This window comes from Hemiscyllium ocellatum, chromosome 6 (assembly GCF_020745735.1).
Source record: "Hemiscyllium ocellatum isolate sHemOce1 chromosome 6, sHemOce1.pat.X.cur, whole genome shotgun sequence".
In the NCBI taxonomy this organism is placed as follows: Eukaryota; Metazoa; Chordata; class Chondrichthyes; order Orectolobiformes; family Hemiscylliidae; genus Hemiscyllium; species Hemiscyllium ocellatum.
The window spans coordinates 118,829,858-118,940,943 of record NC_083406.1 but is presented as its reverse complement, the minus strand read 5'-3'; the positions used below and the strand labels follow the sequence as shown (position 1 = coordinate 118,940,943).

Genomic DNA, 111,086 nt, shown 5'->3' with positions numbered 1-111,086 from the left:
CAAAGAGACCTTGGAGTACAGATTCATAGCTCCTTGAGAGTGGAATCGCAGGTAGATAGGATAGTGAAGAAGGCGTTTGGTATGCTTTCCTTTATTGGTTAGAGTATTGAGTACAGGAGTTGGGAGGTCATGTTGCGGCTGTACAAGACATTGATTAGGCCACTGTTGAAATATTGCATGCAATTCTGGGCTCCTTCCTATCGGAAAGATGTTGTGAAACTTGAAAGGGTTAAGAAAAGAGTTACAAGGATGTTGCCAAGGTTGGAGGATTTGAGCTATAGGGAGAGGCTGAACAGGCTGGGGCTGTTTTCCCTGGAGTGTCGGAGGCTGAGGGGTTGAGGGGTGACCTAATAGATGTTTACAAAATTATGAGGGACATGGATAGGGTAAATAGGCAAAGTCTTTTCCCTGGTGTCGGGGAGTCCAGAACTAGAGGGCATAGGTTTAGGGTGAGACGAGAAAGATATAAAATAGACCTAAGGGGCAACTTTTTCACGCAGAGAGTGGTATGTGTATGGAATGAGCTGCTAGAGGATGTGGTGGAGGCTTGTACAATTGCAACATTTAAGAGGCATTTGGATGGGTATATGAATAGGAAGGGTTTGGAGAGATATGGGCCGGGTGCTGGCAGGTGGGACTAGATTGGGTTGGGATATCTGGTCGGCATGGACAGGTTGGACCGAAGGGTCTGTTTCCATGCAGTATATTTCTATGACTCTGAATCTCTTCTGAACCCTCTCCAGTGTAATAATAACTTCCAATAACAGGAAGACCAGAACTCAATGGTCTGAGCAGTGAAGGCAAGGATGCTCAATGCCTTCTCAATCACCCTATCTATATGCGATGCAAATTTCAAAGAATTATTTTCCTGAACCCCTAGTTCTCTCTGTTCTACAACACTGCCCAAGGCCCTACTTCCAATTGTATAAATCTGCTGAGTTTTTCCAAAAGTTTTTGTGTTAGATTCTGATTTCCAACATCGGCAGTTCATTGTTATTTTTTTGTCCCAACTGAAATATTGTGAGCAGTATATTCTATATTCAAGGCTGTCCACCTCAGAGACAAGAATCCCTGATTCAAGTCCCACTGCTCCAGAGGTGTGTAATAATATTTCTAAATAGGTTGTTTAGAAAATAAAACAAAGAACCATGAATGCTGAAGATCTGAAACAAAAACAGAAATTTCTGGTGGAATTCCAGCACCAATACTCAAAAGCAGCAGGATGTACTTTTTATAAGATGCACTGCAGAAATTCACCAAAGGTCTTTAGACAGCAGCTTCCAAAGCCATGACTGCTCCCATCCGGAAGAATGCGCACGCATGGGAATACCTCCAAGATATTCACCATCCTGACTTGGAAATATATGAACATTCCTTCATTGTTGTTGGGTCAAAATCCTGGAATTCCTTCCCTACAGGCATTGTGCATTAACCTACAACATGTGGACTGCAGTGGTTCAAGAAGGCATCTCACCAACACCTTCTTAAGGGCAACTAGGAATGGGCAATAAATGGCCAGCTGGCAATGCCCACATCCTATGAGTGAATAAAAAAAGTCAGTTGGTCTCACAGCATCTGTAGAGAGAAAATAGAGTTAACATTTCAAGTTAATTGACCCTTCTTCAGAACATGTATCAGGACAGTTAGATAGTAGTGGTTAAGAAGGAATGTGGTATATTTGCTTTTATTATTCAAGACATTAAATGGTAAAGCACGAAGGTTGTGTTGAAATGTAAAAGATGTTGGTTAGGCCAATGAAAGATTATTGTATAGAGTTCTGGTATCCACATTATAGAAGGGATGTGATAACACTGGAGAGGGTGCAGAAGAGATTTACCAGGATGTTGCCTGGGCTGAAGATGTTTCAGTTATGAAGAGAGATTGGACATACTGAGGTTGTTTTGCTCAGAGGAGAGGAGATTGAGAGGAGCCATGATTGAGATGGATAAAATTTTAGGGGATAGATAGGTTAAACAGGAAGATACTTTTGCCTCTGTTGGAGAGATCAATGAATGGAGCATAGTTTCATGTAAGGAACAGCAGGTTTAGAGAAGATGTGAGGAAAACATTTGGCACGCATAGATTGGTGTGAATCTGGTATTTACCGCCTGTAAGGGTGGTAGAGGTAGAAACCCCCATAATATTTAAGAATTATTTAGATGTGTACTTGCAATGCCAAGCTTGTAAGGCTATGGGCCAAGGCTATGGAAAATAGGATTGGAATAGTTAGGTGGTTGTTTTAACTGATATGACTGTGTTATGGACGAGACCAGAGCACTCAAAACATTCTTAAGCAGGCAGCCCAGACTATAACTTTGCAATTTGTTTCAGTAAGTGTACAGTGAGAATTACCTGGAATAAGTTAGCTAGGTTGACTACAGGTTTTAAAACAGACAAAAATTTATTCACAAAATTATGGAATGAAACACAAAGAACAGAATAAAGAACACTACAGTACGCAGTCTATCCAAACTATACTTAATTATGCTGTTCCGAATATGCACAACAGTCCCAATAAACAAACCACCTTAAACACAGTAAAAATGAAACAAAGGCTTATGATTCGAAGTTAGAAGAGCAGAAAGAGAGAGAGTTTAGCAACCTCCTTCCACACAGCTGAACTCCCTAACTAGTTATGGACTGAACTGCTCAGCTAGAGAGTTGTCCACGCCCCCTTGACTTACATAGGTTACTTCTAAAAACATAAAAGCTTTGGCCTAAAGACTCATCTGTTTACGTATAAACAAACAGACCTTTTATCTCTGTACCAAACCCAGCCGTTTCAGAGTCTGGCCTGTTTACAACCACTCTGAAAAAACTAACATCACAGTATCCTTGAGAAAAGGAACAGCTTTTAGAAAAAATGGATCAGCCTTGTGACAGATGCAATAGGCCAAAGACCTTTCCAGTGCTGTATATCTCAATGACGTTATGATTCAAAACATTAACATGGCTTTTTCTCCAGATCTGTGAGTTTCTCCAGCAATTTCTGTTTTTGGTGAGAAAATATCTATATTCAGGGCTGAGATAGATCAGATTTTAAGTAAGTGAAGGAATCAACGTTTATGGTGACAAGGAAGGAAAATGGAGCAGAGGATTATCGGATAAGCCATGATCTTATTGAATAGTGGAGCTGACTCGTTGGGTCAAACTGCATACTCCTGCCCCTACATTTTATGATCATAGAGTCCACACCCACAAAATAAATACATCCTTTGAACAGACCGGAGTATATATAAGCACAAGTCACTTGGATCTTCTGAATTACAACCACAGAGAACATTGGAGAAACTTAGCAGGTCTAGCAGCATCTGTGGAGAGATCATTATCCAATGCAGTTAAGTGAGTAATTGTGTTTTTTTTAGTTGAGTGAGGGAGATTGTTGTGTTCAAACTGATGCTGTGTTTTCTAAAGTAGAATGCTCACTACAGCAATAACACTTGGTACTCTGGCAGTAGCTTTGTCGATTTTGTTCATTTATGGAATGTGGGCTCCATTGGCAATATTTGTATTTATGCGCATATCATATTTAAAAGTCTACCATATGCAGATTTCCAAAAGGACACTAGTGAACCAGTTGTGTTTTTTATGACAATGGACAGTAGTTACATGTTTGCTATTAGACTAGATTTTAATTCCAGCTTTTTTATTGAATTCAAATTTCACCATCGGACATTAGCCTGAATTACTAGTTATCACTATGTCACCATTTTCCCAGAAGGGGATAATCATTCCTTGTGGAAGTCTGTACAACTTGATAGGAGTTGAGATGTTGCCCTTCCTCCTGTTGTTATGTCTCAATAGCATGTTATTAACATCTAGACCACGTAAATCTTATCATGTTTCTTTAAAATCCTTTCATGACTGACAGGAACATATATTAAAATCATATACTAAGAACAATGGGCTGAATGGCCTCCTATGTTATAAGTTTCACTCTCCTTCACTGTGTGCTGTGCTTTACATCTTTTCCAGATGTTACATTCTTGTTACCTCACTCAAAAAAATGCTGACCAGCACACAGGAAGTTGTGGTGAATGTAATATGCATGTGTGTGCATTTAAAGAAAACAGTACATTTCACTGGAAATTATGACAAATTGATGAAGTAGATTTAGATTTGCCTTCCTAATTATGTGAATGAAAGAAACCTGAAAGAAGGTTTCTCAGTCAGTGATCTTTTACAAAATAAATACAAGTTACAATAATCAAATTTAAAATTCTGTTCATTCACCTGGGATTTGGATATTCTGGCAAGGCCAACATTTATTGCCCATCCATAATTGGGTATCTAAGAATCAACAATTTTGCTGTGGGCCAGAAGTCATATGTAGGCCAGACCAGGAAAAGATGGCAGATTTTCTTCCCCAGTGAACCAAAAAGATTTTTTTAACAACAATTAATTTGGTTATATGGTCACCATTAGGCTAGCTTTTTATTGCAGACACTTTGACTTAATTCAAATTTCACTGGCTGCCATAAGTTTTGCTTGCCCTTCTGTGGGATCTGAATCATGCCCACAGAACATTGGTGTGTAATTCTGGATTAGTAGGCAAGTAACAATACCACAAAGCCACCACCTCCCCATAACGTGTCAAAACTTTGAAAGCAAAACCATCCTGCATAGCAGAAGTCCGTTTGGCTCATTATGCCATTGCTGGACCTTTTGCAGTAGAGAACTATCCCGTTAATGGCACTGCACTGTTCTTTACCCAACTGGACTGTAACCTAACTTGGAACAGATCCTTATTTTAGGTGCTGACTTCATTTTCTGATTTACCTCTCTTTGCATGTCAGCCTAAATGGTAAATGCTGGAAGACTGTATCATTTCAGTCACGGCAACACAAGGCTAGGCTGATCCTTTTATTGCCTGGCACCCATCCACACACGTGGATGTGGTGGCATAGTGGTCATATCACCGGACGAGTGATCCAGAGGCCCAGCAACAGATCAAACATGAGCACAAAAGCCTCCTGGTGATTGCCAGCAACTTCAACTACCACCACCGCCCCCCCCAGCCCCTCCCCCCCAACCAAATCCTGAAGGTGTGAGATTTCAATGCCCACCACCAAGAGTGGCTTAGTAGCACCATTGCTGACAGAGCTGGACAAGCCCTACAAAACAAGGGTGAAAGATCGGGGTGCAACAGATGTTGAGGAAACCAGTAAGATAGAAAAACCTAGCTGACTTCGTCTTGGAGACGTGTAGTGCTGGAAAAGCACAGCCAGTCAGGCAGCATCCGAGAAGGAGGAGAGTCAACCTTTTGAGCACCAGCTCTTCATCATTTCTGATGAAGGGCTTATGTTCGAAACATCGACTCTCCTGCTCCTCAAAAGTCCTCACTCTCTCCTGACTTGGTCCTCACCAATCTACTTGTCACAGATGCAATCTGCATTTAGAGTCATAGAGATGTACAGCATGGAAACAGACCCTTTGGTCCAACCCATCCATGCTGACCAGATATCCCAACCCAATCTAGTCCCACCTGCTAGCAACCGGCCCTTATCCCTCCCAGCCCTTCCTATTCATATACCCATCCAAATGCCTCTTAAATGTTGCAATTGTACCAGCCTCCACCACTTCTTCTGGCAGTTCATTCCATACACATACCACCCTTTGCGTGAAAAGGTTACCCGTAGGTATCTTTTATATCTTTCCCCTCTCACCCTAAACCTATGCCCTCTAGTTCTGAACTCCCCGACCCCAGGGAAAAGACTTTGTCTATTTATCCTATCCATGACCCTCATAATTTTGTAAACCTCTATAAGGTCACCCTCAATCTCTGACGCTCCAGGGAAAACAACCCCAGCCTGTTCAGCCTCTCCCTATAGCTCAAATCCTCCAACCCTGGCAACATCCTTGTAAATCATTTCTGAACCCTTTCAAGTTTCACAACATCTTTTCGATAGGAAAGAGATCAGAATTGCACACAGTATTCCAATGGTGGCCTAACCAATGTCCTATAATGCCACAACATGACCTTCCAAATCCTGTACTCAATACTCTGACCAATAAAGGAAAGCATACCAACGCCTTCTTCACTATCCTATCTACCTGCGACTCCATTTTCAAGGAGCTATGAATCTGCACTCCAAGGTCTCTTTGTTCAGCAACACTCCCTGGGACCTTACCATTAAGTGTATAAGTCCTGCTAAGATTTGCTTTCCCAAAATGCAGCACCTCGCATTTATCTGAATTAAACTCCATCTGCCACTTCTCAGCCCATGGGCCCATCTGGTCAAGATCCTGTTGTAATCTGAGGTAACCCTCTTCACTGTCCACTACACCTCCAATTTTGGTGTAATCTGCAAACTTACTAACTGTACCTCTTATGCTCACATCCAAATCATTTATATAAATGATAAAAAGTAGAGGACCCAGCACCGATCCTTGTGGTACTCCACTGGTCACAGGTTTCCAGTCTGAAAAACATCCCTCCACCACCACCCTCTGTCTTCTACCTTTGAGCCAGTTCTCTATCCAAATGGCTAGTTTTAATTGCTAATTCAAAATGGCAGTGGAGTAGGAGCACACCTGTGGGTTCCTGCCAGGAGCTCACCTGCTCCATCTGCTCGTCTGTTTTTTTCCTTCTTTCTCTGCTCTTTTTGTCTTGCGGTAATCAACTTATCTTCTATGGAGAGCAGGTTTTTGCAAGGTGGAGGAGATCAAGCCAGCATGGCAATGAGAGAGGTCTTCCAGCAACTGCAACTGCAATGGTGGCGTGAGCAGACAGCCTGAGGACCCCCAGCATCTTCAGCAACATCAAGCATGGCGGGGTCAGGATTGGGCCATTGCTGGGAGAGGGAGCCCATTGTGGTCGAGGCGCCATACAGTCATAGAGACATGCAGCATGGAAGCAAACCCTTCGGTCTAACCCGTCCATGCTGACCAGATATTCCAACTCAATCTAGTCCACCTGCCAGCACCCGGCCCATATCCCTCCAAATACCTCTTAAATGTTGCAATTGTACCAGCCTCCACCACTTCTTCTGGCAGCTCCTCAGCGTGGAGGAGATCGAGGCCTTGTGGAGATTGTGAGAGTGCATGGCCAAGCACTTAAGAAGAACTGTAATGTTGAACTTGTAACTTTATTTCCTTATTTTTGTACTTTGCACCTCAAGTATTGTACGTAGGTTGCTGCCAGGAATGGCGACTTTGTAAACTTTTCATTGCAGTCACGTATCCCTGTACTTGAGTATATATGACAATAAACGTAAGTCTAATTCTAAGATGCACCTGTCCCTGACAGTACTGGCAGGAATGACAACTGCACAGTCCTTGTAGAGATGATATCCTAATTTCATGTTGAGGATATCCTTCATCATCCTGCTAAAAAGGATAGATTTCAAACATATTAGGCAATTCAATACTAAGCACTCAGGAAGCATGAGGGCCATCCGTATAATTGTATTCAAACTCAGCCTGTAACATAGGAACAGGTCATTCAGACCATGGAGCCTGTCCTATGAATCTAAAACATAGTTGATCATCACCTCAATGTCACTGTTCCACACTATCTCCATTTCCCATAATGTCATTGTTGTCTAGAAAACTGTGGGTTTCTGTCTTGAAGTTGCTCAATGAATGAGCTACCACAGTCTTCTGGCGTAGAAGGGGATCAAAGGTTACAGGAAGAGAGCAGGAAACTAGGGTTGAGAAACGTATCAGAGCTGAAAATGTGTTGCTGGTTAAAGCACAGCAGGTTAGGCAGCATCCAAGGAACAGGAAATTTGACGTTTCTGGCCCAAAACGTCGAATTTCCTGTTCCTTGGATGCTGCCTAACCTGCTGTGCTTTAACCAGCAACACATTTTCAGCTCTGATCTCCAGCATCTGCAGACCTCACTTTTTACTTGAGAAACGTATCAGCCATGATTGAATGGCAGAGCTGATTTGATGGGCTAAATTGCCTAATTTCTGCTATGGTCTTATAGAGAATGTAAAGATTCAACACCCTTGGACTAGTTAAATTCCTCTCATCTTAATCTGTAATGGCCTGTCCCTTATTTGTGCACTGGATTGTGTCCGCTGGTTCTAGAGTCACCAGCTAGGGAAACATCCCATCTATACCCACCTTACATGCCATGTAAGAACTTTATGGGTTTTATAACCTGATGGTCTCACATTCTTCCATTACTATTCATCCAGCAGAGCAGCATTATTTAAACAACGACTGCAGGAGGGCTTCTAGGACCACCACCACCTAACAATAGGAGAACAAGCCACTAAAATCCCCATTCACAATGACAGGGAAGCTCTGTACACCAATACAAAAGACAAGACTGAAGCATTTGCAACAATTTTCAGCCAGAAATGCTGAATTGATGATCCAAATGGACCTCCACCTGAGGTTCTTAGCATACAGCCAATTTAGTTCACTCTACATGATATCAAGAAATGGCTGAAGGTACTGGATACTGCAAAGTCTACAGACCTTGAAAATATTTGGGCAATAAGACTGAAGACTCATGCTTCAGAACTTGACATGGTCATAGCCAAGCTATTCCAGTACAGCTGTAACACTGGCATCTCCCAGTAAACATTTACAATTACCTAGGTATGTCCTGTATAAAATAAGCAAGACAAACCCAACAAGGCCAGCAACTGCTCTGACAATCTACTCTTCATCATCAAGAGGGTGTCAGTGGCAATGTTATAAGACATTATTTAGTCTGCAATAACTTGCTTACTGGTTGCTCATCTCCTGACCTCAGTATAGCCTTTGTTCAAATAAAGATAGAAAAAATTGAACTTCAGAGGTGTAGTGAGAGGGGACATCAATGTATCAGGAACTCCAGCAAACTCTGGTCAATGAGAACCAAAAGGAAACTCTTTGCTGTTTGGAATGATTTACAATATATAGGAACACAGCTCAGGTTATGAGATGTCAATCATCTCAGTCTCTGGACAGCATTGTAGCGGTCGTTCAGGATAGACAGACAGAAACTGTTCAGAGATGTTATGCATACTTGGAACAGATGAACGTGATCCTGAGCCTCTTGGCTCAGAGGTAGGGACACTACCACTGCGCTTCAAGTGCCTGTTCCTCCCGTGTATTTTTTTTGTTTAACCTACTTTTCTAATCAACCTGCTTAGCGATATTATTGCATATCTCTGGAGCAGGTGAGACTTGAACCCAGTTCTCTCAGTTAAGGTGTAAGGACACCATCTTCGCACCATAAGAGGGCCCCTCTTGTTCCTCAGTGAGGTGTCCTAGGTCTAACTGTCTTCAGCTGCTTCATCAATGATCTTTCCATCATCAGAAGTAGGGATATTCACTGATGATGCATAACTTTCAGCACCACTTAAGACTCAAATATTCAAGCAGCCCAGGTCCATAGGCAGCAAGGCCTGGACAACATTCTGGTGTTGGTTGATAAGTGATAAGCAAGATTCATACCATGCAAATGCAGGCAATGACCATCTCCAACAACTCTGTAATGTTCAATGACATTACCATCACTGAAGCCCCTTCTATCAAAATTCAGGATTTATCATTGACCGAACCTGAATTGCACCAGTCATAAATATTGTGCCTACAAAAATAGATACCATGAAATAGACCATAAGACAGAGGAGTGGAAGTAGGCCATTTGGCCAATTGGGTCCACTCTGTTTTTCAATGAGATCAGGGCACATCTGATGATCCACTTTTCTGCCTTATCCCTATGACCCTCAATTCCATTACTGATTAGAAATGTATCTATGTCTGCCTTGAATATACTTAATGAGCCAAATTCAACCATCCCCCGCAATAACAAATTTCACATATTCACTACCCTCTGAGGAAAAAAATAATTTCTGTCAATAAATGGGTAACTTCTTACTCTGAGATTATGTCCTCTGGTCCCACAACGGGACTCAACCTCTCCACATCTACTCTGCCAAGTCCCCTACAAATCTTATATGTATCAACAAAATTTCATCTCATTCACCTGAACTCCAACAAGTGCAATCCCAATCTCTGCTCATATGACAGTCCCTCCACGCATGCTGGAAAAGCGCAGCAGGCCAGGCAGCATCCGAGGAGCTGGAGAATCGACGTTTTGGGCATAAGCCCTTCTTCAGGAATGAGGCTGGTGTGCCAAGTGGGCTGAGATAAAAGAAGGTGGGGGGGGGGGAATTTGGGGGAGGGGCGCTAGGAATATGATAGGTAGATATGATATGAAAGGAGGTGAGGGTGAGGGTGATAGACTGGAGAGGGGTTGGGGACGGAGAGGTCAGGAAGAAGATTGAAGGTCAAGAGGGCAGTGCTGAATCCGGGGGTTGGGACTGAGATAAGGTGGGGGGAGGGGAAATGAGGAAGCTGGAGAAATCTACATTCATCCCTTGTGTTGGAGGGTTCCTAGGCGGAAGATGAGGCGTTCTTCCTTCAGGCGTTGTGTGGCCAGGGTCTGGTGATGGAGGAGGCCAAGGATCTGCAGATTTCTCCAGCTTTCTAATTTCCCCTCCCCCACCTTATCTCAGTCCCAACCCCAAGATTCACCACCGCCCTCTTGATCAGGGCACATCTCATCAACATTCTTTGGACTGTCTTCTATGCCGGTATATCTTAGATAAAGGGCCTACAACTATTCACAGTATGTCGGCTATGGTCTGATTAGTACCTTGTTTAGTTTTAGTAAAAGTGGTCTACTTTCATATTCCATTCCCCGTGAAATGAAGGCCATTGTACAATTTTCCTTCCCTATTACCCACTGATTCATGGTTGAGAATTTTAAATCCCTCTGTTCTGTCACTTTCTGCAGTTATTTGTCATTTAAATAATATTCAACTCCTTTATTCTTCCTGCATAGGTGAAGGGACAGGAAATAATGTTGAGGAAGCAGGGAGGCTGCAGAAGGACTTGGGAGTGTCTGCAAGGCTCCAAGGAGGGCAAAGAAGTTGCAGATGGAATACAACAGGAGAGAGTGAAGTTATGCACTTTGCAGAAAGAATAGACGTGTAGACTATTTTATAAATTGGAAAAATCTTTAGAAATCTGAAGTACAAAATGATTTAGGAATACTCATTCGGAATTCTCTTAAAGTTAACATGTTGGTTCAGTTGGCAGTTAGGAAGGCAAATGCAATGTTAGCATTCATTTCAAGAGGGGTAGATTACAAGAGCAGAATGGCTAAACCAGCATTTATTGCTCATCCCTAATTGCCCAGAGAATTGCTGTAGGTCTGGAGTCACATGTAGGCTAGACCAGGTAAGGATGGGAGATTTCCTTCGGTAAAGGACATTAGTGAGGCAGATGGGCTTTTTCTGATAATTAGGTAATGGAGTCATGGCCATCATTGGACTCATAATTGTGGAATTTCAAAACCTGAATTCAAATCCACCATCTGCCATGGCAAGATTCAGGTCCAGGTTTCCAGAATATTACTTGAGTCTCTGGGTTAACACTCCAGTTTTAGTGCCACTGACCATTGTCTCCCCTATTTCACTCATACAATCACATAGTAGAGGCACTTTAGCGAAGAGTCTGCACTGCTAAAAATATACTACTATCTACTCTAGTCCCACTTTCCTGCACTAGGGCCATCACCTTGAACTTTATGACACTTCAACTGCTCATCCAAATACCTTTTCAAAGGTTGTGAGGTTTCCTGTCATAGGGATCGCACAGTGGTTAGCACTGCTTCCTCACAACGCCAGGGAACCAGGTTTAATTCCAACTTCAGGTGACTGTCTGCGTGGAGTTTGCACATTCTCCCCTGTGTCTGCGTGGTTCCCCCTGGGTGCTCTGGTTTCCTCCCACAGTCCAAAGATGTGCAGGTCAGGTGAATTGGCTATGCTAAATTGCCCATGGTGTTAGGTGCATTAGTCAGGGGGAAATGGGTCTGGGTGGGTTACTCTTCGGAGGGTTGATTTGGACTTGTTGGGCCAAATGGCCTGTTTCCACACTGTAGGGTTCCTAATCTAATACTCTCCCAGGCAATATATTCCAGATTTCTACCACCATCTGGTGTAAGAATAAAGTTTCCTCAACTTTTAAATCATGCACCCTTGTTATTAACATGTGGAACATGGGCATGAATGCCTGGCCAGCATTTATTGTCATCACTAGTTGCCCTTGAGAAGATGAGTGGTGAGCTGCTTTCTTGAATGGCTGCAGTTCACATGCTGGAAGGTAGATCCACAGTGCCCTGTACTACCCAATATTTCAATAATCTATCTACCTTCTCTTTAAATACCCCTTTACCCTCTCTTTGCAAAATACTGTGCCCTTCAGTATATGAGTTTAAATGGGACTAGGGGGAAAAAAGGCCGGCCCCGCCCCTTTGGGAGCAGGCGCGGTGCTGGTCGGGATACTGGAGGACCTGACCAGTTGTTGGCGGTCGTTGTTGGCAATGCCGGCCTTGAACCGGACCGTCGAAAGGTGGCGGTTCGGGCGCTTCGTGATTTGTTTTCAAATATAAATAGATTTTCTCTTTTTTTAAAAAAAACCTGCAATCTTCCTCCTGTATCCCCGGGGGGGATAATCAAGGTAAAGAAGTGAAGGATGCCAAGTTTCGGCAGGACTGCTGAATCGCGGCGAGATCAGCACCGAGCTCCGTTGCCCAGAAACGCCGAGAGGTGAGGCGGCTCTTATTTTTTTGTGGTTTGTAGGTCTTTCTTTTCTCACAAGAGACTCTTCGTAGAATGTTGTATACACGGAGAATATGATCTCTGCTTCTCTTGGTGACAGATGGAAGCCGTTGTTAACATTTAACCGTCGCTCGGTCCTCGGGCCGCTCTGTGGAGGTAAACATTGGTTGCTGCGCATGCGCGTCACCCTTGCTGGTGGGGGTGCATGGCAGCACCACTGAATGAAAATCCGCTTTTTCTCAGTTTGCGCAGAGTCCACCGTATTGTATCATAGAATCCTTACAGTGTAGAAACAGGCCCTACGACCCAACATGTCTACACTGACACTCCGAACAGTGACCCACTCCCCTACCCTATTACCCTGTATTTAGTTCTGAACAATGCACCTGACCTAGACATCCCTGAACACTATGGGCAATTTAGCATAGACGATTTACCTAACCCCCACATCTTTGGTCTGAGGGAGGGAACCAGAGCACTCAGTGGAAAATCACACAGACATGGGGCGAAATGTGCAAACTCCACACAGCTCTAAATGAGCTCCCTTGGCTGGATGGCAAGTTTGCATTATAATGATGCAGTGGGCTCAATACCCTCACCTCCTGGTTACCATCAAGGATGCTCCCTTTCAGCTTGTCCCTCCCCTGAGTCATAGTCACCCGCAGGTTAAACTGGCACCAGTTGTACATGTGGTCTGGTATAAGTATGGTGACTTTATCTACTTATGGAACCTGGAGAAGGTGTGCTGTGCATTCTTGCATTAGTCTAAGTGTTCCAAAGAAAAGTCATATTGGACTCAAGGTCCCCAATGCCGTTTGGGAGAGAGCTCCAGGGCTGAATCCCAGAGGTAGCGAAGAAATGACAGTACGATTCCTAGTCGGGATGGTGGTGATTGATCTAGTAGGACTCCTTTGGGCAGTGGTAGTCCAATATTTCTGCTGTCCTTCTCCATGTAGCTGCTAGAGGTTGTGGATTTGCTATTGAAGAATTTTTTGAGAGTTTTCTTTTGATAATACATGCTGTTGCTACAGTGAGCCTCGGGGAGGGTCTTAGCTACTGACCTCCTCTATAAATGTATAGCAACTTGATGATAGACCCAGGACATTGTTGGCATTAGGTAGAATTTAAACATTCAGAAAGTAAAACAAAATTTAATAGATTTGTAGTCAGTCCATCCCCATTTATTAGTATTATATATTTTTAAACTTTGGGCTTCTGTGCATTATGTCACAACTGGTTGTTAATTTCAATTCTATCATGGGATTTGGTGTTGCAGGCAAAACCACATTTGCCAATCTTTAATCGCTGTTGAACTGAGTGGCTTTCTATGCCATTTCAGATAGCCGAGCACGTTGCTGTGTTCTCAGGGTATTAATGCTGGTACTCATACAATATCATTGTCACTTTTCTATTCCTATAGCTATTACTATCTGTAATCTAATTGGCTTGACAGTAGGTGACAGAGAGTGGTGTTGACAATGTGTTGCTGGAGATGCACAGCAGGTCAGGCTGCATCCGAGAAACAGAAAAATTGACATTTCGGGATGGTGGAGGGTTGTTTTTCAGGCTGAAATTCTGTGATCAGATTTGTTCTGCGGGGTCCACTGTTGTTTGTCATTTACATAAGCAATTTGGATGCGAATATAGGAAGCATGGTTAGTAAGTTTGTAGATGACAGCAAAATTGGTGGTACGGTAGACAGTGAGGAAAGTTATCGAAGATTACAAAGGGATCTTGATCAATTGGGCCTATGGGTGAAGGAGTGACAGATGGAATTTAATTTAGATAAATGTGAGGGTGTTATGTTTTGGGAAGGTGAACAAGGGCAAGACTTACACAGTTAATGGTAGGGCCCCTCGGAAGTGTTGTAGAACAGAGTTTCAGGAGTTCAGGTACACAGTTCATTGAAAGTTGCACGACAGGTAGACTGGATGATAAAGCATTTGAACAGGCTTGCCTTAGTTGCTCAGACCATTGAGTATAAGAGTTCAGACATCATGTTGCGGCTGTACAGGATGTTGGTGAGGCTACTTTTGGAGTATTGTGCACAATTTTGGTCACCCTGCTGTATTATTAAATTGGAGAGGGTGCAGAAAAAAACTTACAAAGATGTTGCTCAGACTGGAGAATTTTGAGTTATATTGAAAAGTAGGATAAACTGGCTTTTCTTTTACTAGAGAGGTGACCTTAGAAGTTTACAAAATCCTGGGCATAGATAGAATGAATTGCAAATGTCTTTTCCCTAGTTGTGGAGCCCAAAACTAGAGAGCGTAATTTTAAGGTAAGAGAAAAAAGATTGAAAAGGGACACGAGGAACAACTTTTTTTTACACAGAGGGTGGGTCATGTATGGAAGGAACTGCTAGAGAAAGTGGTAGAAACAAGTACAGTTACAACATTTAAAATGATTTGGACAGATATGTGAATAGGAAATGTCCAGAGGAATATGAGCCAAATGCATGCAAATGGGTCTAGGTTGTTTTGGGAAACTTGGTTGGCATGGACAAGTTGGACAGAAAGATCTGTTTCCATGCAGTATGACTCTGTGACTCTGAATTAGCACTAATATTTGACAGTATCTACTGTACTGTTTAGAAATAATTACAATTTTGTGATTGGTTTGCATTTGGATTATTTATGGGGTAGACGTCTACCTCTTTTATGTTATTCGTGATATTTTTCTCCCAGCGATTTACCTGTGTCTAAAGATTTTGAAATAGTTGAATAGTTGGAATGCAAATCTAGGTCAAAATTCAACTTGCAACACATTTTTAAGTTTTCTTTACATTTGGGGGAAAGCATTAAGAACATATCAAATCTTTTTTCAGAGCCAAGTCTTTTCCTTCCTGTTTCTTCCCTTCCCTGTATGAAGAAAACAAAACTTTTCAGCGATACATAGACTCTAGATGTTCATTTTGAATCATATTAGTAGATGTTGATAGGATATCCACCACGACTATTACAACAGCAAAGGCTGAATGTAGCCATCATCTGCTATTGATGTGTCTATTTGGTAGGATTTTTTGCATAGTAATTAAGAATGAGAATCCAAATGCCCTACCTGGAATCCACAAACTGATCACTAATATCAAAAAAGACTTCACAAAGGTATACTTAGTTCTTGCATGACTGCAAATATCTGAGACAATTATGACAGTTGATGTTTCTTCTTTTTAACTCCTCTTCAAGGAGCCTTTCAAGAATTCTGTCTCACTTGACATCAAGTAGGGCATTATGGGTATCCGCTGGTAGTTCCATCATTGTGAGCTCTATTATGCATGGTAAAAACTTTGTTGGCATTGCAGTTGACACTATCTTGTGGCTATGTTTACAATGGGCTGCTTTTGTAGTTAATAGCTATACACTGACAGTGATGAAATATTGGCCTGGTAATTGTGGTGTTCATCATACCCTCCCATAATGAGAATGAAATTTACATATTTTAACATTTGTTTTTAGACTATACGCAATACTAGAAAAGTTATAATTATGCCAATTCCTATTTGCCTCAGAAAATAATGATTGGTATTATGGTCCCAGTTGATGTTACTACCGGACAGGAATGAAACCGGGCCTAATGGAGTTTTTAAGAAAGATAACACTATGGTCATTCAATGAGCCAGATGCACACAAAGCTACAAACTTTCTTTAACAATAATCATCATTGCCATTGAATCCCCAATTATCAAAATTCTGCAGGGTTACCATTGACCACAAACTGAACTGGAGTAGGTCAGAGGCTAGGAATCCTGCACAGTGACTTGCCTCCTAACTGCCCAAAGCCTTTCTAAAAGGCAGGAATGTGATGGTATACTGCTGACTTACCCATGCAATACTCAAGCTTGACATAATTCCGAACAAAACAGCCTGTTTAATTAGCACCACGTCCACAAAGATTCACTGCTGAAGTTCACCAATTTGTGAAATTTGCAACTTAGACAGCACCTTCCAAATCCAAGATCCCTACCTACTACTGTATTTAGTGGGACAAGCATAGCAGACACATGGAAACACTACCTGTAATTCAATCTTAAAGACTCTCCCTATCCTTACTTGAAAGTATATCACCATTCCCTCACTGTTGTTGGGTCAAAATCCTGAAACTTATTATATAAAAGCATTGTTGATGTATCAACACCAAAGACACTGCAGCAGTCCAAGAGGATATCTCACATTGACCTTCTCAAGGATAGGGAAGGATGAAGAATAAATGCTGGCTCAGCTAGCCAAGCTCTCTTGACAGAATAAAAGCAAAATAAAGCAGAATTTTATACCTTTTCAAACTGCTGCTGGCCATCTGGTGCAGTAAGAGGTACAGTGCTGTTAGGACAATTAGTGCAGGATTTTGATGCAGGGACAAAGGCTGACAGTATGGTTCCAAGTAGTATTGTGTGCAAGTCTGGTCTCCTTCCTATTGGAAAGATGTTGTGAAGCTTGAAAGGGTTCAGAAAAGATTTAAAGATGTTGCCAGGGTGGGAGCTACTGGGAGAGTAGTATGTGTATGGAATGAACTGTCAGAGGAAGTGGTGGAGGCTAGTACAATTGCAACATTTAATAGGCATCTGGATGGGTTTATTCCTGATGAAGGGCTTTTGTCTGAAACGTTGATTTTCCTGCTCTTCGGATACTGCCTGACCTGTGCTTTTCTAGCACCACTTTAATCCAGATTCTGGTTCCCAGCATCTGCAGTTCTTGTTTTTACCTATAGGGAGAGTTTGAATAGGCTAGGGCTGTTTTCTCTGGAATGTTTGAGGCCGAGGGGTGACCTTATAGAAGTTTATAAAATCATGAGGGGCATGGATAGGATAAATAGACAAAGTCTTTTCCCTGTGGGGGGCAGTCCAGAACGAGAGGGCATAGGTTTAGGGTGAGAGGGGAAAGATAGAAAAGAGACCTATGAGGCAACTTTTTCACACAGTGGTACGTGTACGGAATGAGCTGCCAGAGGAAGTGGTGGAGTCTAGTACGATTGCAACATTTAAAAGGCATCCTATGCCTTCCTATGAATGGGAAGGATTTGGAAGGATATGGGCCAGCTGCTGACAGATGGGACTAGATTGGGTCGGCATGGACAAGTTGGACCAAAGGGTCTGTTTCCATGCTGTAAATCTCTATGACTCTATTACGTAAAAGGACAAATGATAAATTAAAATAACCAAGCTTTCCAAATGCAGAGCATGATTTGAAAGATCTTAAAACACACTGCAAACAAAGACTCCTCTGTTTCCTAACTACATTACTTTACAATGTTAAATCCAGAGAGATTACCCATGCATCTCAAATCCTTAGTCAGTTCAATTGCTCCTTTTCGTGCAAACTGTGAAGCCATCATGAGTGAATGCTCTCAAAACCAAAGGCTTAGTCTTCTTCAGTCGTTAAACAATCTGTCAATTTCTAATCAATGCTTCTGGTTTGGAAGTTACTTGACTAACTTTCTGTTAAGGCAAAATATGTTGATAGTTGAAAATGTATTGCTAGTTAAAGCACAGCAGGTCAGGCAGCATCCAAGGAATAGGAAATTCGACATTTCGGGCATAAGCCCTTCATCAGGAATGAGGAGAGGGTGCCAGGCAGGCTAAGATAAAAGGTAGGGAGGAGGGATTTGGGGGAGGGGCGATGGAGATGTGATAGGTGGAAGGAGGTCAAGGTGAGGGTGATAGGCCGGAGTGGGGTGGGGGCGGAGAGGTTAGGAAGAAGATTGCAGGTTAGGAAGGCAGTGCTGAGTTGAGGGAACCGACTGAGACAAGGTGGGGGGAGGGGAAATGAGGAAACTGGAGAAATCTGAGTTCAAATCTTAGCCTGCCTGGCACCCTCTCCTCATTCCTGATGAAGGGCTTATGCCCGAAATGTCAAATTTCCTATTCCTTGGATGCTGCCTGACCTGCTGTGCTTTTTTTTAAAGATATTTTTATTAGAAATTTAATATTTTGACAGATTTACAAAAATAAACAGAACTTTCAAGCACAAACATTAATATAAAAATAGATCTTAAATATATAATCATCAAAATTCAAAGGAATGATACTAAAGAAGAAAGAAAAACAATGAAACTCAGTTAACTACTAATCTAATCCACAATTATCCAGAGTGTATAGTTGAGTCACTTACATCCTTCAAACAAGAGAAAATGTTCTCTAATACACTCATAACAGTATAATAAAAAGGAAACTATTTCCAAACAATAAGAACAAAAAAAATAAAACATGTTTGAATGGAGATCCTCCCCCTTATTCTCAGGGGGCCTTACTTCCTTTCTAAAGGTCCACCATATCCTCTCCCAAACAGTGTCCCACCCTTGACCCGGGCGCTCCTTAATAGGATTTAGATATAATACCGAGCTAGAGTTAACAGTGAGCGCCCCACCCCTCCCCACCCATACCTGAGTATATCTGATAGCATCAATACCACGTACAAACACACATAACTATAAAATTACAACTCCAACAAATTACAGTTAAGTATAATAACATAAAATAGCAAGGGAAGACAACCCTGCTCCCAGAAGCAAAAGTAAAGTAGAGTAAAGTATCCATTTCTCCCCACGGAGTGTGGAAGAGGCAAGCCAACATAAATTGTCTCTTACGATTTATTTAAATGAGTCTAAAAGTTCCTTAGCCTCTTCTGGTGATCTAAAATTATACTCGGATCCTTCGTGGTTAAAGCATAACGTCGCTGGGTAGCGTAAGGTGTATTGAATATTTAAGTTCCTTAGACATTTCTTCACCTCATCAAACGCCTTCCTCCTTCGTGCCAAAGCCGGGGAGAAGTCCTGAAATAACATAATCTTGGATCCTTCATGAATCATAGCTTTAGGATCCTTTCCAAGCTTTCTGGAGGCGTCCAGGAGTATCTGCCTCTCCCTATAACTCTGCAGCCGGAACAGGACCGGGCGTGGGCGCTGGTTTGGGCCAGATCCGCGTACTGCGACCCGGTAGGCCCACTCCACCCCTACCCGGTCAGTTTCAGCCCCCAGGTTTAAAAGCTGGGGCAGCCATCGCTCCAGAAATACTACTAACTGTCCCTTCTCTTCTTGTTCAGGGAGGCCCAGAAGACGGATATTCTTTCTCCGATTTCTATTATCCAGGTCATCCATGTAGATTTCAAAGGCCCGGACTCTCTGCTCCAGAGCTCGCACCTGTTCTGCAGCTGTTTGTGCTGCAGCCTCGGAGGTCGTGGCCTTTAGCTCCGCCCCCTCCACTCGGCCCTGTAATTCCTCGAGAGCCTGGCTGTACTTTTGTAGCTTTTCTTCGAATGCATTCCATCTCTGTCTGGATTCTGCAATGAAATTGACGAGTGTCGTTTCCAGCCTGGCAATCATCTCTTCAAGGCCTGTTTTTACATCAGCTGCAGCCGGAGGAGAGGAGGGTGGGGGAGGGGTCTTTGTTTTCTGAGAGCTGTGGGATCCCTTTGGTTTACTCATTATCCACTTAATATTAAACTGCTTAAATATAATAGTAAACAGCTAATTAAGGTTAGAAAATTTTTTTGGGTGGTTTGGTAAGTGTGGTGGGGGTGAGTAACTCACTTTACCCAGGTTTTGGGAAGAGCACTGTAAACTCAGACTTGCTGAGTCGCCGCCATCTTGGATCTCTCGACCTGCTGTGCTTTAACCAGCAACACATTTTCAACTGTGATCTCCAGCATCTGCAGACCTCACTTTTTACCCTAAAATATGTTGATAGTTCAGCTTAAGTGATTGGAATATGAGAAAGGCAGAACAATGTTGTGTGTCCTGACAGACTTGAAAGGACAGTAACTGGGATGAGAGGAGGAAAGGACATGGGGAGGAAATTTATATCATTGTTTCTGACTCAGTTTGGTCTACTCCAAAACTACTTTCAAATTCCAATGTTTGGATTTTCTGAGCCAAAATCGTATGAATGTGCACTCAAAAAGGAACAAGAGAAGGTCACTTAGCTCTGAGGGCCTGCTCCACCATTCAATAATATGATGACTGATTGGATTTAACTTCAACACTACATTCCTGCATGTTCTAACAATCTTTAAATTCATTTGATAATTAAGAGTCTATCTCCCTCTGCCTTAAAAATGTTTAAATATTCCACATCACTGCTTTTTGAGCAAAGAAATCTCAAAGATTTTCAACCCTCTGTGAGGAAATAATGTTTCCTCTTTGTAAGTGCCCATTTTATTTTTAAACTATGATTCCTCATTCTAGATTCTTCCACAAAGAGGAAACATTGTCTTGACATCTACGTGATCAAGCCCCCCACCCTTCTCGATCTTGTAGGTTTGTAAGTATGGTGACCAGTACTGAACATAGTACTCCAAATGTGGTCTCACCAATGCCCTGTATAACTGATGCATAATAGAACATAGAATAATACAGCGCAGAACAGGCCCTTTGGCCCTCGATGTTGCGCTGACCTGTGAACTATTCTCAGCTCGTCCCCCTACACTATCCTAAAATCATCCATGTGCTTATTTAATCTCTCTACTCTTGCATTTAATTCCCCTCATAATAAACCATAACACTCTGTTAGCTTCCCTGATGATTTGCTGTACCTGTATGCTTATCTTCTGTTAATCATGTATGAGCATACTCTGGTCTCCCACTATCTCGGAGCACCGCAACCTCTTACCTTTAGAAAATGTACTTCTTTTTTATTCCTCCTGCAAAATGAAGAATTTAACACTTTCCCACATTATACTCCATTTTTCAGTACTTTGCATGATGATCCTTGATGATTTCTAAATTAAAAATGGCCCTCTTTTTACACTCCAGGTGATCAAATTAGTGCCACGACTGTAGGTTAATGAGTATGATCGTGTAAATATATATCCACATAGGGTGTAAAGAGATCAAAGTTGAAAACTAAATATTCAAGGTTATTTGACTTTTCAAAGAGATAGGTAGGAAGGAGTGGTGGGGTAGCTTTGTGAGTACGGGATGGATTAAGTACAATAGCAAGAAATTATCTTGAATCGGGAGATATAGAATCCATACGTGTGGCAATAAGAAAACATTTGTTAGAGTCATCTGCAGGTGTCTTAACAATAGTGATACATTGAAAAGAGAATAAATCAAGACATAATGAGGGGATTTGAAAAAGGCAGGACATTAACCATGGATGATGTTGATATTATGTAGATTGGGAAAGTCAAATTGATGGAACTAGTCATGAGGAAGAGTTCATAGTCTTTTTTTCTTCCTAGGACAATATTTGAAGATGCCGGTGTTGGACTGGAGTGTACAAAGTTAAAAATCACACAACACCAGGTTATAGTCCAACAGGTTTAATTGGAAGCACTAGTTTTTGGAGCACCGCTCCTCCACCTGATGAAGGAGCGGCGCTCCAAAAGCTCGTGTGCTTCCAATTAAACCTGTAGGACAATATGTTGTGGATCCAACCAGGGATCAGGGTATTTTGGATCTGTTGATGTATAATGTGGAAGGTTTTGGATTAGATTAGATTAGATTCCCTACAATATGGAAACAGGTCCTTCGCCCAACAAGTCCACACCGACCATCCGAAGAGCAACCCACCCAGAACCATTCTGTACATTACCGCTTACTAATGCACCTAACACTATGGGCAATTTAACATGGCCATTTTACCTGACCTGCGCATCTTTGGAAACTGGAGGAAACCCACGCAGGCATGGGGTGAGTGTGCAAACACCACACAGACAGTTGCCTGAGACAAGAATTGAACCCAGGTCCCTGGCGCTGTGAGGCAGCAGTGCTAACCACTGTGCTGCCCCCAAAATTTTTCCTTCTGCTGTGGTGGAATTTGAATCACACCCCTCGACGTTTGCTAATCCAGTGCTATTACCACTGTGTCACCACCTCTCCCAATAATAAATAAACAAACAAAATAATAGACCCCTGAGAAACCAGTTCTCATAACATGATAGAATTTAGCATTCAGGTGTGAAAGGGAGCAACTAAGATTGAATGTAGCTCTGCTGCTCTCAAACAAAGGGTAATTATGAAGAAGTGAGTGTAGCATGTTGGAATGGACTAGGAAAGGAGTTCAGCAACAAAGATGTTCAAGAAAATAGTTTGTAATTCACACCAAAGCGAATGATTCTTGGAAGGAGATAACCATAGATTACCATTGGAAATTAACATTAGCATCACATTAAAAGAGAAAAAGCATATGTTCAAAAATTGAGCAAAAAAAGGTAAATGGGAGAAGGTAAACTTACAGGATAAGCACTTAAGTAATAGCAGTAGCCATCAAAGAACTTATTTAAATATATAAAAATGAAGAGGAGTGCCAAAATGTGAGCGGCTTCTTAAAGAACAAGGCTCAGGAAGTAACAATGGGAAAAGTGGAAATGGCAGAGGAGTTGAATAAATATTTTGCAACAGTTTTCAGAGTAAGGACTACAGCATTCTAAAAAGTACTGTATAGTCAAGCAGCAAAAGGGAGAGAGGAAGTAAATGCAATATGCATCACTGCTCCAATACTTGAATCTGATTGTTATATAGGGCAACATACCATTTGCTTTTTTTTTCATATTGATTCAGGGGATGTAGGCATTGCTGGCTAGAGCAGCATTTATTGTTCAGAGGGTAATTAAGAATCAACCACATTACTGTTGGTCTGGAGTCATATGTAGGCAAAATGAAGTAGGGATGGCAATTCCCTCAGCTTTATCCACTTTATACTGCTTGTTCAAATCACACTGAAGCATCTCTGCATTCTCCTCACAGCTCACTCTCCCACCTACCTTGTGTCACCTGCAGATTTGGGAATATTTCAGTTATTTCCCTCGCTCAAGTCATTATATACGTATATTGTGAATAATTAAGGTCCAAGAAGTGGAGTTTGCACGTTCTCCACAGGCCGAAGGGCCTGTTTCCACACTGTAGGAATCTAATCTTTAAAAAAAAGTGATTACCTGTGATACGCCACTATTCACTGCCTGCCATTTATAAAAAAATGTTTATCCTTACTGATTCATTAGTGGGTGGCACGGTGGCAGTGGGCGGCACAGTGGTTAGCACTGCTGCCTCACAGCGCCTGAGACCCGGGTTCAATTCCCGACTCAGGCGACTGACTGTGTGGAGTTTGCACATTCTCCCCGTGTCTGCGTGGGTTTCCTCCGAGTGCTCCGGTTTCCTCCCACAGTCCAAAGATGTGCGGGTCAGGTGAATTGGCCATGCTAAATTGCCCGTAGTGTTAGGTAAGGGGTAAATGTAGGGGTATGGGTGGGTTGCGCTTCGGCGGATCGGTGTGGACTTGTTGGGCCGAAGGGCCTGTTTCCACACTGTAAGTCTAATCTAATGTCTACCAGTCAGTTTTCTATCCTCTACAATACACTACCCAAATCCTATCTGCTTTCATTTTATACACTAATCTCTGTGGGATGTTTTCGAAAGCATCTGAAAGTCTACATAAACCACATTCGCTGGCTTTCCTTCATCAACTCTACTAGGTACATTCTCAAAGAATTCCAGTAGATTTGTTAAGCATGATTTCCCTTTCATAAATTCATGCTGAGTGCGTGTGATCCTGCCACCATTTACCAAATGCTCAGCTGTTAATTCTTTTATGATGGGCATTAGCATTTTTCTGCACTAGTAATGTCAAGCTGAGTGGTCTATAATTCCCAGTTTTCTCTCAGCTTCCCCTCTTAAATAGCAAGGTTATGTTAGCTATCCTTCAATCTGTGCAAACTATTCCAAAGTCTTTAGGTTTACGTATGATGTCCAGCAATGTGGCCACTTCCTTAAGTACTCTGGGATGTTGATTCACAGGCCCTAGAGATTTATCTGCCTTTTAATTGCATCAATTTCCCAAACATCATTTCCCTACTAATACTGATTTCCTTCCGTTAATCACTCTCATTAAACCCAGTCTTTCCCCAACATTTCTGGTGCCTGATTTATGTCCTTCTTAGTGAACACAGAACCAAATTATGTCATGAATTGGAGAAGCTGAGGACTGCAGATGCTGGAGATTAGCATCGAGAGTGTGGTGCTGATAAAGCACAGCAGGTCAGGCAGCATCCAAGGAGCAGGAGAATCGACGTTTCGGGCAAAAGTCCTTCATCAGGAATGAAGCCCTTCAGCTTGTCTGTATAACCAAACGTTTTATCTTCGTAAAATGGTAGAAACCTTTACAGTCAGTTTTTATGTTCCCTGAAAGCTTACTATTGTACTGAGATGTTGAAGGGTTAATTCGGGGCGAGTAGGGGGTGTTATATTTCTGTCTTACAGGCAAAATGTAAAAATTTACATAGCCATCTCTTGCAATTCAGAATCAATTTACACAGCCATCTCCTGCAGTTAAGAAAGAATAAGAACACTGAAGTTAAGAATCTAACCACACCCTGCAGTTAAGAAATAATTTAAATCAGATCCTGCAGTTAAGGAATGATCTAATCACATTGTTTCTGGAAATAATCAAATCACTACATTGTGTTTTTGGCAGCATGGGAATACTGCTGGTAAGCCTTGTTTAAGTGATCAGGAAAGTAGATTACTCGAAATTAAACTTTATTGCAGCTAAACATAAAGTCAATAGTAACAGAAGTTAAAGAAAAAAAAGTTGGAAATCAGGAATTTCAACAAAGAAGAACATCTAAAACTTGGTACTTCTTTATTCCCCACACCACCTCTTCGAAATACTTTTAGGGCAACATGGCGTCACCGGGAAAAGGGGGAGAAAGTGGAGCCAGTCCGCTCAGATCCCAACAGTAAAGTATATTAACTACTAGGGAAACTTTGTCCACGATTTTGTTGTGAGCGTCTCAGTTTCTGAGCTGTAAACTTGACTCGGCAAATCTTTCTTCTGGCGAAAGGGGTGGCTTAAACTGCAACGCCATGTGATCCGCTGTGAAAGTTTTCTCTTTTTGTAAGCGTAATTTCATTGAGAGGATGCGACTGATCTTTCTTTCCTTTGCAGCCTTGACTGGTGATGGAATAACATTCCTCACTCTGATTTCCACTGAAGTGAAGATGTTTTAATAATCTCTTTGTGTGCGTGAGTGCCAGTCGCTGTAGGGTTCACAGAGCTTTAAGAATCTTGGACCAATGCTTATGTTTTTTTCTATGCCGTAATGGTTGATGAAGGATCTGTGGACGTGATTTGTTTTTATCTGACTCTGGTGTTAATCTTTTGAAACGACCTCCTCCATCTTTTTGACTCCTCGATTTGCATTCATGGACCATCACTGAGTGAACTGAGGAAGGTCTCAAATGTGCCATGTTTCTTCCTGCCATATTAAAATGAGAAGAATTCTGACCAAAGGCTCTTCAAAAAAAAAGAGAAACGCTGAAATTAAGGTTGTCCAAATACTTGGATCAAGAAAGGAAGTTTCAGTATTAATTGTGCCATACTGACAATGTTTGATATTTAAATATTTTGGTTTGTTAAAATACTGGTTCAGAAAATATCTAAGTACCTGCTTTAGTAACATTATAAAGGAGAACTGTTAATATTTGCTTTGGTATAAAGAAGGTATCTTCTAAAGTAGCTTGCTAAGAGCTTTTGCTCTGGATCAGTTTCATGTGTCCTGTTTTAATAATCTGTTATAGATGGATGTGACAGGTACTCTCAGACATGACTGAAATGCCCTGTGAGGATGAGAATATTTTGATAAATGTTAGGTTCTTTTTCTTGAGATTCTTACACACTTGATGCAACTGCAATGTGCCAACTTCTGTGAACAGCCAAAATTTATTAAGTGAGTACAAGCTTGTGGAGGAAACCTTAACACTCTTCCAGGGCTTGCGGAGCCGTGTCAAGAGACCTCTCTGAACAAGGTAACAGTCCTCCTTTATACAGGATTTTACAGCACAGTCACATGTCACCAAAGACATAATGTAGTGATTTGATTAATTCCAGAAACAATGTGATTAGATCATTCCTTAACTGCACGATCTGATTCAAATTGTTTCTTAACTGCAGGGTGTGATTTGATTCTTAACTGTAGCAGATGGCTATATAAATTGATTCTGAATTGCAGGAGATGGCTATGTAAATCTTTACATTCTGCCTGCAAGACAGAGAAACACACCACCCTCCCCCCAGGACATCCAATTTCTTACAGGTCAGCAGAACAAATTGACTCTTTAACACCTCTGTGAAGAGGCTGCGGATCTGTCGGCGAAAGTCATTCCTGAAGAAGGGCTCATGCCCGAAACGTCGATTCTCCTGCTCCTTGGATGCTGCCTGACCTGCTGCGCTTTTCCAGCAACACATTTTCAGCTCTTTAACACCTCTGTACTTTATCTTCCCTTACTCAATCAATTCCTTTGTCATCCTTTGCTAAATTCTAAGCTACTCCTCACGTTTTGTTTGGCCAATTTGTATGCCTCTTGCTTGGATCTAATACTGTCGGTAATTTCCCTTGTAAGCCATGGTTTGGCCACCTTTCTTGTTCTACTTTTGCATAGGGCAGGAATGAACATTTTTTGGAGTTTGCCCATGTGCTTTTTGAATGTTTCCCATTACCATTCCTTTGTCATTCCTTTACGTGACGGTCTTCAATCTATTATGATCACCTCCCAGCTCATACCATCATATCTTCCTCTATTTAGATTCAGGACCCTGGTTGCGGAATCAACTACATTACCCTTCATCTTGATGAAGAATTCCATCATATTATGATTGCTAACCCCCAGAGGGATTCCCGCAACTAGATCCATAAATTATTCCTTTCTCATTACATAATACCCAGTCTAGCAGGGCCTGTTCTCTGATGGGATGCGTCCTGGGGTATGAAAGATGTAGCTATAGAGACAGACATTGGTAGTAATTTGCAAGATTTCTTTATATTCTAGAAAACTCTAAGCTTTGGAAAACTGCCGGTGTAACTCATTTATTTAGAAAGAGGAGGAGGCAAAACAAAGGTGACCGGATCAGTTAATGTCATGTGTGTTTTTGGTAAATTATTAGAAACTATCAATAAATAGTGTCATAGCAGCACATTTAAAAATACACAATACAGTCAAACCGAGTCAGTATGGCTTCTTAAGATCATGTCTGTCAAATCTTGTCGAATTCTTTTGAGGAGGGGAGTAAATAGGACAGATTAAAAATGAAGCAGTCGATGTATTTGGACTTTTAGTGTTTGATGTCAGATGACTTAATAAAATGGTAGCATCAAGTTGAAAGAGCAAGCTTACAATGTGGTTGCCACATGTTAACTACTTAATACGATAAGAGTCCATGTTATTGATGAGAATGTGTTAACATGGGCATAGGATTAGCTAACCAATAGAAAACAGAGTTGGGATAAGGGGGTTATTTTCAGGATGGTGATCTGTAACTAGTGGAGTGCCATAGGGATCAGTACTGGGGCTGCAATTATTTAAAATATATATTAATGACTTGGATGAGGGAAGTGAAAATACTAATGCCAAGTTTCTTGATGACACCAAAATAAATAAGAAGGCATATTGTGAGGGTGACAGTGTTTATATGGAAATAAGGGATTTGAATGAGAGGGCAAAATATGGCAGGTGGAATATGATGTAAGGATATGTACTTTGGCAGGAGGAAGAGAGGAGCTAACTGTTATTTAAATGGAGAAAGACAACAGAAGGATAGAGTGCAGAGGGATTTGGGAGTCGTTGCACATAAGTCACAAAAAAGCTAGCATCCAAGTTCAGCAGGTAATAGAGATGGCAAATCGAATATTATCCTTTATTCAAGTGAGAGGATTATAAATATACAGCAGTCTTACTAAAACTATAGTCAGCTGAAATACAGTTTTGGGCCCCTTATCTAAGGAAAGATACTATTGTTGGAGGTGGTGCAGGGAAGGTTGATTCTGGGTATGAAAGGACCTATGAGGAGAGGTTGAGCCAATATTCATTGGAGTTTAGAAGAATAATATACAACTTTATTGAATTATAAGTTTCATCGGGAATTTCACAGGGTAGATGCTTTCTTCTCTTAGAGGACAGTGAATCTGTGGAATTCTTTACTGCAGAGTGCTGTAGAAGATGGGTCATTAAGGATATTCAGGAATGAGGTAGACCGATCTTTAAATAGGAAGGGCATCGAGGTTTATGGGGAAAAGGCAGGAAAGTGAAGTTGAGGATTATTAGATCGGCCATGATCTGATTGAGTGCTGGAACAGATCTGATGGGCTGAATAGCCTATTTCTGCTCCTGAGCCCATTACAATACCGGCAATGTTCTCTCACTTTCTCTGTCACACACACACACACACACACACACACACACACACACACACAATTTAGGTATAGTTCTGGAAAGATTGACTGACATCTCTATGACGTTGTTGTTTTTAAATAAGGTCAACACCCATAGAAACCCAAACTCTATTAGTCAGAATCCTTTCACTACACTGGTCATCTGGAATTTGTACTGATACTGTTAAGTCAGAAGTGCCAGGATTATGGCCCAGACATGGAGAAGCATTAGTGGTATCAGATCCAGATCGTATTCCTGTAACTTTGCTGCGTTTGTCATGGCCAAAATGTGTTTTTTGTCTGAATGGAGAAACCCAGGTAAACAACTGGGACCTATGGAGCAAGAGATGGTGAGTAAATGCTGACCTAGCCAACTACACTCTTATCCCATGAATGATTAAAAAATAACAATCAGACTTGAAATGTTCAATAAAGAAGTGGACAGTATCCACCTTGGGTTGAAAGCTCCCTTCCTCTTTGATAGTTTAGTTGACTTGGCAAATGGTACGATAATGTGTATTGAAATCTTAATTTAAAATATATATTAATGACTTGGATGAGGGAAGTGAATATACTAATGCCAAGTTTACCGATGACACCAAAATAAATAAGAAGGCGTATAGTTAATGTGCAGCACCATGTGGGGTGGCGTTCTTGAAGCACAGTAGAGTTGGAGAAATTTCAGAGCTGTAACAGCCACAAATATTGATTAAATTAAGTTAAAGTTTGTGCCAGAAGTGAATGTTAAAGGCTAGAGGTGCAGGGAGAACATTTCTCACGGAAATGGAACTGAGCATTAAAGTGATCTAAAAAAGCCCAAGGATTCAAATTGTTGAATGGAGGAAGACAAAGAAGGAGAAAACATGGGAATATTTTGAACAAGGAGAAAGTATGCATTCCAAGACTATATACTCACTCCATTGATTTTGCAGTGAGGAATAAATCTCACCTATAAGTTTGATTCAAGGTCAGGAATGGTGCTATAGGCATTGAAGTGTCAAAATAAGACATGATTATCTCAGTGTTGCAGTCCTTCATGATATTGGAAAAGCTGCAGTAATTCTGAAAAACAATTAAACATTTTTATAATTTTTGCAAATTTTTAAAGCACTTCTAAATAAATTTCAAACCTTTTGAAGTCTGACATTTTGTACAGTTGTTAAACTGGCTTTTGAATGCATTGTTTATTTAGTAAATTTGCAGTTTGGAAGCACAGGAATGCTGAGTCTGAGTGGGTTGCTCTTCGGAGGGTCGGTGTGGACTTGTTGGGCCGAAGGGCCTGTTTCCACACTGTAAGTAATCTAGTCTAATCTAATTTTTGAGTGGCATTTCATCCTCGTTCAAACCTTTCTTGCTGCAACCCATATTGTATGAGGTAGTCTCTTGTTGCGTTGCTCGTGATTTTTTTCATCATTCTCAAGGCTTAGTGTGAAACTTCTACACATGCATTATTCATTTTTAGTGAGTTCTTGATAATACTGGATACAATAAAGTTTTTTTTGAAATGATTTGTAGTTTCTGCATCATTTGAAATATCGTTCAAAATAAACAGCCTTGTAACAGTTAAATTGGGACGGTTTACAATTTTTTTCATTGTTACAAAGTTATGCCACTTTTATTTCAAAAATGTTTGCGTTCATCAGTTAATTTTTTTAGATTGTTGCTTGTGACAGGAATTACATTTTGTTTTTTTACAATTTAATTGCAGGGTTAGGCTGACGCTGTAGGACATTGCCACCACTATGCCTGCTGTTTGGCCGAGTCTTCTGGATCTCAGCAGGGATGAATGCAAGAGAATACTCCGCAAACTTGGTAGAACACTGGTTTATATCCTCTTTTCCTGCTACAATAAGATACTGTTTTGTGAATTACTGACTTTTTTTCCAGGTTTATTCTGTTCTAAGTTAATTGATCTTTATTGAGGGTATAGTGAAAAATTGGGGTGATGTACCCAAAGTTTACAGTACTTTATTTGGGCACAAGTTGAGCAAAATCTTGTGAAAAAAACAAAAATCCTTTTTCTGATTGGAAAATAAATGGATAAACAAACCTGAGGGAGTAAAATATTATTTTTTTCTTGGAACAATTTGGAAATGTGCAGGTTAGAAATGTATTTTACTTTTTTCTCTTGCTTCTTAGAACTTGAAGCTTATGCTGGTGCTATTAGTGCTCTTCGTGCACAAGGTGACCTTACAAAAGAAAAGAAAGACCTCCTGGGAGAATTGGCCAAGGTCCTTAGGTAAATCTTATATGGAGATTAAAATTTGAATTGTTATGTTTTGGTTTCGTATGCATGATTTTTAATACATTATTCCATTCAACTCCAACTTTGTCTTTCCGATTGCAGTTTTGAAATGATTGGAAGATGTTGTTCTCAGTAATTTTCCAGTGACTGCCTTAATATTAATGTGATTTTTGCTTGCTTCATTTTCTCTGTGGAGAAGTCTTTAGCCCTTGGTTGTTATGCTCCATAATCTTGTAATTATGTTGCATCTATATCCTATGAAAATGCCTCATTTTACACATATAATTGTAAAATACATTAAGTAAAGATTTCTCTAGTTCTGACAAAAGGAAGAACATCAGTTGCACTGGAATGGATTCTATCCATGCTTTCTGGTACATTGAAGCAAGAGTGACTTTTTGAGAGAATTGTTTGATGGGAGGTAGTCATTGTTTATGATTGATTGTGCTTGAACTGAGTGGATTACTAAGACATTTCGGAGGGCAGTAAAGAATCACCGACATTGTTGTGGATCTGGGAACATTCTAAGGCCAGACTGAATAAGGAAGAGAACCAGGTGGACTTTTGCAACAATTGACAATAGATTCGTGGTCACCGTTACTGAGATTATTTTTCAGTTTCAGATGATGATTAATCAAACTTAAATTCCACAAGCTACTATGATGGCATTTGAGCCAAATTGTCCAGTGACATTACCACGACATCACCATCTCCTTCCATTCATATGCAGTCCTATACATGTTCCTGTGGCAAGGCTACTTGGAAGCAAATAGCATAAAGACAAGAACTATGCCTATATTTATGTTCATGGCCCTGAGCCTAACATAGAGTCATAGAGATATGCAACATGGAAACAGACCCTTTGGTCCAACTTGTCCTTGCCGACCTGATATCCTAAATTAATCTAGTCTCATTTGCCTGCATTGGGCCCATATCCCCCTAAACCCTTCCTGTTCATATACCCATCCAGTTGCCATTCAAATATATTTATACCAGCCTCCACCACTTCTCCAGGCAGCTCATTTCATACATGCACCACCCTATGCATGTTGCTCCTTAAATCCCTTTTAAATCTTTTCCAACACCTAAATTATATTATGTCACTGTGTTATTAATCAAAAGTTTACACTGGGTCACAAGTGGAGTTATGGAGTCAGGGGCCCAGAAGCTTCTCCCAAGTGGTAGATTTTAAGATTGTCATAAAACATGAGTGTTTGTGTTGGAGAGGTTTGGGGTGAAAATTCCAGAATAGGCCCTCGGCAGCTGAAGGTACGGTAGCCAGTAGAGGAGCAGTTGATGAGCCGTAAATCGTCAGAATTAGAGATCTCAAATATTTGTTGAGCTCGAGAAGGGCTGAAATAAATAGGAAGACACAAGCCTCTGGAGGGATTTGGGAATGAAGACAAGAATTTTCAAATTAGACTTTGCATGGAACACTGTGTAGTTCAGTGAGTATGGGCATAATAGCTGAACAGAATTTGGTGAGTTCAGATATGGGCAGCCGAGCTTTGAATGAGCACACATTTATGAAGGATGCAAAATGAGAGGCCAGGCTGAATAGCATTTATATAGGCAAAAACTGTATTGTAGATTAATATTTTGAAGATTTTCTTTTCTTCCATTATAGCATTTCAACAGAGCGACACCGTGCAGAGGTTCGTCGAGCAGTTAATGATGAAAGATTGATGACTATTGCACATCAGTAAGTTTCCTTCTGAGGGGTCAGTTTTTTTCTGACCAATCTTCTATTGCAGACTTTAAAAGCTGAAGTCACTTCTGCTGTTTAGCACAACTTAATAGCCTCCCTGCAGGATCTTAACTTGGTATTGGCATATGTACAACAAAGTCAAATTATTCCTTAATTTCCAGTCCTCACTGTGAAGAAGTTGACATTTTCTTTATTCACATTAGTTACCAATTGATGTGAACTCATTAGCTACCCAACTGAGACAGATGTTTTACATCCATATGTACGTTTGGAGGCTGAGACTGAGGTACCTACTGATCAACAGTAGGATGTTACTTTATAGAAACTGCATGCTGTCTGTGTTTCACTTAAGTGGTCTGCAGTACTACTGTGCAGATAGACTTTGGAAGAATGCCAGCAGGATTGAAAAGGATGGATATTCTAGGTGCAGAGACAAGTTGTAGTTCCTTATCACTAACTGAGATTACAGTGAGAGAATTTTTGTGTATGTACATAAAACTCTTTTTGTGCACCTCTGGATATTTCAAAGTATTTTGCAGCTAACTGATCTAGATCCATGAAAGTCATAGTTGTAATGTAGGAAACATGATAATCAATGTGCAGGAATGACCAAATGTTTGTCGAGGGATAAATATTTGCTGGAATACCAAGAATTACTTCCCCACCTTCAGAATAATGCGTTAGGATTTTTTTTACATCACTGTGCAAACACATGGTGCCTTGATTTAACATCTCATCAAAAGATGACACCTCCAGCAGTGCATAATTCCCTCAGTACTGCACTGGAGTGTGAACCTTGGCTTGTGTGCTCAAAACTGAGTGTGCAACATGAACCCTGAACATTGTGACTCAGAAACAAGATTTCTCCCAACTGAGCCAAGATTGACATTAGTTAACTTCACAGACTGGGATTCAAATTTAGATACATTGGTCAGAATTGGTGTGTTACAGACATACTGAACAATAAACTACCTATCGTTTGCACATTGTTTCCCAGAAGCATACACTGCTTGGCTTGAAAAAGAGATTACTGGGGTAATTTTAGAGTGTAACTAATGTTGCCATGTAAACAGGTAGGTGACTGAATCTTGCATAGTAATTTCTTGATGGGGTGTTATTAGGAAGAAACGTCTTACATGTTATGATTGGGTAATAGTAAAATGAAAAAAATGCAACTTTCAGCTCTTGAAGACAGAGGAAGAAGTAATTCACCAACGACCTAATTGGATTCTACTCCTGACAAATAAAAGTCTATAAGAGTGATGCATTTCATTTTATAGAAGTTTGTAAAAAGATGCTAATTTAAATTTGCCCCTTTTGATGAACAGTATAAACAATAAAGTAGCTTTGTGTTGAACAAATATATATTTTCTGTTTTCTGCAGTATGTCTGGACCTAACAGCTCAGCTGAATGGTCCATTGAAGGTCGTCGGCTTGTCCCTCTCATGCCCAGGCTAGTTCCTCAGACAGCATTCACAGTTACAGCGAATGCAGTAGCTAATGTAGCAGCTCTGCATAATGCCACTCTTCCTTCACCAGCTGAAACTGGTAACAAAGAAGGTGAGTTTTTTTAAACCATTTATCTAGGGCTAGTTTTCTTTCATACAATTTCTTGTTTTACAATCGAGAAGGTGTACATGATGTCTTGTTAGTCCTTTTGATTCACAACATAAGTTTAAATGGTTTGCATTAATAACAAATTAAATAAGTTATGTATATTTGAGTTAGAAAATGTTTTAAAACGTTTCTTTAATAAAGACAAGAATTATTAATTTAGTATGTAATGAAAATTCACTATACATACTATTTGGGGACTGGGGTTCTGAGGTGAGCAAAGCCTTGTATAGATGAACTTCGATTATCCAAATGTTGATTATCAGAATTTTGGATTATCTGAACAAGATCGCAAGGTCCCGATACTTGGCTAAACTGTATTATCCGAGCTTTTGAACAAAATACTCCCTGCCAGTTTAGATCGGATAATTGAGGTTCCTCTGTGTAACTTTGTTATACTTGTCTTTCTGTATTGTGTGCTAAGAAGAGGTGAGAGACTTTTAGGGTCATTATTCTGGTGTGTGTTGGTTTGTCTCAAAAATTGTTTACATGTGTTTAACTAAGCTTTTAAATCAAAGCTAGTTTAGTACTTAAACAATGAAATAGTAGAAAAGAAATTTAAAGGGTTATTGCGTAGTACCCTGTGGCGCTGGACGACAGAGATGTTCTTTGAGGAAGACCGAATCGTCTGAAGGTTTAGTAGAATGCAAGTGTCTTAGAGAGAGAAGCAGGTAACCTTGAGGGAAAAGGCCTGTAATATAATATTCACTGTCTTCAAAACAATCGGGACAAAATGTCCTAAATAACATCAGGCATTAGGAAGAAAAAAGCTGCAAAGACAGCTTTAAGATGTCAGAAAGGAAGACAGTCTATAGGCTTTTTAATGCATGAATTTAAGGAACACGTGTTAAGGTTTAGATGAGCTCTGTTAGTAGTTTTTATAATGGTCTTGTGAAGAGACAGTAGATGGACAAGGTAGCCTCGAGTGAATACAGAAATTTACCACAAAGCAACCAAGCTATACCAACTAAACAGGATCTTTAAAATGGAAGCATTGTGATCCACAGGAGGGGTCTTTTGGTTCCGCAATTGGTCAATAAACACTAGCAATTCGGTCTGGTTCTGTAAGATTTCTGTTAGGTTTACTAAGGAAGTGGAATCCCTGGTCAAGAAGAAGAAGGCTTATGTTAGGACAAAATGTGAAAACTCAGTTGGGGCACTTGAGGGTTACAAGGAAGTCAGGAATGACCTGAAAAGAGAGCTCAGGAGGGGACATGAGAAGATGTTGGCGAATAGGATCAGGGTTAACCCTAAGGCTTTTTCATAGGTATGTCAGGAATAAAAGAATGACGAGTTAAATTAGGGCCAATCAAGGATAATAGTGGAAAGTTGTGTGTGGAGTCAGAGGAGATAGTGGAAGCACTAAATAAATATTTTTCGACAGTGTTCACGATAGAAAATGAAAATGTTAGCGAGGAAGATACAGAGATACTTGCATCTAGACTAGAAGAGATTGAGGTTCACAAGGAAGAGGTATTAGAAATACTGCAGAGTGTGAAAATAGACAAGTCCCCTGGGCCGGATGGGATCTATCCTAGGATCCTCTGGGAAGCAAAGGAAGAGATTGCCGTGCCTTTGGTATTGATCTTCAAATCATTGTCTACAGGAATAGTGCCTGAGGACTGGAGGATAGCAAATGTGGTTCCCTTGTTCAAAAAGGGTAGTAGAGACAACCTCAGTAATTACAGACCAGTGAGTCTCACTTCAGTTGGTGGTAAAGTGTTGGAAAAGGTTATAAGAGATAGGATTTATAACCATCTAGAAAAGAATAATCTGATCAGGGACAGTCAGCACGGTTTTGTGAAGGGTAGGTCGTGCCTAACGACTCTTATTGACTTTTTTGGCAAAGTGACCAAACAGGTGGATGAGAGTAAACCGGTTGATGGGTTGTATATGGATTTCAGCAAGGCGTTTGATAAGGTTCCCCACAGTAGGCTATTATCCAAAATGCAGAGGAATGGGATTGTGGGAGACAGAGCAGTTTGGATCAGTAATGGCTTGCTGAAAGAAAACAGAGGGTTGTAGTTGATGGAACATGTTCATCTTGGCATCCAGTTACTCGCGGCGTACCACAAGGGTCGGTGTTGGGTCCACTGCTGTTCGTCATTTTTATAAATGACCTGGATGAGGGCTTAGTAAATTTGCAGACGACACTAAGGTTGGTGGAGTTGTGGATAGTGAGGAAGGATGTAGTAGGTTGCAGAGAGACATAAATAGGATGCAGAGCTGGGCTGAGAGGTGGCAAATGGCGTTTAATGTGGACAAGTGTGAGGTGATACACTTTGGACGGAGTAATCGGAATGCAAAGTACCGGGCTAATGGTAAGATTCTTGGGAATGCAGATGAGCAGAGAGATCTACTCAGGTTCTATTAACTACAGACAGACACAAAAAGAAAAACATGAGGACGAAAGACTGGGAAGGCAATTCAATGAGTCCTGTGCACAGGGTTTGTTGAGAGGTTTCAAAAAAGTCCTTGACTTGTCAGGTCCTGCTGGTCCTCAACCTTGCTTCCTTGCAAGGGGACTGGTTCATACCAATAAAGCTTCTGATTTTTTAGTTTTAAAAAAAACACAGGTTAACCGCAACTGATGAGGAGAAATAAATTATTTGTCAAGCTGGATTTTTATTTTTGCTGCATTGAGAAAGATAGTTTCAGAGATCTAATAGCTGTGACCAAACAGTAAAACTCACAAGCTGTTCAGCAACCTAACAGTCACTCTCACAGCCAAAGACCCTTTGTCATTGAGAAGTGGCCACTTTTCCACAGACCAATCAAGTACTTGTTGCTGGCTTAATTTCCCCCACTCTGCCACCTCCATCACATGTGTGGTAACACCTCTCACTGCCTGAACAAATAACAGTGGAAGCAACACTTCAAGTGAATGCAGTAATCCTTGCTTTTTAAAATAGTCCTTTTCCCATTTCAGTCCTCAATTAAACATACAGGAAAAAAAAGTACTGTTTTTACAAAATCACCCTCGTTTCTCCACTACCATGTGAAGATTCACATCAGTTGGATGTTGTAATGGAAAGACAGTTGATTATTGTGGAAGAAAGTCAGTTTATGACCAAAGGGCAGTCACTAGTTATGGAACTTATTTAGACTCTGATTTACCTGTTACTGCTTTGGCTATAGATGAAAATCTGTATTATGGAAAGTATTATGCTTTCTACTCTGATAATTAATTTGCATTGCTAGTCTTTTTCAGTGATTTGAGACCCATGTGTTGTTAAATTGAAGTTCGTTTTTATAATGTAGTAATGTGCTGGCCGCATTGCAAATGTCAACCACATGGTGGCAACAAATGAAAACCTTTACCTGACAGACTTCACTAAAATTGACAAGATATAATTTTGTAGTGGTTGTGACTTCCAACAAAAATTTTGTTTGAAATCAAAGAAAAAGCATGATTTTTTTTGTTTCTAGTGATTGTCTGTTACTCCTACACAAGTACCACTCCTACTCCAGCTTCAACCACAGTACCTGGTGGAAGTGTAGCAACGGTCAAATCTCCCAGACCTGCCAGTCCAGCTTCCAATGTGGTTGTACTGCCAAGTGGTAGCACGGTGTATGTCAAAAGTAAGTGCCATTTGTTTTGTTCAAAGTTATTATATGAAACTAGCACTTGTGTTCATTTCTTAACTATTGTGTTCTGGGTTTGAGGTTGCACAATAGCAAGTGCTCTGTTCATGCTTGTTCTGTAGTTCCCTTTCTGTGAGTGAGAGTTTGTTGCTTTCCATGCTGAAGGCAACAAATTCAGGGAATGCTGAAGTAAAACTGTTTCCAGAAATACATGGGCAAACAAAAGGAAATTGACAGGCTTCTGCTTTGGGTTAGAGCTCAATTCTTTATCAGTATCAGTAAGGTCCAGCTTGTTCAAACTTTGCAGAAATCCTGTGCGCTTTGGTCACAATATCTGGAGAGTCACATGATATGTGCATTTATTTAATACGAGTTACATTACATACATGTAGTGTTTAAATTTGTATAATTAGTTTTCTTTCGTCATTGCTTATGGTAGTTTGGCTAGTGTAGTACTTTCAATGGCATCTAATGCTGTACCTTTTTGCTGATAGGCTATATCTTTGCTTATCCAGACTAGTTTCTTCAAGATTGAAAAATCAAGTTGCTTCTGGAAGTTGTGCACACTTTATATCGCAGCCTGCATTTCTTTATATTTTTAATAATAAAATTATTGAGTCAGATATTTTGGCATTATGTCATCTTTGCTAGGGAGCTTTTCTGTACATTGCAGGTGACTGTATTTTAAGGTATTGTATTGTATTGTATTATATTATATTGAAAGTTGAGTATAAGGAGTAAACATCTCTGGCAATCCTTACCTAATAGCACTGTGGGAGTAGCTTCACCTCAAATTGCAGTAATTTAAGAAGTTCACATGTCCATACTCCTATTGGTGGGACTGTTGAATTGTTAAAGAAACATAATTTGGATGAGACAGTAAGTGGCTGAGGTTCACTGCACCTTTTTGAAACAAAGTCTACTAGGTGTCCTGACTAGGTTTTGCTCATGGAAAATATGATTCAGTGGGATTAATGTATGGTAATTTCGCAATGAGGAAAACCTCCCTGAAGTTTTAGTGGATAAATGTGATGTGTGTTGTGGCAGACAGTGACACAGGTTTGATCCTTGAATTATGTTGAGGTTAGCTGATCTCCGCTAGGCCATCTGTTTAAACAGCAGAATTAGCTTCAGTGACTCATGACTAAAGCTTGGGAAGTGAAATGGGTTCCCAGTCCTTTCTCCTATTCATGGATATCTGCTTAGGAGGAAACTGTTGTTCGTGGGTGTTGGGTGAGAGCAGGATCACACCTGGAATTGAATGCTTTATGGTTGAAAGCTTTGTGGGCAGTTGCCTATCAGGTTCTCAAATGAAGAAAACTCATTCACACAAAGAAGTGATGGAAGAGATAGACATGGGATGGGTAAATGATTAATTTTCCAATAAAAGTATCTTGTTTCTTCTGCATCTCATTAATGATGACACTTCCTTTTAAACTAGGTGTTAGCTGTGCTGATGAAGATGACAAACCTCGCAAGCGCAGGCGTACAAATTCATCAAGTTCTTCCCCTGTGGTGCTTAAAGAAGTTCCCAAGGCAGTCACACCAGTTGCCAAGTCAATTGCAGTTCCTGTCGGTAGCAGCCCAAAAGTAAGCAACATCATGCAGAGCATCGCAAACTCCATTCCCTCACATATGTCACCAGTGAAAATTACTTTTACCAAGCCTACAACCCAAACAACAAACACAGCTACACAGAAGGTGAGTTAGGATGTGGTTTCTGCTGAATAAGTCCTATCTGCTTATGAATTTTATTGCAGTGATATTGTTCTGACAGCAGTTTTGCTTAATCCTGTAAAGATTCTCATTTTGTGTTTATTCAAAAATAGGTGATAATAGTAACCACGTCACCAAGTTCAACGTTTGTACCTAATATTTTGTCCAAGTCTCACAATTACGCAGCTGTCACCAAGCTTGTGCCAACATCTGTCATCACCACTGCCACTCAGAGACAGCCAGTGGTCATTACTGCCACTCAGCCTCCTTTTACTGCTGGCAGTACACCCTCCCCTTCATCCACGTCTACCACCGCTGCTGCCACATCAATGATTTCGTCAACATCTTCTGTTGTGATGTCAACAATAGCTCAAGGTAATGGAATAAATTAATAAATTTATGATCACCATTGTGTTTCCTTTCTAAAACAATTCACCCCATTTTTAGATCAAATATTGAAATATGTGAAGATTATATAAAGGAACTATAATACATTTTTTGAAGATGAAGTGATGTCATAAAAATAAGAATGAAACTTGAGTTGTTTATTAAGATCCTGCAAGGGTCTGACTTGCCTGAGTGGCACCTCTGTGTTCTAAGGTTTTGGATATGGATTTAACTGCAACTCTGGAAACTGTTTCCTTTTCTCAACAATTTAAATGTTATACAGTGCAACCTGTTCTTTGCAAGATTTTAATGCTGTTCTATTTAGCTTTTCACGAGAGCACTCCCTTGGCTTGTGGTTAAGAATAGGCTCCCAAATTTAAATTGGTGTGACCTGAACTGACTGCACCTCATGATTTCAGTTCTAGTCCATCAGGCGTCTTTTTAACTGAAATTTATTGCCTGTTAGTATCCTGCAGGTCAGAAGAAAAAGCTTGCATTTTTAATGCATCTTTCCAATTGCAAGATTCCCCAGAGATCTTTCAGTCCATCTAATGCTTCTGAAATATCATTGTTCTTCCAAAGTTGAAACATTCAGCAGCCATTTTACACACAACAATGTCTCTGAAACAACATTGAGATAAGGGCAGAAAATTTGTCCTCGTCATTGAGAGAGAAATATAGGCCAGGGCATCGGGAGGAACTCGCACGTCCTTTAAAAGTCTCATAGGATAGGTCATGCTCATCTGAGAAGAACTTTTGCTTTAACGCTTCATCAGAAAGGCTGATAATGCAGGAGCCCGTCAGTAATGTACAACCTGGACAAAGTGTTCAAGTAGCTGGAGTAAATTTATATTACAAGTATTGTATTGCGAGTGAGGGTCTTGTGGCAGGGTGGTACTGTCCCTGTTTCTGAGCCAGAAGCTCTGGGTTCAAGTCCCACTTCAGGACTCAGTGGCCATGGAAGCTGTGTTCACGATAGCATTGATTTGCACATTCTTCCAATAGGCCAACAGCAGGTGATAAGAGCAGCAGAGAATCCCGGATAGCCAGAATCGTGGAATAGTAGTAGCACAACAGTTTCCTCTCATTAAAAGATTCCACCCGAAAGGTCAAAGCCATTCTCGGCAGCAAGCAACCCCCAATGCTTCAAGGGACTGCCAGAAGAAGAAGAGGAAATTGTTGGTAATTTTAAGAAATCCTAAGTCAGGATGCCAGGCACAACTTTAGTCAAAGCACTTTATAAAACAAATGCTGATTGTTTTGTCTTTATGAAAGGTGCATCTGGTACTGCAGTTAAAGTTACCGCAGCCAGGCTTCAGTCCCCCAAAGCACTTATGGGCTCCCCAACTCAGATCTTGACGCAGTTTCCCAAACAGCAACAGCAGCAGCAAATGTCACAATCTCCACAGCAGCAGTCCCAACAGTCTCAAACATCACCTGGTGTCAAACCTACCATTCAGATCAAACAGGAGTCAGGTAAGTTGAAAATGCAGTGAAGATTTTATATACATGTTGTTTGTGAGGACGACATGAGATACCCAGCAGTGACAAAGTATGGATTTAAGTGCATGATTTTTCATTCAGTAGTTATCTGGAAATGGAGTCTGCTTGTTTTTTCCAGTGTGCTACTAAAATAATTCCCAATCGATTCTATGGTGTTTGCGTATATAACTACATATTGCAACTGCTTACAGCATGTTTCTGCCTCTCTGAGCTTCAGTCTTGACAAACCTGAGTGAGGGTTTTTTGGTTAATTATTTCACTCTCTTGTAATTTGTGTTGCATAATTCTAAGATTTAAAAAATATTTTTGTTTGTACATGAGATGTGGGCATCACTGGCTAGGCCACTATTTATTTCCTATCCTGGATTGCTCTGGACAAAGTGATGGTGACCCACTGCAGTCCTTGGTGCAGGGTTAGCCATAGTGCTGTTAAGAGAGTTCCAGATTTTTAAAATGCTCATTTGCTGAATGTACGAATGATATAAAGGCAGTAAGAGATTGAGCTTAGCTTCTTCAACCATTCACCATTATATTCCCTTCATCATTATCCTGAGGTTAACTGTAGTGCTAGAAAGAATCCAACCATCCCCCCCTGACATTGTGACATTACTATCGCTAAAACCACCAGTATTCTGGGGTTGACCAGAAATTGAATGGATCAACCATAAAAGTACTATGGGTACAAGAGTAGGTCAGAGGTTAGGAATTCTGTGTTAAGAAACTGCCCTCCTGTGTTCCAGTGCCTGTCCACCATTTACAGGTGCGGATCAGGTATGATGGAATCCTTTCCACTTGTTAGAACTGTACCCAAACAGACAACACTCAAGAAGATGAACACGATCCAGAGCAAAGCAATCAGTTGATTGCAACTCATTTACCACTTAGACCATCAGCACGCAGTGCCATCTCCAAGATGTGCGACAGTAGCTCATGAACGTTCCTTCGATAGCATTTTGCAAACATATAGCTACCTTTAACTAGAAGGACAAGGGCAGCAGATACATCAGAGTATCACCACCTGCAAATTCCCCTTCAAGTCCCTACTATCCTGACTTGGAGACATATTGCTGCTCTTTTGTTTGTGCTGTGTCAAAATCCTGGAACTCCCTCCCTCACAGCATTGAGTGACCCGACACCACAAGGACTACAGCGGTTAAAGAAACCCCCCATCAATTTCCCCAGGGCAATTAGCAATGGGCAATAAGTGCTGGTTGAAGCAGCAACATCCACATCGTATGTACAATGTAAAAAAAAAGAGTGAGACTGTTTATTTTGTATGTGATTTTTTTTTCAAGTGCATAATTGTTGTGGGAAGTAGATTATAAAAGAGAGGTGACAACACTCCTTCAAAAGCCTGTGGAACACCTTCCCATAGTTTTGGCATAAAAGAGCCTGTATCTATGAATACAAAGCTGAATGAGGCTTAGTTATAATCTGATGCAAGAATATTGAACCTTACTGACTTTTTTGGGAGCTCATTTAGATGGATATTGTGGGCCATAGTATATCTTTACTTCCATGAATGTGTATCCATTCTAACCTGCTGGAACTAATACACCTGGTGTTGAAGTTTAGAATTTATTTACTGCTAAGTCAGCAGCATTAATAAACTGTAATGAACAGCCTGTAATAAACTGTCAGACCCATGAAATTCAGCTACAGGCTGTGAATAAGCAGTGCAACTTAAAAGGGCCAAAGTTGGTTGTGATTTGAAGGTTTTATTGCCAGGGTTTGAAAGCTGAATGTGGCCTATGAGCTGTAATTTCAGCAGCGTAGCCTTGGTAGTTAAAGTCATTCTTAAATGTACCAAATGATATACCATTGTTCTTGAGTCCGGGGATCAATCCTGCTTGAAATAAAAGTGCAGGAGGTTCATGTCAGGAGCCGCACCAGGCATACCTGAAAATGAGGTGTGAACTTGATAAAGCTACAAAACAGGGTTATTTGCAAACCGAACAACAAAAATTGAACAGAACTAAACAATCCTACAATCATTACATCAGATTTAAACTCTGTAGTTATGCCATATCCAGTTGTGAATGATGTAGACAATTAAACAACTTACTGGAGGAGGCTCCGCAAATGTATCCCAACTGGCAATGACAGGAAAGCCCAGCACGTGAGTGCAAAAGATAAGACTGAATCATTCTCAGCAAGCTTCAACCAGAACTGATGAGTGGATGATCCGCCTCCACCTCCTGCAAAAGTCCCCTGATGCCAGCCTTCACCTAATTGAGTTCACTCAATATGATATCAAGAAATGGTTGGAGGCATTGGATACTTCAATGGCTACAAGGCTATAGCACTAAAGACTTGTGCTCAAAAGCTTGCCACACCCCAAGCAAAGCTTTCCAGTACCTCTACAGCATTGCCATTTACCTGACAATGCAGAAAATATTCTGTTGCAAGATAAACCAATCCAGCCAGTTACTGCCCTCCTCCTTCCCATCAATTTACTCTCGATCATCTGTAGAGTGATGGAAGATGTCATCAACAACACTGCCACACAGCACCAGCACAGCAATAATTTGCTCCCTGATGTCTAATTTAGGTTCTGCCAAGGCTGCTCAGTTCTTGCTCTCAGAGTCAATGCAAATCAGATGGAAAACTCTCTGCTGATTGGAGTCATATCTGGTAAAAAGAATGATGTGGTTGTTGGAGGTCAGTCATCTCAGCTCCAAGATATCTGTGCAGGAGTTCCTCAAGATAGTGTCCTCTGTCCAACTCTCTTCAGTTGCTTCATAGCAACCTTCCCTCCATTATTATGTCAGAAATGTAGATGTTTCCCATTGATTGCACAATGTTCACAATTTGTTATTTTTCAGATAGTGAAGCAGTTCATGCTCAAAAGCAACAAGACATGGGTAGTATCCAAGCTTGTGCTAGGAAATGGCAAGTAACATGCATGCCAGTTAATGACCACTCCCAATAGAAGACAATCTAACTCTCGGCCCTTGAAACTTAAATACATTACTGCATCTGAAATCCCCATTATCAACATTCTGTGGGTTACAATTGACCAGAAACTGAACTGGAAAAGCATTATAACTACAGTAGCTACAAGAACAGGCTATGAATCCTGCAGCAAGTAATTCACCTTCTGACTCCCCAAAACCTGATCACCGGCTACAAGGCACAAGTCAGAAGTGTGACGGAATACTCCTCAATTGTTTGGATGGGTGAAGCTCCAACATCTGTCAAGAAAGTTAACACCATCAAAAACCAAGCAGTTGCTTAATTGGCACCATGTTGACAAATGTCCAGTCCCTGGACCACCAACGCTCATTAGTAGCTGTGTGCACCATCTGAGATGCATTACAAAAATTCACCAAAGCTACTCTGATAACATTTTTCAACTTGTACCTACTATCTAGAAAGATGAGGGCAACAGATACATGGCAGCACCACCACCAGAAGCAATTTTGGCCTTCAATCCACTCACCATCCTGACTTGGAAACATTGCTGTTCCTTCAGTGTTGTTGGGTCAAAATCCTGGAATTCCCCCCCTCATGAAATTGTTGGTCAATGTACAGCGCGTTAACTGAAGATTCAAAAACGTTCACCACCATATTCTCGAGCAACTAGGGATGGGCAGTAAATACTGGCTGGCCGGCCAGCCGTGAGGGAATTGAAAGAAAAGATAAAGACTGAACCTCTGAACTCATCTTGGGCAGAGTAGCTGATTGACATTAATTCTTTCTTTCCACCTTGGTTTATTTACTTAGGGAACCTATTAGCACAGTTTGTGCTGTGCCCTGGATCCCAAGATAATGCCGAAGGACATTGTTATTTCAGGTGTTCACCGTGATATGGACTACCGTGAACAAGATCTCCGTTGCATGGATGCTATCCTCATAATGTTGAACAAAAAGCATGACAAAAAGCTTTCAATTTTGGATAGAATTTCGTAAAACGTGTTCTGTTTCTGGGGAGAAGATTTGCTTCTGAATTTATGGGACATTGGTTCAGGTTCCAATCTAGGGACTTGAAGTTGAGGCTAGCACACTCAGTACAGTACTGAGGGGATCTTACATTATTGGAGATGCCATTTCTTGAATGTGATATTGAACCATATCCTCTCAAATGGATATGAAAAGATTCCATGGCACTATTTCAAAGAAGAGCAACATGTCTCATTGCTTTCCTCATTAATATTTATTGTTTAATTGCTTGCTAAAACAAATTATTTGCCATTCATCTCCTTGTTTGTGATCCTGCTGTGTGCAAGTTGGCTGCTGACACTTATTGATCTTCAGGTTAGTCTTTTAAGGGATTGGAGTGATGGAATTCAGATGTAATTCAGTCCTCCGTGTAAGGGTACATTCAGTCTTTCTTTTGGTTTCCAAGACAAATTTCCAGTAGACTTGTTCATAACTGACAACCACCTGGTTCTTGATGACCCCTGCTTGAAGTATGGTAACATGGGTCTTGAGTGGGAAACAAGTAGAAATGTGTAATCTTCAAACAGAGTTCTGGTCACAAATTGAGATGAAGGCAATGAGGATTGCAGGTGGGCCGCAAGATGAGACTGATTACACTGATGCTGAAAAGATAGTTAACATTTTAAGTTCAGTGATCCTTTTGTTTCTTTCCAAGCTCTAGTATCTGCAATTCTTTATTTTATTTTCTTGGTCAGCCAAGAGATTATCATCAACATAGCCCCCAGGATATTGCCTGGGCCAGAGACTTTTAGTTACAAAGAGAGATTGAATCAACTGGGATTGTTTTTGTTGGAGAATAGGAGACTGGGGTTGTGGGTGTGGGGGAGTGAGGGTGATGGGAACCATGATTGAGATGGGTAAAATCATGAGGGAGCATAGACAACGTAGATTGAAAGAATCTTTTCTTGTTGAGGGATCAGTGAACGGGGGCATAGATGTAAGGTCAGAGGCGATGTGAGGAAATCTTTATTTTCACCCAAAGGATGATAGGAATATTGAACTCACTATGTAAGTGTGGGAGAAGCCACATAACATTTAAGTTGTATTTTGATATGCACTAACAATGCCAAGGCCCACAAGGATATGGGCCAAGTGCCTAAAAATGGGATTAGAATAGGTAGGCGGTATTTTTTGACTGGTGAAGATTCAATGCTGTAGACCTCTATGACTCTACCAAAACAAGTCCTATAATTTTATTCCAATAGTACTGCTTTTTTGTTTTGCTGCTTGCTCTATTTAAAAAAAAGGTGTCAGAATGAAGGAAGTTTCCCGATGATTACAGTTAGCAGCTTCTCTTTTAGGTGCATATGTTCTGCATTCAAATGCAGAATGTTGACTACTTGTCTGCCATCAGCTGGAAACTGTCTCCAGGTTCAACTTGTCTGAGGGTGCAGAATGCCTGCACTTTATACAAAATACTCATTAAATTTAAAGCACCAGTGCATGGGGAGAAAACAACCTGTTGTAGGCAAAGCATTCCTTTGTTGTGAGTGCATTGGTCATTTGTCCTGTGATTTTTCCATATCTTATTTCCAGTTGGTTAACCATCCAATTTACAGTGTAGATAATAACCTTTCTGTCTTCTTCCTGTGGTCTCTTTGTCAGACGATGTTTGAAATACACTTTGTTCCTTGTGGTGTAGTGCTCTTCACCAGACATCAGTTGCATCTCTGGTTCAAGCTTTTGATTGTGATATAAGCTAGTCATTACTGTTAAATCTGTTCTTTGGAATGGGAGAAGGTGTCATATTAAACCATATTATTAGGTCTGTCGCTGACTACCTTCATTGTAGCTTGTTTTTGACAGGCGTCAAGATTATAACCCAACAGATGCAACCAAGCAAAATTCTGCCAAAACCAGCTACAATGCCTAGTACTAGCACTTCGCCTATCATGGTGGTTAGCAGCAATGGTGCCATTATGACAACAAAGTTGGTTACTACACCGACAGGTAAGACTTGAAGTACAGAACATTGAAGAAGCATGTGAGTAGGTTATTTCGTTTGTTGTTCCATTCTTGTAATTTGTGACATAGAGATGTGCAGCACAGAAACAGGCCCTTCCGTCCAACCTGATGCCCCAACCTAATCTAGTCCCACTTACCAGCACCCGGCCCATATCCCTTCAAATCCTTCCTATTCATATACCCATCTAGATGTCTTTTAAATGTTACAATTGTACCAGCCTCCACCACTTTCCCCTGGTAGCTCATTCCATACACGCATCACTGTGTGCGTGCAAAAGTTGCCCCTTAGATCTCTTTTATATCTTTTCCCCTCTCACCCCAGACTTATGCCTTCTAGTTCTAGACTCCCCCACCCCAGGGAAAAGACCTTGTCTATTTACCCTATCCATGCCCTTCATGATTTTATAAACTTCTATAAGATCACCCCTCAGCTTCCAATGATCCAGGGACAACAGTGCTAGCCTGTTCAACCTCTCCCAAAGCGCAAATCCTCCAACCCTGGCAACATCCTTGTAAATCTTTTCTGAACCCTTTCAAGTTTCACAACATCCTTCCGACAGGAAGGAGACCAGAATTGCATGCAATACTCCAAAAATGGCCTAACTGTCTTATTTGTGAGGGATTGATTCTTCTGTTTAAATAATTATTGTAGTTATTTTCAATTTAAATGGTAGTGGAATTCAGAAAATCATTTTTTTAAAAATAGTATATTTTTCTTGTGATATAGGTACCCAAACTACCTACACACGCCCTACATTGAATCCCACTATCAGTGCTCGTATGGCAGCATCTACAGGATCTACAACCTACATGAAAACTACCAGTGGGAGCATCATCACTGTAGTACCCAAGTCACTAGCTACATCCCTTGGAGGAAAAATTATCAGCAGCAGTATAATGTCTGGTTAGTGTATACCAGTACAACTGTTAACAATGAAAATTTCTTAAAGATCAGACTTGCCTAATGTTTGGAAATATGCAATAAGAACATGTGCTGTTTTCCTACTTGGGCAGGTCTGGCAGCATCTGTGAAGAAAGAAATAGAGTTGACATTTTTCTGTTGTCCAGCTCACATTATCATGAGACGAAGTTCGATTCCAAACTAAAATCTGGCTTTATAGATTTTGAAAAAAATTTTAACAATTCGGTATCTCACTGAAACATACTCATGCAATCTTGCAGATTTGATTTTAACAATAAATCTGAACTTATTATGCAAAATAAAAGAAGATAAAATAGAATAAACCAAAAGATTTACAGCCATGTTTAATGATTTTGAAACATGGTGAAAGTATGATCCCATTAAACCCCAAAACAATCTTTAAATATCGGGGAGGATTCCTTTCTTTATCACTCCTTTAGAGCTTACTTTAACTGTGGCTTCAGTTCTCAGTCTTGAGAACCTGATAGTCTGTTTCTGGAACTTTCAGAGAACTGGGCTTTATCTTAAAGAGCTGGTTAAGGTTTAACCAAACCCTTCTGCTGTACAACTTGTCCAAAATTCCTTATACAGAGGTTAACCTATTTTTAACAATTCTGAACTATTTTCTTCCTTGGAACAACTGCTTTACCTATCCAGCTCAGCCTTGACAGTTATAGAATTGCTTACCTTAAAACTTAAAAAAAATTATTCCCCAAGTATTGGAGTTTCCCCTAATCCAAAAAAAACAATCCCAATTGGAAACTAATGCACAACGATTACCTTGTTTTTTTGTAAAATTCTTCCAATAGAAACAAATACCCAGTACTGTCCAGAAATTTACAATAAATTTTATAAGAAATTACCAAAGCTATAGAAGTACTTACAAATTCAAGATTTAAACCTCTTCATACCCACATGTTTGTTACTAGTTACACTTCAACAATCCACACTCAAGTAGATGTGATGTGTCCTAATTATAAATATTTTAATAACATCTTTCAACTCAACAATGTAATTTTGTTCTTGTGATATGAGATGGATTAATGTTTCTGTTAAATTTTTGTTAGTAATTCCAAAGAAGAGTCATACTGGACTTGAAACATTAATTCTGTTTTCCTCTCTCCACAGATAGTGGTAAACACGCTGAGTTTATCCAGTACTTTGCATTCCAGTACTTGGCATTCACAATATTTTGCTTTTGTTTTGGAAGTTCATGGTTTTGATACATCTTGCAGCTCTGCAGTGCTGGAATGTTCTAAGCATGATATTTGAATCCCAATGAATTGCTTTTTCTGGGCATCTTGTTTTTGTAGATAACCTGTTCTAATTGATTTATGTGGAAAACATTAGTTCATTTGTTGAAATTATTGACTTAAACTATACAACTACAACTGTGTCATTAATGCTTCAGTACATCTTCTTATCCTTGGCACAGTTTCTTTCAAACAATTTTCTTTTAAAAGCGCTTTCTACTGCTGTTGTTTTCAGATTAATGTTCCCTCCGTGTCTAGTTCATATACTTATACTAGTCTTTCCCTTTGTGGTTTGCTGGAACTGGACAGAGGGAAGGAAGTGAAATTTAGTTGAGTGAAGACTGAGGCAATTTATCAAACGATAACTGACTTTCTTTCTCTCTGTATGTCAGTAATTTGTCTTTTTTAAAACCAGAGAAAAAGTACATGTTACATGAAGGGGCACAGTTTATAGTGCAGGTCATCACTGAACTTATAAAAATTTAGGAGTTAAAATGCAATTAATAGTGAACTGCTTACCGTTAAATTAATCAGGTGGGACAATAGATCTTTTCCTGCTAGTCTACTTTGAACAGACTAGAAGCTGAGTAAAGGATATGATCCATGATCATTGTTCAACTCAAGGAGCAAAGAACCGGAGGGAACAAGAATGGACCCTTTGGCCCACCAAGACTTCGCTGACGTGTGATGCCTTTCTACACTAAAAATGTTTAGCCTCTAAGTAGTCTGCATCGCTCTATTCCTGCCGTCTATTCATATATCTGTCAAGATGTCTTTTAACCATTGCTATTGAATCTGCCTAACCACTGCATTTGGTAGCACATTCCAGGTACTTATCACCCTCTGTTTAAAACAAAAACTTGCCTCTCAGATCTCTTTTAAACATGCACCTTTTTAGCTTAAATGTAAAATCTTAGTCAGATTCCTAACACGTTATTTACAGCATAGTGATAGACCATCCTCTGTACTTACAGTGCATCACTCCCTTGCCTTGTTTAGTTATTTTTATTATTGATTTGACTGTAAATATCCAGAAGGGGAATTCTCTGTCTCTTTTTTTTTTGCTGTCTGCCTTCATCTAAAGAATTAAGTGATTAATTGAGTTATGGACTAAGGCATGGACCTTTTTACTCCAAAGAAATAAATGGGAGAAACTGTTCTTGGGGAAAAGTTGTAAAATATCTTTTTACTGCTATTTAGACCGAGGTAATAATTTTCTGACTTGCTTTTTATCCCATTTTCTCTTATCTTTGTTCTTATTCTTCTTGATCTTAAGCTATATGGCTGATAGCTATTAGCTTGGATAGGTGTGTTTGTATCTTGTTTTATAATTTTTTATTCTCAATCTTTTGCTTTCTGTGCTTCAAGTTTCCTTTCTTACTGTGGCAAATCTTGGAACAAATGCATACTTTATTATTGATAGCTCATGTCAGCCAGCCCAGTAGCAATTATATATAACATCCTTTGTAATGCATTTGCACTAGGAACAACAACAAAAATAACTACTATTCCAATGACTTCGATGACGTCGAAGCCAAATGTCATTGTTGTACAGAAGACTGCAGGGAAAGGAACAACCATCCAGGGTATTCCAGGAAAAAATGTGGTCACAACATTGTTGAATGCTGGGGTAAGTTCGTAATTATCTGTTGTACATTACAAGTTCATGATCCATAGTGGTTTCATTTATTGCTGCCTAATTCCTTAATGGAGATCACTGAAAGGTTTTGAATATCACAAAATTAGGAGGCAGGCAAGAGTGTAACACCAGTATATGTAGTTAATATTTGGAGAAAATGGTTAAACAGAGATGTGCATTGATAATTTTGCAGCGTCACTGGCCTCCCAGCCTTCATCTTGAGAAAAAGTATCAGTAGTGAAAATAAGTAGGAAAGTGGTAACAGTTCATAACAGCTAGTGCTGTGGCAAATTTCAAAGATATAGGAAAGAGCAGCAGAAGATGGCCAGGTTGAATGAATGAGCCTGTTCCACCCATTAATTAGATCATGGCTAATCATCCATCTTTATGCTACCTTTTTACCCTAATATCCAAAAAAACAGTTGATTTCTGCTTTGAGCATGATCAATAATTGAGCTTCCTCAGACTCTGGGTAAGCAAATGCTAAAGATTTGCCACCCTCTGAAGATATTCCTTCTCTTTTTAGTTTGAAATGGAATAACCCTAGTTCTAAGACCATCCCTTGATTCTAGACTCACCAACCATTTGCTTAGAAACTGAACTTCATGGACTAACCATATCTCATTTCTGGAGCAGTGATACAGTTAACAACAGCAAGTTATATTTTACAAAAGAAAACACAGAAATTGCTGGAAAAACTCAACAAGTCTGGCAATATCAGTGGACAGAAAGCAGAGTTAACATTTCAGGCCCACTGACCATTTTTCAGACCACCTGAATTTCTTCAACAATTCCTCTGCCAGGTTTTTGCTGTTTTTGTTCTAGATTTCCAGCATCTATAGTTCTTCATTTTAACTTGTATTTATATACTGTTTTTAATATAACAAAACTTACCAATGACCTTCTCAGAGACATTAGAAAATCCTGAGATGCTACCAAACCACATAAGATGCTATTTGGGTTGATAACCAAAAGCTTTGTCAAAGAGGGAGGTTTTAAGGAGCTTCCTAAAGGAAGAAAGTGAGACAGAGAAACATAGAGAATTCTAGAGCATATGGCTGAGGAAATTGAAAGCACGTGTTATAATCCTGTTTGATAGTAATGCTGAAGAAATCACATCTGAGAATGAAATCTGGGCTTGATGGATTATATTTATTTTTGCAATTGGATACCAGTTGCTAAACATTCACATGAGAATACTGATATTTCTTAACATAAAAATTGTTTACAAAGGAATCAAGCTGCTAAGTATTAATATGTAATCCAATTTGAATAAAGCATTACATAAACACAATAAAGATTCTACTGTTTTTGCAGCAATATCCCTTTCAGATACTCAAACCTAGAGAAAATCACTCCTTTCTTATTTAACTGATGTTTTCCAGCTTTTCTCCTTGGACTGCTTAAGCAGTTTTAAGAGTCCTTCCTAGATTACCTAAATGTCCCTTGAGTTCAGACAGCTTTGCAAGCTCCTATTGCTTTGAGACTTCACAAACTACCCTTCTATGAGAGTGAAATTGATCTCCTGAGCTGAAAGTTTTATTCTTCAGTGTCAGTGAAACTGAAACCTGATTCTTCCAAACTGAACTCAAACCGAACTACCAGTGAACCTGATTATCTGGTTTTCTGTATGTCATAACCTCAGCAGTGGAAATATTTAATCAACTAATGTCGCAGCTATCTAGTTAGACATTTACTAAGCAATGAAATTTTATATTTAGGTCACTTTTCCAAATGATTTTCTGACTTTTTGAAAAAATAGTTACCATCACAGAACTGAAACCAATTCATCAGCCTCTCTTTTGACCGTTCAAATTCCAAAATAATGATAGCACATTATTCAACTTTATCACAATAGCAACCAGAATTGGAGAAGTCTTAAGATCTCTTATGGTTGCAGGGCTGGAAAATATTACAGAAGTAGAGAAGCAGGAAGCTATGAAGAAATTTGAAAGCATAATATTACTTAAACAGCAGCAGGTCAGCAAGCATTAATGATGGATGAATTGACACATTGTGCAGAAGGGCATGTGGAGTAGAGGTTTGGGTGATATCCAAGATCATAGGAGCCATCGAAGAGTGTTTTACATTTGCCAAGCCTTTGGATGACAAACAGAGATGAATTCTTCAGCAGAAAATGGGCTGAAGCAGAATTGGAGTCTGGAAATGTTCTGAATTCTTGGTGATGTTAAGAATGTGGCCAGGAGATCATCTCAGGACAAAAATGCTACCAAGTTGTAGAGTCATGGAGCACACAAGAAGCCCTTTGGTTCATCAAGTTGCACTGACCTAGCTACACAAATCCCACTTTCCAGCACTTGGCTCATAGCCTTGAATGTTATGACATTTCAAGTGTTCATCCATGTACTTATTAACAATTGAGGTTTCCTGTGTCTACTGCTATGCCAGGCAGTGCATTTCAGATTCTCACCATCTTCTGGGTGAAAAGACTTTTGTCAGATACCCTCGAAAGCTCCGGTCCTTCATCTTAAAATTATATCTTCTTGTTATTGACGTTTCAACTAAGGGAATGGTTGCTTCGTATTCACCATGTCCATGGCCTCTCAATCTTATACGCTTCAATCAGTTTCCCTTTTCGCGAGAAAACTAGAGTTTTGAGTGTGGTGCTGGAAAAACACAGCAGGTCAGGCAGCATCCAGGGAGCAGGAGAGTCGACATTTCAGGCATAAGCCTCAAAACATCGATTCTCCTGCTCCTCAATGCTGCCTGACCTGCTGTGCTTTTCCAGCACCACACACTCGACTCTGATCACCAGCATCTGCAGTCCTCACTTTCCTCTAGAGAAAACTACTCAAGCATTTCCAGCATTTTTTTACAGCTAAAATATTCCAACTAGCCAACATCCTGGTGAATCTCTTCTGCATTCCCTCCAGGGTAATCGCATCCTTCTTGTAGTGTGGCAACCAGAACTGCACAAGCACTGCAGCTAACGTTTAAGCAAATGTTGTGTGCAGCTGCATATAACCTCGCTGCTCTTATAATAAAAGAAAGTGTCCTATGTGCCTTCTTAACCCCCTTCTCCATTTACCTCTCCTACCAGCTTCAGGGATTTAGAGTCATAGAGTTATAGCAATGTACAATGTGGAAATAGGCCCTTCAGTCCAGCTTGTCCATGCCGACCAGATATCCCAACCCAATCTAGTCCCATCTGCCAGCACTCGGCCCATATCTCTCTCAACCCTCCTCGTTCATATACCCATCCAGACGCCTTTTAAATATTGCAATTGTATTAACCTCCACCACTTCCTCTGGCAGCCCATTCCACACACGCACCACCCTCTGTGATAAAACATTGCCCCTTAGGTCTCTTTTAAATCTTTCCCATCTCACCCTAAACCTCTGCCCTCTAGTTCTGGACTCCCCACCCAGGTTTAAATTTACTGTATTCATGCCCCTCATTATTTTATAAACCTCTATAAAGTCACCCCTTAGCCTCTGACACTCCACGGAAAGCAGCCCTAGCCTATTCAACCTCTCCCTAAAGCTCAAATCCTCCAACCCTGGCAACATCCTTGTAAATCTTTTCTGAACACTTAGTTTCACAACATCCTTCTGATAGGAAGGAGACAAGAATTGCATGCAGTATTCCAACAGTGGCCTAACCAATATCTTGTACAGCTGCAGCATGACCTCCCAATTCCTGTACTCAATTCTCTGGCCAGTAAAGGAAAGCATACCAAACGCCTCCTTCACTATCCTATCTACCTGCGTCTCCACTTTCAAGGAGCAAAGAACCTGTATTCCAAGATCTCTTTGTTCAGCAACACTCCCTAGGACCTTACCATTAAGTGTATAAGTCATGCTAAGATTTGCTTTCCCAAAATGCAACATCTCGCATTTATCTAAATTAAACTCCATCAGCCTCTTCTCAGCCATTGTCTCATCTGATCAATATCCCATTGTAATCTGAGGTAACATTCTGTGCTGTCCACTACACCTACAATTTTGGTGTCATCTGCAAACTTACTAACTATATGTCTTATGCTGACATCCAGATAATTTATGTTTGTGGACAAGCACCCCACGATACCCCCTTTCTCTGAGCTTCCTAGTATCCTGCCATTCAGAGTACTTCCTTGTCCTGTTAGTTCTTCCAAGTGCATCAGCTAACTTTTTACAGAGTTAATTTCTATCTGTCACAGATTTGCCCATCTGACCAACCTGTCTATATCGCCCTGCAACCTGAGACCTTCTTCCTCACTATTAACCACCTGGCCAATCTTTGTGTCATCTACAAACCTACTTATCATCACCCCCACATTCTTAACTGTATCTTTTACAGGTATAAGTAGAATAAAGGACCCAAAACTTATCCCTGTGTCATGCCATTCTCCAGACACACGCCGCCTTCTCTGCCACCCTATGTCTTTTATTTGTGAGACATGGGTGTCGCTGGCTGAGCCAGTATTCATTGCCCTTAAGGAGGTGGTGGTGAACTGCATTCTTGACCAACTGCAGTCTATGTGCTACAAATTGACCTATATTGCCATTAAGCACAGAATTCCTAGATTTTGACCGAGTGACAGTGAAGGAATGGTGATATATTTCCTTATCTGAATGGTGAGTGACTTGGAGGGGAACTTGCAGATGGTGGTGTTCCCGTGTATCTGCTGTCCTTCTCTTTCTAGATGGAAGTGGTTATGGGTTTGTGAGATGTTGTTTAAGGATCTTTGGTGAATCTCTGCACTGCATCTTGTCAGTAGTACAAACCGCTACTCCTGAGTATTGGTGGTGGAGGGAGTAGACGTTTGTGGATGTGTCAATCAAGTGGGCTGTTTGGTCCTGGAAGATGTCGGGTTTCTTGAGTATGGTTGAAGCTGCACCCATTCAGGCAAGTGAGGAGTATTCCATCACACTCCTGACTTGTGCCTTGATGATGATGATGGAAAGACTTTGGGCAGTCAGGTGGTGAGTTACTCCCTGTAGTATTCTAGCACTGTTACAGCTGATGTGCTTATGTGGCAAATCCAGTTGAGTTTCTGGTCATTGGTAACACCTGGGATGTTGATAGTGGGGGATTTAGTGATGGTAACATTATTGAACATAGAGGGCTAATGTATAGATCGTCTGTTATGGGAGATGGTCACTGCCTGGCATTTTTGTGGCATGAATGTTCGTTGTCGCATTGTAAGGCCAAGCTCAGAAATTTTCCAAATCTTGTTGCATTTGAATATGGACTGCTTCAGTATCTGAGGAGTCATGAATGGTGCTGAGCATTGGCGAACATTCTCACTTCTGATCTTTATGATGGAGTGAAGGTCATTGATGAAGCAGTGGAAGATGGTTTGGCCTAGAATGCTGTCCAGAGGAACTCCTGCGAGATGACCTGAAGCTCAGATGAGTGATCAACAATAACAACTATCTTCTCTGTCAGGTATGACTCCAACCAGCAGAGAGATTGCTGAATTGATTCCAGATTTGATAGGACTCCTTGATGTCATGCCTGATTGAATATCTTCTTGATGTCAAGGGCTGCCACTCTTACCTCACCTCTGGAATTCAGCTCCTTTATCCATGTTTGAACCAAGCTTGCAATGAGGACAGGAGCAGAGTGGCCCAGGCAAACTCAAACTGGGTATTGCTGAACAGGTGCTGTTGGATAGCATTTGATGACACCTTCCAACATTTGACTGATGCATTTTAATGATGCTCAAGAGTAGCCTGTTATGGAGTTCATTGGTTGGGTTGGATTGGATTTGTCCTGCTTTTTGTGAACATGTCTGGGCAATTTTCCACTTTATTGGGTAGATATTAGTGTTGTAGCTATACTAGAGCAGCTTGGTAAGTCCTGGAGCTCAAGCCTTTGGTACTGTTGCCAGAATGTTATCAGGGCCCATAGTCATGTAGTATCCAATGCATCCAACAATTGCTTGAAATCAAGTGGAGTAAATTGAATTGATTGAAGATTGGTTTGTGTGATGCTGGGAAGCCCCAGAGGAGGTTAAGGTCCACTCAGAAATTCTGGTTGAAGATCGCTGCAAATGCTTCAACACTGATATGTTGGGCTCTTCCATCATTTGAAGATGGGAATATTTGTAGAGCCACCACCTCCAGTGAATTATTTAATTGCCTACTGCCAATCATGACTGGATGTGGCAGAATTGCAGACTGTAGATCTGATCCATTGGTTGTGGGATCACTTAGCTGTGTCTTGTCACTTCTGATTAGGTTGTTTGGCATGCAAATAGTCCTGTTTGGCAGCTTCACCAGGATGACACCTTTTTAGATGCTCCTGGCATGCCCTAATGCACTGTCCATCGAACCAGGGTTGATCATATTGATTGAATGGTGGATATGCCAGGTTATGAGGCTGCAAGTTGTGCTAGAGTACAATTCTGCTGCTTTTTTTTTGGTTAGAGTGGTGCTGGAAAAGCACAGCAGGTCAGGCAGCATCCAAGGAGCAGGAAAATCGACGTTTCGGGCAAAAACCCTTCATCAGGAATCCTGATGAAGGGCTTTTGCCCAAAACGTCGATTTTCCTGCTCCTCGGATGCTGCCTGACCTGCTATGCTTTTCCAGCACCATTCTAATCTAAACTCTGGTTTCCAGCATCTGCAGTCCTCACTTTTGCCTACAATTCTACTGCTGTTGATGGCCCACAGCACCTTGTGCATGCCCAGTGTTGAGATGCTAGATCTATTCGAAGTGCCATTCAACACATTGGAGGGTATTCTCAATGTGGGAATCGGTATAGTCAATGTTGAGACTCCCAGAACAACACCTTCCTGACTGTGTACCACTGTGCCATTACCTCTGCCACATTTGTCCTGCCAATGGGACAGGACATATTCAGGGATGGTGGTGATGGTGCCTGGGACATTTTCTATAATGTGTAATTCTGTGAATATGACTATATCAGGCTGTTGCTTAACAACTGTGAGACAGCTCTCCCAGTTTTGGCACTAGCCCCATATGCAAATCAGGAGAACGTTGCAGGGTTGACAGGGCTGTTTCTGCCAATGTCTTTTCCGATGGTTGGGTTGATACCAGTTTAATTTCTTTGTTGAGATTGTAGTCACTGATACAACTGAGTGGCTTACTAGATCATTTCAGAGGGCAGTTGAGAGTCAGTCACATTGCTTTGGATCTGGAGTCACATATAGGCCAGATCAGAAGAGGATGGCAGTTTTCTTCCCTAAAGGGCAATAGTGAGCCAGATGAGTTTTTCCAATAATGGACAATGGTTTCATGGTCAACAGTAGATTCTTGATTCCAGATTTTTATTTATTGCCTTGCCCTGGCAGGATTTGTACCAGGTCCCCAGAACATTAGCTAGGTATCTGGATTAATAGCCTAGCAAAAATACCATGAGGCCTTTGCCTCCCATTCCTAGTCTCTTGCGCTCCCAAGCTAATTTTGGATGCATCTTACCAAGTTGGACTGGATCCAATGTGCTTTTACCTTTTTTTTTATCAGTTTCCCATATGGGACCTCGTCAAAGATTTTATATAATCCATATAAACTACTTTAATTGCACTGCCATCGTCAACACAGCTGATTTACCTCAAAAATTTTAAAGGCATGACCCCTTTTTGATGAAGCCATTGCATGACTATCCCATGCTTCACCAAGCAAAAATTAGTTTTCTCCTTTAGAATTTTTTCCAACTGTTTCCATAGATCTGTTGTGAGACCTACTGGCCCGTAATTCCCTGATTTATCCCACCACCCTTCTTGGAAGATGGTACCACATTAGCTCTCCTTCATTCTTCTGACACCTCCCCTGTGGCCAGAGATGAATCACAAATTTGGGTTAGAGGACCTGAAATCCTTCCTTCACCTCCAACATAGCCTGGGATGCAACTCATTGGACCTGGGGATTTGACACCTTTAAGCCTACAAAAACTGCCAATATCTCCTCACTCCCTATGTCAATCTGCTCAAGAACATCTCAGTCCCTCCCAAAAATTCTGTACTGAAATATTCCTTCTCCTGAGTAAAGACAGATGTGACACCCTGCCAAAGTCTACTGGCTCCACATGTAGATTGCCCTTAGGTCCTTAATAGACACAATTCTTTCCTTGGTTATCTGCTTCCCCTTTAAGATACTTCTTGCCTATCTTCTGATTCTCCCTAATCTTACACACCTGTGTTTCTTCTTGCCCCCTCTTCGCTTTTCTAATGGTTTTTAAGTTTCTCTCCATTCCTTCTATTGTCCACAAGGGCCCCTGCCTCCTTATTGCTCCTTGTCAAGTCCTGCATGTTCCTACGAATGCAAGATGCTCTGTGCATATTGCTGCTACATGTCATTCTAAAGGCAACATGTTGAACCCGCACTCTCCCCATTTCTACTTTGAACTCTCACCCCCACAGTTCTGCTGTAGCAGAAGTTGTAAAACTGTTTTGTTACATTTGACTAAGACTGGGTCGAATGTGCGTAAAGCAAGTAATTTAAGTGCCAAGATAATTTTGCAAGCTTTAAATGTATAGCTGAGTCTGTTCTATATTAATTATCAAGTTGATTTTTTAAGGGCAAAGAATTTTTGTGCCTGTTTGTGTACTGAATTTGACTTGAAAAATTGTGCTTTAGCTCTCAGAGCATTTACTTGTATATTTTTTCCCTACTTCTCCCTTTCAATCTGCCTGCTAGGGTGAAAAGACCATTCAGGCAGTACCTGCAGGGACAAAACCAGCAATTATCACTGCAACAAGGCCCATTACTAAAATGATTGTGGCTCAACCAAAAGGGGTGGGATCGTCAGTACAACCCACCACAAAAATCATACCCACCAAAATTCTCTACGGACAGCAAGGGAAAACGCAGGTGAGTGGGTTCTAAAGCTGAAGAAATAAAAACCAGAAAATGCTGGTGGTTGAAGGTTGATGCCTTCTCATGTCTTTAATTTGCTCTCTTAGTCTGGTCTTTCTTTGGTTCTATTTGATTTATCTGATTTGAACACTACCACTATTTCTGTCTCTCATTTTCACAGATTTACTTTTACCCCTCGGGATATTAATGTGTACATATAAGCATTTTATTTTGTTTAACTATGGCATTTTTGCTATGTTTGTCACACCCAGATTGTCATTTACTATTGTTCATCACTGAGGAAACACAACTTGACTTTTTACTTAGTCATAAAACAAATCCTTACGTCCAACTTATCTATGCCAACGAGTTGGGTTAAAGTAACACAACCTTAGTGTCGGGCATCATATTAGCAAGGAGAAAGTTACAATCTTGGTCAAATATATCTGAGCCTGGTATTGAGATTGGAGGAGGGTTGTTTTCCCCCATTTTGGAACTCTCCCATATATGGAAAAGCAAATCATTGGAGACATGGTGCTTTTTTATCTTGAATCAAATGTGGGAAACTATTTGGAATGTTGAGTGGGCATGTATAAGTTTGTTTGCTTTGTGTTTCAATGTATAAAATTATACACAATATATTCTGATGTAAACCAACTGTTGAAACCTTGTTTGAAGATTAAATTCGAGTATTTTAATACAGGTGATCAGCCAGGACTTGAGTTTAAAATCCTCCTTCACCTTCCATATCTTCCTGTTAATTGCTAAGTTTAATGGTCTGTGACAACCGTAATAGCAAAGAATACTTTTCATTGACAATACAGGTTCTGATTAAACCAAAGCCTGTGGCTTTCCAGGCCACAATGGTGAGTGAACAGACTCGTCAGCTGGTGAGTGAAACTCTGCAGCAGGTCTCAAGGGTCGCGGAGGGAAGCAGCTTATCTGGACAAGAAGGCAGTCTGAAGGACGATGCACAATCCTATGCTGAGGGCAGCAGTGGGAGTGGTTCCTCGAGTGACTCCGTACAAATCTCTCATGGTACAAACTCTCAAAATGCTTGCATCTTTTATGTTTTTTCAAATTTGCAGGGTGAGGGATTGAATATAGTTTCAACTGCTTGATTATGCATCTAATAAGTTACGCAAGGAAGGAAGATTAAACTTCAGAAGAATTGGAGCTGAAATATGAACAACAGACTTAATATCTTTTGTCATTTTCCAAAAAAAAATACAATGGTAGTACTTAAATGTGTGTCTTCCCATTCTAGTACTCTTCTCTCTCAAATTAAGCTGGGTACAAAATCCCAAGGCAGGAACATAGGGTGTGCATGAACCTTGAGTTATTGAAAGGGAAAGCAAAGGACAATAAGTTTATTCCAGTTGGCATCAGTTGTATTTTTATAACTTAAAATGCAGTCTTGTTAGTATCTGTTTGAATTAAATCATGCATAAGTAAATGGCTGCTATGCTACTCAACTCTTTCTCATCGGATAAGTTGTGGTTGGTGATGGCTGCAGGCAGGGAATCATCAAAATGCCAACAGAAATCAGGGATACATCACTAAGATAATTTGATTATTCAACTTCTGTAACTCTCAGCCAATTCTTCATATTCAGTGAATCTTTTATTCAGTCAGTTCAACCCTTTTTCTGACTGGGAATAGGTGATTTCATTTTCTCTCAGTTCACAGACCACACATTATTCTATTTTCAAGAAATAGTGAATGTGTAGCATTTTCATACAAATTTCTTGTGTTTCTTGTTTCTGCCCTGCCCTGTCTTTGTTTTAATTAACACTTAGCCTACAATAAAACTGTGTGTAGTCATTTTTTCTAATCAAAGACACAAGTAACTGAAATTTCTGTTGTCAGATATAAAAGCAAATATTTTGGAAATCTTTCTGTTTATCTTTCTGTTCGGCCTTTTATCAGAACACATGCATGAAGTGTTCTGTCTCCACTGACCCTGCCTAACCTGATGAGTATTTCGAGCCTTTTCTGTCCATTTTGTTATCAGGCCAGGTTGTTCAGTCTTTTTTCCCCCATTTATCTAGATGGAAAATGCCCATGTCTTGTTTTGAATGTGCCAGTGTGTGCGTGTGAGCAATAAGCTGAACTCCATAATGTGTTAAATTTACAGATTGCAAAAAAAGTCTCAACTAATAGATAAATCAACATGCTTAAACTAAATGCAGATGATAAAAAGTCCAAACTTGATTTTGTGATCTAGCTAGATGTTGATTTGGAGATTTGGTCATCTAGTTCCTGCTTTTATTATAGTGTCTCTCATTTTAGAAATTGGTATCCACTTTCCTCCTGATAATTTTTTGTGTTCGTTTTCTAGGAGAGAAAGGCTGATTTCTTTTTGCATATAGTCAAGAGTATTTCTCACATTGTATCTCGTACGAACTTGTTTCAGCCAATATTTATCATTATTGTTTGGTGCATTAGTATATCAACAAGCCGTGTTGTAGAGTGGTTGTCAATGGCATACCTGAGTATTTCCCCGTCCCTACCTTGCCATTGTGAAAGATGCTGAATGGAGCCATGACATTTTGTTTGCTCTGTGTGACCACCTCTTTCCTGGATTATTAGCACGAAGTGAAGGCTTCTAGAATGCAAAATTAGTGCAAGTACTACTGTGTATATCCCTATACACCTCCCAGTGGTAGGTGACAACAGAATTGGCAAAGTTTGTCTCCTCTCTCATCTCAGAATTCCTCAAGTTTACAAGGTCATGTGAAAGGCAGGCATTGTTTTAAGAAGTTAACGGGATGTTTTTGTAGCTAAATGAAGGATTGTACAAGGCCAGGCTCAACAAATAATCCAGTGGAACAGAGGGCACTGTTGTTTGATGTGTGACAAGCTGTCTTTGTTCATGTTGCAGAACCCTTTTCAGTATTGATCAGGATATTTAGCTTTATAATCATTGAATAAGTAAAGGTTGAGTGCATTATAGATTTGAAATATACTTTGTTGAGGTGGCATTTATAAATGCAAAGCTTTGTGGTCTTCCTTAACCCCTGCTTGTTGTTTTGTCTTAATTGTCACACTAGGCAAAAGCAGATCGTACATCGAGATACAGAAAACCCGAAATAATTATTTGAGTAAGTCCAGATATTGTGCCGTCCCTGTTGCATTTTTAAAACTGACCACTTGTAAGTCTACATGGGATGTCATTCACAACATTTTGTATTTTGTATCTGCTCCCTCCTTTTAGTTTTATCTTTTGATTATAAGGTATCATCCATTTCACCTCATCCTATGGAATTATTTTTAATTTAAAGGACTATTGCAGTATTCCTATACCATTTCCTTGTTTTCCATGTTTTCATACTTTACTCCCCTTTCAATGAAATTGTTTTGATTAAATTGATGCAGTTCAATGTTCTTGCAATGCTGAAAACAGTAACTCTATGAGCACATCCATGTGTATTAAACTTTTCTGACAGGATGAGTTCATATAAATGAGAACAGCTTTTAAAGAGCAAAGCTTTTTGATTAATTTAGAATGATACAGTGAAGCTTTATTCTTAATATTAACCACTGGAGTGCATAAAGCATTTCAATCCAATCAGTCATACATGATATCTGTGAGTTGTTAGTGACTTGTTGAAATTTAGTTTATATTATTTTTGTGCCAGATGCCGATAATGGTCTATTATTCTTAAATGAATTGCTTACTTTTAAGAAGACAGGCATGTTCTGTCCCTGCACTTAACCTTCTCTGCAGTGCCTCGGGTCCCTTTTAGTTATTGTTAGGTTTTAAGAATTTTTTGCTAATGTGAGGCAATAAATAGTGGTATTATTAAAAGTCTATTCATGCAGAGACCCTGTTAATATTCTGTGGGCCCAACTTCGAATATGGTGGAACTTGGAATTTGAATTCAGTAAAAATCTGGAATTAAGACTCTAATGATAGTCATGAAATTATTGTTAGGAAAAATTCATTTGGTTCACTGATGTCTATTAGGGAAAGAAATCTGTTTTCTGTAACTAATCAAACCAATGTGAGACTCAGACTTACAGCAAAGTGGTCGACTGTTAATTGCCTTATGGGCAATAAATGTTGTGATGCCTACCACATCCTGTGAATGAATAGATAAACCTTTAATATGGAATTTGCAGATATAATAGACCAATATAATACACTATAAGCTCGTTTATTATTGCAGGGTAGACTCATTATTATAAGGTATCAGAAATGCTGTAGGTGTGCCTCCAGAGTCAGGTCTTTACCTTCATCCAAGAGGCAGGTTGACTAGTTGCATCTGTGGAGTAGAATCCCTTTGTGATTGCTGAGCTGAAACTTATCAATGTCTCAGAGACGATTGGTTTTAAATACTTAAATTAGAATCCTAAAGGATCAAACTTACTTTGTCACTTTAATTTAGGTGGCAGCAATTCCAGTAATTGGAAGTGATGAGCTGAGAGTGCTAAGTAACTTGTTCCTTTATCTTAGAAAAATCTATATTTGAAGGGGCATCAAAGGATTTTGATGGAGAAAACAATTTTTTAATCTGCTGATGCGTGAAGAAAAATATTTAAACGTTTTCAACAGGGTTGTTCTTCTCCATACATCTATCTTTCCATCACTAGAGGTGTTTCTTCCCAGTTATCTTCACACATCCTCAGAAGACATTGACGCATGATTAAATTGTTGCCCTGCAGCAGATGTTTCCTATGTGCTGGACCCATACCACAAGTCTTCACATCTGACTGAGGAGAAAAATCATAGTCAACCTGTATTTAGCAGAAAGGCACTACTCCCATGCAGTCTTGAACATGGTAGTTGTTCTCAGTTATGTTATTAATCACAGATTGGATGGACGAGTTGACTTTTTTGGGGGACATAGATAGGCAGGTTTGGTACGCAGTAAAGGAAAGCAGTTTAACTATTTTATAATAACTTCTTGGAATTCATTTTGGATGTCTCTGTGTGGGTCAACATTTATTGCCTTTCTCTAGTTGCCCTTGAGAAGGTTGTGAGCTGCCACATTGAACTGCTGCAGCCCATTTGGTCTAAGCAGTCTGACAATGCCATTATCAAGGGAGTTCTAGGATTCTGAAATAGTGAAACTGAAAGGATGGTAATAAATTTCCAAGTCAGGGTAATGAGTGGCATGGATGTCATGGCACAGATCTCCGAAGTCTCATAGTTATGACACAGAGTTTGAGAGTTCAGTCTCTATTCATGAGACCTCTAGCCTATTTGATGTTTTAGTGTGGTACTGGAGGTGTCATTCTTAACATTAAACCAGGCTTTTGACTCTCTCTCAAATGAATGAAAAAACAGCTATGTTCTCTCCTCAATGCAGATGAATATTTATCCCTCAGTCGACATCACTGAAATAGATTCTCTTATTGCTGTTTGCTAGCTTTGCCATGTGCATATTTGCTTCGCTTCCCTACATTATGACAATGAATGACTCATTGTGGATAGTGCAGAGGGTTGTCAAAGGATACAGCAGGATATAGAGTAGTTGCGGATATAGGTGTAGAAATGGCAAATGGAGTTTTATCCAGCTAAATGTGAGGTGTTGCACTTTGGAAGATCAAAATGTTAAGGAAAAGTATGTAGTTAATGGCAGAACCCTGAATGGCATTGATGTACAGAGAGATCTTGGGGTTCATGTCGATAGCTCCTTGAAAGTGGCCATGCAAGTAGATACGGTGGTAAGGAAGGCCTATGGCATGTCTGCCTTTTATTGGTCAGGGAATTGAGTACAAGAGTCAGGATGTCCTGTCACAGCTTAATAAGACTTTGGTTAGGCCACACTTAAAAGTATTGCATTCAATTCTGGTTGCCACATTACAGGAAGGATGTGGTGCTTTGGACAGGATGCAGGAGAGGTTTACCAAGATGCTGCCTGGATAGAAGGGTATGAGCTGTGTAAGGTGAGGCTGGAAAAACTCAGGATGATTTCACTGTAGGGGAGACTTGATAGAAGTCTATAAAATTATGAGATGCATAGATAAGGTTGATGATCAGAATCTTTTTCCCAGTGTTGAAATGTCTGAAACCAGGGTGTGCATTTAAGGTGAGAGGGGGGAAGTTCAAAGGAGATCTGAGGGGAAAATCTTTTAGAATGATAGGAGTTTGGAATACGTTACCAGGGTTGGAGACAGATACGATAGGGGTATTTAAGAGACTTTAGATAAGCACGGAATGGAGGGTTATGGACCGTAGGCAGGCAGAAGGGATTAGTGTTTAATTTTGAAATCATGTTTGGCACAACTTCGTGGGCAAAGGGCTCATTCCTGTGCTCTATTGTTCTATGTTCTTAATTGTTAAGACTCTAGGGTATTTTGAAGAGTGCAAGGTGTAATATTCATGTTTTCTGTGGTGAGGTCAGAGTACCTAGTTGAACTATTGTATTGAAAGATGTTAAAAATTTCATCAGGAAATGAAACTAGGATGACTTTTAATAATAGTTGTTATTAAAATTAGGATTTGGGGATTCACTTTAGTTAGAACTAAAATAATTATAGGTATTCTTAATCAATTTGTTCAGATGTGTGGTGAGATTCAAACTTGTGGGGTGGCATGGTGGCTCAGTGGTTAGCATTTGCCACACAGCACTAGGGACCAGGGTTCGAGTCAATTCTCTGACGACTGCTTGTTTGGTGTTTGCACATTTTCCACGTGTCTGTGTGGGATTCCTCCAGGTGCCCGGACTGACTCTCACTATCTAAAGATGTGCAGGTTAGCTGAATTGGTCATGCTAAATTGTCCATAGTGCCCACGTGTGTGCAGGCTAGGTCAATCTGCCTTTGGAAATGCAAGGTTACAAGGATGGGGTGGGTCTGGCTGGAATGCTCTTCGGAGAGTTGGTGTGGCTCAATGGGCCAAATGAGGTTGTATGATCAGGCATGCTGGCTCAGAGGTAGGGACATTCCACCTCAAGAGTCCCTCTGTTATAGTTATAGACTGAGTTTGGGCGAGTCAATCTAAAAGTTTGAGTCCTAATTTGTTACAAGACACATTCCAGGTACTTGTTTTCGTAGGTTTTGCAGGATTTATTAATTGTATCAAAACAAGTATCAAAGCTTTGGTACTTAATTAAAAAGTGTTTTTCAGTCAACCCATTTCAAGATGCTGTTTGCAACACAGATTGATTGTGCACATCTTGTTTGATTGATTTATTTATTTTGTTCTGTCAACTGAAGTTTTCCTTCAGTCTTCCTTGTGCAGCCAACCATGAAGAATCACTGCAGATTAACCCTTGCTAGTCAGTACCCTTGTGTGAGCAGAGACATTCTGAACTCTTTGGCTTACCAGTGCATAGTCAGCACAAGATTAATCTGAGTTGGCTATGTAATGTGTGCCTAATGCTTATTTGGTTTCTTTAAAAGTAACAACCATCTTAGTGCCATCTCGTCCTACTGTCTTCTGATTTACTCTTTGACATGCTAATCATTTTGTAAGATCAACCATTTTATAGCATCTTAACGTAATGATTTTATAGATCTTTACCAAGATCAGGTGGCACCGATGAATAATGTGTATCTGCTTGGGGAATGTAGTATCACCCCCAGTAATTAACGTCATCCCAAATCTTCCTTCTGGTACATCTCAGTATTCTCCAAAACCTATCAATATCTTTTAGATCAAAAAGACATGCGTAACTCCATTGTAATTGTTGATGTCTAAAACAGATTTAAGCTCAAAGTAACCATACAAACTAATATGCATAGATGTTAGCTGAAGTTTACATTAGCTTGAGCCTTAAAAGCAGCCATAAATCTATGTTGTTGCTTTTGTCTTGGTTTATATGACTTCCTCCTTTTATAAAATGTGTTTAACAAAAAAAAACTCAAGCAGAATATTATTTGATTCCTGATTTGCTTAATCAAATCATAAGTTGGTGAAAAATAATTCAGTCCTGTAGTTGTATTGTGCCAAAATTTGTTATGGCCTTACAAAGTATTTGTATGTCTCTCAGAATCAGTGCTTTTTTTAGTGGGCTATTGAACATTGTGATCACTTGTTATTGCAGACTATTTCTGATTAGTGAACATAAAAGGTGAATCGAATATTAGACTTTGATGATACTGCATGCAAAGGATAGGAAGTAGTTATATAGAGCTGTGTTTAGACCCAGTCTCGTCTGCTGCATTCAGTTTTGGTCATGCAATTCTCAAAGGATGTATTGACCTTGGAACAGATGCAGCATGAACTACCATGATTACATCATGGCTTAAATGGCTTATTACATAAGAAATGCAATACATGCATTGCATAGCTGAATTTGACAACAAGAAAGGGGGCCTAAACACGATTAACAAAATAAGTTAAGGATGGTATTAGATCCAAAGACGAATGCAGCGAAGTTCCACAAAACAGTAGCAAGTCTGAGGACCTGGAGCAATTTAGAATTCATCAAACTACAACCAAGGGGTTGATTCAAAAGGGATAATTGTGTATTCCAACAAACTTGCAAGGAATGTTAAAAGTGGACGTTAAGAGCTTCATAATTATATAAAAAGAGAGAGAGATTAGTGATGGCAATTGTTCACTTCCCAGAGCCTGAAATTGGATAAATGATAATGGGGAACAAGGAAATGGCATAACAATTAATTGATTACTTTTGTTCTGTGCTCACAGATGAAGGCACGCAAAACTTTCCAGAAATGCTAGGGAAGTAAGGAGCTGATGGGAATAAAGAATTGAAGGATTTTAGTGAATAAAAGTAGTGCTGGAGAAATTATTGGAACAGGGCTTGATAATCTACATCCCAGGATGTTAAAGGAGGTAGCCATGGAAATAGTGGATGCATTTGTTGCCATTATCCAAGGTTCTATAGATTCTGGAATTGTCCTGGCAGATTGGAGAGGGACCAGTGTAAGCTCACTGTTTAAAAAAGGAGGGAGAGAGAAAACCTGGAATTATAGACCGGTTTTCCTACTGTTAGTACTAGAGAAAATCTGGAGTCTGATATGGAGATGTGATAACAAGAGACTTAAAGTATCAGCTATATTACTTAAAGTCACAATGGATTTATGAAAGGCAAATGGTGTTTAGTAATCTGGATTTTTGTGGTTCTAACCAAGGAAATACATGATGGAGAATAATACACGTGATTTGTTTAGATTTTGGACCTTTTTGATAAGATCCCGCGTATGAGTTTAATGTACAAAATCGAAGCAAATGGGATTTATTTATTGATATACTGGCATAGATTGAGAATTGGTTAGCACACAGAAAACAGAGTCTGAATAAGTGGGCCATCTTCAGTTGAAAGTAGTGACAAATACAGTACCTCAGGGATCAGTGCTTGTGTCCTAGCTATTCACTACGTATAAATGATTGGATGAGGGTATAGTGTAATATTTAAAGTTTGGGAGCAAAAAACAAGGTTTGAGTGAAAGTCATGAATAGGATGTAAAGTGGCTTCAGGATTGTTCAGACAAGTTATGAACAGATAAATATGTGATGGATGCAACATAGCGTGGATAAGTAAAGGTTTTGCTTCAGTAGGTTAAAAAAAAGTATCATTTAAATGGAGTAGATTTATGAACAGAAGGACCTGGGTATTCTTGTATGTTTTGATTAGATTAGGTTAGATTATTTACAGTATGGAAACAGGCCCTTCGGCCCAACAATCCACACCGACCCACCGAAGCGCAACCCACCCATACCCCTACATTTACCCCTTACCTAACACTACGGGCAATTTAGCATGGCCAATTCACCTGACCTGCACATCTTTGGACTGTGGGAGGAAACCGGAGCACCCGGAGGGAACCCATGCAGACAAGGGGAGAACATGCAAACTCTACACAGTCAGTCGCCTGAGGTGGGAAATGAACCCGGTCTCTGGCGCCGTGAGGCAGCAGTGCTAACCACTGTGCCACCGTGCCGCCCACAATGCTGGTCATTGAAAGCAAGAAGCATACAGGTGTAGCAATAGACAGTAGGTGCAGGAGTAGGCCGTTCGGCCCTTTGAGCCAGCACCACCATTTATTATGATCATGGCAGATCATCCACAATCAATATGCTGTTCCTGCCTTATCCCCATAACCCTCGATTCCACTATCTTTAAGAGCTCTATCAGACTTTTTCTTGAAAGTATCCAGAGACTTGGCCTCCACCGCCAACTGGGGCAGAGCATTCTATATATGCATATATTTGTAGCAGGTAGTTACGAAGCCAAATGTTATGTTTGCCTTCATTGCAAGAATGTTTGAGATTAGGAGCAAGGAAGTCTTACTATAGTTGCACAGGGCATTGGTGAGATCACACCTGGAGTATTGTGTGTAGATTTGGTCTCCTAAGAAAGGTGATCCAGACAAATGGTTAGTTTCAGACTGCCATGAGGAGAAATTATTTCACTTGGTGGTGAACCTGTGGAACAGCAGGCTGTGGAGTGATCTTACTGAATACATTTAAGAAAGAAGTAGCTCTTTTAGAAGCTGAAAGTGTCAAGGTCTATGGAGAGAGAGCAGAAGTATTGTGTTTTCAACTTGATTATCTTGAATAGTGAGTCAGTTGAAAGGAATTGATATTTTCTAATCCGTCTATTCAGAGATGTTATTACAAATCTCAAGCAGGTAAAACTTGAATCAGACCTCCAGGCCCAGAGGTAGGGACACTACCACTATTCCACAAGACCCCCCCTGCTTTTAAAGAATTAGGTTACAAGGTTAGATTCCTTAAAGCTACTTTTTTTTATTCCCCTAATTTTTGAAGTTTAAAGGATAAAAGTTAACTGCTCCCTACCACTTTTATAATGGAAAATGGGGTTGGGCAACGAATGTTTTGTCAGCACTGCACAGATTCCATTAAAGAATGGTTTTAAAAATCCATATCTGATAATTACAATAATATTTTTTAGAGTGGGAATTACAAAACCACGGTAAATTCTGAAAATGGTGGTTTATTCTTAAAGTGAGAACTAAGCCATTATGATCGAAATTAAGAAGCTGGTCAAGTTAGAGAAATGGAGATTTGTCAATATAAATCAGCCATGAACTGATATAAGTGGCGAGTTTTAAGAAGATTTGTAGCACTGTTTGAGATTCTGAATGTAAGCTTGCTCACTGAGCTGGTAGGTTTGTTTTCAGACATTTCGTCACCATACTAGATAATATCATCTGTGAGGCTCCAGTAAAACATTAGTGGTATAGCCTGCTTTTTATTTATGTGTTTAGGTTTTCTTGGGCTGGCGATGTCATTTCCTGTTCTTTTTCTCAGGGGTTGGTAAAGGGGTCCAATTCAATGTGTTTGTTGATAGAGTTCCTTTTGGAATGCCATGCTTCTCGGAATCCTCGTCTGCCTCTCTGTTGGCTTGTCCTAGGATGGATGTGTTGTCTAAGTCGAAGTTGTATTCTTCCTCATCTATATGTAAAGATACTAGTGAGAGTGGGTCATGTCTTTTTTTTTTGTGGCTGGTTTTCTGCCTGTTTGTCCAATGTAGTGTTTGTTACTGTTCTTACTTGTCCATATATGGTCTTTCAATTCATTAGTTGCTGTTTTAGTGTGTTGGTGGGTTCGTGGGCTATCATGATGCCAAGGAGTCTGAGGAGTCTGGCAGTCATTTCCGAGATGCCTTTGATATAGAGGAGACTGGCTAGGCTTTCTGGATGTGTTTTGTCTGCTTGTTTAGGTTTGTTGCTGAGAAATCGGCAGACTGTGTTCATTGAGTACCCATTCTTTTTGAATACACTGTATTGGTGATTTTCCTCTGCTCTTCATAGTTCCTCTGTGCTGCAGTGTGTGGTGGCTCGTCGAAATAATGTTCTAATACAGGTCCGTTTGTGGGTGTTGGGATGGTTGCTTCTGTAGTTCAGTATTTGGTCTGTGTGTGTTGTTTTCCTGTAGATGCTGGTTTGAAGTTTCCCATTGGCTGTTCGCTCTACTGTGACATCTAGGAATGGCAGTTTGTTGTTGTTGTTTTCCTCCTCTTTAGTGAATTTTATGCCAGTAATGGATTAGCACTTAAGTGAAAAGCAGGCCATACCACCAGTGCTTCAGTGGAGGCTCGCTAATGATGTTACTTAGTATGGTGACGAAACATCTGAAAACAAACCTTCCAGCTCAGCAAGCAAACTTACATCCAGAACTCCTATAAGTAAATGTGGAATAGGCTTAGGAACTTGATGACCTAATGCAGTACCTGTGCGTTGGTCCACTGTTCCCCCAAATAAGTACTTTAAATTGTATCATCTCTTTACCTTAAATGTATTTATTCATTCAAAGGGATCTTGATTTCCAATGACATTTATTGCTCCTCTGAGAGTCAAAATGAGTTTTAATGTGATATATGATCAAAAGGATAATTAAATCCCTGTCCTCAAATAACAGATCTTGAACAGAAACCTGACAGACTCTTTCGGTGTAGTGGTGACATCCCTACCTCTGAGTCAGGAGGCCTGGGTTTATGTCCCACCTCCTCCAGAGGTGTGTCATAATGTACCTAAATCAAAGATTGATTCAGAAAATTTGTAATCTAACTCTATAGAACACTATAATTTTAAAAATTGAACAGGAACCTGGCTGATTTTCTCCTGAATGCTGAAGCAAGTACTCCAGTTGAAATTAATGAACTCAACACAAGCTTGGAATTGTCTGTGCAGTTTACTTACCTGCTATTGTTAACAACTGAACAGTCAGGAGAACTGACTGTACATAGATGTATCTGTATGTATGCATGTGTGTACACACACTTGCGTGAATATATTTTGTGGGGGGGGGGTGCATGTGTATCTACGTGAGGATGAGTGTGTGTTTCTGTATCGATGCAAATGGGAATGTGGGTGTGTATGCACAAGCATGTGTAGATGTTTACAGCTGTATATATGTGTGAAGAGAAAAGCGGAAGCTTCCATTGTACCAGTTACATCATAATATTCTAAATGTGACTTCTTGTTTCACAAAGTAGAAGTTCAGATTTGAGGTACTGCAACTTTAATAAAATTTGTACTTTTAATTGCAGACTCTCAGCAAGTAGTCCATGTTATTTCATCAAGGAGCCAGGATTGGGCAGAACATGAAGTTGCCATGGACACCAGCCCTACAATCATCTACCAGGATGTTTCTGGAGAACCCCAATCAGCCACCTCCACCATTAAAGCACTGCTGGAACTCCAGCAGACAGGTGTGCATTTTATTAAACTGCTGGCTTAATGTGGGAAGAAGTATTGTGATGGTGGAGAAGTGGACAAATGCTTTCATTCTAAAAATTGACAGGCTTAAGGAAACTGAATTTCCCTTCAGCCATCCAAATTTTTACTTTGTGCACAGGGGGTTGAAGCAAACATTAGCAAACAATATTTTATATTTATATATTACTTTTGATGAAACATTGCAAGACCTGTCACAAAGGACACTATATAGGTGACACTGAGCCACCTAAAGGAGACGTGAGGTCAGATAACCAAAATGTTTGATGTGATTTGATAGGTTTTAAGGAATGACTTGAGAGGAAAGCAAGATATAAAGATAGATGGAGAGTATTCTAGAGCTTATAACTGAGGCAGCCATTAGTGGTAGAACAGCTAAAATCAGGGATGCACGTGAATTTGAATTAGAGGAGTGCAGATGTGCCAAAGGGTATGGGACTGCAAGAGTTGAGTTAGAGGTATAATGCCATGGGAGTATTTGACGGAATGAGAAATTTAAAATCACTATGTTGCTTCCAGTGTAGGTAAGTGAGCACAGAATGGAACATTCGTTTCAAGTTAAGGCATAGGCAGTGCACTTTTGGATGGCCTTCAAGATTAGAGGGTAGAATTTGGTATGCCAGCCAAGAGTGTGACAAATTAATCAAGTCTAAATGTAACAAATGTATGAATCATGGTTTGAGCTGAGGCAAAGGTTTGTTCGAGCAATTTTGTGGAGGTGAAAATAGACAATGTCAGTGATGGTGCAAGTACAAGGTCTGAAGATCACCTTGTTAAATGTGATTGAGAAATAGGAAGGGGCCAAGGACACATCCTTTGTAGGACACCAAAGGTAGTGGTATGTGGCCAGGAACATCAGTAAATGATGCTCTGGGTTTTCTTGAAAAGGTAGCATTGGGATTAGTTGAGTACAATCCCACCCAGCTGGATGACAGTGGAGAGGAGTTTAAATAGCTTGGTGTGGTCAATATGCAAAGGCTGCAGACAGATCAGGAGTGACAGGGAAGGAATGTCTACCTTTGTCACAGTCGTGCAGAATATCATTTGTGACCTTAAGAGTAGTTTCAGTACTATGCTGGGACACCTAATTGGCTGGCTCAAAATTGGTGACAAAGAAACCCTTTGCACATAATTTCCAAGGTAAGAGTGGATGGGAGAGCAATTTGAGAAGGTCTGCAATAAAAAAGGAATCTGAGTGTTTTCTTAGGATGTCGCCAGGACTAGAGGTCTCCAGTTATAAGGAGAGGCTGGATAGGCTGGGACTTCTTTCACTGGAGCATAGGAGATTGAAGGGTGACTTTCTAGAGGTTAATAAAATCATGAGAGACACAAGTAAGATGAATAGCAAAGGTCTTCTCCCTAGGGTGTGGGGCATTCAAAACTAGTGGGTGTATTTTTAAAGTGAGTGGAGAAAGATTTAAAAGGGACTCCAGGTGGAACTGTTTCACGCAGAAGGTGGTTTTTGTGGAATGTACTGCCAGTTGAAGTGGTGATACGGGTACAATTACAACATTTAAAAGACATTTGGACAAGTATGTGAATAGGAAAGGTTTTGAGGGATGTGGGCCAAATGCAGGCAAGTTGGTCTCATTTATTTTGGAAAACTTGGCATGGGCGAGTTGGGCCGAAGGATCTGGTTTTGTGCTGTATGACTATGATTCTATGAAATAATGACCAAGTTTAGCAGATGATAGCAGGATATAACCAGTGGTCTATCCAGACCAGATGATGGCTAACCCTGCTGTCCACCATATCCTTTTTGAAGTGTGCATTCCTCAGCCTTAAAGGATCAGCGATTAGGGCAGTACTGGGGGAACAGCCTGGGTGGGAGAAATCAGTGCTTTTGTTTGGGCCTAGGAATGAAAGCTGAGATTGAGCAAAGCAGTAGCTACAGATATATTGTGGTGATGGATGGTTTAAGGCTAGAGAGTTGGGATTTTGAAGGTACAACAGCGAGTGAATTGGGAAGTCATTTCTTTCCAGACAGGGGTACAGAAGGATATAGTTTTGGGGCACAGAAGGCACATGAAAGTAGGAACAATGCAAGAAACTTGCACAGATAGGTTTATCTCTGGTAATTGGGTTAGTGAGTCCATGTGAAATGGCAAGATGAAAGGAATGAAAATGGTATGTTTACACAAAAGCAAGGTTTGGGAATAATAAGAGAGCAATGAACTCATGGGAGAGCAAACATGATGATTTGGGATGCAAGTTAAAAAAAGCAGTTGATGATGAGAAGTTACTCTGTGCAGTGACTCTGGGAGTAAAACTGTGGTGCTATCTCATTGATTTAAAAATGTGTTTTTATCATACTTGGGATGTGGTAGAGAATTACAGTTTTGAAATTGGTATCATTATGGAATTCTTTGAAAAGGTAACATGCATGGTCAGAGGAACAATAGATTTGGATTTCAAAAGGTGTCTGGTAAATACCACACATAAGGCTACATAATAGAATTAAAATTAGCTTTATTGTCACATGCTCAAATGAATACAGTGAAAAGTTTACAAATCACCACTTAAGGCACCATTTAATATACCTAGATACAGATTCTTAAGTATAAGTTCTTTGTGAATAATATTTAGAAAAATAATGAAGAATAAAGTCTAGCATTACAGATCATATGAATAGTCATAGAGATATACTGCACGGAACATATTTTAGTAAAATAAAGAAGTAAAAAGGTCAGAATAACAGTCCTCACAATCCAGTCCACGCTGGCACCTTGCCTCCAATCTGTGATGGGTCTTGACTCTGCGAGACCAGGAGATGGCTCTGGAATCATTTCAAGACCAGAAGTGCATGCTGAGGACAAGTAGGACTGCCGAGAGACAGCACCGCTGGGCCTGAGCTGACGCCAGGAGTTCAGGACATCACCCAGAAGAAAGAAGGAAAAAGAAACACAAAAGAGAAATAAAGAAGTAAAAGAAAATAAACGGTTGGGGCGACATGCTCTGACTGAGGATTTTTACTCTGCCTCCATCTTGGAATTGCTTAAGAGCCAGTGATGCTAACGATGGTCTGTTAAAATGGGTAAAGAATTGGCTAACCATAGGAGACCGTTGGATTAAAGCACACATTTTCAATCCATGTTAATTACTTCAATGAGAGAAGTGAAGGTGCTATTGCTAAGTTTTCAGATGGCACAAAAGCTTGTTGAGAATTCAAGATACAAAGATGACACAATCTACAGAGGGATATAGACAGGTTAAATGAGTAGTCAGGTACTTGACATTTTGAATATAATGTGAGAAAGTACAAAGTTTTGCACTTTTCCAGATATTTAAATCGAGAAAGCTGCAGCACAGAGGGATTTGGGAATCCTTGTCCGTGAATGTCAGAAAGAACTGTCTCCTAAGGCCAGTGAGGAAGAGAGAAGACATATGGAATGTAGGCCTTTATTTCAAAGGGAAGGGAGTATAAAAATACTGCTAAGTCTTGCTAAAACTATAGAAGGCACTAGTCAGACCATAGCTTAGATGTTGTGACTAGTTTTGGGCCCATTATCTTAGGTAATATGTACTGACAATGGAGGCGATCCAAGGAAGGTTCACAAGGTTGCTGCAGGGTATGGAGGGACTGTCAGTGAAAAGAGGTAAGTTGAGTTGTACTCATTTGAAGGATGAAAGGAGACTGAACTGAAACATTAAAGATTCAGAAGGGACTTGACCGGGTTAATGGGAAGTGGTTGTTTCTTCTTGTAGGAAGGTCTATGACCAAAAGGTGTAGTCTCAGAGTGAACGGTCACCCACTTAAATTTCCTTCTTAGAGGATAGTGAGTCTAGAATTAATTAGAGGGTTGTCGAGGCTTCAAAGCCTTTTGGTAGGAGACTTAGAAGAAAATAAATGAGAAATTGCAAGAGGATTGAGGAATTAGACAAAACGTGATCAAAACAACTCTCATCGGCTAAGGTTCCATTAACATATCCTGAATGTTGGGCTATTATGTCCTGGATAACTGAAACTCCAGAGTTCCATGGTCACAATAATTAACCCACAAATTCCCAACCAGTTCAACTGGTCTTGTGACCAACAAGCCTGCATTTGTCATTAAAAAAAAAGCTGTGCCTTAAAGTGCTGGAGATGTGTCACTCTAGGCATATTTTCTATTTGCTTTTGAGGGTATCACTAGCTAGGTTGGTATTTGTTGCCCATCTGTAATTGCCAGAGAGCAGTTAAGAGTTGACCATATTGCTGTGGATCTGGAGTCACAGGTAAGCCAGATGAGACCAGAACAGCAGATTTTCTTTCCAAAGGGACATTTCTGAACCAGATAGCTTTTTACAACAATCAATATGGATTATATAGCCACTAGTAGGCTAACTCTTTATTCCCAGATCTTTAGTGAATTCAAATTTCACCAGCTGATATTGTAGGACTTGATCGTATGTTCACAGAACATTGGCCTAGACTTCTGGATTACTAATCCAGTGACATTTAACACTCTGCCGCCAACACCCTTCTCTGACCATGAAGGAAATTACCAGACATTGTTGAATTCAACACTATCCAGGTTCTCACACTTTAATAAATTTTAATTTGAACTTGTATTTGCTAGATTTATTTTATTCTGAGATCAGGGTCTCACTGTGTCAACATTCATTGCCTATTCCTAATTCTACTTGAGAAAGTGACAGTGCAGCGTTTTCTTGAACTGCTGCAAGTCTATTTGCTGTAGATGTTGTTAGGGAGGGAGTTTTAGGATTTTGACTCAATTGCAGTGCAGAAATTGTGATCTGTTTCCAAGTTAGGATGGTAGGTAGCTTGGAGGGGAACTTGGTAGGTGGTGGTGTTTCCATGCATCGGTTGCTTTTGTCTTTCTAAATGGTAGAAGCTGTGTGTTTGGTGTGTGCTGTCTAAGGAGCTGTGTTGAATTTCTGTGCTGCGTCTGTAGATGGTGACACTGCTGCTACTCTTCAATAAAGGGAGAGAATGTTTGCGAATTTGATGTCAGTCATCGGCTCCTTTATGCTGAACTGTGGTGATCCAGGCGATAAATTACTCGCAACAGGGCTCCTAGTGTCTGGCCTGCACAGTATTTGTGGCACAGTATTTATGCGATTGCAAATACAATGCTGGAGAATCTCAGCTGATCTGTGAGCATCTGTGGAGAGAGAGAAAAACAGTGTTTTGAGTCAGGTGTAATTCTTCTATTAAAACTTGTAATTCTTGTGGTGGCCTTTGTGGTTAGTCCAGTTCAATTTCTGGTCAGTGGTATCCATCCAGGATGTTGACTGTAGGGAGTTCATTGAATGTCAAGAGACGACGGTTGTAATCTCTCTCGTTGGGAATGGTCATTGCCTGGTGCTTGTGTGCTGTGAATGTTACTTGCCACTTGTCAGCCCATGACTCTTGCGTCGTTTGGGTCTTAACTGCATTTTTACATTGACTGCATCAGTGTCTGAGATGTTTCGAATGATGCTGCAAGTTGTACAGTCATCAGTGAACATCTCCATTTCTCACCACAAGAAAGGTAATTGATGAAGCAGTTGAAGATTATCAGATCTAGAATGGTATCCCAAGTAACTCCTTTTAGAGATGTCCTGGAGCTGAGATAACTGACCTCCAACAACTATAACTATCTTCTCTGTGCCAGGTATTATTCAAACCTGTGGAGACTTTTCACTATTGAGTCTAGGTTTGCTAGGTTTGTTGCCACATTCTCTCAAATATGGCCTGATGTCAAGGGCAGTCACTCTCATCTCACCTTTGGAATTCAACTCTTTTGTCCATGTTCCTAGTGTCTGTGTCTTTCCTTCCTCATTCCTTTAACTCTATCTTATTGTTTTGCACTTTTCCCAAGGAAATAGCAGGTTGACAATGTGTTCAAAGACTCCCACCCATCACTCTGACTGCCATGTGTAAAAGTTCTAGGTAGATTTGGTTGATCATCAGCTTTTGCTTTGCTTGCCTTCACATACAGAATAAAGAAAGAACAAAGAAACATACAGCACAGGAACAGGCCCTTCAGCTCACCAAGCCCACACTGACACAAGACGCCTTTCTAAATTAAAACCCTTTAGCCTCCTATTCCCCTCTTCGTTGCCTACTTGTGAATCTGTTAAGATGCCTTTTTAAGGTTTCAGTTGTATCTGGTTCTGTCACCTCTTCTGGCAATTCAATTCAAGCTCATGTGTTTCTTTTTAAAAAATCCTTGCCTCTCGCATCTCTACCTTAAAGCTATTTCCCATAGTAATTGGTATACAATCCATGCCTCTCAACAATATGTAAACTTCTATCAACATGTCCCTCAGCCTCTCATGTTGAAGTGAAAACAAACCAAGTTCGTCAATTCTTTCCTCATAGCTAATACCCGCCAAACCACGCAACAGCCTAGTAAATCATTTCTGTACCCTCTCCGAAACTTCCACAATCTTTTGGTCGCATAGTGACCAGAACTGTGCATGATATTCCAATTGTGGCTTAACTGAACTTCTATACAACTGTAACGTAACTGGCCAATTTTGATACACTATGCCCCAACCAATCGAGAAAAACATACTATATGTCTCTTTGACCACCTCATTTATCTATTTGTGCTGTCGCTTACAGGGAACTGTGGACATGTATGCCTAGGTCCCTCTGTAATTCCTCAGGGTTCTGCCATTTACTGTGTACTTCCCTCCTGCATTAGACTGTACAAAACGTATCACCTTATGTTTGCCTGAATTAAATTCCGTCTGGCACTCCACTTTCAGCAGCTCCCCCAATCTTGTGTCATCCAAAGACTTACTAATCAGACCAGCTGCATTCTTTTCCAGATCATTTATATAAATTGCAGAAAACAGGGGTCCCTGCACTGATTCCTGCAGAACACCCCTGGTCCCAGATCTCCAGTCAGAAAAGCAATCTTCCACTGATAATCTTTTCGTCTTTGACCAAGCTATTCTGTATCCATCTTAACAGAATCACTGTGAATCCCATGTGACTTCACTTTCTGTAGCATCCTTCCATTTGGGCCTTTGCTGTAGGCAAAGTCCCTGTAGGTAACATCCACCACCCTGCTCTCTTCAGTCATCTTTGTCACTTCTTCAAAAAAAAACTCAATCAAAGTTGTGAGGAAAGACTTGCCCTGCAGAAAGCTATGGTGCCTATCGCTATTAAGTCCGTATTTTTCCAAATGTGAGTAAATCCTATCCCCAAGAATCTTTTTCCAAGAATTTGCCTACTACTTATGTAAGACTCACTGGCCTGTAATTTTTCAGATTATCCCTGTTGCCCTCCTTAAACAAAGGAACAACTTTGGTTATTCTCAGATTCTCTGGGACCTCTCCTATGACTAAAGGAGATACAAAGATTTCATACAAGGCCTGAGCAATTTCCTCCCTTCCGCAATCTCCCCCATCCCCAACCCAGTGTTCTGGGATAGATTCCATCAGGTCTTGGGAACTTGTCTACCTTAGTGCTTTTCAAAACAGCCAACACCCCCGACCAATGGTTGTATGGTAAGGTGAGAGCTAAAAAAGCTGATAACTTTTACATTGTCTGAAAGCAGTTACCTAAAGATGGTGCTTTAGCTAGGTATAACTGAGTGCTGATTGCGTATAACACTTTATTCTGTGAAGGAATTGTTTTGTTTTGAAGCAAAAGAGGACACAATTTCTGTTCTGTTCTGTTTCAATTGTAGCCTGTATCCTGCTTTTCATTGCAGTGATTGTAGACATGACTGGTGACAAATTTGTTGAAGCATCTCCATTATGTTTTTAGCACAGGTCATTGATCCATTGTGTATACACCAGTTCTTGGTGCAGTAAATTCAAAACTAACCTTGCTGCCGTCCTCACTTTGCTTTCATAGCTTTGCTTTTTGGTTTGCAAAACATTTATTCTGTTTGTTTCTCAAGGATGCAGGGTTTCTGCCTCAATGATTTCTTGTAGCAAAGCAATTAGTGCTCTGTGCAAAACAATGTCTCCTGTGCCTCTCATTTTGGGCTTGAGTTAAATTGATGATCCCTTATATCAACTTCCCAAACAGAGGAGCAAGTCTCTCTTCACTCACCATACTAAAAACCTTCCTAATTTGAAAAACTTTATAATTTCTTCTTTTGGCCTTCTTTGCTACAGTGAACATTGTCCCAGTATCCCAAATCCATCCGTATTAATTATAGTTTCCCATTACTAGCATAGTCATGACTAGTCTCTGCCCTACAATCACTATGGTTTAAATTTCCTTGTTAAAGATTGTACCGTACCAGCTATCACTTGCCCATTACTTTATTCAAACTTGCTATTATATATTTGCTCTATCCCCATGACTTCAGCTCATTGTATTTTCATTGTTTAATCAAATCCATGTTGCGGACTTATACAAGACAGTGAATGGATAACCATATTTACTGTTCTTTGGTCTGCAGTGACTCAGCTGATCTTGTCTGATGTGAGAAAAATCAGTCAGTGTTCATGCTAGGGAGTAGCATCAATTCCTGTTGAAATGTTTATGCTTACAGGTGTTGTTCAAGTGCAGACAAGTTCTGAGCAGTGTTTTTGACTTAGTTTTGGTGAGAAGCAATTTGGTTTAAGGAAAATGATTTGGACATTTCTCTCTGTTTGGTGTAGGTAAAGAAAAATTGGAGTCTAAATCTCGGCAGCCAACTATTGACCTCAGTCAGATGGCAGTCCCAATCCAAATGACACAGGAAAAGAGGTTGTCACCAGAAAGCCCTGCCATCACTGCTCTTGACTCGGAGCTAGCTTCAGAGTACTTCAACTCTGGTAAGTGCCCCCTACTTGAAGTCAAAAGAGAAATTTCTGAAAATGACAATATGTTTAGATACATGGTAAATAAATATCAGTTAATTTCTGGACTTTAATAAAGGAATAGCAGTGCAAATAGCTTTCTTTTTTAGTCACCTTTTTTTTTAGCTCTGTGCCAGAAGTTGACTGAGCCTGAGAACCTGATGTTTATTATCGTCAAAAAGTGCAGCGCTGGAAAAGCACAGCAGATCAGGCAGCATCCGAGAAGCAGGAGAGTCGACGTTTTGAGCATAAGTTCTTCAGCAGGAATGCTAATGCTCGAAACGTTGACTGTCCTAATCCTTGGTTGCTGCCTGACCAGCTATGCTTTTCCAGCACCGCACGTTTTGACTCTTGTCTCCAGCATCTGCAGTTCTCACCTTTCTCCTATTATCACTAAACTATTAATCCAGAGACTCTGGTAATGTTCTGGGGACCAGGGTTTGAATTTGAGTTCATTAACAAAAACACCTGGAATTAAGAGTCTAATGATGGTCATGAAACTGTTGCCAATTGTTACAAAGGCTCGCATGGTTCACTCATATCCTTTTAGAGTCATAGAGATGTACAGCACGGAAATAAACCCATCAGTCCAACTTGTCCTTGCCAACCAGATATCTTAACCTAATCTAGTCCCATTTGCCAGCACTTGGTCCATATCCCTCTGAACCCTTCCTATTCATATACCCATCCAGATGCCCACTTAAATGTTGTAATTGTACCAGCCTCCATTACTTCCTCTGGCAGTACATTCCATACATTCACCATCCTCTGCGTGAAAAAGTTGCCCCTTAGGTCCCTTTATTATATCTTGCTCCTCTCGCCCTAAACCTGTGCCCTCTAGTTCTGGACTCCCCCACACCAGGGAAAAGACTTTGTCTATTTATCCTGTCCGTGCCCCTCATGATTGTATAAACCTCTGTAAGGGAAGGAAATCTGAAATCCATACCTGGTCTGGTCTACGTGTGAATCCAGATCCACAATAATGTGATTGAGTCTTAACTGCCCTCCTAGCAATTTGGATTAGGCAATAATTGTTGATCTAGCCAGTAATACCCCCATTCGGTTATGAATGAAAGAAAAACTTTGAAATCTAATCTAGTACCAGTTTATATTGGAATAGTTGCAAAGCTGATGATGAAGACACTTTTATTTGTTCTTCTTCAGTTTTAGGCTATTTAAGTTGATTTGATGAGCTTTCTACAATTATTCTCAGCTCTTTTAAGTTGAGGAACAATAACGAGAAAGAGAGAGATTCTGTCCACTGAATTAAATCAGATGATATTTTCTTACAATAAAAAAGCATTTGCTGAAAAAAGTAGCTTTCATCTGTGAAGGCTTTAATCACCAGAACTTGCAAATACTAGCTGTTTAAAGGCATCAGTAACAAAAGCGAATGTTGACTTTGTCATAATACAAGGCATACCATTGCCTTCAGGAGAAAAAACACTGGGGGTGAGAACAAATGGGGAAAAAAAAATTTCCAAACTCAGCTTATTTATATTTATTGACAAGTGTATGCACTTTCATTGTGACACCGTGATCCATAGCACTATCAGCTCGGAACTGTCTCTCTCTCTCTCTTTCTCTCTCTCTCTCTCTCTCTCTCTCTCTCTCTCTCTCTCTGTCTCTCATGAAGCATTGCAACACTAAATTCTCATAGATTTTGATATTTCTGCCAAAGGAACATTCCTAGCAAGTAGTAAGCTGGATTAATGCTTCAACCCTTTATGAATTGGCGTGATGTTGGCTATCCAAGTTGATGGGTTTCTTAAAAAGGGCATTGGATGTTTTTAATGATAAATACGTTTTTATATGGCCAGTTTATTGTCCATTTCTAATAGCCTTCAAACTGAGTGGCTTCTGATAGGCATTTAAGAGTGAATCATATTGCTATGGATCTGGAATCACATGTAGACTAGACCAGGTAAGGACAGTAGATTTCTTTCCCCAAAAACATTAGTGAACTGGATTGATTTTTTAAAAAATTCATTGGTACTACGTGGGCATTGCTGACTGGTCTAGTCATTTATTGCTCATCCCTACTCAAACCCTAGAGAAGATGATTGTGAGCTGCTGCCTTAAACAGCTGAAATTTGGTTTAGGTAGATCCACAATGTCATTAGGGAGGAAGTTCCAGAACTTTGACTCAGCGACAATGAAGGAAATATTATATATTTCAAAGTCAGGATGGTGGCATTCCCACATATCTGCTGCTCTTGTCCTCCTTTATGGTAATGGTTGTGGGTCTGTAAGGGGTTTTGATGAATTTCTGCATTGCATCTTGGAGATGATAGACTTCTTGCTACAACTGAGCATGGTGGAGGGGGTGGATATTTACAGGGTGGTACCAATCAAATGGGCTGCTTTGTCCTGGATGGTGTCCAGCTTCTTGAGTACTATTGATGCTTCACTCACCTAGGCAAGTGGGAAGTATTCCAATACATTCCTCACTTTTGCCTTGCGGATGGTAGACAGTCTCTGGGGAGTTAAGAGGTGAGTTACTTGCTGTAGGATTCCTAGCATCTGACCAGATATTGTAGTCCTCATATTTATATGTTAAATCCAGTTCAAATTCTGTTTCCAGTTTATGGAAATTGACAATGTTTACATGGACATTATGCTAGCTTTTAAATCCAGATTTTCATTGAATTCAAATTTCACCATTAGTTGTGGTGACTATTAGACTGGAATTCTGGATTACTAATCCAGTGAGATTATCGCTATGCCACTCCTTCTTCTAAACACAAGCACCCCCACCCTCAATAGTTCTAAGGAAAGTCACTAGACCCGAAATGTTAATTCTGAATTCTCTCCACAGATACTACCAGACCTGTTGAGCTTTTCCAGCAATTTCTGTTTTTGTTTCTGATTTCCAGCATCTGCAGTTCTATAGGTTACTTCCCTGCCCCCTGCTAGTTTCTGTAATAGTTGTTAGCAGCAATTGTAGATGTAAGAAATGTTCTACATCAAGATGAGGTTGTAAAGTGCACTCACCACCCAGCTAGAAGCAGGTTGTTTCTAATTTCCAGAAAAAGAAAGCAAACTAATTCTGATGCCTTTAGCCTTGTACTTCCAAACATTCTTTACTTCTCTCTTTTTATTACTTGCTGCATTTGGTCCTTATTGGATAAATTCCTTTGGGGAAACAGTCTTTGGTGAGTGAAATCAGACAAGATGTACAATATGTTCTTTTTTGAAAATCCCATCAGATTAAATTAAAATATATATTTCTACACAGTGAGTAGTAAAGTGAATGGGGCATTATTTTTTTAAAAGACGTGGAACAGACTGAGTACATTAATTAGGAAGATATATGAATGTCCAAGAAGAATGCTGGGAAACAAACAGGGTAAAGGTAAATGGTAAACTCAGAAACAGAGAGGTGGATGCTGCAATACCGCTGGTAAATATAGGTAGGTGGTGAATGGTAGACATTGATTCAATGAACCTGAATGACAGTGGGAAACAGATAATTACAGGAAGAACAATCAAACTCTTACGTTCATGCATCTCAGTAACTTGTCTGTAAATTCAGAATATGATTTTTGCAGTCAGTGTTTCTAAATCCACCAGGTGGCAGCATTTTGGTAGTTCTAGACATGGCTCTTAAATTGCTGATGTACAAAAATCCAGCTCTCGTGTCTGTGTGTATGGAGGAGCCACTGGAAAATACTTCCACAGCAAGTGTAGACAACTTAATGAGGCTGGGTCATTATATAATTGCTTTGCATAATCTGTATTGACTGGAATCTTTGGCCTTTATTTCAAAGGGAGTAGAGTATAAAAGTAGTGAGATTTTGCTCGAACTATACAAGGCAATAGTCAGAACACAGCTGGACTACAGTGAATAGTTTTCTGCTACATATCTCAGGAAAGATACACTGACACTGGAGGCAGTGTAGAGAAGTTTTACTAGGCTGATACCAGTATGGCAGAACTGACTTATGAGGAGAGGTTGGGTCGATTTGGTCTATATTCTTTGGAATATCAAAAAGTGAAGTGTGATCTCAATAAAACATTCAAGATTCTTAGGGGACTTGACAGGGTAGGGGTGGCAAAGTTGTTTCCTTTTGTGGGCAAAGTCTAGAATCAGTGGTAATCGTCTCAGAATAAGGGGTTGCAAATTTGCATCCAGGTGAGGAGGGTGTTATGAATCGGGCAGTTTTTACTGCAGAGGACTGTTGATTGTGTTTTCATTGTGTTGACTGGTTCATTGTGTTTTCATTATGTGAATCAGTCATTTCAAGGCGGTCATAAATTAATTAATAAAGGGATTGAGAAGTATGGGGAAAATGCAAGAAAGTGGATTTGAGGAATTATTATCAGATCACTCATGAATAGCAGAACAAACTAGATATGGACTGATTCTGCACCAACATCTTATGGTCTTTGCATGTATATAAAAAGGAAAATTGACACAGTCTACAAGTGTGCCTTGAATTTTCGTTTGTCATCATCAGATGTTTGCAATTTTTGTTGAATAATCCCTTTGGCACTGCCTAACCACCTCACCTAAACAAACTGACAATGTATGTTTGATCTGGACTTTAAACACTTGAAGGATTTTTCCACTATTTGAGTGATCAGGAACTAAGGCCAACAATTTATTCACTAGCTCACTGATTTTGGCAATTTGCCTTTTGCCTGCTCAAAATGGTCTGCTAAACCAATGTTACCATGTATCAATGGAATGAAAACCGCTTGACAAGATTCAACATCTTGAAACGTCTGTTGTAACAAACCAAGTAAAATCAACATAATTCAAACATTAGCAGTTGAAGGATGTTTCAGACCAAATATTAAATTATACTTTAAATAGTCAGTACATCAGATATGTCCTTTGTAGTTATAAACTTTTGCATGACTTCCTGCACAACTGAAGCTGAGTATGCAACCCTATAGTCTTCCAACTCGGTTTTTCTTGCTTTTTTAAAATCTTTTTTGCATTTTGTTCAAACATATTAAGACCTTTTTGAGTTGCATTTGCTTGCAGCTATAGACATTCTAACTACTGTCACTTGGGTGGTGATAGTACTGAAAGCATGTAGTCCCCCAGGAACTCCTTTCTTCAATACCTTTAAGCAATATGGTGAGCTCTGGTAATACGAGGAAATAACATGGAGGGTCTGGGGGAGGACAGAGGCTTGAGGAGTGGGGAGTTTGGAGGAGCAGAAAATAGACGAGAGATTCTGGATATAGGTTTGCTCACTGAGCTGGAAGGTTTGTTTTCATGAGGAATGGGGAGTTTGGGGGGGTGGGGAGAGGCAAGAACTGTGGGGAGGGAGGAGAGAGGTGAGTTTGGGAGAGGAGAGAGGCTGGATGAATAGGGAATCTCTTGGAGGGAGGGGCAAGAGGGGCTGGTGAAATGGGGAGTCTGGGGGTGGGGAGAGGATGGCTAATTATTGGAGGGGATGCTGAGAGACAGGATCGATATGCATTTGGAAAGAGCGAGTCTGATTAGGGATTGTCAGCATGGCACTGTGTCTGGGAAATAGTCTGTCAAATCTTGTTAAGTTTTTTATTGAAGATGTGGCCAAGAAGATTGAGGGCAATGCAGTACGGTAGGTGCTGCCCACGGGGATTTTAAAAAGGTCTTCGACAAGATACCACATGGTAGATTAGTTAATAAGGTTAGATCACGTGGGATCCAGGAAGAACTAGCAAATTGAATACAAAATGGGCGTGATAGTAAGAGACAGTGTTGTTATTTGGACTGGAGACCTATGACCAGCAAGGATCTGTGCTGGATCCGCTGTTGCTCATCATTTATATAAACAATTTATTTGAGAATGTAGGAGGAGTGGTTCGTGAGTTTGCAGATGACTCCAAAATTGGTGGCAAAGTGGACAGTGAAGACAGTTATCAAAGAGTACAACAGGAGGGCCTGTGGGCTAAGGAATGGCAGATGGAATTTAGTTCTGATAAATGCTGAGTTATGACGTTTGGGTAAGACACACCAGGGCAGGACTTACACAGTTGATGATAAGTCTCTAGGCGGTGTTATTGAACAGAGACATCAATGGGTGCAGGTACATAGTTCCTGAATGTGGCATCACAGGTAGACAAGATGGTGAAGAAAACATTTGGCAGGCTTGCCTTCATCAGTCAGAACATTGAGTACAGGAGTTGGGACTTGGTGTCATGTCTTTACTGTGAAGAAGGCATATGGTGTACTGGGCTTTATTGGTAGAGGAATTGAGTTCCGGAGTCCTGAGGTCATGTTGCAGTTGTATAAGACTCTGGTGCGGCCTTAGCTGGAGTATTGTGTGCAGTTTTGGTCGCCATACTATAGGAAGGATGTGGAGGCATTGGAACGAGTGCAGAGGAGGTTTACCAGGATGTTGCCTGGCATGGTAGGAAGATCGTATGAGGAAAGGCTGAGGCACTTGGGGCTGTTCTCATTGGAGAAAAGAAGGTTTAGGGGAGATTTGATAGAGGTGTACAAGATGATTAGGGGTTTAGATAGGGTTGACAGTGAGAACCTTATTCCGCTAATGGAGTCAGCTGTTACTAGGGGGCACAGCTTTAAATTAAGGGGGGGTAGGTATAGGACAGATGTTAGGGGTAGATTCTTTACTCAGCGGGTTGAGAGTTCATGGAATACCCTGCCAGTAGCAGTGGTGGACTCTCCCTCTTTATGGTCATTTAAGCGGGCATTGGATAAGCATATGGAGGTTATTGGGCTAGTGTAGGTTAGGTAGGCTTCGGTCGGCGCAACATTGAGGGCCGAAGGGCCTGTACTGCGCTGTATTTTTCTATGTTCTAATTCTGGCCACCCTGTTATAGCAGGGATGCTATTAAAATGGAAAGGTGCAAATAGTTTTACAAGGGTGTTACTGCGACTGAAAGGTTTGAGTTTTAGGCAAGGCTGGATAGGCTGAGACTTTTCTCCCTGGAATGTAAGAGACTAAGGGGTGACCTTAAAGAAGTTTATAAAATCATGAGGGGCACAAATAAAGTGAATAGCCAAGGTCTTTTTCTAAGAGTTGGAGAGTCCAAAACTAGAGGTTACAGGTTTAAGGTGAGAGGGAAGAGATTTAAAAGAGTTCTGAGGACATCGTTTTCACAGAGGGTGGTGCGTATATGGAACAAGCAGCCAGAGGAAATGGTAGAGCGAGTACAATTACAACATTAACAAGACATGTGGACAGACATGGATAGAAAGGATCTACAGGGAAATGGGACAAATGCAGGGAAATGGGATTAATTTGGTTTAAGAGATCTATTGGCATGGATGACCAAAGGGGCTGTTTCCATCTTGTATACCCCTATGACTCTGTCTTTTCCAAATCACAGTCCCTTGCTCTTTCTGTGCATTTCTTTGTCCTTTCTAACTCTATGACAGCCAGAGCAACACAGATTCTGATATAATCTGAGTCCTGCCTGTTTTTTTCAGTTCAAACCAGATCGTGATTTCAAATGCCCAGTGTCACCTTATGCTGTAGTTAACGACCATTTCTGTATTAAATTCCTACAAATTACCACTTGAATTATGAGTCACTAAAAGCGCAAATTCTGAGGTCTAGAGTTTTGAGTTGGAAACCTGCAAGATATATTTGTCTGAAAAGCCAACTAAAGAAATGTAGAAACCAAATAATACTACTCTGAAACCTGTTTCGAAACCATATAATTGGTACTAACGTTGGAAATCATGCTAGGAATGGCAATTGTATATTGGTCCATTCGCTTTTGGAACTTCTATCATTTTTGCCAACTCAATTTACAATCGAATGGAAGCTAATGATTTATTTTTAATTAAATAATAAAGTAGAAGCAAACTGAAAGCTCTTCTGACTCCTTATCTATTTTCAAATTTGACCTGTCAGCGATAATCTGTTGCTAAGGATATTGTCTCCTCGGCTCAAAAAGAGAAGGAAAGATGCTGTGAACTGAAAATGCTAATCTTGTTTTAGTACTAGGACTTTCACTTTCTGACAGCTCTACTTGTTCTATATAATGTTATTGTTCAACTCTTGTGTATCTTTCTATTAATGATCCTTTTTAATGTAGGGAAAAGTATCAAACCAGCAGTTTCTGGTTCAAGTGTCTGTTCTGCTGAAGTAGCACTGACATCATTATTACCAAGTGGTCCACAGCAGCAGTCAGCACAGCCTCCTGCAGCGATGAAATCAGTTCCAGTTTCCTCAGCAATTGCAGTCACACACGTTCTTCAGCAGGTAATCACTTGGCTATGCACAATCCTTTTTACAAATAGTATTGCCAATGGGATTGTCTAGAAAGTTATGTTATTATATAGGGAACTTGTTAGCTATAATAGAGATTACTTTTTTAGGTGGAGAATAGACATTTGTAAATAATGAAGTACCATAATGGCACTGGTATTTGCTATTCTGCTTCTGCCCCCTCTACCAGTACTATTGACACCACTCCTGGTGTCAGTTAACTGATGCCTGAACTGCTGAATTGTTGACTCTCCGCGTTTTGCATCTGCCCTAGGCTTCAAAGAGTTGAAGGAAAATGGCTGCCAGATACAAATATGGGCAGTCCACCTGAAGAGTTAAACACTTGGGTCATTGCACAATCTGCTCCAATGATCTGTTTGTAGCTCTAGTGATTGGAACAAAGGTCAAATGGATCTCATTGAATGAGATCCTTGGTTGAGGATCCCTGGTTGACTGATATAACTAGAAATATCCACTTTGAGCTGTTCAGGGAGAGGTGGGCACCACAGGGAGTGGAGTGTATTATTTCCCCTTCCAGCTCTATTTTGATTTAATCCTCTGTCCTCCCCTCACTATTTAATCACGGCATTGCCCTCTGAGAAAAGCATTACTTGTCACTGGCCACTTGGGTGTATCCTTTCTTTTTGGTGGTGAAAATTGAATAAAGATTTGTACACCTGTTGTCTTTCATTGTGTCTCACACCTGCGCACACACAACATGGGTGCTGGGGAAAATTATAAGCTCTGCTGCAGTTAGGCGGTAGTGTTTTAAACAAAAGAAAAAGGGGAGAAAAACCAGGAATGTCAGGGAGTGCCTTTATTCTAGGGACTGGCTCTGAACTGGCTGGTCAGAACCAGCAACACATTTTCAGCTGTGATCTCCAGCATCTGCAGACCTCACTTTTTACCCATGTACTGTGCACCTGTAAATAAAGAGTAACTTGGTGATAAGGTACCATCCTCTGTGCAGCTATTCTATCCTCTACTGCAGTTGGTACATGGGTGTTGTTGGCTTTCAAGATGTAAGGCAGTTAATTGCTAAAATTTTTCCTATTAGAGAGGGGTAACTGAGCTAGGATTTCCACTTTTAATTGCTGGCCAACATATGGTTGTCAGGTGAGAACAAGATTGGGTGTGCCTCCCCTCGTCAAAGACCTGATCACACTGTTCAACCTAAGGCAGGAAGATTGATTGCTTGGGCGAAGCATCAGAAGATAATTAGTATATCTATGTGCTTGACCAGTAGAATAGGAGAAAATTGATTAGAAAAACCACAACCACAATAAAGTGGTTATCCACTTTAGTAAAGGGACAGTTGAGCCAATTGATTCAAAGTACTCACCCAGATTCCAATGCCGTTACAAATGATTTGGAAAATACAGTTCGATTTTCTTGCAGAGGATTATCTGTTAAATTAGTTGATTAATTTGATTTTCCAGACTTATGGAACTTGCTTAATCAAGGCTATACAGAATTCAGACAGAATTTCCCAGGGTTTTTCCTGAAATTGATCATGGATTTTTCCCTTGTCTTGGTTAATTTACAGAGGGTGTTGAATGAGACATATAAGGAATTGAATGCACATTGAGAGGTTGCCTGACTCTATTTGCCATTTATATATGCTTGTTTGCACAGGTTAGAGTGCACAGGCATTGGTCTACATTTTGTGAGACGTTGTTTGCAATGCAGGACTGTGAATGTACATGCAAAGGTAGTCAGTATCCACATTTGCTCACAGCATTACTGATTTGAGCTAATGATTTGCTTGATTTGCATGGTGTGCATCTTCTCTCAAACATCAATAAAACTTTGAGGCAGCCATTGTACACACAGTATAATTCAATAAACAGCAACCAAACAGTAAATAGTTAGCCTGTTTAAAAGAGCTGCTATTTTGAAATTATTAAGAAACAACTTTGAAAATCTCAAGTAATTGGCTTTGTGGGTACTCCATTCAACGCTGTCACATCAAAAATGCTTATTTTGCTTTATTTCCTTCCCCCAGTTTTCCCTTCCTTTAGTTTTATTGCTGTAACCTTGCTCCATATATTGGGTGATACTGCAAGTAGCACATTGTGTGAATATCATATTCATTGAACTTTGCATCTCCAGTGGGACAGAGCCTGTGATCTGAAATTTTGTTAGTGAAAATCACAGGCATTACCTCTCTCCTTTACCCCATTCCAATGTGCTCAGATCACCCTGATTGGTCACCACTTCTACCATGGCAAGTTATAAAATTCAATTTATGGACTGTGCCAGGTCAAAGAACCATGAATATTGCTGGAGGTCTATTGATTCACTGATGGCAGGTTCCCTTCGCAGAAGGACATGTTATGCAGAAAAGGTTCACAAGAATGGGCCCATGTAAGAGGAACTTACATGTTAGTGGGCAGTACGGTGGCACAGTGGTTAGCACTGCTGCCTCACAGCGCCAGAGACTTGGGTTCATTTCCCACCTCAGGCGACTGACTGTGTGGAGTTTGCACATTCTCCCTGTGTCTGCGTGGGTCTCCTCTGGGTGCTCCGGTTTCCTCCCACAATCCAAAGATGTGCGGGTCAGGTGAATTGGCCATGCTAAATTGCCCATAGTGTTAGGTAAGGGGTAAATGTAGGGGTACGGGTGGGTTGCGCTTCGGCAGGTCGGTGTGGACTTGTTGGGCTGAAGGGCCTGTTTCCACATTGTAAGTAATCTAAAAAAAACTTTAATTACAAAATTAGATTGGAGAAATTAGGACTTTTTTTTAAACTTGGGGAGAGGGAAATGGCTGAACAAAGATTTGCTTGAGGTGCTCAAAATCAAGATGCCTGACAGAATCAATAGGGAGAAACTGTTCCCAGTTTCTGGGAACTGGATCAGAAACTTGAGGGTGCAAGTTTAAATAAAAGTGATATGAAAAAAAAAACATTTTTGTTCAGTGAGAAATTAAGTCTGGAAGTCATGAAGTCTGCAGAAGCATTCGTAGCTAATTAGATGATTATCTGGAAAGGAAGAATGTGTAGGGTTAATAGGGAGAAGGCAGACAGACCATTAAAAGGATTCTTAATTTGAGATTTGGTGCAGCATGACAGGCTGAGTGGCATCGTTGGTGCTGTAACTAGTATAAGGCAATTTAAAATTGCCATTTCATTAATGCTTATTAGACATGTACTTGGCAGTAATGTAAAGATTAAATTTAAACTAAATATTTGAGACACAGTTGATTTAAGTAATTCATATTTCGTAAGGACTAAAATTGATGTCTGTCTCACTTAAAAGTCTGAAACTAATCATAACTTTATTTTTAGAAGATGACTTGGTGCTTTTTTATATCCCAGGAATGCCAATGCTTCACATGCAAATAGAACTCTTTGAAATGTTGTAACTTGTCGTGTGTGAAATGCCAAGTTCATTTGCAAAGGATCTGACAAATGACCATAATGTGTTGAGTGAGGAAGATGTACTTTCAAAAAATTAGTCAAGCTTGAAGGTTATGCTGAAACACTATAAAATGTTGGTAATGTGACAGCACTGGAGAGGGTGCAAAGACAATTTACCAAGATGTTGCCTGGGCTGGAGATTATCAGTTATGAAGAGAGATCGGACAGACTGGGATTGTTTTCCTTCAAACAGAGGAGATTAAAGGTGGGACGACATGATTGAGATGTATAAAATTGAGGGGCATAGGGTATATAAGCAGAGACTTTTCCTCTTGATGGAGGGATCAGTGACCAATGGCATAGTTTTAAGGATTAGAGGAGCACCTCGGATGCTGCCTGAACTGCTGTGCTTTTCCAGCACCTCTAATCCAGAATCTGGTTTCCAGCATCTGCAGTCATTGTTTTTACCTTTTGCATAGTTTTAAGGTAAGGGACGGGAAGTTTAGAGGAGAAGTGGGGAAAACTTTTGTCACCTATAGATTGGTGTGAATTTGGACCCCTCTGCCTGTAAAGGTGGTAGAGGTAAAAAGCTTCATAATATTGAAGAAGTATTTAGATGTGACTTGTGATTCCAAGATATGTGAAGCTGTGGGCCAAGTGCTGAAAAATAGGATTAGAATAGTTAGATGGCTGTTTTTGACCGACACAGACACGATGGGCCGAAGAGTCTTCTCTGTGCTGTAGATCTCTGTGACACTATGTTTCAAATGCTGTTATAGGATCTCTAGGATCAACCCAACCCTTTGGAGCAGTCATGGCTTTATTTAAATGTCTTGCATGAAGGATGACACACCTTTAACTTGTAACTGTCCTCAGTACTCCAATGCTATGGGTTCGTCTAGATCATGTGCTTACTTCCTGGAGTGGGGCTTGAACCTATACTTTGAGTTCGGAGATTTCAATATGGTTGGAATTTTTATTATCACACCAAACGTTTTATGCATGGTACCTTCTTTACAATGCAATCTGGTTTGCCTCAGAAAATTGTTACGTTTAAGTATGTCTTACATTAATTTTCTGCTTGATTCCTAAAATCTAGATCCCGATAAAGGTACAAGCAGCCACTGGTCAGGGTGTAGTAGCCAAGCAAGATGATTCTGAAGCTGAAGAAAGTGAAGTAGAGGAAGGGGACACATTGGATCCACAAACTGGCCTCTTCTACAGATCCAGCACCTCGATACCATCATCCTCATCCTCATCCCAGCATCAACAAAAACAATTACAACAATCTCATGAGGTGACACAGACTAAATCTCCAACACTGCAGCAAGTTGCTGCAGCAACAACCCAGACACAACCAACTATGCTGCAGGTGATCGCAGTAAAAGCACAACAGCCGCAACTTCCAAAACTACTGCACCAAGCACAACAGACGCCGCAGTTACCACCGCCAACACATCTGCAGCATCACCCAGATAAGACCCAGCTAATCATAAAACAGCAGCCTGCCTCATCAGAACAACCACTTCCTGGCCAGGTAACAATATTGCATAATAGCTGGGAACATATAGTACCTGTCAGCAGTTTTAACAGGTTTTTTTTCTGATTACCATGTACTAAAGGTAGGTTAGCAAGAGTAATAGTCAATGTGCTGCAGTCAATTGATCATTAAGATTCAAATTAAAGCTTAGTGATGTGTTCACTGGAATTCTTGAAGTGATCTGAATTTGATTGCCATAAATGTTTGTAATACGTATTTGTCTCTTTTCTTCCCCAGCTGTTTATGCCCCTTCCTTCCTCTTGTGGGTAATGATCAGTGGCTGGAAACTTTACTGATCTCCCAATTCCCACTCCAAATCAGGAGCCTGAGGCCAAGTGTAGCAAACCTACTGAAATTACTAACTTGCTAGCAACAGAATTGGACTTGTATAAGTTCAGTTACAAATTATAGTTCTTCAGTTTGTACATTTAAAATGCTTCATTAGTTCTTCACATAACTTGATTACATGTTTTTATGTAAAGAATTTTTCGGTAAGAAAGTTTTAGCAGATGGAATGAGTAGGGCTGCACTGCCCTACTCATTAGAAATTAGAATGAGTTGAGGAGGTTAGAGTATTGATTGCCAGAAATCACCACAAGTAACTTGCCATCCGTACTGTCTACCAATCCCGTAACGTCAATATGTTGATCCCTTCTCAAAACTATTTGTATGACAGTGAGTTTACTCTATCACTTAGTTGGCCAGAGATGAAACTTACCTTTTTATTCTATACTCCTTGATTTTATCTCCAAGTTCCATTGTACCTCTCCTTCCTAGTGACTGTCTTCTGTGAAATTGTATTTGCAACCATTTGTTTTCTTGGATTTGCCATTTGCTATCTTAGTTTTAATTTTAAATTTTGTCACTTTCTTTCCTCTCCGAAAATCTGTGGCTGATGAATGCACCTGGTCTTTCCATGTTGCATTAATTAGCTTAGCATTCCATCCCTCATTCTAGTTTAAAACTCACTAGAATGCTTATTAATTTCAGTTGCAGCATTAGAATTGCAGAACCCGCTTGGGTAAGGTTGTGATGTCAACAGTAGATGAAGTGAGCCTGCTCACTTGGAATTGTATTATCCTTCAATGTGCAATAACTTAGAGACAAAACGCATACCATCATCTTTCAATAAATTAAGAGCTCCGGTGTCATATGCAAAATACAGATTGGATGGAGTGTTTGCATCAAGAGTTCCTCAGTAAGTGAATGTCGTTGCTATATTTAAGGAGAAGCTGGATAAGAAGGAAAGGAATAGAAGGATAAGCTGGTCAGATTAATTGGAAAGTGGTGTGGGAAAGCTCATGTAGAACAGAAAAGAACTAACATGGATTCATTCAGCTGCCCCTTGATTTTGCCCCTTCACCTGCAAGTTGTTGCAGTTTATGGATTCTTGTCTGCTTTAAACTTCTGCCTTGACAGATGTTTCAGAAAGATGTCTCACGTTATACCAGTGTGAATATTTCCCTTTTCTTGGACCAACCATTCTGTGGCTTTGGCAATTGGGATTGTCAGTACAGTGTCAACACAAGAGAAGTTTGGTGCAGTGAGTGACGCTCACCAAGAGAATTAAAACAACTAATTTTGCAGTGAACAGGCAGGCAGACTTTGATCTTGTCAGTTTGAAGCAATTTTATATTTTCCTAGAATTTTTGCAAGGTGGAATCAACCTATATTTTAGCCACTATGGTTGACTGAATAGGTCAAATTTATGAATTATTTTTAATACTTCCAGAAGATTAAATATAAACTAATGTTTCTATTTTAGCCAGCCCAGGGGGTTGAAAGCATTATAATTTTACAGTTTTACTTGAGAAGCACTGTAATATTTTTTCTCTCACTTCTTCTGTAGCTTTCTTTTCCCGCACTCTATGCTGAACTACAGTTTCATGGATTCTGACTACCCTGTTGCATCTTGCAAAGTGACCAGTCTTCATGTGTCAGCTTAGATAGAATGTTGAAAAGCTGCTTGAATGTGGAGATCACCACAGTCAAGCTTAATCCTGTATTCACTGACTACCTGTACACATGTTGTTTTCAGGAGCAGTTATTGGTATGGCAGTAAGGAATGAAGGGCATTTCTAAAACTCTCTGTAGTACCCACAGTACTGGGGCCAACCTCAGACTGTCTACTGCTAATCTGTTCAAAGATCCATTAGGTCAGTATATAAAAGAAACAAAGCTAGAAATTTCCTGTTCCCTATGACTCAGTTTGATGCTGGACAGTGGATTTAGAAATGATCCATGGGTGGAAGACTGAGGTTTTTGGGATGGAGGGCACAATCCCTACATCAGCCTACTGTGACATTCCAAATATTCTCTGATTTATAGATGCAGAGCAATCGCTAAACTTCAAATGCTGGAAACTGAAATAAAACCAGAAGATTCTGGAATTCAGCAACCTCCAGAGAAAAGATGAAATTTCATTTTTAGTTGTAAACTCTCATCAGATTCAGAATAGCGTTTAAATCCATCCCAAAATGTTCTACTCTGTTCTCCCATTGTCGTTTAATGGTTACTGTAGGGCTTCTGTTAACATTTGCAGGCACAGCCGCCCATCAAAGCGCAAGGAACAACAGTCACCAAAATAACCTTTGGAAATTACCAAGCCACTACCATCACGAAAATGGCCAGTGGCAGCTCAAAGAGTTCAGTGATGGCGGCAAACTATTATACGGTACAATCTTCCAAAAAGTCAATGGAAACAGACTTTTTAAAGATTTCCATCATGGAGGCCCAGATCGGAATGAATGAGGAATCCTCCAGTGTAGACGCTAGCAAAGAGAGGAAGCCCACAGCACAGAAAGTAAGCTCACCACAGTCAGACCCTTCAAATCAGTTCCAGAAACCTGCTGTGGCCCCTGTGCTAAAAGAACAACAAACCAAACAGCCCCCAGAGAAGATGCTTCCACCTAGGGAAGCCGAGGGATCTGGAAAGGCTGTTCAAAGCCACTTTCTTCAAATTCAGAATTTAACACAAGAGAAGTCCAGTGAAATATCTGCAGATATTCTTATTCAGGTAAGCAGGCATATCTATTTAAAATCTTAATGCAGCCTGGCAATATGTGCAACACACAGGCACTTTGTCCTGGAATGTGTCAACAGCACCAAAACAAATCCAAGACAAATTAAACCATAGTTTTGCTAAAACAGTGCCAGAGAGAAATTTCAATCCCGATGCAGTTGTTAATGCTTGTACTTTTCCCCCAGTTGAACATTGAGCTTAGGTTACAGTGGTAAACAATTTTGCTTTTCTGTAATCTGCGTCTGACAAAATAATCATGATTTTTTAAAAAAGGTTGTAATGCATTTTGATGTCTGGCCTCACTGGTGTCACAGATGAGTTTATTCATCTGACTCTCCTCAGACTTGGGGGGTGGGGGGTGCTGCCAGTATGTTTGCTAATCCTTGTTGTCTCATCTTAATTTTACACTTAACTGTTAACACAATCCATTAGGCACCTACATCTATCTATTTTCCCAAGTCTGAACGTTTGTGAACGATGCTCCTTCTTTTAAAATGGACATCAGATGGCCAGAATAAAGCAGGATAACAAAAAGCCCCAGAATATATTTTTTTAATGGATAGGGAGAGCATTGCAATAGCGCCTTGCACCTCAAACTTTGCCACCAACCAAGATTAATAAAACCACTTAGTGAGCCAGGTTTGATAATTGTTTGATGAGAAGTTAACTGACCATATCATGGAAAAGGAAATCTGCTTCCCCCTTCCTGATGGCTAAACAGCAACTCCCACAGGATATGCATGTGAAAGAGTGGCAACTGGGGACAATATTAAGCTTGGTTCTGATGCATTGATTGGTTGAATCTCAGAATCGTCACAGTGCAGAAGAGGCCAATCTGCCAATCGTGTCTGCACCATCTCTTCATGTGAGCAATTTATTTAGCGCCATGCTCCGATCTACTCCCTGTAACCTTAAGCATTCTTCCTTTTTAGTTAGGTCTAAAATGAAGAAAACAGGCATTACATTCCAGACTTTAATTGCTTGCTGCATGAAAATGTCACTTTGCATCTTTTGCCAATGATATCATATCTATGCTTCTTTTCCTCAATCTTTTCACGTGTGGGAGCAGATTCTCTGTTTTTATCAAACAAAAAAACCAAAGGACTGTGGCTGTTGGAAATCAGAAACAAAGTCATAGATTCCTGGAAAAACAGTGCAGGTCTGGCAGCAGCTGTGGAGAGAAAGCAGAGTTAATGTTTCAGGTCCAGTGACACTTCTTTAGAATTAACAGGACCCAAAATGCTGCCAGACCTGCTGAGTTTTTCCAGCAATGTTTGACTGTGTTTCTCCGTGTCTGCTCTGTCCTACTCTTTATGATTTTGAGTGACTCTGTCAAATCTTCTCTCAGCTTTCCTTTCTCCAGGGGAAACCGTGACAGCTGCGCCAATCAATCTTGTTAACTTTGGCTTCAGAGCTGAGGAATCTTATGAATAGACTACTGATATTCAGTGATATATGATTTAAGTCTAGGAATAAAGAAGTATTTATACAAGAGGGAATTTCTAACTAATGTTATTTCTTGTTTTATCATCTATGTGAGTTCATTACATGCTAATCAAGGTGGACATTTCGTTGTACTGTTGGAATGTGAAGCGTTGGTGTTTTGGTTAATTAATTCAAAGAACTTTTACAATAGTTAATTGCCTTTGCTAGGAAAGCTATTTTCAAAAATTGACTGGAAGGCACTGTTTTTCCTACAATGTCAGGTGTTACTAAATTGTCGGGTATTACTTTAACTACAAAGTGTGATGTGGAAGTAGAAACCATCATTGGAGTGTACTTGTAATGCTAATTTAGAAATGAATAATCTGTGAAACCAAACTAATTGATGAGAGAAGATAGAACTCTTCAGCCCGACAAGATGTTTGTTGAACTAATCACCCAAAAGTGTAGTTTGTAGCATTGATTGATTCATTTATTGTCACGTGGACCTAAATGCAGTGAAAAACTTTGTTTACGAACAGCACAGGCAGATCATAGTAAACAAGGAACATACAGATCGTAGGGTGGAAAGAAACTTGGACAGAGGCACACAAGGCATGTGCTAGGCAAGATGAACATTGACAAGTTCACCTTATTTGAAGTTAAAGTTTACAAATTCAAATTTTAAGACAAAAATTGTAAAATGATTATAAGAAATATTAAAGTGAGATGTGCTCACAACAAGTCGCATGGTGTCGGCGCCATCTTAGAGTATGGTATTGAAATAAAGACTTATTGTATAAATAAATCAGACTGACCGAAAATAGAAAATATTGAAAATGCACATAAGGTCAAACAGCATCTGAAGTGAGAGAAACAGTTAATATTTCAGATCAATGATTTTTCATCAGCAGCTGCTTTGACTGCTATTTTCTAAGAATCTGAAATTGGAGGATGCTTCCCTCTCCTTTTTTAATGCAGTGTGAAACCCAGTTGTAGTCTTATGTAACCAATTCTTTATGTACATTCCTTTCTATTATTCTATTTTCTAAACTTTTGATTTCTAGCATTATAATCCTTGTTCTTCATTGAATGACTTCATTTCAAGTACTGCAATGCATTTTGATATAGTTTGTTTTTTTTTAATCATTTTGCTTAGTAATTAGAGGCTATCGCAGATGTTAGTTGTAGCTTTCCAAAGATCAGAACAGATGGTTTAATTGTGAGGAATGATGATTATTATATACATTATATTAATTATAGATGGCTGCGGTTTTTTAAATATACGGTATCATAGATTTGATTCCAGTTGATACCTGAGCATTGTGTACTTCAAAAATTCAACAGAATGATTCCAAAAACTAAACGATATAGCTACAAGAAGCCGTTTGAACATTTAGAACTTTTTTAGAGCAATGAGCATTAATGGCTTTGAAAGTCATGAAATCTGGAAGAGTAGGTGATGAAAGCTATTCACTGGTTGATCAATAATTTACAAGTAAGCATGCATCAGCACTGACTCAGTAGTAGCATACTTGTCCCTTGAATCAGAAGACTGTGGAGATTTAAACCCGACTCCAGATGCTTTGGCACACAGTTTCACTTCGCTGTGACGTTGAGGGAGTGTTTCATTGTATCTTTCAGTTAAAACATTGAACCAGGGCCTTATCTGCCCCTTCAGGTGAATGCATAAACATCCCACAACAACTATTTGAAGGAGAACAGAGAAGCACTTTCTGACTAATACTCATTCCTTAATCAATAAAGGAGATTATCTCATTATGTATTTGATTACATTTCCTGTAACACTGCTGTATTGTCCAGATTGACTGCTCATTTCCCTACTTTTCAGTTGCAACTAACCTTAAAGCAACTGTAAAACGCATTGGTTTGCCTTGAGGTCATGAAAGAGGTTACATAAGAAATACAAGCAGTGATCTCATCAGTCTGTTCCACAATTCAGTAACATAATCGCCAATCTACTTCAGCTTCATTTTCCAGAACTAACCTGTATCCCTTTAATAATTTTGAGATTTAGAAATCTGGCGGGACTGTGGCTCAGTGGTTAGCACTGCTACCTCACAGCACCAGGGTCCCAGGTTTATTTCCAGCCTGTGGAAATGTGTGGAGTTTGCACATTCTCCCTGTGTCTGCATGGGTTTGCTCCGGGTGCTCTGGTTTCCTCCCACAGTCCAAAGATGTGCAGGTCAGGTGAATTGGCTGTGCTAAATTGCCCATAGTGTTAGGTACATTTATCAGAGGGAAATGGGTCTGGGTGGGTTACTCTTTGGAGGGTCTGTGTGGACTTGTTGGGCCGAAGGGCCTGTTTCCACACTGTAAGAGATCTAATCTATCAGTCTCTGTCTTGATCATACCCAGTGAATTTGCCTCCAAAGCCCTTTTGGACCAAGGAATTGCAAATATTCGCAACTCTGGGTGAAGAAACTTATCCTTCATCTTGGTCTGAAATAGAATGCCTCCTACTCGGAGGCTATGTAACCTGGTTCTTTACCTTCAAACTAGGAAGAATATCCTTCTTGCATCTACGCTGTCAAATCTGTAAGAATAGTGAATATTTTGAGATCCCATTCAGACATCTCTTGGTCTTCTGAATAAGAGAGGATAATGGCCCAGTTAAATCTTTCCTGACTGGGCAATCTGTTTATTCCAGGAGTTAGTTTGGTGAACCTTCATTGAACTTCCTCAATGACCAGTGTTTCTTTCCTTGGGTAAAGCGACCAATACTATGTGGTCTCACCGAGGCTCTTAATTGACATACTGAAATTGTCTAGTCATAAACACAGCATAATATTTGCTGTCTTAACTGCTTACTGGAGTTGCATATTTACTTAGTGATTTATGTACAAGGACATACAAGCCCTTTACCAGCTTCTCACTGTTAATACCCCTTAGTCACAATCTGCCAACCAGATAATTGTTTACTTATTCTTATCTTTGTTTTCTGTTCATTAATCTGAATCCAACCTATTACATTCCTCTCAATCCCATTTGCTGTAATTTGTTTTCTTTTTTACTAACCTTTTGTGTGGAGCTTTATCAAAAACTTGCTGAAAGTCTAAACATACGAAAATGTAACCTTATTCCCTTCACTTCTGATGGTTACATCCTAAAGAAACTCAAACAGGTTTATTGAACATAATTTCTCTCTCATAGCTCCATATTGGCTCTTCCAAATCTTACTGTTATTTTCTGAGTGTCCTGTTATCACATTCTTTATTTTAGATTTTAGCATTTTCTCAAATGATCAAAAAGATGCTAGGCTAGCAGACCTGCAGTTACCTCTTTTCTCTCCATCCTTTTCTAAAGTTTTTTAAAAAATCATTCATTTTTGTGGGATGTGCGCATCATTGGCTGGCCAGCATTTATTGCCTGTCCCTAGTTGCTTTTGAGAAGGTGGTAATGTGCTATCATCTTGTACTGCTGCAAGCCACCTGCTGAAGGTTAACCCACAATGCCATTAGGGAGAGAATTCCAGGATTTGACTCAGTGACAGTGAAGGAACAGTGATATATTTCCAAGTCAGGATGTTGAGTGATTTGGAGGGGAACTTGAATGTGGTGGTGTTCCCATGTATCTGCTGCCAGTGTCCTTCTAGATGGAAGTGGTCATGGGTTTGGAAGATGCTGACTGAGGATCTTTGGTGAATTTCTGTCTTGCATCTTGTAGATAGTACACACTGCTGCCACTGAGCATTGGTGGTGGAGGGAGTGAATATTTGAGAAGGTGTTCGCAGTCAAGCAGGCTGCTTTGTCTGCATAGTGTCAAGCTTCTTGAATGTTGTTGGGCCTGCACTTATTCCAAATAAGTGGGGAGTATTCCATCACACTCCTAACTTGAACTTTGTAGATGGCTGACAGGCTTTGAGGAGTCAGGAGGTGAGTTACTCGCTGTGGTATTCCTTGCCTCTGACCTGCTGTTGTAGCCACTGCACTTATGACGTGAGTCCAGTTGAGTTTCTGATCAATGATAGCTCCCTGATTGTTGATAATAACACCATTGATTGCCAAGGGTTGGTGGTTAGGTTGTCGCTTACTGGTGATGGTCATAGCCTGGCATTAGTGTGGCGTGAATGTTACTTGTCAGCCCAAGCCTGGATATTGTCCAGATCTTGTTGCATTTGGACATGGACTGCTTCAGTGTCTGAGGAGTCGTGAATGGTGCTGAACATTTGTGCAATCATTGACTAACATCCCCACTTATAGCCTTGTAATGGAGGGAAAGTCATTGATGCAGCAGCTGAAGATGGTTGGGCGTAGGACACTGTCCTGAGGAACTCCTGCAGAGTTGTACTGGAGCTGAGATAACTGACCTCTTCCTATGTGTCAGATATGACTAACCACCAGACAGTTTGCCCCTGATGTCCACTGATTCCAGTTTTGCTAGGGCTCCTTGATGCCACATTTGATCAAATGCCACTTTTATGTCAAGGGCTGTCACTCTCACTTTGCCTCTGCAATTCAATTCTTTTGTCCATGTTTGAACCAAGGCTGTAATGAGGTCAGGAGGTGAGGGGCCCTGGCAGAACCCAAACTGGGTGCCACTGAGCACGTTATTGTTGAGCAGGTGCTGCTTGATGGCTCTATTGATGACACCTCCCATGACTTTACTGATGATTGAGAGTAGACTGATGGGATAGTAATTGGCCAGGTTGACTTTGTCTTGCTTTTTATGTACAGGATATCCATCATCCAATCAGCAGGAACCATTCCAGAATCTGTAGAATTTTGAAAGATGACAACTAATGCATTTTTTGTCTCTAATCGCTTCAATTTCTCTGGTACTTTGTTTTTAAAACGGTAGTTTTTTGAAGTCCCTTGTTTGCATTAATCCCAGATTCTCCATTATTTCTGGGAGGTTTTTTGAATTCTCATCCATGATGTGAGTATTTATTTATTTACTTTATTACTTCATGAGATTTGGGCATCACAAGCAAGGCAGACATTTATTGTCTATCTTCATTGAATCAAGTAATTTACTAATGCATTTTTAGATAGCAGTCAAAAGTCAGCAATGTTACTGTGGACCTTGAGTCACATGTAGGCCCAATTTAGGTAAGGATTGCAGATTTGTTTCCCTAATTAGTGAACCAGATAGTTTTTAACAACAGTCGGCTATAGTTTCACTGTCATCGTCACTAGGGCTAACTTTAAATTCTAAAGTCAGTCATTTGAATTTAGATTCTGCATCTGCCATAATAGAATTTGAAATAATGTTTCTCGAGCATTGGCCTGAACTTCTGGATCACTAACTCACTGACTATACCTCAATGCCACCAACTCCCAGAGGTTCTCTGCTATTTGCTTAGTCCCTATTATAAATTCATCTGACTCTGCCTGTAATGAACCCATTTTTTGCTTTTCTAATCACTTCCTTTTTATATATCTTTTAAAGTCTCTTTTTATGTCTGTTGTTGATGTACTTTCGTATCCTGTTTTCCCATTTTTATTCTTTTGCAGAATTCTGAATGGCTCCCAATCATCAAGCCTGGCATTGTTTGATCACATTAGATATCCCTTTCTTTGATCAAACTCAATTCCCAATTTTTTTTTGGTTGGAACATTTTCTTTGGAGGGTTTTTGTACCTTAGAAGAATGGGTTTTGTTTTAGACTATATTAATTCTTTCAAATGTTAGCCATTGCTTGTCAGCTATTATAACTTACATTGTAGCTTTCACAAACATGATAGCTGATATGCCCCTCATATCTTCACAGTTTCCCTTAGATTTTAGGTGCTGGTTTCTGATAGAACTACATCATTTTCAAAATTAATGTAAAAAGTCTGTCATAACGTGAGCATGGTATAAATGCAAATTATTTCCTTACAGATTCATGGTTATCTTGAGAAGAATGAAGAAGCAAGTTCTAAAATATTTATTCTATTTTCTGCACAGGCTCACTAGAGCATTTGGCTATTTTGTGTAATGTTATTTGTGAAAATTCAATAGTAGGTTAACTTGCATAATTCAATTTGGAATGACAGCACCTACGTAGCCAGAATGGGTGAATTGGCCACCTTCCAGGTTGCACTATCTGTGATTCTATGACTACTTTCTTTCTTTCCTAGTCTATACCTCAGTATTCCATACCCAGTCAGTCCAGCTCAAATGTAGTGGTCGAACCCAGTGGTCTCTTGGACATCACAAACTTTACCAGCCAGCGAATCGCAGATGAGGAGTCTGTACAGTATTCAGCCATGGAACATGATGTGGACAGTAGCAACGAAGAGGGTACAGAGCCCAATTCAACAGGAAGCACCACAGGACAGTCACATTGAAAGAATAAAGGACAAAAGTAAAAATATACCAAGGCGTTCTTCAGAATCTGGAGAGATTTCTCCACAAGGAGTCTGAACATGTGTTTTTTAAAAATATTGTACATAGAGACTTTTTTTAAAAGAAGAAAATGTAAAGTGTTCTGTATACATTTAGACTTTTAAAAGTGAATCTTGTGTAGGAAGTTCTTTTTTTTTGTAAAAAAAGCTTCTCTATGATTTAGAGAAGGTCCCAATATTTCCACCTTTACGTATGTGTGAAAATTGGCCAAGTCACAAAGAATCTTCTGCTCAGCATTCCCAGAAGGAACACGAGGAATCTGGGCACATTATTGTGAGCCTTCCAGCTGCTTTGAGAAATCACGCGCTGGTGTGATAGCTGCAGCTCTGGATTTGAGGTGCGATTTTCCTTGGGGTAAGGGGGCATGTTTGGGAATGTACCATTATTAATAAAGAAAAACATTTCTGCAGTTCACCCCATTGAAGTGAGTTATCTAAAAATCTCAGACTTCTAGATCTACCTATTGATTGAGTTTTGCATGGTCTAATTTTGTCAGGAGGATGTTATTTCAAGGTTATTTTCCCAATTGTCCAGCAGTATTAATTTTATAATTTGTTATGAAAATCCTATGAGGTTATTGATTATCCAGCATGAAAATGTTGAAGTCTATGGGTAACTACTTTGCATGAAATAGTTAAAATTCCTACTTCAACAGAAATAATTCTAGAGGGAAGACCTGTATGTTGAAATGTCATCATGTCTCCACTAGAAATTTGGGTAAGAAATTAAAGAAAAACTTGTAGAATAAAAATACAGATCTGGTGACATCTGAAAGTAAAGAGGCAGGTTAACATTTCTGGTGGAGGCATTTCATAACCCATAACAGAGTTCTGATTATTGAAACAATTCTACTTTCCCTGTGAACACAGCAGATTGCTGCATTGCTTATAAGTCACAGTAACGAATTGCTGGTTACAGAGGTACTGGACACAAAATCGACATTCTCTAATAGAAAGCAAATGCTAATCTGCAACGGTTTATACTGATGTGCTTTTAATAGTACCTGTAATGCAGGTAGTATACAATACTTATTAGTTTTGTTTCAGGTGATCTTCTGCCCAATCATTCTTGGCACTCCAGAAGTGCATAAAGAGGGTGTAATTGCATGGCTATCACATTACATGGAAACAGTTTGAGAAAAGAAAATCTGTGACATGAGAATTATACCTTTCCTCAACTAAACAAATTAGCATAAGTGTACACGTGTGTGTACACATGTATCAATGCATGTGTGTTCCCGGTGTATTTATTTTAATTTAAAAGGTCTAGTCACCTAAATCTCTTTGTTTTTAGTTGCATTTTAAGTTTGGCATATGTCAGGCTTGCTGTGACATCAGGGACATTTTCCAGAATTACTTCTCATAGACATAATAAGTGGGTTAAAATTCCTTAGTTTGTAATTATTCCGTGGAGGGGAAATTCCAGCATCTGGGAGGAGAGTAGAAACTTTGAACGGGTTTGGTTATCATTAGGAACAGCAGACAAGGGCGGCTACTAGATCAGAGAAGTGTTTTGCTGATTGTCTCTCTTTCAGCAAAAACCACAATTAAGAAATGTAGTTTTCATGTAAAGAATACCATGTCTAGTGGCAGAGGCTGGAGGACAGGAGAAAGGTGTACAGATTCCACTCTCATCATGCTATTCTACTGCTGATAAGAAAGTTAAGTTTAACCAGGGTGATGACACAGCTGATTTGTTTGGGTTTTATTTTGTGTCTACTTTATTATATGAAATGATTCAGCCAAGTTTCTTAAGTCAACACAAATGACTAAGTTATTACAAATAAAACTTGAACTAGTATGAAAGAATTGTGGACCAAACCAAAAGCTTGGATTGTGCAAAGGTTTCTATGACTTGTGTTCTAACACCGCAAGCTCAACATAAGGACATAGTTAACAGACAAACTATGGACAAACATTTCTCAGAATGCCTTGAACAAAAATTGTACTTGAGACATATCTCCAGGAATTCTTAGCAATCACACCTACCCCCAGCACAAATGTAAATGACATTATTTCACAATACTTCATTAAGGATTCAGAATTTTCTCTTCTGGCAACCTCACCTTGAACCTCCAACAAACGTCCCTTCATCAGAGAACAGGAACAGGCCCTTCAGCTCATCATCTCCATGCCAACCATGTTTCCATTCTAAACTAATCCCGTCTACCTGCACATAGCTCATATTCCTCTATTCTCTGCCTCTATTCATGTGTCTGCCTAAATGCCTCTTTAAATGTTCCCATCGTATCTGCTTCTACCACCTCCCCAGGCAGCGAGTTCTAGGCACCTACCACCCTCTGCATGAAAAACTTACCTCGCTCATCTGCAAATTTCCCCCTCTCACTTTAAGCCTAGTATTTGACATTTGCAACCTGGGAAAAAGCCCCCTACTGTCTACCCTATCCATGCATCCCATAACTTTGTTAGCTTCTAGCAGATCACCCGTCAGCCTCTGACACTCTAGAGAAACAATCCAAGTTTGTTCAACCTCTCCTTATAGCCAAAATGCTCTAATCCAGGTAGCATCTTTTTTGTATCCTTCACAAAGCTTCCATGTCCTTCCTATATTGTGGTGACCAGAACTGTACATAACACTCCAAATGTGGCCTAAATAAGTTTTGAGTAACTGCAACATGATTTATAAAAGTTAGCATCATTGACTGCATTAATGGCTGCTCATGTTCTGACATTTTACCTTACTTTCCTGAATCCAGGAAACTGCACTCTAGAACTTTTATGTGCTAACATTGCCCAGCATTACCCATCCAGATGCCTTTTAAATGTTGTTACTGTACCAGCGTCCACACTTCCTCTAGCAACTGGTTCCATATATGCACCATCCTCTGCATGGAAAGGTTGCCCCTCAGGTGCCTTTTAAATATGTCCCCTCTAATTTTAAACCTGTGCCTGCTAGTTTTGGACTCCTCTACCCTAGGAAAAAGACCTTGGCTATTCACCATATCCATCCGCCCTCACGATGTTATAAACCACTATGAGGTTGCCCCTCAGCCTCTGACGCTCCAGGGAAAATAGTCATAGCCTGTTTAGTTTCTCCCTATGACTCAAACCCTCCAGTCCTGGCAACATCCTTGTAAACTTTTTCTGAGAGCTTTCAAGTTTAACAACATCCTTCCTATAGCAGGGAGACCAGAATTGAATACAGTATTCTAAATGACAGTGGGGTCACTGTAATTGACAGGGATAAATTTCTTGCTGCCTCTTTAAGTGTTGAGGTGGAAACTCCACCATCTGGAAAATCTTTACCCTGGTCTCTGTCCTAAACCCTTCCTAGACCTCTGAACTGCATCCACAAAGCACTTTGCCGCAAATTCTGATCCAGTTAATTCTTGAGGGTATTGTCTCATCCAGCATCAGGATCTTTACCTCTTCTGTGCAATTAAAGAAATGTCATGTGACAATTTGGGTTTCAATGTAAAAGAGGAAGAGTAATGATAAATTGATTTATGTTGATGCTTTTATTGAGCTTACAGGCAGTCCCTGGGTCGTGAACAGGCTTTCGAATCAATTCTCAAGTTGATTTGTATGCAGGTCAGAACACAATGCAAAACAGTATAAAGTAGTTGCTTGTAAGCACAGGAAAAGTTCATTTGATCAATATTTAAACTAAACCCTTTTATGGGATCATATGTGTAAGTCAGATGTTTATAACTGGGGGCATCCTGTGCATATAATCAATCAATATTGATGCAGATTTCCTCATTAATCATGCAGTGCCACGTGTAATGTCTCCTGTTCTTGGGCCTGTCCACCAGAAAAAAGCCCAGATCAATACCTCCAGGCCCAAGAAAACCTAGCTACACAAGAAATTGAACCAGGAATTTTATGACCCCCTCAAGCCTGTTCCACCATATACCGAAATCGTTGATGATCTTTGATTTCAGTTCCATTTCCTGACCATATACATATCCATAAGTCTCCCTCAAAGTTAAAATATCTACCTCTCGTGCCTTGAACATATTTAATAATTGAGCATCCACAGTTGTTTGAGGCAGATAATCCCATTGACACCTGGAGGCTGTGCCTTTATACTCTCTGACTGGGAAGTTGCCCATTTGGTATTTATCCAGTTGAACCCTTGTAGAATTACCTCCTGTTCTTCTAAATTTGCACAAATATAAATCAAATCCGTATTAAGATTGTTAATTGGGCTGTGTGTGACATGTACTGAGTTAAATCTGTTGTTACACAAAGCCTTGTTCTTTGCAGACAAATGAGGAAAAGTACACACATTGCTCTTGTTTCAATTTAACAAAATAGATGACAGCCATTCTCTGGTTCATCCCTCAGGGCAATGCCTTGATCAATCAGTCAAAATGCTGGTTTAAATTTAAGTAGAGAGTGTGGTGCTGGAAAAGCACAGCAGGTCAGGCAGCATCCGAGGAGCATGAGAATCGACGTTACAGGCATAAGCCCTTCATCAGGAATGCCCGAAATGTCAATACTGCTGCTCTCCAGATGCTGCCTGACCTGCTGTGCTTTTCCAGCATCACACTCTCGACTCGGACATCCAGTTATCTGCAGTCCTCACTTTTGTAGTCAACTGAAAATAAAATACTGCAGAAGGTGGAAATCTGGAACAAATACCAAGAATGCTGAAGAAACGCAGCTGGTCTGGCAGAATCTGTGGAGAGGGAGAAACAGAGTTAATGTTTTTAGTCTAATTTGACTTTTGCAGAAGTGGATTCTCCATAGTATTGCCTCTACCAATCTCAGCCCACTTGCTAGCTAATTAGCATACTGTTCTCATTGAATATGAAAATGATAGAATCCCTACAGTGTGGAAGCAGGCCATTTGGCCCATTGAATCTACACCGACCCAAAACAGCACCCCACCTCCTTTCCTGTAACCCTACAATCCCCATGGCTAACTCACCTTGCTTGCGGATCCCAGCACATTGTGGGCAATGTAGCATGGCCAATCCACCTAACCTACGCATCTGAGGACTATGGGAGGAAACCCACGCAGACAGGGGAGAATGTGCACATTCCACACAGCCGAGTCTCGAATGGAACCCAGGTTCCTGCATTGTGTGACAGCAGTGCTAACCACTGTTCTCAAGTTTGCATTTTATTAACAGTGACAGTTGTACACTTTGTTCTAAAATGTAATTAATCAGTAGTAAATAGCAACTTAGGAATTGGTTTTAGGAGCAGGTAAAATGAGGCTAGATAGCTTTTACTTGTAATGTTACTTCTGAGAATGCTAGATATGGTCTGCAGATTTGAAGTGTAAAATTCCCTTGTAAGTTAGGATAGAGTGATACACCTGTAGATACATAGTCATACAGCACAGAAGCAGACCCTTTGGTCCGACCAGTCCATGCTGCCCTTAAACCCAAACTAAACTAGTCCCATCTGCCTGT

At 40.2% G+C, this 111,086-nt stretch overlaps 1 protein-coding gene across 4 annotated transcripts; it reads left to right on the top strand.

Moving 5' to 3' along the window:
- The first annotated feature begins 12,306 nt into the window (after nt 1-12,306).
- Nucleotides 12,307-106,114, top strand: emsy (EMSY transcriptional repressor, BRCA2 interacting). 4 transcript variants are annotated; one of them, XM_060826314.1, is made up of 21 exons: nt 12,307-12,563; nt 30,423-30,526; nt 30,854-30,953; nt 32,587-32,661; nt 34,052-34,227; nt 37,711-37,863; nt 39,308-39,567; nt 39,696-39,957; nt 41,245-41,445; nt 47,221-47,364; nt 48,107-48,283; nt 51,039-51,184; nt 59,804-59,977; nt 60,787-61,000; nt 63,016-63,066; nt 72,898-73,059; nt 81,641-81,796; nt 89,831-89,997; nt 94,463-94,900; nt 97,446-97,919; nt 105,433-106,114. In XM_060826314.1, the coding sequence occupies exons 2-21, from the start codon at nt 30,457-30,459 to the stop codon at nt 105,640-105,642; spliced, it is 3,810 nt and encodes a 1,269-aa protein (XP_060682297.1). In that variant the 5' UTR covers nt 12,307-12,563; nt 30,423-30,456; the 3' UTR covers nt 105,643-106,114. The 4 variants fall into 4 exon arrangements, with proteins under 4 accessions (XP_060682297.1, XP_060682299.1, XP_060682298.1 ...); XM_060826316.1 differs by lacking the exon at nt 41,245-41,445; XM_060826315.1 differs by lacking the exon at nt 63,016-63,066.
- Nucleotides 106,115-111,086: the final 4,972 nt, after the last annotated feature.

Bases quoted from the DNA above. Each gene is read 5' to 3' on its own strand.
- emsy (XM_060826314.1), top strand. From the start codon at position 30,457: ATGCCTGCTGTTTGGCCGAGTCTTCTGGATCTCAGCAGGGATGAATGC. The intron at 39,568-39,695 runs GTGAGTTAGGAT...ATTCAAAAATAG, and splicing joins CAAACACAGCTACACAGAAG to GTGATAATAGTAACCACGTC. The intron at 59,978-60,786 runs GTGAGTGGGTTC...TTGACAATACAG, and splicing joins GACAGCAAGGGAAAACGCAG to GTTCTGATTAAACCAAAGCC.